This window comes from Bos mutus, chromosome 22 (genome assembly GCF_027580195.1).
Source record: "Bos mutus isolate GX-2022 chromosome 22, NWIPB_WYAK_1.1, whole genome shotgun sequence".
NCBI lineage: Eukaryota > Metazoa > Chordata > Mammalia > Artiodactyla > Bovidae > Bos > Bos mutus.
In genome coordinates this window covers 7,208,647-7,352,825 of record NC_091638.1, presented here as the reverse complement: position 1 = coordinate 7,352,825, position 144,179 = coordinate 7,208,647, and the positions used below count along the sequence as shown (strand labels likewise).

Here is a 144,179-nt window from a genome sequence, read left to right as displayed (position 1 = left end):
AGGTTTTAGTTCTGACATTCTCTGGATCTTACCAGAAGATGTCACAAACCAGTAGGCTTTTGGATCAAGTTTGCACACATGTGGGGAATGGCTCATATACCACAGCAGTCCTCTGACAGATTGATTGTGAGAAGCCTGCCAATTTCAGAAATGAAAGAATGTGTCTCCGAATCAGTGCAGTAGTGAATTGTCCCCAGAAGCGCTCACCAAACTCTTCCCTTAATTCTCCTTGGTCAGGTCGGTTGCCTGCCCACCACTGGATCAATTACTGGACAAAGAGAGTCCAATGCGTGCCTTGGGTTCATTGCGATGCATCCACAGGACACTGATGTGGGGGATCAATAAAACCGGGGTTTTATTAAGTAGGAGGAGGAGGGAATGCCTGCTGACAGGACTGGCTCATCCCGTTAGCAGATTTGTCTCTTATGGACAAGACTCTTAAGTCATTTCCAATTTTCATTTTATTGGGAAAACCCGATTGAACCTTTTGGCTAACCCAAAAGGTGCAACCAAAAAAGTACAAACATAGCCACAGAGCCCACCCTTGCCGGTGTGCACGGTTATGAGACTTTCTCTAGGCTGCACACTGTAAGATGGGATTTTGCTGAAAATGTAACAAATTCTGTGTGTTCACCCCCAGCTTCATCTCATCATGGACTTGTTTTGTCTACTCTTTTCCTCTTCTGATGTTTTGCTGCTGGAATGTTTTAAAGCAAGACCCAGACATCATACCCATTCACTTCTAAACACTTCAGTATGCAACCTCGAAAGGAATATCCAAATACTTTCTTGCCTAACCACAATGCCATTATCCCATCTAACAAAATTTCAAATAATGCCTTAATATTCAATTACCAAGCTGTACTCAAATTTCCTCTATTGTATAAAAATGCTCTTTATATAATTTCTGTTTAAAATCAGGATCAAACAAGATCCCTTTTATTTGGTTATGTCTCTTGTGTTTCTTATAAGTCTTTTAAGTCTTACGTTTCTCTTAATCTAGAGCAGTTTCCTCCCCTTTTATTTTTTCTTTCATTGACTGGTTGATGAAATTAAAGTCCAATATAAGATCCTTCCTTTGAGATCTGGTGTATTGCTTCCTTTATGCTCAGTATTTCCTGTGCCCTAGAGGTCAGTTTTGTAATTTTGTAATTTTTATTTATTTAGTTTTGGCTGTGCTGGGCCTTCATTGCTGCTCAGGCTTCTCTCTGGTTGTGGCGAGTGGGGGCTACTCTCTAATTGTGGTGTGCAGGCTTCTCACTGGGGCTTTCCAGGTGCTGCTAATGGTAGCAAGCCCACCTGCCAATGCAGGAGATGTAAAAGGCGCTGTTTCAGTCCTTGGGTCCAGAAGATCCCCTGGAGGAGGGCATGGCAACCCTCTCCAGTATTCTTGCCCAGAGAATCCCGTGGACAGAGGAGCCTGGTGGACTACCGTCCAAGGGGTCACAAAGAGTCGTACACGACTGATGTGACATTGCAGTGGCTTCTCTTGTGGACTGTGGGCTCTAGGGCACTTGGGGTTCAGTAGTTGTGGCTCCTGAGCTCTGTAGCACAGGCTCAATGGTGGTGCATGGGCTTAGTTGCTCCGGGGCATGTGGGATCTTCCCAGTTCAAGGACTGGTCCTGTGTCACCTGCCCTGGCAGGTGGATTCTTTACCACTGAGCCATCTTCCCTGGTAGCTGGCCCGAGATCAGTTTTAAAGGCTTGATTATATTATGGTTCAATTTTTTTTTTCCCTTGAGAATCCTTACTGGGTGGTGCTGTGCACTTTCTGCATCACTGTCTGGAGGTATATGATATTTGCTATCTCATTTAAAAGAATTGTATTTACTTTGGGCTGCTCTGGGTCTGCGTTGCTGCATGTGGGCTTTCTACAGTTGCAGTGTCTGGGGGCTTCTCCCTAGTTGCGGTGCACAGGCTTCTTACTGTGGTGGCTTTTCTTGTGGAGCATGGCCCTAGGGCGTGGGCTCAGCAGTTGTGGTGCCTGGGCTTAGTTACCCCACAGTATGTGGAATCATCTTGGAACAGGGATCCAATCCATGTCCCCTGCCTTGGCAGGTGGATTCTTAACTGCTACCACCAGGGAAGTCTCTCATTTTTTTTTAATGTGTATTTTAGTTTAGTTTAGTTTAGTTTAGTCTAGCTTTTGGCCATACTGTGTGGCATGTGGGATCTTAGTTCCCTGACTAGGGATCGAACCTGCATCCTCTGCATTGGAAGTGCAGAGTCTTAATCACCGGGTAAGCAGTGAAGTCCTGCTATCCCATTTGTGTGTGTGTATGTGTGTGTCTGTGTGAGAGACGTTGACATTGACCCTACCCAGTGTGGTAGAATCTGACTGATCCTACCCAGTCTGTGGTGACCTAGAGGGTGGGAGGGGGAGAGGGAGGCTCAAGAGAGAGGGGGTATATGTATAATTATGGCTGATTTGTGTTGTACAGCAGAGACCAACACAACATTGTAAAGCAATTTTTGTCCAATTAAAAAATAAATTTTAAAAAATTAAAAAAAAAAAAGAACTGATCCTAGGGAGTTCCTTGGCAGTCCAGCCATTAGGACTCCAAGCTTACTGTCAAGGGCCTGGGTTTGATTCCAGGTCAGGGAAATAAGATCTTACAAGCCTTGCAGCATGGCCAAAAAAATTAAGAAAAAGATTGTTCCTTGGGTTTGTATAGTGCCTGTCTGATCTTTATACATTTCCTGTCAGCCTTTTCCCTAATGATTTCAGAAGCGCTAGTGACCGCTGTGTTAATCAGTTATTTCGCTAATAGTTGAAACAATTTTCAAATTTTGACACTCCTGCATCTCTTAACTAGAATCCATAGATTTCACACGCTAGGATCTCCCTCGCCTTTCCCTGGTTCTAGCCCTGGCTAGAATTCTTCCTCACTGACAACCTTTCCCTTGTCCACAGAGATATTCGGTTACACTGAAATTCAGTGTATATCAGAAAGGCAGGAGGAATACTTAGTTCTTTCCCTATAATTATCAATTTTCCAAGGAGTCACTTGATGTCCTGACAATCTCTATGGCTATTTCTTTTCTAAAAAATTATTCAGAATTCATTTTTTATGTGTTCAGTATGTTTTAATCAACTGCATGCCTTCATATGCCTGAAATAAAAATTATTCCACGTGTGCCCGTGGGAGCACATAGCCCTAATGATTGTCCATTATTATACTTCTACGGTGGCTCAATGGTAAAGAACCTGCTTGCCAATGCAGGAGACGCTAATTCAGTCCCTGGGTTGGGAAGATCCCCTGGAAGAGGAAATGGCAACCCACTCCAGTATTCTTGCCTGGAGAATCCTATGGACAGAGGAGCCTGGAGGGCTATGGTCCATAGGGTCAAAAAGAGTCAGACACGACTTAGGAACTAAGCACGCACTGGTATGAAGCAGAAGTGTTAAGCAGAACTGTGTTCTTAATCCCCAGTTTGGCTGTTGTCATTGTGTATGTGTTTTATTTATTTATTTTTTTTGTGTGTATGTGTTTTAAATACACCTTTATGTTCATCAGTTTCTTTGCTTATCTTTGCTTCTTTTTTTTAAAGTAGCTATACTGATATATAATTTATGTACCATACAACTCATCTATTTATTTATTTTATTATTTTTTTAAATATTTATTTTTATTTATCTGACTGCATTGGGTCTTAGTTATAGCATGCAGGATGTTCGATCTTCATTGCAGCCCATGGGATCTTTATCTGAGGCATGTGAACCCTTAGCTAGGGCATGTAGGATCTAGTTCCCTGACCAGGAATGGAACCCAAGCCCCCTCCATTGGGAGCACGGAGTCTTAGCCACTGGACCACCAGGGAAGTCCCACAATTCATCTATTTAAAGTGCACGGTTTGGTGATTTTTAATATATTCACAAAGTTGTGCGATCACCCCTGCAGTCTAATTCCAGAACATTTTCATCATATTCAATAGAAGCCCTGTGGCCTTTACTAGTCATTCTCAGTTCCTCCCAACCCACGTTACCATGATTCTAGAACAAGAAGCCACCCTCAGAGAAGGTAGGCCTCGCCTCACTTGCACTGCCTCATTCCCCAGTCCTCTCTTTTTACCCTTTTCCAACCACTTACCCCTGGTAATCAGTTTCTTAAGTTCCTGAGAATCATACATTCCCCCACCTTTAAAAATATGTAAAACGTGAACATGTCTGAAGTAGAGACTCAGCCACTTACTCCAAATGCGTTCATCTTCCAAAGTCATACAGTCAGGGGAGGGTGGGATGGATGAACTGGGAGGTTGGGATTGACATATACACACTGCTGTGTATAAAATAGATAGCTAATAAGGACCTACTGTATAGCACAGGGAACTCTATTCAGTACTCTGTAATGACCTATATGGGAAAAGACTCTAGAAAAGTGTGGGTATGTGTGTAACTGATTTGCTTTGCTGTACAGTAGAAACTAACACACCATTATAAATCAACTATACTCCAGTAAAAAAGAAAACATTGACTATAACAAAAAAACCCAAAGTCATACAGTATGTAATTTTCACTTGTCAAACACTCCCTTCTCCCACTTTTCCCGGGCAGCCAGGTATAACCACATAACTACTGCTTTAAAAGGTTGTTGCATGTCTTTTTCTCTTTTCTCCCAATTCTCCATCCCACTGTCTGGATTGTAAATGTGATGGCTGGAGCTCTAACAGCTATCTTAGACCCTGAAGCCAAGGTCTTTGGGATACAGGAGTGTAAAGCTTAAAGAACCTGCATTCCTAATGTTATCTTAGACACTCCACACCAGTTCCAGACTGTATTTGTGTGTGTGTCGCATGCAAGATTTATTCATTGTCAATTTGGATGTTCTATCACATAATGCTGAAACATAATGCTGAATCACATAATGCCAATCCTAACTGCTTCAGTTTCTAAATGAAACTAAGGAATAAATCTGATTTGATTTTTGCTTGTGTCATCTAAATTTACTATTTCATTATGTACAGTCCTACATAAATCCTGTAATAACATGGAACGAAAACTGTACGTTTGTGTTAGAAGTGTTGGTGTTGTGATATCATCAGGGCTAATAGGTTGGTGTTCTTGTAATAATATTTTGTAACAAATGAGGAGCAGGAGGAGCGGAAAAATACTGTTCTAAGAGTGCTTCTTTGGGGGTGTGACCTAGTCCAGGAGTCAGGAGACTCAGAGAAAGCCTGAAGAAGCTAGATCTGAAAGGTGGAAATGAACAAGGACAGGGAAGAGCAGGTGCCAAGGCTGGTGGTGGGAGGGATCCTACTGAGTGTGAGAGATGGACATAGACTCCTTGGCTTGAGCAGAGAGAATGAGGGGCAGGGAGGAGTCAGACAGGCCGTATGAAGAGTTCTGTTTCCTGTCCCGCAGGGATCACCGTCCTTTATCCCCTGATGTTCAGTGTTTGGGCTTCCTGGGTGGCGCTAGTGCAGGAGACATAAGAGACGTGGGTTTGATTCCCGGTTTGGGAAGATCCTCTGGAGGAGGGCATGGCAACTCATCCCAGTATTCTTGCCTGGAGAATTCCATGGACAGAGGAGCCTGGTGGGTTGCAAAGAGTCGAACATGACTGAAGCAACTTAGCACACATGCTCGTCTAGTGTTTTAAAAACTGTTCTTTCTCATGTATTTTTGTCCTTTTGTTGTTTTCTTTACCTTTTCCTCAACAGTTACTTAGTATTCCATGGTGTAAGTGTGTCCTGATTTATCTAGTTAATGCTTCACAATGATCGTTGAGATATTTTCTGATTTTCTGGTATTTCACCCAGTCTCACAACTAACATCTTTACACGTGAACCTTGTCTTCCATTGCACAGTAGCTGTGCAGACACAATTTGTCAATAGAAGGGGCCGATGGAAGAAAAGCCAAATGCGGATACTCTTTAGGTAAATTAAACAAGACTTCTCTCTCATGGTCATTTTTCTTTCCAGAACTGCTGTCTGTCACTCCAGTCAACCTCCTTCAGGAATGCCCAGTTTATTAGGTAGGTCAGTACCTGTAAATCCCTGTTATGAATTGTTTCATATTCTTTGTGTTTAGGACTGCTCGGCCATTGCCAATTAAGAGGTAACATTAAGCAACTGTTTTATTTTGTAATTGATTAATTTAAAATATTTATTTCTTTGGCTGCACCTGGTCCTAGCTGTGGCACTGGGGATATTCAATCTTTCTTGCATCGTGTGAGATCTTTAGCTGTGACATGAAGACTCTTCGTTCCAGTGTGTGGGATCTAGTTCCTTGACCAGGGATCGAACCTGGGCCCCCTGCACTGGGAGCTAGGAGTCCTAGCCACCGCACTACCAAGGAAGTCTGTAAACAACTGTTTTAAATGTCCCTGGACCTTCTGTGATGGGGAGGAGGCTGTGATGGGGAGGAGGCTGTGGACAGCCTCATTTCCTCCCTGGGGTTTGCTGGCTGCACTGATGAATGTTAGTAATTGGTGCCAAGGGAAGGAAAGCCAAGCCCAGTCATCCACTGGGTAAACCCAACGTGTTTTATCTACCTGGGGGATTCAGAAGGAACTGAGCAGTCAGAAAACCAGTTGATCAGCGGCATTCTGTGCGATGAAGAGAAGTGCAAGCTTCAGACCCTAAATAATCTCACCGTAGATGTGTGCACTGGAGGTGGAGTGAGGAGCAGATGGGAACGTCTGGGTATCCAGGGTCACATTCAGCCTCCGGGAAGTCAGCGGGCCCTCCTGGGCCTAGACCTCTGTGTGTGTGTATCAGCCTGGGACGTGCTAGGCCAGGTGACTCTCACCAACACAGCAGCTAAATCCTATGGGGTTTCACTGTGGGGCACCCTCCGCGTGACTGGTCATCACCCTGCCGAACCTCAGTAAACACAGCCTTGTCCGTGACATCCCTGAACTCAGAGCTGTGGATGCAGGACAAGGCTCAGTGCCTCGTAGTCTCGGGGATCATTCACCAGATCCTTAGACCTGATCAGTGGCCTGGGCGCAGGCCTTCCGGTTTCACCGTCCATTCTTGAGGAACCTATGCCCGTGTCTATGCAGCCTATGCAGCCACTGCTGCACCCATTCCAAGACCTTATCACACTAAACCTCAGAACTGGCCTTGAACCTGGTCCCCAACTCTCCATACACCTCCCACATCTGTGGCTCTCATTACAGATGTATTGGACGGAGTGAGTTTAGACCTTTGGGACAGGTGTGTATACCTACATCCCGGGCTTCCGAGGTGGTGCTAGTGGTAAAGAACCCGCCTGCCAGTGCAGGAGACGTAAAGGACGTGGGTTCAGTCCCTGGGCAGGAAGATCCCTTGGAGGAGGGCATGGCAACCTCTTCCAGTATTCTTGCCTGGAGAATCCCGTGGGCAGAGGAATCTGGCAGGCTACAGTCCATAGGGTTGCAAAGGGTTGGACGTGACTAAAGCAACTTCGCTTGCCTCTTCAGTTCAGTTCAGTCGCTCAGTCGTGTCCGGCTCTTTTCGAGCCCATGAATCGCAGCACGCCAGGCCTCCCTGTCCATCACCAACTCCTGGAGTTCACTCAGACTCACGTCCATCGAGTCAGTGATGCCATCCAGCCATCTCATCCTCTGTCATCCCCTTCTCCTTCTGCCCCCAGTCCCTCCCAGCATCAGAGTCTTTCCCAATGAGTCAACTCTTCGCATCAGGAGGCCAAGGTGTTTCAGCTTCAGCACCAATCCTTCCAAAGAACACCCAGGACTGATCTCCTTCAGAATGGATTGGTTGGATCTCCTGGCAGTCCAAGGGACTCTCAAGAGTCTTCTCCAACACCACAGTTCAAAAGCATCAATTCTTCGGCTCTCAGCTTTCTTCACAGTACAACTCTCACATCCATACATGACCACTGGAAAAACCATGGCCTTGACTAGTCGGATCTTTGTTGGCAAACTAATGTCTCTGCTTTTGAATATGCTATCTAAGTTGGTCATAACTTTCCTTCCAAGGAGTAAGCGTCTTTTAATTTCATGGCTGCAATCACCATCTGCAGTGATTTTGGAGCCCCCCAAAATAAAGTCTGACACTGTTTCTACTGTTTCCCCATCTATTTCCCATGAAGTGATGGGACCGGATGCCATGATCTTCGTTTTCTGAATGTTGAGCTTTAAGCCAACTTTTTCACTCTCCACTTTCACTTTCATCAAGAGGCTTTTGAGTTCCTCTTCACTTTCTGCCATAACGGTGGTGTCATCTGCATATCTGAGGTTATTGATATTTCTCTGGGCAATCTTGATTCCAGCTTGCTGCTGCTACTAAGTCACTTCAGTTGTGTCTGACTCTGCGCGACCCCATAGATGGCAGCCCACCAGGCTCCCCCGTCCCAGGGATTCTCCAGGCAAGAACACTGGAGTGGGTTGCCATTTCCTTCTCCAGTGTATGAAAGTGAAAAGTGAAAGTGAAGTTGCTCAGTCGTGTCCGACTCTTAGCGACCCCATGGACTGCAGCCCACCAGGCTCCTCCATCCATGGGATTCTCCAGGCAAGAGAACTGGAGTGGGGTGCCATTGCCTTCTCTGTGATTCCAGCTTAGCTAACTTGGAAACATAAATTTACTGCTGACCACTAGGTGGCACCCCAGCACAAGTTATACTGTTGTATGTTTAGATTCAGCATTTTAAGACCAGTTGCTTTGAGGATGTGTGATCTGACCAAGATAATACCTCCCTTTGGAGTGTCAGGTTTAAACGTTGTGGGTCCAGTTCCAATGTGAATTTCAAGAGTTTGGCTGAATGATAGACACAAGTAACTGTAGTGAGTCTGGCTGTGACCTGTCACTCTGGTCTTTGAGTCTGTATTTGTTGAAAGAATTAGCCACTGTCTTTCTGTAGAAATGTCTCTTCTGTGACTTGTTTCTCTCTGAATCTCCAGAGACACTGGTGCATGCCAACTTCATGTCTCTCCCTCCTGTCTCTCCTCCTCTATCCAGATGGTTTGGTCTCAGAGCTTTGCCAACCTGGAGTATGCCTTCTACCTCTACCTTTTCGTTTATCAATAAAACAGGGGGAAGAACAATAGGACCATGAGTCCTTTTGCTTGGGCGGTACAGTAAGTCCCCTACATATGAATGGATTCCATTCGAAGAAAGCATTCATAAGTCCAACAAAGATAACCTAGGTACCCAGCTAACACAGCTGACTATACAGTACTATACTTGTAATAGGTTTACAATACTTTTCACACAAAAATACATAAAAGAAACAGACACACAAAAAATAAAACATTTTTAACCTTATAGTACAATATCTTGAAAAGTACAGTAAGACACTGTAATACCTGGCATACAGGGGCTGGCATCAAGTGAGCAGGCAAGAAGAGTTACTGCCTGGGGGAGGGAGAGGAGGTGGGAGATGGTAGGGCTGAAGGATCATCAGGCTGCAGTTTCACTCATGCCTGATGTTACTGGCAGGGGTTCTGGTTCCTTGCTGAAACCAGATGCAAGTTTGCATCTTTGAAAGTTTGCAGCTTGAAGGTTCCTTCCTAGGGACTTAGTGTACAAGGAGGCCAAGACAGTGCTGTTGCTATAGTAAGTCAGGCACATGCAGGTAAATCAAGGTATTTTCTCCTGCTGGGTAACTTTGATTGTTCTGGCTCTTGGCTACTATTTAATTCCTGTGGTGACTGTAGCAGTGGAACTTCATTCAGTTGCAGCAAATGCTGGAAAATCAGACCCAGCTCTCTCTGTAGCTTGTCCTGTGCACTTGCAAACAGACAAGACTTGCTTTATTTCATGTCCCTACCATTAGGAAATGTTTTTTTAATTGAAGTATAGTTGGTTTACAATGATTTCCCTAGTGGCTCAGAAGGTAAGGAGTCTGCCTGCAATGTGGGAGACCCAGGTTTGATCCCTGGGTTGGGAAGATCCCCTGGAGAGGGAAAGGGTAACCCACTCCAGTATTCTTGCCTGGAAAATCCCGTGGACGAAGGAGCCTGACAGGCCCCAGTCCATGGGGTCACAAAGAGTTGGACACAACTGAGGGGCTTCACTGATTCACAATACTATATTAGTTTCAGGTGTTGACAACATAGTGATCTAAAATTTTAATAGATTATACTCCATTGAAAGTTACTATAAACGAATTGGCTATGTTCCCTGTGGTATACAGTATATTCTCGTGGCTTATTTATTTTATCCATCTTAGCTTGTATCTCTTAATCTCCAGCCCCTATCTCGCCTCTCTCCCCTCCCCACTGGTAGCCACCAGTTTGTTCTCCATATCTGTGAGTCTGTTTCTGTTTTGTTATATTCATTAGTTTGTTTATTTTTTAGATTCCATACATAAGTGATAACATACAGTATATGTCTTTGTCTGACTTATTTCACTTAGAATAATGCACTCTGGATCCATTCATATTGTTGCAGATGACAGAATTTCATTCTTCTTTATGGCTGGGTCATATTCTATTGTATATATATAATATATACATAATGTGCATATATAATTTATATTATAATATAATGTTTAATTAATTGTATTTAATATATAATTTTATAAATGTAATTTATATTATATATCATGTATATTATATATATACACCAAATCATCTTTATCCATTACATTTTGTCATGAACACTTAGCTTGCTTTCATATCTTGGCTGTAATGTTGCTATGAACATTGGGGTGCATATGTCTTTTCGAATTAGTGTTTTCACTTTTTTCGGATATACACCCAGGAGTGCAATTTTGCTGGATCATAATGGTGGTTCTATTGTTAGCTTTTTGAGGAACTTCCATGCTATTTTCCACAGTGGGTGCACCAATTTGCATTGCCACCAACAGCGTACAAGAATTTCAGCTCTTCACATCCTCGCCAACTTGTGTTATTTATGGTCTTTTTGATGATAGCCATTCTGACAGGTGTGAGGTGCTATCTCACTGTGCTTTCGATTTGCATTTCATGTCCCTACCATTCTTGATTCAAAGCATTTTCAGCGTCCAGTGTGTGTCAAGGCTCTGTTTGTACTGGACACTGGACACCCTGAAGGACTTTGTCCCCAGAAGGATATTATAGAAGGCAGAGGGTTTTAAAGCAGGGAAAAGAGAGGGGAAGATTGACAGGTTAGTTTCAGTGAGACAGCAGTCAGGCTAACCACTGTGAGCGTTCCCTGCTGGTTTGTTTCTGTTTATTTTGAGAGAAAATAAAAAGTGAGAAACCAGCAAGGTGTGGAAAGATACTGAGGGCTGACCCATTTCTGGTTTGTAGGATTAAAAACAATGTTTGTTTCCTGATCATAAAACTCAGGTTTATCTTCAGATAGTAATTCATATCCACAATACAGAAATGACATAAGCCTTTGGCTTTACCCAGAGGTTAGCAATGAAAAGGACGGCGGCTGAGCTTAGCTATGTGAAGTCACCAGGTGAACTGGACTGTCACCCTGACCCAGGGTAAGAAGGAAGCTGGGTAATTGATGATATTAGGAAATGAAAAGGAACAGGTCAATGGGAGGGGTCAGAGTTCATGCAGAAATAAAGGAACCCAGTCAGTGACTGAAGGAGGCGATGAGAAGGTCAAAAGCACAGTCCCAACCAGTCCCATGGTTGCCCTTGTTTGTGGCAAATATAACAACTGCTGTTTTCATCTAGGCCTCCATTTCTTTTTCTTAAAAAATTTTTTTATTGAGACATAGTTGTTTTTGATTTAATTTAATAAAAAAGATCATTGACTGTGCCTTGAGACTTGTGGGGTTTTAGTTCCTTGGCCAGGATTGAACCTCGGGCCACAGCAGTGAAGGTGTGGAATCCTAACCACTAGCCTGCCAGGGAGTTCCCCCAGGCATCGTTGATGTACAGTATTAAATAAGTTAAATAAGCAGGGTGACAATATACAGCCTTGACGAACTCCCTTTCCTATTGGAACCAGTCTGTTGTTCCATGTCCAGTTCTAACTGTTGCTTCCTGACCTGCATACAAATTTCTCTTCTAACTGTTGCTTCCTGACCTGCATACAAATTTCTCAAGAGGCATATCAGGTGGTCTGGTATTCCCATCTCTTTCAGAATTTTCCACAGTTTATTGTGATCCACACAGTCAAAGGCTTTGGCATAGTCAATAAAGCAGAAATAGATGCTTTTCTGGAATGCTCTTCCTTTTTCAATGATCCAGCGGATGTTGGCAACTTGATCTCTGGTTCCTCTGCCTTTTCTAAAACCAGCTTGAACATCAGGAAGTTCACGGTTCACGTATTGCTGAAGCCTGGCTTGGAGAATTTTGAGCATTACTTTACTAGCGTGTGAGATGAGTGCAACTGTGCGGTAGTTTGAGCATTCCTAGGCATTGCCTTTCTTTGGGATTGGAATGAAAAGTGACCTTTTCCAGTCCTGTGGCCACTGCTGAGTTTTCCAAATTTGCTGGCATATTGAGTGCAGCACTTTCACAGCATCATCTTTCAGGATTTGGAATAGCTCAACTGAAATTCCATCACCTCCACTAGCTTTGTTCATAGTGATGCTTTCTAAGGCCCACTTGACTTCGTATTCCAGGATATCTGGCTCTAGGTGAGTGATCACACCATCGTGATTATCTGGGTCATGAAGATCTTTTTTGTACAGTTCTTCTGTGTATTCTTGCCAGCTCTTCTTAATATCTTCTGCTTCTGTTAGGTCCATACCATTTCTGTCCTTTATCGAGCCCATCTTTGCATGAAATGTTCCTTTGGTATCTCTTTTCTTAAAGAGATCCCTAGTCTTTCCCATTCTGTTGTCTTCCTCTATTTCTTTGCATTGATCACTGAAGAAGGCTTTCTTATCTCTTCTTGTTATTCTTTGGAACTCTGCATTCAGATGTTTATATCTTTCCTTTTCTCCTTTGCTTTTCACTTCTCTTCTTTTCACAGCTATTTGTAAGGCCTCCCCAGACAGCCATTTTGCTTTTTTGCATTTCTTTTCCATGGGAATGGTCTTGATCCCTGTCTCCTGTACAATGTCATTAACCTCATTCCATAGTTCATCAGGCACTCTATCAGATCTAGGCCCTTAAATCTATTTCTCACTTCCACTGTATAACCATAAGGGATTTGATTTAGGTCATACCTGAATGGTCTAGTGGTTTTCCCTACTTTCTTCAATTTAAGTCTGAATTTGGCAATAAGGAGTTCATGGTCTGAGCCACAGTCAGCTCCTGGTCTTGTTTTTGCTGACTGTATAGAGCTTCTCCATCTTTGGCTGCAAAGAATATAATCAGTCTGATTTTGGTGTTGACCATCTGATGATGTCCATGTATAGAGTCTTCTCTTGTGTTGTTGAAAGAGGATGTTTGTTATGACCAGTGCATTTTCTTGGCAAAACTCTATTAGTCTTTGCTCTGCTTCATTCCGTATTCCAAGGCCAAATTTGCCTGTTATTCCAGGTGTTTGTTGACTTCCTACTTTTGCATTCCAGTCCCCCATAATGAAAAGGACATCTTTTTTGGGTGTTAGTTCTAAAAGGTCTTGTAGGTCTTCATAGAACCGTTCAACTTCAGCTTCTTCAGCGTTACCTGTTGGGGCATAGACTTGGATTACTGTGGTATTGAATGGTTTGCCCTGGAAACGAACAGAGATCATTCTGTCGTTTTTGAGATTGCATCCAAGTACTGCATTTTGGACTCTTTTGTTGACCATGATGGCCACTCCATTTCTTCTGAGGGATTCTTGCCTGCAGTAGTAGATATAATGGTCATCTGAGTTAAATTCACCCATTCCAGTCCATTTCAGTTCGCTGATTCCTAGAATGTCGACATTCACTCTTGCCATCTCTTGTTTGACCACTTCCAATTTGCCTTGATTCATGGACCTGACATTCCAGGTTCCTATGCAATATTGCTCTTTACAGCATCAGACCTTGCTTCTATCTGGACTGGAAGAAACACAAGCTGGAATCAAGATTGCCAGGAGAAATATCAATAACCTCAGATATGCATATGACACCACCCTTATGGCAGAAAGTGAAGAGGAACTCAAAAGCCTCTTGATGAAAGTGAAAGTGGAGAGTGAAAAAGTTGGCTTAAAGCTCAACATTCAGAAAACGAAGATCATGGCATCTGGTCCCATCACTTCATGGGAAATAGATGGGGAAACAGTGGAAACAGTGTCAGACTTTATTTTGGGGGGCTCCAAAATCACTACAGATGGTGACTGCAGCCATGAAATTAAAAGACACTTACTCCTTGGAAGGAAAGTTATGACCAACCTAGATAGCATATTCAAAAGCAGAGACATTATTTTGCCAACAAAGGTCCATTTAGTCAAGGCTATGGTTTTTCCTGTGGTCATGTATGGATGTGAGAGTTGGACTGTGAAGAAGGCTGAGTGCTGAAGAATTGATGCTTTTGAACTGTGGTGTTGGAGAAGACCCTTGAGAGTCCCTTGGACTGCAAGGAGATCCAGCCAGTCCAATCTGAAGGAGATCAGCCCTGGGATTTCTTTGGAAGGAATGATGCTAAAGCTGAAACTCCAGTACTTTGGCCATCTCATGCGAAGAGTTGACTCATTGGGAAAGACTCTGATGCTGGGAGGGATTGGGGGCAAGAGGAGAAGGGGACGACAGAGGATGAGATGGCTGGATGGCATCACTGACTCGATGGACATGAGTCTCGGTGAACTCTGGGAGTTGGTGATAAACAGGGAGGCCTGGCGTGCTGCGATTCCTGGGGTCACAAAGAGTCAGACATGACTGAGCGACTGATCTGATCTGATCTGATTAAATAAGTTTCAGGTGTGCAACATAGCGATTCCCAATTTTTAAAGGTTATGCTCCGTTTATAGTTATTATAAAAATACTGGTTATATTCTTGTGCCATACAATAAATTGTTGAAGCTTTATTTATTTTATACATAGTAGTTTCTACCTCTTAATCACCTCTCTGTATCTTATCCCACCCCCTTCCCTCTACTCATTGGTAACCAGTGGTTTTTTCTCTCTCTTTTTTGTATTTGGCTACACCAAATCTTTGTTGCAGCATGTGGAATCTACTTCCCTGACCAGGGATCGAACCCAGGCCCCCTGCGTTGGGACTGTGGCGTCTTACCACTGGACCACCAGGAAAGTCCCCATTCATCATTTTCTGAATCTTCTAAGGTTTAAAATGACTTGTTTCTACTCAGACGAGAGGCTGTTTAAATATATTGTTTTATCCTAAATTAATACTAATCCCTCTATAAAAAGGTTTTGTTTTGTTTTGTTTTTTAAAACGCCTGATACTCTGAATATATATCTCCTGATCACAAGAAAGGCATCCAAGCAGAGAAAAAGTTTGACACAAAGAATTAAAAAACAGCAGGGTGCTTTCCTTTTCCTGGTCTGTTTTGTTTTCAAATGCAAGCTCTGTGTCTAGACATGGAAACAAATAGAATTGTTCAGTGTAATTATGTCTATTGTTTAGGGGGCTGAATCAGGCTGGTGGGGGAGGATTGACTAATGAAGAGGTTAATGCTAGTTTTTCCTCCCCACTCAGCACAGACTGGAACAAGTGCAACTTTGGAAATGGAAAATAATGCTTTTGGTGTCTCAGTAAGCCCATCATTTGATTTCCTTTTATGGTAGTCCTGGCGATGGTGGGTTCAGATATTGGAAAGCCAGTAGCTTCAGAGACATTCATGGCCATGTATATACATATATTCTTTTCCATGTGGTTTATCCCAGGACATGAATAGAGTTCCCTGTGCTATCCAGTAGGACCTTGTTGTTTATCCATCCTGTATATAACTGTTTGCATCTGCCAACCCCAAACTCTCAATCCATTCTTCCCCACCCGCTCGCCCTTGGCAACCGTAAGTCTGTTCTCTATGTCTGTGGGTCTGTTTTTGTTTCATAGATAGTTTCATTTGTGCCATGTTTTAGATTCCACATGCAAGTGATATCATATGGCATTTGTCTTTATCTGACTTCACTTAGTGTGATCGTCTTTAGTTGCATCCATGTCGCTGCAAATGGCATCGTTTCATTCTTTTTTACGGCCGAGTAGTATTCCCTTGTATGTGTGTACCACATCTTCTTTATCCATTCATCTGTTGATGACATTTAGGTTGCTTCCATCTCTTGACTGTTGTGAACAGTGTTGCTATGAACATAGGGTTGTGTGTATCTTTTCAGATGATAGTTTTGTCTGGATATATGCCCAGGAGTGGGACTGCTGGATCATATGGTAATTCTAGCGTTCTGAGGCCCCTCCATACTCTGTTCTGTAGTAGCTGCACCAACTTACATTCCCATCAACAGTGTAGGTGGGCTCCCTTTTTCCCACATTCTCTCTAGCATTTATTATTTGTAGACTTTTTAACGATGGCCATTCTGACTGATGTGAGAATTTTAGTTTTGATTTGCATGTCTCTAATAATTAGTGATGTGGATTGTCTTTTCATGTGCCTGTTGACTATCTGTATGTTTTCTTTTGAGAAATTTTTAAGTCTTCTGCCCGTGTATTTGATTGGGTTGTGTTTTTTTGCTGTTAAGTTGTGTGAGCTGTTTGTATATTTTGGGTATTCAGCCCTTGTTGGTTGCATCATTTGCAGATATTTTCTCCCACTCTGTAGGCTTTCTTTTCATTTTTTTAGTAGTTTCTTTTCCTGTGCAAAAGCATATACGTTTGATTAGGTCCCATTTATTTATTTTTGCTTTTATTTCTATTGCCTTGGGAGACTCACCCAAGAAAACATTGGAATGATTTATGTCAGGGAATGCTTTGAGTTTCATTATGTCATTCTTTGTTTCATCAGTTTCCCCATTTTTAAAAAAGGAATACTATTAAGAATAGTGTTTATTACATGTTGTCCTGGGGGGAATTTGAAAAAGGCAACAGATTCTGGCTTTGTTAAATCCTCAGGAGCTGGCTGCACACTAGTTTTCCCTCTCATCCAAGGAGGCTGGCTCGACTGAACTGCATGTTTGCGAAACATGGAAGTAGATTAGTACCAGAGATAGCTGGTGTTGGCAGATATAGAATAGATCTGGCTTAATCTGGACCAAGAAGCAGAAATCCCAAGTGGTCTTGATACAATGGCCAGTATTTTTTTTTTTATAGCCCTTACCTGGTGCCAGGAACTGTTTAAATACTTACAGCACCAGCAACTCATGACTCTTCACCAAAAAACCTATGATGTAGGTTGTGTTTTGATCTTTGTCTTAGAGACTCGATGTCTCAGGCACAGAGAGGTCACAGCTAGTGAAGGGTGGAGCTGATTCAAACTCAGACAAGTTCATGCTTTTCATTTATACATCCAGAAACACAAGGAAGGTAGAGCCAATGTCACTAAAGAGCAGGATCATCATAGCCCAGGCCCTTGCTCCAGGGGCCTAAGCATTCTAGGAATTCAATTACCACCTAGGAATTCAATTGGAAGCTTGTCCAAGAGGGAGCCTCTGTGGTGCAGATATTATATATCATTCCCATGTGTGGGTTCTCCATGCAGGGGGATAGAGCTCCTTGGTCCATTTTTTTTTTTTTTTTAAATAAAATAAAAGGTTTAGGGAATTCACTGGCGATCCAGTGGTTAGGACTCACGCTTTCATGGGCAGGGACCCAGGTTCAGTCCCTGGTTGGGGAACTAATATCCTACAAGCCATGTTATACAAACACAAATATAAATAAGTAAGTAAGAGTTTTAAAAATCCATAGCTCCGAGTTCATATTCAGAGGTGGAAACAAGGGGACCTCAGTTTACTCAGTCTGGGAACCGCAGATGGTGGCTGCCCGCTCCTGCTGTCCTGGTTTCCCCCTTTGCACCCTCTTTCCAGCAGTCACCACAGCAAGGGTAACCTGATAGCACTTCTCCTGCCCTGTGGGTCTCTCTCGCTTTCTGCCCTGGGTCAGCTGGGTGGGCCTCTGCTGTGTGTGTGTTCTAGTATATTTATTTATTTGGCTGTGCTGGGTCTTGGTTGTAGCACCTAGGATCTTTGATCTTTGTTGCAGCAGGCAGGATCCTTAGTTGTGGCTGTAGGATCTTTAGTCACGGCATGAAGGATCTAGTTTCCTGACCACGGCTTGAACCTGGGCCCCTGCATTGGGAGCACGGAGTCTTAGCCAGTGGACCACCAGGGAAGTCCTTGACTGTGTTTTGTGTTTTCACTCCCACAAGCTTGAATGTCCAGCTACCCGTGAGCACAAACTCGACTGTGATAAATACTCTCATCCTGGTTTCCATCTGGGCCAGGATGAAAATTCCTTTGGGATATAACTGGGGATATATGCTGTAGCCCAGGGTGTGTGTATGGCTTCTCTGGTGACTCAGATGGTAAAGAATCTGCCTGAAATGCAGGGGACCTGGGTTCCATCCCTGGGTCAGGAAGATCCCCTGGAGGAGGAAATGGCAACCCACTCCAGTATTCTTGCCTGGAGAATCCCACGGATAAAGCAGCCTGGTGGGTTATAGTCCACAGGGTCACAAAGAGTTGGACACGACTAAGTGACTAACACTTTCACTTTCAAGGTGTGTATATTCTTATGTCACTAAAAAGTGCCTGACTCTTCTCCAGAACATCTGTACCCCTCCTGCCAGCAGGGCCTGCAGGACCCTGTGCCCCCAGTCCCAGCCAACATGTGGCATTACCCATCTTTCTAATTTTTGCCAGTCTAAAAAAATGTAAAGTGAATTCTCAGTGCTGTTTCCCATTTCTCTAGTTCCTAGTGAGCTTTATTATCCAGCACAGGCTTGTTAGCCTTTTTGCTTTGTCTCCTATACATTGCTCATTTTCCTGCGGGATTCCATGTCTTCTTCTTGTTGATTTACAGGAGTCTCTTGCACATCCCAGATATTATTCACCCATCGGTTTAGACATTACAGTTGTCTTCTATTCTTGTTATTTGTCTGTTAGCTTTTTCTGTGGTCTTCTTTGTTGAACATAAGTAGATCATCAGTTTTATCAGTTTTTTCCTATGGCGTGTGCTTTTGAGTTTCATTGAAGTCCTTCTTAAGATAGTCTCTCACATTTTCTCATTTTAAATATTTATGTTTATCTTCACATGTAGGTCTTTAGTCTGTCGGAGTTCATCTTTGTATGTGGTGTTAGGTAAGGATCTAGTTTTTTTTTTTTTCCAAAACATAAGCCTTTTTATCCCCAGGACCTTTCGCTAAATAGCCACTGTTTCCCCATTGCTTTGTGGAGCTGGAAAGTACCGTGTTTGTCCTGTGTCTTCTTGAGATTAGACAAACCAGAAGAAGGCAGAACTGCGTGGGGGAGCAGGGAGAGATGCCGTTGTTTGAGCTCCAGATATTTCCATAGCCAGAAATCCTCCTACCCCCGCCATGCCTTGTTTTTGCTTTAGGTTTTGTCATCTGCAGCTGAAGTGACTATTGGAAAGGTAATCTAGCTTCTGTCTAGAAGCACACACCCTCTTGACTAAGGCTGCTTGCTTTCTAATCCCAGCTCCACCAGTAAGTGGGGGTGTGATTTCATGTAACTTACACAATCTCTCTAGGCTTCACTGTCTCCACTGGAAAATCAGGGTAGTAGTAGTACTTAATTCATAGGATTATGGGGAGGATTAAATAAAATACTTTAAAACAGAACAGCGCCTGGAATGTGGTAAGTAAATGTTCTTCACTTGCGTAATCCTCTGTTCCCCAAGAAGTGTAAGTCGTGTACCATCTTGATCTATCTGATTATATTCTAATTATACCTGAGAGCCCATTTAAGAAGTCATATAGAAAAATTAATTTTGAGGGCATACAAATAAATTATCTTCTAACCAATGTTTTAAAAGGTTTTTCAGGACTTCCCTGGTGGTCCTGTGGTTAAGGCTCTGTGCTTTCACTGCAGGGGGAGTGGGTTTGATCCCTGGTCAGGGAACTAGGATCCTGCATGCCATGCTGTGTAGCCAAAAAAAAAAAAGTCCTTTTCGCGGGAACTGTGACGGTCACCATCACTAGATGGCGCCCAAGTGGACTGAGCATGAAACAAGGAGCCTTAAAGAGCTTCTGACTCAAGAGTCAGCTCACCACATGCCAGATGGAGTCATAGGTGAGCTTGATTTGGCCTGCAAGGAATTGCCAAAATGTTTTAAAATATATTTGCTAATATTAAAAAATCAGGAGATTTCATATAAAAACCTGATCTCCAGTCTCTGGAGAAATCGGAAAAGCTGGCCCCTTGGGGCCTGCAGTGGTACCTCCCTGAGGCTGGGCAGGCTCCTGGGTCCAGCACAGCCCCATTGGTTCCTGTCATTTGTCCCTCCTTGGCTTCTCTAAGTATATAACTTCCTAATTCCTAGTTAGACCAGCCCTTCCCTTTGCAGGTTGGAGGCTGAGGTCCTAACAGAGAGGTGAAGGGCTGGAACTGGAATCAGAGCAGAACTCTTTTCTTTTTTTTTTCCTTCTTTTACTTTTTTCTTTCTGGCTGCACCACGTGACTTGTGGGATCTTAGTTCCGCAAGCAGGGATTGAACCCTGGGCCCCCTGCAGTGGAAGCACAGAGTCTTAACCACTGGACCACCAGGGAGGTTCTCTCATGTTGATTCTTTGACACTTGGTTGTTTTCACGGACTGACTGAAGCTAAAAAGTGGGGAAGACATAGTGAAGAACTGAAGTTGGGGAATTCGGGGGTACCAGTTGATGAAAAAGTGGAGGTCAGTAGGATTCTTTTTCCTTTTTGTGTGGAAAATAACTTCATTGGTTTGGGGGGAAGTAATATACTCAGATATGCAGATGACACCACCCTTATGGCAGAAGTGAAGAAGAACTAAAGAGCCTCTTGATGAAAGTGAAAGAGGAGAGTGAAAAAGTTGGCTTAAAGCTCAACATTCAGAAAACGAAGATCATGGCATCCGGTCCCATCACTTCATGGCAAATAGATGGGGAAACAGTGGAAACAGTGAGAGACTTTATTTTTCTGGGCTCCAAGATTGCTGCAGATGGTGATTGCAGCCATGGAATTAAAAGACTCCTTGGAAGGAAAGTTATGACCAGCCTAGACAGCATATTAAAAAGCAGAGACATTACTTTGCCAACAAAGGTTCGTCTAGTCAAGGCTATGGTTTTTCCAGTGGTCATGTATGGATGTGAGAGTTGGACTGTGAAGAAGGCTGAGTGCCAAAGAATTGATGCTTTTGAACTGTGGTGTTGGAGAAGACTCTTGAGAGTCCCTTGGACTGCAAGGAGATCAACCAGTCCATCCTGAAGGAGATCAGTCCTGGGTGTTTATTGGAAAGACTGATGTTGAAGCTGAAACTCCAATATTTTGGCCACCTAATGAGAAGAGCTCAGTCATTTGAAAAGACCGTGATGCTGGGAAAGATTGAGGACAGGAGGAGAAGGGGACGACAGAGGATGAGATGGCTGGATGGCATCACCAACTCGATGGACGTGAGTTTGAGTGAACTCCAGGAGTTGGTGATGGACAGGGAGGCCTGGCGTGCTGCGGTTCATGGGGTCGCAAAGAGTCAGACACAACTGAGCGCCTGAATTGAACTGAACTGAATATACATTCAATGCAAAAGATTCAAACAGTACAGAAAGATATAAAGAAGAAGGTCAGGATTCTTTCAGATTCCACTTTCTATTTGTAACTCTCATTCATTTTGGTGTCTGTGCTTCCAGCCCTTCTCTGTGTATTTTAGATACACTTAATATAGACATTGCCTGGGCCAGGGAATATCTGGGAGTGTCGAACCTTACAGTTTCCACATCATCTTCATCAGCTTCCCTCTAACTAATTCTTTCATATCTTTCACTGGGAGTTTTTTTCAATTATATTAAAGTAGTATAAAAATGTAAGGTCAAAACTTTTTGCTCAGCCTAACTCTTCCATGATAAGCCATAGTGAGGATGGGGAGGGAAGAAAGAGTCATGAACAAAATTACTATGTACCACCGGGACCAACTGGATGGGAGGTAACTGAAATTGAGACTGAGCCCCATTGTCAATAAGCCTTAGAAGTGCAGTTTGAACCCACGCCGCTTGAGAACCTCCAGGGCTTCATCTAGTGTGTCCCTTAATCAAAGACCTCTTGTCCTCAAAGATTCTTTTTTTCTTTTTGTAATTAATTAGTTTCTGGTTGCACTGAGTCTTTGTTGCTGCGTGTGGGCCTTCTCTAGTTACGCGAGTCAGGGCCACTCTAGTGGTGCACGCTTCTCATTGCCGTGGCTTCCCTGATTGCTGGGCTCCGGGGCGTGCGGGCTTAAGTTGTGGTGCATGCCTTAGTTGCCCTGGGTGTGTGGGATCTTCCTGGACCAGGCATCAAACTGGCAGGTAAATCCTAATGCACTGTACCACCAGGGAAGCCCCTCAAAGATTCTTAATGAAGGCTCCTTTCTGATCATGCTCACTCTGCCTTTATATTTTTATGCTTTATGCTTTTGCATGGTATATGCCTTTTATGTTATTTAAAGTTATGAAGACCTCACACGGGTCTTTAAAAGAAGGGAAAGGTTAAACTGTCCTCTCAGTGTTTGAGTCTTGAAATAACTATTTTTTTCCTTTCCTTTCCCTGCCAAAGTTATACCAATCAACAAAAATAAATTTCCCTGTGAATAAGTGCAAGGAGTATTGTTGCCAGGCAACAAATAAGAGAGCATTATTTTTATGCTTTTGGGAAGGTGTAGCATCTTGCTCCACTGTTTCCATGGAGAATCCCAATTGTCATGCTTAATCAAATGCTGGAGAATTGAAATTTATGCAAAGAGACTAGCTTACTAAGTCTTCCTTTGCTAAGGGACAACAAGGAGAAATATTTCAAGGAAACCTCTTTCTTCAAATCAGGCATTATCTCTTGGTATCACTTGACTCAAGTTAACACACTTCATTTGTGTCAATTGCTTTTCTAAAGCTATTGGAATAATATTTCATTAAAGTCACAAATTGCACATATGCTATTTCTGGTATAAATCACCATAGATGTTTAGAGCACATATGAATGGCATCAGAATACTTTAAGGAAATATATAAAGAATGGTTGTTAAGAAAGTTGTCTCTTTTGTTAGCATGGTAATGTGTCAGTTTCTAAAGTTCTCCCCATAAATTAATAAGAGAAAATACCCAACACAATTCAGAAAAAGTAAAGGAAATGGAAAGGAGGGTGGAGTTCAGAGAATAGTCCACCAGATATTAAAACATATAGGATAAGAAAGAGAGGTATGGTTCTGGTGAGAGGATGCTGCTGCTGCTGCTAAGTCGCTTCAGTCGTGTCTGACTCTGTGCGACCCCGTAGACAGCAGCCCACCAGGCTCCCCTATCCCTGGGATTTTCCAGGCAAGAACATTGGAGTGTGTTGTCACTTCCTTCTCCAGGTGAGAGGATAGATAGTTAAAAAGAACAGAATAGATAGATATGATAAAGAAGACATAAAAAATAGTTGGGTAAAAGAAAATGTACAAATGACCGATAAGCACATGGAAAGATAGTTAACATTATTGGCCATCAAGAAAATAAAAACCACGATGAGATACCACTTTGCATCCATTAGCAGGTCTATAATAATAAAAGTAATAATAAATGTCAGCTAGGATGTGGAGAAATAACACTGTGGGAATGTAAAATGGTGTACCGTCTTTAGAAAACAGTCTGGCAGTTCTTCAGAAGGTTAAATATAGAGTTAGCATTTGACCTAGCAATTCCTTTCCTGGGTATATACTCAAAAAAACCTGAAACACATGTCCACACAAAACTTATACACAAATGTTCACAGCACACCAAAAAATGGAAACAACCTACATATCTTATCAACTGATGAATGGATAAATGAAATGTGGTGTATCTTTACAATGGAATATTATTTGGCTATAAAAGGAATAAAGTTTTGAGGACATCCTGTGGTCCAGTGGCTAAGACTCTGTGCTCCCAATGCAGGGGGCCTAGGCTCCATCCCTGGTCAGGAGCTAGATCCCACATGCCACAACTAAGATCCGTGCAGTCAAAATGAACAATAATAAATAAAATAATTATTCTTAAAAGGAGTGAGATATTTATACAAGCTACAATATGGATGACCCTTGAAAACATTATGCTAAGTGAAATAAGTCAGTTATCTAAAAACCCAACATATTCTTTATTATGAAATAATAATGAAATATCCAGAATAGTCAAGTCTATAGAGATAGTTAGTGGTTGCCTAGGGCGGCAGGGGTTGGGGAAGATGAGGGTGACTGCTAAAGTATACACAGTTTCTTTTTGGGGTGATGAAAATATTCTAAAATTGTGATAATAGTTGTACAACTCTGTGAATATACTAAAACTATTGAATTGTACACTTTAAGTGGGTAGGTTTTATGGTAGGTGAATTACATCTCAGTAAAAGCTCTTACAAAATAATGGCTGAGGAGGGCAAGGATATTGCTTTGGAAGATGGCATAATAACTTGAGAAGAAAATTTATTTAGACCTTTAATCAATATTAAACTTCAAAAAAATCATTTTAAAATAAGCCAGAGTTAAATATAAAAGCTGAAAACAGAAGGGTAGAAGAGGAAAACTGGATATCCACCTGCAGAAGAATGAAGTTTGATCCTTTTCTTATACCACATGCAAAAATTAACTCAAAATGGATCAATGACCTAAATGTAAGAGCTAAAACTGCAAGACTCATAGAAGAAAGCATAGTGGAAAGACTATATAACAGCGGATTTGGTAATGATTTCTTGGTTATGACACCAAAAGAAAAAAGTAGATAAATTGTACTTTATAAAAAATCAAAACTTTCATGTATTAAAGGACAATTGTCAACAGAGTGAAAAGGCAAGTCACGGAATGGGAAAAATATTTGCACATTATATCTGATAAGAGATTAATATCCAGAATATAGAAAGAGTGTCTGCAACTCAGCAACATAGAAACAACCTGATTAAAAAGGGAGCAGTCCTCCAATTAAAAATATAATTTTAATATATTATAATAAAAAACAAAAAAAGAAAAAAATATAATTTCAAAAATTGGTAAAGAAGGATATTTCTCTTTGTTATCTGACCCAAGATACCTCACCACATCATCAAGAATAAAGCTTCACTTTATATTGGCATTAAAAAAAAAAAAAAAAAGTGGGCAAAGAGGACTTCCCTGGTGGTCCAGTGGTTAAGAATCTGCCCTGCAGTGCAGGGGACGTGAGTTCAATCCCTGCTTGGGAAACTGGGATCCCACAGGCCTCGAAGCAGCTAAGCCCCGGAGCTGCAACTACTGAGCTCAAGCACCACATCCAGAGAGTTGCAAAAAAGGATCTGGCATGACACAGCTAAGAGTCAACGCAGCCCAATAAATGGATAAAAATTTTTTAAGTGGGTAAAGAGGTCAAATCGGAGAAGGCGATGGCACCCCACTCCAGTACTCTTGCCTGGAAAATCCCATGGATGGAGGAGCCTGGTAGGCTGCAGTCCATGGGGTCGTGAAGAGTCGAACACGACTGAGCGACTTCCCTTTCACTTTTCACTTCCATGCATTGGACAAGGAAATGGCAACCCACTCCTGTGTTCTTGCCTGGAGAATCCCAGGGACGGGGGAGCCTGGTGGGCTGCTGTCTATGGGGTCGCACAGAGTCGGACACAACCGCAGAGACTTAGCAGCAGCAGCAGTCAAATAGACATTTCTCTAAAGAGAGTACACAAATGGCCGATAAGCACAAGAAAAGATGCTCAATATCACTTACCAGTGGGGAAATAAATGCAAATTGAAACAATGACATACCACTTTATGCACCTTGGAATGACTAGTATTTTTTTAAAAAAGGCAAACTGAAAATAGCAAGTGTTGGTGAGGATATGAAGAAATTGGAACCCTTGTGCATTGCTGGTGGGAATGTAAAATGTTACAGCTGCTGTGTAAAACAGTAGGTGGTTCCTCAAACAGGTAATCGTAAAAAAAAAAGATAAAAAAATAAGCTAATCACAGACCATATGATCAATTTCTATGGCATATAGCCCAAATAATTGAAAACTGGGATTTGAACAAGTATTTGTATACCCAAGTTCATAACAGCATTATTCATAATAGCCAAAAGGTGGAACCAGTCCAATGTCCATCAACAGATACATGGATAAACGAAATGTAGTATGTACTTACCACAGCTGCTGCTGCACAACGTCACTTCAGTCGTGTCCCACTCTGAGCGACTTAACACGGAATACATAAGAACTTCAGTCCCAAGATTGCTTCACTTGTTGTGGTGGGGGGAGGCAAGGCTGAATTAGAGCTAGTACTGGGGATACAATGTGAGGGAGATAGGGGTAGATGGAGACTGGGGAAAGACAGTCTAGAAAAGTAAGTAGCATCGACACGCATCCAAGCAGTCTCAACCACCCTCACCTCCTCCACCGCCTCATTTTTAGAGGGTAGATCTACCCGTGTAGATCTAGGGATTCTAATGTTATTTCAGTGTTCTTAAGAATCTTTACCAGAGTGTTTTTTCCTGTCTTCTCTGACTACTGCATAATTACAACCAGGTAAGCCAGTTCTCCACCCAGTTAGGGAGGAGGCAGATTAGAGTCATCTTGGAAAAGAAACAAGCATATAATTTAAGCTAGATGACAGCCATACTTACCTCTGGGCAAAATGCAAGAGAATATGGTTTAGATGAGATTAGAAAAAAGATCAGAATAAACACTTAGTTCATCTCTTACAAGAATTTTTGAGTCTATCTCTGAAGCTTTCTACCTGATCAGCTACCTGGTCAGCTATATATGTACACATTAAGACAACAAAATCATGTTAAAAGTTCAAAATCACCCCCTCTTGTCCTTCAGTTCTGTTCTTTGGGAGCAATTGCATTTAATACTTAATTTGTTTATTCTTTTATTGGTTGTATATTTCTAAATACTTATATTAATATTTTATTTATTGAATTTTGACATAATTGATGGCTTTCTGAATCAGTCAGTTTCAAGTCAGAGAAATAAAATCCTCATCATACTATTTAGTAGAAAGTGTAATAAATGGGTTAGAACAGTAGTTCTCAACTGAGAGGATTTTGCTCTTCAGGAACATCTGACAACGTTCTGACAATATTTGGAGATCTTCCCCCACCCCCCAAAACTGGGTGAAGACTACTGGTATATCGTGTGTGTGTGTGTGTGTGTGTGCATGCATGCATGCATATACATACATACATATATATGTGTGTGTGTGAAAGTGTTAGTTGTTCAATTGTGTCAGACTCTGTGACTCTATGGACAGTAGCCTGCTAGGCTCTTCTGTCCATGGGATTCTCCAGGCAAGAAGACCAAAATAGGTAACCATTCCCTTCTCTAGGGGATCTTCCCGATTCAGGGATAGAGCCTGGGTCTCCCACAATGCAGGCAGATTTTTTACCATCTGAGCCACCAGGAAAGCCCATATATATGTACATGAATGGCCAAATATGTGTGTGTATATATATATTTTACATATATATGTATTTGTATGTATGTATAATAAGGCTGAGAGCCAAAGAATTGATACTTTCCAACTGTGGTGCTGAGAAGACTCTTGAGAGTCCCTTGGACAGCAGGGAGATAAAACCAGTCAACCCTAAAAGAAATCAACCCTGAATATTCACTGGGAGGACAGATGCTGAAGCTGGAGCTCCAATATTTTGACCCCACCCGAAGAGCCAATTCATTGGAAAACGCCCTGATGCTCAGCCTAACTCTTCCATGATAAGCCACAGTGAGGATGGGGAGGGAAGAAAGAGTCATGAACAAAATTACTATGCCACCACCGGGACCAACTGGATGGGAGGTAACTGAAGTTGAGACTGAGCCCCATTGTCAATAAGCCTTAGAAGTGCATTTTGAACCCACGTGCTTGAGAACCTCCAGGGCTTCATCTAGTGTGTCCCTTAATCAAAGACCTCTTGTCTCAAAGATTTTTTTTTCTTTTGTAATTAATTAGTTTCTGGTTGCACTGAGTCTTTGTTGCTGCGTGTGGGCCTTCTCTAGTTACGCCGAGTCAGGGCCACTCTAGTGGTGCACGCTTCTCATTGCCGTGGCTTTCCTGATTGCTGGGCTCGGGCGCGTGGGCTTAAGTTGTGGTGCATGCCTTAGTTGCCCTGGGTGTGTGGGATCTTCCTGGACCAGGCATCAAACTGGCAGGTAAATCCTAATGCACTGTACCACCAGGAAGCCCCTCAAAGATTCTTAATGAAGGCTCCTTTCTGATCATGCTCACTCTGCCTTTATATTTTTATGCTTTATGCTTTTGCATGGTATATGCCTTTTATGTTATTTAAAGTTATGAAGACCTCACACGGGTCTTTAAAAGAAGGGAAAGGTTAAACTGTCCTCTCAGTGTTTGAGTCTTGAAATAACTATTTTTTTCCTTTCTTTCCCTGCCAAAGTTATACCAATCAACAAAAATAAATTTCCCTGTGAATAAGTGCAAGGAGTATTGTTGCCAGGCAACAAATAAGAGAGCATTATTTTTATGCTTTTGGGAAGGTGTAGCATCTTGCTCCACTGTTTCCATGGAGAATCCCAATTGTCATGCTTAATCAAATGCTGAGAATTGAAATTTATGCAAAGAGACTAGCTTACTAAGTCTTCCTTTGCTAAGGGACAACAGGAGAAATATTTCAAGGAAACCTCTTTCTTCAAATCAGGCATTATCTCTTGGTATCACTTGACTCAAGTTAACACACTTCATTTGTGTCAATTGCTTTTCTAAAGCTATTGGAATAATATTTCATTAAAGTCACAAATTGCACATATGCTATTTCTGGTATAAATCACCATAGATGTTTAGAGCACATATGAATGGCATCAGAATACTTTAAGGAAATATATAAAGAATGGTTGTTAAGAAAGTTGTCTCTTTTGTTAGCATGGTAATGTGTCAGTTTCTAAAGTTCTCCCATAAATTAATAAGAGAAAATACCCAACACAATTCAGAAAAAGTAAAGGAAATGGAAGGAGGGTGGAGTTCAGAGAATAGTCCACCAGATATTAAAACATATAGGATAAGAAAGAGAGGTATGGTTCTGGTGAGAGGATGCTGCTGCTGCTGCTAAGTCGCTTCAGTCGTGTCTGACTCTGTGCGACCCGTGAGACAGCAGCCCACCAGGCTCCCTATCCCTGGGATTTTCAGGCAAGAACATTGGAGTGTGTTGTCACTTCCTTCTCCAGGTGAGAGGATAGATAGTTAAAAAGAACAGAATAGATAGATATGATAAAGAAGACATAAAAAATAGTTGGGTAAAAGAAAATGTACAAATGACCGATAAGCACATGGAAAGATAGTTAACATTATTGGCCATCAAGAAAATAAAAACCACGATGAGATACCACTTTGCATCCATTAGCAGGTCTATAATAATAAAAGTAATAATAAATGTCAGCTAGGATGTGGAGAAATAACACTGTGGGAATGTAAAATGGTGTACCGTCTTTAGAAAACAGTCTGGCAGTTCTTCAGAAGGTTAAATATAGAGTTAGCATTTGACCTAGCAATTCCTTTCCTGGGTATATACTCAAAAAAACCTGAAACACATGTCCACACAAAACTTATACACAAATGTTCACAGCACACCAAAAAATGGAAACAACCTACATATCTTATCAACTGATGAATGGATAAATGAAATGTGGTGTATCTTTACAATGGAATATTATTTGGCTATAAAAAGGAATAAAGTTTTGAGGGACATCCCTGTGGTCCAGTGGCTAAGACTCTGTGCTCCCAATGCAGGGGGCCTAGGCTCCATCCCTGGTCAGGGAGCTAGATCCCACATGCCACAACTAAGATCCGGTGCAGTCAAAAATGAACAATAATAAATAAAATAATTATTCTTAAAAAGGAGTGAGATATTTATACAAGCTACAATATGGATGACCCTTGAAAACATTATGCTAAGTGAAATAAGTCAGTTATCTAAAAACCCAACATATTCTTTATTATGAAATAATAATGAAATATCCAGAATAGTCAAGTCTATAGAGATAGTTAGTGGTTGCCTAGGACGGCAGGGGTTGGGGGAAGATGAGGGTGACTGCTAAAGTATACACAGTTTCTTTTTGGGGTGATGAAAATATTCTAAAATTGTGATAATAGTTGTACAACTCTGTGAATATACTAAAAACTATTGAATTGTACACTTTAAGTGGGTAGGTTTTATGGTAGGTGAATTACATCTCAGTAAAACTCTTACAAAATAATGGCTGAGGAGGGCAAGGATATTGCTTTGGAAGATGGCATAATAACTTGAGAAGAAAATTTATTTAGACCTTTAATCAATATTAAACTTCAAAAAATCATTTTAAAATAAGCCAGAGTTAAATATAAAAAGCTGAAACAGAAGGGTAGAAGAGGAAAACTGGATATCCACCTGCAGAAGAATGAAGTTTGATCCTTTTCTTATACCACATGCAAAAATTAACTCAAAATGGATCAATGACCTAAATGTAAGAGCTAAAACTGCAAGACTCATAGAAGAAAGCATAGTGGAAAGACTATATAACAGCGGATTTGGTAATGATTTCTTGGTTATGACACCAAAAGAAAAAAGTAGATAAATTGTACTTTATATAAAAATCAAAACTTTCATGTATTAAAGGACAATTGTCAACAGAGTGAAAAGGCAAGTCACGGAATGGGAAAAATATTTGCACATTATATCTGATAAGAGATTAATATCCAGAATATAGAAAGAGTGTCTGCAACTCAGCAACATAGAAACAACCTGATTAAAAGGGAGCAGTCCTCCAATTAAAAATATAATTTTAATATATTATAATAAAAAAACAAAAAAAAAAAAAAATATAATTTCAAAAATTGGTAAAGAAGGATATTTCTCTTTGTTATCTGACCCAAGATACCTGACCACATCATCAAGAATAAAGCTTCACTTTATATTGGCATTAAAAAAAAAAAAAAAAAAAAGTGGGCAAAGAGGACTTCCCTGGTGGTCCAGTGGTTAAGAATCTGCCCTGCAGTGCAGGGGACGTGAGTTCAATCCCTGCTTGGGAAACTGGGATCCCACAGGCCTCGAAGCAGCTAAGCCCCGGAGCTGCAACTACTGAGCCCAAGCACCACATCCAGAGAGTTGCAAAAAAGGATCTGGCATGACACAGCTAAGAGTCAACGCAGCCCAATAAATGGATAAAAATTTTTTAAGTGGGTAAAGAGGTCAAATCGGAGAAGGCGATGGCACCCCACTCCAGTACTCTTGCCTGGAAAATCCCATGGACGGAGGAGCCTGGTAGGCTGCAGTCCATGGGGTCCTGAAGAGTCGAACACGACTGAGCGACTTCCCTTTCACTTTTCACTTCCATGCATTGGACAAGGAAATGGCAACCCACTCCTGTGTTCTTGCCTGGAGAATCCCAGGGACGGGGGAGCCTGGTGGGCTGCTGTCTATGGGGTCGCACAGAGTCGGACACAACCGGAGAGACTTAGCAGCAGCAGCAGTCAAATAGACATTTCTCTAAAGAGAGTACACAAATGGCCGATAAGCACAAGAAAAGATGCTCAATATCACTTACCAGTGGGGAAATAAATGCAAATTGAAACAATGACATACCACTTTATGCACCTTGGAATGACTAGTATTTTTTTAAAAAAGGCAAACTGAAAATAGCAAGTGTTGGTGAGGATATGAAGAAATTGGAACCCTTGTGCATTGCTGGTGGGAATGTAAAATGTTACAGCTGCTGTGTAAAACAGTAGGTGGTTCCTCAAACAGGTAATCGTAAAAAAAAAAGATAAAAAAATAAGCTAATCACAGACCATATGATCAATTTCTATGGCATATAGCCCAAATAATTGAAAACTGGGATTTGAACAAGTATTTGTATACCCAAGTTCATAACAGCATTATTCATAATAGCCAAAAGGTGGAACCAGTCCAATGTCCATCAACAGATACATGGATAAACGAAATGTAGTATGTACTTACCACAGCTGCTGCTGCTGCTGCGTCACTTCAGTCGTGTCCCACTCTGAGCGACTTAACACGGAATACATAAGGACTTCAGTCCCAAGATTGCTTCACTTGTTGTGGTGGGGGGAGGCAAGGCTGAATTAGAGCTAGTACTGGGGATACAATGTGAGGGAGATAGGGGTAGATGGAGACTGGGGAAAGACAGTCTAGAAAAGTAAGTAGCATCGACACGCATCCAAGCAGTCTCAACCACCCTCACCTCCTCCACCGCCTCATTTTTAGAGGGTAGATCTACCCGTGTAGATCTAGGGATTCTAATGTTATTTCAGTGTTCTTAAGAATCTTTACCAGAGTGTTTTTTCCTGTCTTCTCTGACTACTGCATAATTACAACCAGGTAAGCCAGTTCTCCACCCAGTTAGGGAGGAGGCAGATTAGAGTCATCTTGGAAAAGAAACAAGCATATAATTTAAGCTAGATGACAGCCATACTTACCTCTGGGCAAAATGCAAGAGAATATGGTTTAGATGAGATTAGAAAAAAGATCAGAATAAACACTTCTTTCATCTCTTACAAGAATTTTTGAGTCTATCTCTGAAGCTTTCTACCTGATCAGCTACCTGGTCAGCTATATATGTACACATTAAGACAACAAAATCATGTTAAAAAGTTAAAAATCACCCCCCCTCTTGTCCTTCAGTTCTGTTCTTTGGGAGCAATTGCATTTAATACTTAATTTGTTTATTCTTTTATTGGTTGTATATTTCTAAATACTTATATTAATATTTTATTTATTGAATTTTGACATAATTGATGGCTTTCTGAATCAGTCAGTTTCAAGTCAGAGAAATAAAATCCTCATCATACTATTTAGTAGAGAAAGTGTAATAAATGGGTTAGAACAGTAGTTCTCAACTGAGAGGATTTTGCTCTTCAGGGAACATCTGACAACGTTCTGACAATATTTGGAGATCTTCCCCCACCCCCCAAAACTGGGTGAAGACTACTGGTATCGTGTGTGTGTGTGTGTGTGTGTGCATGCATGCATGCATATACATACATACATATATATGTGTGTGTGTGAAAGTGTTAGTTGTTCAATTGTGTCAGACTCTGTGACTCTATGGACAGTAGCCTGCTAGGCTCTTCTGTCCATGGGATTCTCCAGGCAAGAAGACCAAAATAGGTAACCATTCCCTTCTCTAGGGGATCTTCCCGATTCAGGGATAGAGCCTGGGTCTCCCACAATGCAGGCAGATTTTTTACCATCTGAGCCACCAGGAAAGCCCATATATATGTACATGAATGGCCAAATATGTGTGTGTATATATATATTTTACATATATATGTATTTGTATGTATGTATAATAAGGCTGAGAGCCAAAGAATTGATACTTTCCAACTGTGGTGCTGGAGAAGACTCTTGAGAGTCCCTTGGACAGCAGGGAAATAAAACCAGTCAACCCTAAAAGAAATCAACCCTGAATATTCACTGGGAGGACAGATGCTGAAGCTGGAGCTCCAATATTTTGACCACCCGATGCGAAGAGCCAATTCATTGGAAAACACCCTGATGCTGAGAAAGACTGAAGGTAGGAGGAGAAGGGGGCGACAGAGGAGATGGTTGGATGGCATCGGGAGAGAGTGAAGGACAGGGAATCCTGGCATGCTGCCATTCACGGGGTCACAAAGAGTCAGACACAACTATGTGACTGAACAGCAAATATATATGATATATAACCTATAAAGTATATATTATGTGATATATAATACAAGGTATATATTACATATTAATATATATAATAGAGAGGGAAAGAGAAAGAGGTGTCTCCAAGATTTCTTTAACAAATTATTTATTTTGGCTGAGCTGAGTCTTTGTTGCTTTGCGTGGCCTTTCTCTAGTTGTGGCGAGTGGGGGCTTCTCTTGGTTGTGGTGCGTGGGCTTCTCACTGCGGCGGTGTCTCTTGTTGCAGAGCACAGGCTGTAGGTGCGCGGGCTTCAGTAGTCGTGGCACCTGGGCTCAGTAGCTGCAGCCTGTGGGCTCTGGAGCACTGGCTCAGCACTTGCGGTGCACGGGCCTAGTTTCTCCACGCCCTGTAGGATCCTCCCAGACCAGGGATTGAACTCGTGTCCCCTGCATTGGCAGATGGATTCTGTTCTTCCAGGGACAGATTTTATTTACATTTATATTTAGGTCACTGAGAATGCAGAAATGTTTTCTCATTAATGTTGTTAATCATAATGAGAAATGTTGTTTATTTGTATTATAAATGTTAATCATGGTTATGTTTCTTTTCTTGTACAGTTTTGTTTTTCTTGTAATTAACAATAGTGTGTTTTTTTGTTTGCTTAGTTTTCTATGCATATATCATTAATCATTGTCAAATTCTCTGTTAGGTCTGTAAGACTTCTTTTATATATTTTTTCTGATGCATTTCTTCAGTGCATTAGAAAGTCAGTTTCTTTTTTTTCTTTTTTCCAGTAATCTTGTTCCTTTAACTCTCCTTTAGTGTTAGATCTTTGACTATATCCAAAGCTTCATTACCTTTTTTTTTTTTAATGATTTATTTTTCTGAAGGAGCCTTTATTTTTCTGTTATTAGCCTCTAGAACTAAAGAGGTGATGAAACACTTAACACTTTGCCTCCTCCAGTAAAACCTAAATAGGGTTATTGGATGGATCAGCAGGAGAAGAGTTAGAAGTGATTTTCTGAAAAAACTATCCCAGGCCAAAAACATTTTTGAAACTTGAAAAACCAAAAGAAAGTTAAGTATTCTTATAGATGAGTCGGGAGACCAAGATGAGGTTAAAGTGGCAATTAATGGCCTAAGAGGATAAGATGAAAAGGTACTCAATTTGAAGACAGACATTTTATTTCGCTTAATATTGTTCTATGTTTTTCCACCTTGTTTTATCTCATAATAACTACTAGTTATATTGACAAAGAGTTATGTTTTTATAGGAAAGTGAGGCTTGAGGTACATTTCTGTTTCGTTCCAATAATTCATGTACTGGATCTTGTAGCTAGCTGCACCATTTACCTGGTGAAGACTGATACTTTTTTGTTTTACTGGAGGATAATTGATTTACAGTGTTTGTTTACAATGGGTTAGTTTCAAGTATAGAGCAAAGTGATTCAGTTATACATTTGCATATGTTCATTCTTTTTCAGGTTCTTTTCCATGTAGGTTATCACTGAATGTTGTGTAAAGTTCACTGTGCTGTATTAGTTGGTCCTTGTTGATTCTCGGGGAGAAGGCAATGGCACCCCACTCCAGTACTTTTGCCTGGAAAATCCCATGGACGGAGGAGCCTGGTAGGCTGCAGTCCATGGGGTCGCAAAGAGTCGGACATGACTGAGCGACTTCCCTTTCACTTTTCACTTTCATGCATTGGAGAAGGAAATGGCAACCCACTCCAGTGTTCTTGCCTGGAGAATCCCAGGGACGGGGGAGCCTAGTGGGCTGCCGTCTATGGGGTCGCACAGAGTCGGACACGACTGAAGCGACTTAGCAGTAGCAGCAGCAGTGTTTATATGTTAATCGCAAACTCCTCATTTATCATCCCCTCCACACACATTTCCCCTTTGGTAACAGTAAGCTTGTTTTTGAAATCTGTGCATTTGTTTCTGTTTAGTAAATAAGTTCATTTATATCATTTAAAAAATCAGATTCCATATATGAGTGATATCATATGACATTTGTCCTCCTCTGTCTGGCTTCTTAGTGTGATCACCTCTAGGTCCGTCTGTGTTGCTGCAAATAGCGTCGTTTTGTTCTTTTTATGGCTGAGTAACATTTCATGGTACATATGTCCCACATCTTTCTTATGCACTCATCTGTCAGCGGATGTTAGGTTGCTTCCACGTCTTGGCTATCATAAACAGTGCTGCAGTGAAAGTTGGGGTGCATGCATCTTTTTGAATTATGGTTTTCTCCGGATATATCCCCAGGAGATATGATAACTCTATTTTTCGTTTTTTAGGGACCCTCCACACTCTCCTTCATAGTGCCTGTTACCAATGTACATTCTCACCATTAGTGCAGGAGGGTTCCCTTTTCTCCAAACCCCCTCTGGCATATTGTTTAAAATAATTATCTATTTATTTAATTGATTTTTGGCTGTGCTGGGTCTTTGTTGCTGTGAGGGCTTTTCTCCAGTTGTGGAGATCGGATAGAGAGGTGGTTACTCTTTGTTGTATTGAGAGGGCTTCCCGTTGGGGTGGCTTCTCTTATTGCTAAGCACAGGCTCTAGGGCAAGAGGGCTTCAGTAGTTGCAGCATCTGGGCTCAATAGTTGCAGTGTCCAGGCTCTCGAGCATGGACGGCAGTATGTGTGGTGCACGGGCCCCGAGGCTCTGCAGCATGTGGGAGCCTCCTGTACCGGGGATCGAACCTGTGTCTCCTGCGTTGGCCCGTGGACTCTTCAGCACTGAGCTGTCAGGGAAGCCCTCCCGTGTTTATTGTTTGTAGATTTTTTTGGATGATGGCCATTCTGAGTAGTTTTCATTTCCTTTTCCCTGATAATTAGCAACGTTGAGCATCTTTTCATGTGCTTTTTGGCCATCTGTATGTCTTCTTTGGAGAAATGTCTATTTAGATCTTCTGCCTATTTTTTGATTGGATTGTCATTATCTTGTTCCCGTAAAGAAAATTTTACCTCCTCTGACTCTGCTGGTGTCTTTCTGTTAATTACATTATTATCCCCACTGAGACAGTCCCACAGTCCCTTTCATCTGGATAAATGGCAGCCCCAGGATTCTTGCACCAGGTCTACAGATGGGAAGCCCTGGGTGTAGTGAATCAAACCCAACTACCTTGCCTTTATTTCTATGGTTGTTAGTAGACACTTGTGTCCTTTGGTGTGTTAGCATCCCTTTGCCCAGCTACTCCCAGTGATGCTGCTAATGGCTCAAGCTGATACCCTTCTCGGGAGAATTATCCTTGGCCAGGGGTATCCACCTTATTGGGAAATGCCTGGGCAATGCTATTAATAATTCGCCTCAGGGCATCGTGCAGCCAGTGACTGACTGAGATGAGGATAAAAAAACTGAGCCCCCTTGCCTCAAAGGGCCCAACTCTGTGGCGTCATCTGCATTCCAGACTGTGGTCAGGCTGAAATTAGACCTCATCTGAAACTTCATCTTTGTTTAGCCTCTTTTGCTGCTCTATCCTGCTTCTCTTACTTTCTTACGAGTTTCTCCTGAAAGCACAGCTTCAGGATGTCTCTTGAAGAATAAGAGTATAAGAATCCCTGCCTCCGTTTCTGCTTCTGGGAACAAAACTCAGACAATGATAAATGTTTTCTTTGGCTTCTTAGCATTCATTCTCCTTTCTAAATAGCACCAGAGTTTCTTTTTGGGAAATGACCTTCCCATCACCCTATTGTGGCCAGTCTTTTTTTTTAACTTAAAAAAAATTTTGTTTATGTGGCTGCACCAGATCTTAGTTGTAGCAGGTGGGATCTTTCTTGGGGTATGTGAACTCCTGGTTGTGGCATGTGGGATCTAGCTCCCTGACCGAGGATTGAACCTGGACCCCCTGGAGCTTGGAGCCTTAGCCACTGGACCACCAGGGAAGCCCCTGGGGACCATCTGTATGTGATTAAATCTATATGCCCTTACCTCATGGAAGCTGAAGGGGTTTGCAGAAGGTCCTCCTAGTAGAGATTCTTCCTCTCCTTGGTTTGGGACAGCAAGCTTGGTCTTTTGATCTAAACTCTGCCAATGTGACATTCTCTCCAGGGATTATGAATGTTGAGTGAGCACTACCATGATATGTGAAGTTCACTGTTCTCATCATGGGGTTCTGCTTGCCTTTTTCTCCTTCTCAACCTTTCTGTGGTTCTTGCCTCTCAACTTCTAGCACCTTGGTTCCTACCTACTCCCAAGTTATTTGGTTGGGCTTTTGTGAGTTATTCCAATCCTTCCAGGAGTTTCCCTTTTGCGTAGGATCTCTCACTCAGGTTATCTTGCTTATAAGCAAAAGGATCATTAGGGATGCAGATACCTTACTCTTTATCTCACTGAAGAGAGGAAAAAGATTTGGGACTACATCATTAATTCAGAAGAGGGGAGATGTAGGGCTTCTGAGTTTGGTGAATAAGAGCTTACCCAGACAGCTCTTCTTGCTCCAACAAAGAGGTAGGAGTTTGCAAAGCATCTCTCAACCGGCTGAATGATACTTTGGTCTTAGGTGAGATTCTGAATTAATACCTTCTGTTAGAAAGCTGATGTCTGGCTTTTAGCCTCAAAACATACATCTCTGTCTGAAACCTCTCAATTGGCATTTTTCTCCTTCTTACGTGTTAATGCATTTTTCTTTTTTCTTTTCTTACATGTTCATGTACCAGTCCTGAAAATAGAGTGATTCAACTGCGTAAAGATAGCTGTACTTCTTAAAAATACCTTCTGGAGGAAAAAAAGACTTTCTTATGAGTGAAATTTTTCCTCCAAAATTGTTCAGTCTGGGGGTTGTAGGGAGGGAAATGAGCTCAACAGAAAAACCAAAATAGATACACAAGATTCCAGAGGAATCTAAAGACAATCCTTTGTTCTGAGTTGCCAGGCAACTGTTTCTCCAAGGATGCTGTCACTTTGGTTTTATAGAATAATCAGGTGCCTGAATTTCTGCCTCAAGAAATTTTGGGATAATAATGAGTTCATTTTTTATGATTTAAAAAAGTATAAGATAGAAGACTCTCTCCTGCTTGCACACCTATTTCACTCCTTTTTCTTTCAGTTTCTTTGTTGCGTGTCTTCAAAGCAAATAGGTTTTCATCTATTTGGGGTTTTAAAATTTATTGAAATATAGTTGATTGACAATGTTGTGTTAATTTCTGCTGCATAGTAAATTGACTCAGTTATACATATATATATATATTCTGTTTCATGTTCATTTCCCTGAACCGTGATGGTTTATCATGAAATAGTGGATATAGTTCTCTGTGTTACACAGTAGGACCTTGTTGGTTATCCATTCTGAATATAATAGTTTGCATCTGCTAATCAGTTTGGAATGTTTTTGTTGGGTGCTGCTGAGAGTGGAGATGGATGGAAGACCACTCAAGATGTTGATTTTTGCTGCTTCAGATTCTCATCTTATGGCTATTAAGACATTTTATCCACAAAGAACAAAAGAAAACAATACACATAAACATTGCCTAAAACAATAGACCTGGGTAACAGCATTATGCTTAGAAACTAGGTCACGGCACATAGGTAAACAAACTGGTATTGGATAAAGAGCCAGACAGAGAAAGAAGCCTATAGATGAATCTTTTCATCAATATTTGGGGAAAAAAATCTTGGCAGAAACACAGTTGTTTGTTCAGGTACCTGTATATAAAATCTCAGAAGAGAGTTTTTGAAAAAAAATCACACGGCTAACTTTATAGAGAACCAAGTGTGTGTGGCCAGGCATGGAAAAGATGTAGCCCTTAGGCTGCAGGAGGGTTCCAGGCCACATGTCAGGAACCTCAGCAGAGCCCACACTCGAGAAGCTGGTAGTCAGCAAGTTCTGCTGCATGCAAGGAGTGACGTCTTGACCATCTCCTCCAGGTATTACTCGCTCCCAATTCCAAACTCTAGGAGAGGGCACCCCCCAGCTCAGAGGTTCAAGCCCTCGGTCTGGGTTGGAGCTGATCAGCAAGGACCTTACTTTTACGATGCTGCCACAACTTTCCACTAAGACCCAGATGTGGGGGCAGCAAATAGGAAAGTGAGGTTAGAGTCTAGAAGCCGAGGAAAAAAGCCAAGTATCCACTGCATATATTATTTATCTTTGAATCTCAAAATCTAGGCATAGTCTAGAGACAGTGAAGACATTTCTTAATGTTATTAGGGGAGAAATTATTTACGAAAGATTGGGGGTAAAATCATCTACTTCAACTGTTTATTTATTTTTCTTTTTTTGGCCGACCACGTGACCTGCAAGATCCTAGTTCCCCAACTGGGGTTCAAACTCATGTCATCAGCAGTGAAAGTGAAAAGTTCCAACCACTGGACTGCCAGGGAGTTCCCCCTTTTTATTTATTTATTATTATTATTAAAAAAAAATGTATTTGGCTGCACCGGTCTTAGCTGTGCACACGGGATCTTCAATCTTTGCTGCAGCCTGTGGGATCTAGTTCCCTAACCAGGCACTGAACCTGGGTCCCCTGCATTGAGAGGGCAGCGTCTTAGCCACTGGACCACCAGAGAAGTTGAAATACTTTGGAACCACTTAGTTGGCAACCTGCCTGGATCCCACTGGTGCAGATGACGTCAGGGCTCCATCCTGCACCGGACTCTCTAGGTGGTTTCACTTCCAGCACCTGTAGCTGCTCAGTCACAGGCACAGAGAGTCAGACATGCTGGGGAGGAGAGCCCTGTCTGCTGTGACTGTGAAACAGTGACGGTGAGGTGCTGAGATATCAGAGGCCGGCTCCCTTGCCTCTGCGGGGGAGAATTATGCAGTGTGGCTTACACCTCAGAGCTCCTTCTGGGATCAGGGTAAAGCTACCCTCTCAAGCTTTCCCTGAGGGCATCTGTGATGGTTAATTTTAAGGGTCAACTTGACGGAGATACGAGGGGCCCAGATATTTGTTGTTGTTCGTTCAGTCACTCAGTCATGTCTGACTCTTTGCAACCCCATGGACTGCAACACACCAAGCTTCCCTATTTTTACCATCTCCTGGAGCTTGCTCAAACTCATGTCCATTGAGTTGGTGATGCCATCCAATCATCTTGTCGTCTGTCATCCCCTTCTGCCTTCAATCTTTCCCAGCATCAAGGTCTTTTCTAATGAGTCGGCTCTTCGCATCAGGTGGCCAAAGTACGGGAGCTTCAGCTTCACCATCAATTCTTCCAGTGAATATTCAGGACTGATTTCCTTTAGGCTTGACTGGTTGGATCTCCTTGCAGTCCAAGGGACTCTCAAGAGTCTTCTCCAACACCACAACTCAAAAGCATCAATTCTTTGATGCTCAGCTTTCTTTATGGTCCAACTCACGTATATTTGATTGAACATCATTCTGGGTGTGTCTGTGAGGATATATCCAGGTGAGATTAGGATTTGAATAGGTAGGCAGAGCAAAGCCGATGGCCTTCCCCAGTGTGGGTGGGCCTCATTCAGTCTGTTGAGGAACTGAGTAGAACAGAGGAAGGCAGACAAAGAGACAGGAAGGGAAAGTTCCATTTCTGTTGGATTGCTCCATCTGGGCCATCAGTCTTCTCCTGTCCAAGAACTGGGCCTTATGCCTTGTTTCCAGATGTTTGGACTTCGACTAGAACTTAGCCACCCATTCCCCTGGTTCTCAAGTACTCTAATTGAAACTGGCTTTTCTGGATCTCCAGCTTGCAGGCAGCAGATGGTGGGAATTTCAGTTTTCATTATCACGAAAGCGTGATTTGGGGGCTTCCCTGTTGGTCCAGTGGTTGGGAATCTGCCGTGCATTGCAAGGGACACTGGTTCAGCCTCTGTTTTGGCAAGATCCCCTATGCTGCAGAGCAACTAAGCCCTTGTGCCAAAACCACTGGCCTCTAGACCCTGTGAGCTGCAATTGCTGAGCCCACATGCTTAGAGCCCATGTTCTGCAACAAGAGAAGTCACTGCAGCGAGAAGCCCGTGAACTGCAGCTAGAGGGTAGTCCCTGCTCGCCTCAACTAGAGAAAAGCCCAAGCAAAGCAACAAAGAGTCAACACAGCCAAAAATAAAAATAAATAAATAAAGTTTTAAGAAAAGAAGAAAGCATGATTTGTTCCTTCCTTGATACTCCAGAGCCCTGACATATACCAAACTCTGCAGATGCTCAAGTCCAGTAGTCAGCCTGAGGTTCCACATCTATGGATTCACCCAACCCCTGATTATGTGATGTGTTGGTGTTTAGTGGCAAGGTCGTGTCTGACTCTTTTTCAACCCATGGACTGTAGCCTGCCAGGCTCCTTGGTCCATGGAATTTTCCAAGCAAGAATACTGGAGTGGGTTGCCACGCTCTTCTCCAGAGAATCTTCCTGGATAAGGGATCAAATGCCCATCTCCTGAACCACTGACTTCCAGGGAGGTCCTTATCCACTTTGTTAATGGCCTTCCCCGGGATCATATTTCTAATAAATCAGTTCAGTTCAGTTCAGTTGCTCAGTCGTGTCCTACTCTTTGCAACCTCACGGACTATAGCACGCCAGGCCTTGCTGTCCATCACCAACTCCCACAGTTTACTCAAACTCACGTCTATTGAGTCGGTGATGCCATCCAACCACCTCATCCTCTGTTGTCCCCTTCTCCACCCGCCTTCAATCTTTCCCAGAGTCAGGGTCTTTTCCAATGAGTTGGCTCTTTGCATCAGGTGGCCAAAGTATTGGAGCTTCAGCATCAGTCCTTCCATTGAATATTCAGGACTGATTTCCTGGACTGGTTTGATCTCCTTGCAGTCCAAGGTACTCTCAAGAGTCTTCTCCAATATCACAGTTTCAAAGGTGCTCAGCCTTCTTTATGGTCCAACTCTCACATCCATACATGACTACTGGAAAAATCATAGCTTTGACTATACAGACCTTTGTCAGCAAAGTGATATCTCTGCTTTTTAATATGTTGTCTAGGTTTGTCATAGCTTTTCTCCCAAGGATCAAGCATCTTTTAATTTCATGGCTACAGTCACCATCTGCAGTGATTTTGGAGCCCAAGAAAATAAAGTCTCTCACTGTTTCCATTGTTTCCTCATCTGTTTGTCATGAAGTGATGGGACTGGATGCCATGTTCTTAGTTTCTTGAATGTTGTGTTTTAAGCCAACTTGTTCACTCTCCTCTTTCACTTTCATCAAGAGGTTCTTTAGTTCTTCTTTGCTTTCTGCCATAAGGGAGGTGTCATCTGCATATCAGTTGTTAAATATTTTGAATATAACCCTGAACCTATTTAAATATTAGGGCTACAAAATATAGAAGCTAAATAGAGTGTCTGCTCTATTCACAAACCTTTCAGTTTCTGGGAAGACTCAAGTGTGGTGGGGCAGGTTCAAACCACATGAACCCGCCATTCTGGCCATGGTTGATTGGAGCAGGGATAGACACTTCACCCAACCTGAGCCAATCAGTTTCTCTGTTCAGAAACTTGAAGTGAAAGACAGAGTGGTTGGCACTTGTTGGGGCTGAGTCACCATAATGACATCATTGCCCAAAGGGGAAGGCCCATGATTTCCTGCTTCTGCCCCCTATCCAGGGCTTGGATGGGCAGGTCTTCCAGTAGTCGCTTTCCAATAAATCCCCAGTTTTGCTTACATTTGCTGCTGCTGCTGCTGCTAAGTCGCTTCAGTCGTGTCCGACTCTGTGCAACCCCATAGACGGCAGCCCACCAGGCTCCCCCGTCCCTGGGATTCTCCAGGCAAGAACACTGGAGTGGGTTGCCATTTCTTTCTCCATTTCATGAAAGTGAAAAGTGAAAGTGAAGTCACTCAGTCATGTCCGACTCTTAGTAACCCCATGGACTGCAGCCTACCAGGGTCCTCCATCCATGGGATTTTCCAGGCAAAAGTACTGGAGTGGGGTGCCATTGCCTTCTCCGTTACATTTGCTAGAGTCGCTATTTCTTGTAACCAGAAGAGTCTTAACAATATCCTATGTCAACACGTGGAATGAATGACTGCTACTTGTTTGTCTTGTTCACAGCCTCCAGCACCTTTAGAGCCCAGCATGGGTTAGACACTCAAGAAATGTTTGCTGCCTTGACAAACAGGTCTCTGCAGGAAGGAGAAGAGCACCTTGAATCTATCTGTCTATCCATCCATCCATCTATCCATCCAACAGTCTGTCTGTCTACCTCTCTGTATGATTTGGGTAAATATATGGGCTTCCCTGGTGGCTCAGATGGTAAAGAATCTGCCTGCAATGCAGGATACCTGGGTTCGATCCCTGGGATGGGTAGATCCCCTGGAGGAGGGTGTGGCAACCCACTCCAGTATTCTTGCCTGGAGAATCCCATGGACAAGAGGATCCTTGCACGTACAGTTCATGGTGTTGAAAAGAGTCGGACACAACTGAGAAACTAAGCATAGCACAGCATAGGCTTGAAAATGGGGATTTTATCAACTTTCTTGAGTATGTATGGTCTCTGGAGGAAAAATGAATTTACATGCCTCTTGCTTCTGCTCATATTTTTTTCTTCATCAGAGTGTCCTCCCAACTAATTAGTCTATCTCATGGACTATTTTTATTTATTAAACATTTAATATACTGATTAGTATCAAATAGCTTTAAGGTAAAAAATCTTAACTCGACTTGAACTTAGGAGGTTTCTGAAATACATATTGTGCTGGTGAATACATATTCCCAGCTAATGAAGTGAACTGTTTGGGCATCATCTTTACTTTTTTATTTTTTGGCTGCACTGTTTAGCATGTGGGATCTTAGTTCCGTGACCAGGGGTGGAACCTGCATCCCCTGTATCGGAAGGATGGAGTCTTAACCACTGGACGACGGGGGAAGTCCTGGTATCTTTGATGTCCCCAAGTCACTATGCAGCCTTACTCCATTTTCTTTCTTTTTAAACAACTCTACATCTCCCACCATCTAGTTTTGATCTAAGTTAGAAAGTGTAGCAATTGCAATTTAGGAATTTTGCTTAAATGAGGAGAAAATGTGCTCATGATATAGTTTTTTGTTTTTTGTTTTTTAACGTGGGTGAAACAAATTAGCTCTTTAAGTAGGAGAAATAAACTTGGGATATAAAGTAATGAATGAAGCATACAGCTGTATGCTCTTCCCAGGCCCATGGAGAGAGAAAGCATGAAATTTCACTTCCAGAAATCAAGTTGTCGCCGTCATCATAGAAAGTCAGCTCAGCTGAAGGCTGTTCTCTGGCATGAAACAACCGGTTTTGCTTTTAGTGGCTCCCGTTGAATCATCAGTATACATTAGACAACATGTGGGTGTCGACTGCAGCCGTCAAAACAGGCAGAAACCTCGAGAGAGAAGTCTGGTAGTTCTCTCTCCTGTGTGTCGGCAGAGCAGTCTCTGGTTATCACAAAGCAATTTGAAGTTTCGAGCAAACAGAATAAGTCCTTTGACGGATTTGCGGGTCTTGCTGCTTACTGAGGACATCTAGGAATGCCAGAAGCTTGGGAATAGAGTGCATATTCTCCCCAAAAAATGCTTTTGTGGGTGCAGGAGAAGAAAATGGATGTGCACCCATAAGAACGGTGGAATATTTTCATTTCCTGTCACTGAAGAAGGATCTATGGCAAAGGTGTCATGGGAATGCTTTAATGGAAAACAATCTTATGACAGACAGCTTCCCATTGGAGGGTGTGACAGCTCATGAGAAAGAGGCTTTCAATTCGTGACTCCAGAGCATTGCCTCATTTTGCCCGAAGGAGGCTCAAGGGTACCCATCAAAGCAGAGCAGCCGGTGGAGCACTGGGAGCACGCCCACAAACGCTGCTGCTTACTAACGCAGGACGTGTGAAAACAAAGCCACGTCCTCACTAAGGACAGGGAGAAACCAAAGACGTCAGGCTCTTGCTTAGGTCTCTTGATTCTGCCTTTACAGTCGTGAGGCTCAGCCCCATTCACCGAGGACCTAGCTGTGCCAGACACTGCTGGGCCATCCTACACGCTGTGTCTCAAATCCCCCAGACAGTTCAGTGGGGCTGGTATGAACCCCACCCACTTCTTCATTTTATTTATTTTTATTGATGTGTAGGGCTCAGTGGTAAAGAATCTGCCTACCAATGAAGGAGACACATGAGATTCAAGTCCAATCCCTGGGTAGGGAAGGAGGAAGGAATGGTTACTCACTCCAGTATTCTTGCCTGGAAGAGCTCATGGAAAGAGGAGCCTGGTGGGCTACAGTCCAAGGGGTCGCTGAGAGTCAGACACAACTTAGCGACTGAGCGCAACACAGTTGATTTACAGTGTCGTGCTGATCACTGCTGTGCAGCAAAGTGACGTGTACGTCTCTGGACACATGTTGTGCAGTTGCTCAGTCCTGACCAGACTTCACCCTCATGGACTGCAGCACGCCAGGCTTCCCTGTCCTTCACTATTTCCTGGAGTTTGCTTAAACTCAAGTCCATTGAGCTGGTGATGCCATCCAACCATCTTATCCTCTGTTGTCCCCTTCTCCTCCTACCTTCAGTCTTTCCCAGCATCAGGGGCTTTTCCAGTGAATTGGGTCTTCGTATCAGATGGCCAAAGTATTGGAGCGTCAGTCTCAACATCAGTCCTTACAATGAATATTCAGGATTGATTTCCTTTAGGATTGACTGGTTTGATCTCCTTGCAGTCCAAGGGACTCTCAAGAGTCTTCTCTAACACCACAGTTCAAAAAGCATCAATTCTTTGGTGCTCAGCCTTCTTTTTTTTTTTTTTTTTATTTATTTCAAAAATTTTATTTAAAAAAAAATCACATGCTCCCCATCCTGAACCCTCCTCCCTCCCAACCTCCCCATACCATCCCCCTGGGCCTTCCCAGCGCACCAGCCCCAAGCATCCAGCATCGTGCACTGAACCTGGACTGGCATCTCGTTTCATACATGACATTTCACATGTTTCAATGACATTCTCCCAAATCTTCCCACCCTCTCCCACAGAGTCCATAAGACTGTTCTATACATCAGTGTCTCTTTTGCTGTCTCGTACACAGGGTTATCGTTACCATCTTTCTAAATTCCATATACATGCGTTAGTATACTGTATTTATGTTTTTCCTTCTGGCTTACTTCACTCTGTATAATAGTCTCCAGTTTCATCCACCTCATTAGAACTGATTCAAATATATTCTTTTTAATGGCTGAGTAATACTCCATTGTGTATATGTACCACAGCTTTCTTATCCATTCATCTGCTGATGGACATCTAGGTTGTTTCCATGTCCTGGCTATTATAAACAGTGCTCACGATGAACATTGGGGTACACGTGTCTCTTTCCCTTCTGGTTTCCTCAGTGTGTATGCCCAGCAGTGGGATTGCTGGATCATAAGGCAGTTCTATTTCCAGTTTTTAAAGGAATCTCCACACTGTTCTCCATAGTGGCTGTACTAATTTGCATTCCCACCAACAGTGTAAGAGGGTTCCCTTTTCCACACCCTCTCCAGCATTTATTATTTGTAGACTTTTGGATCGCAGCCATTCTGACTGGTGTCAAATGGTACCTCATAGTGGTTTTGATTTGCATTTCTCTGATAAAGAGTGATGTTGAACATCTTTTCAAGTGTTTGTTAGCCATCTGTATGTCTTCTTTGGAGAAATGTCTATTTAGATCTTTGGCCCATTTTTTGATTGGGTCATTTATTTTTTCTGGAGTTGAGCTGTAGGAGTTGCTTGTATATTTTTGAGATTAGTTGTTTGTCGGTTGCTTCATTTGCTATTATTTTCTCCCATTCTGAAGGCTGTCTTTTCACCTTGCTAATAGTTTCCTTTGATGTGCAGAAGCTTTTAAGTTTAATTAGGTCCCATTTGTTTATTTTTGCTTTTATTTCCAATATTCTGGGAGGTGGGTCATAGAGGATCCTGCTGTGATGTATGTCAGAGAGTGTTTTGCCTATGTTCTCCTCTAGGAGTTTTATAGTTTCTGGTCTTATGTTGAGATCTTTAATCCATTTTGAGTTTATTTTTGTATATGGTGTTAGAAAGTGTTCTAGTTTCATTCTTTTACAAGTGGTTGACCAGATTTCCCAGCACCACTTGTTAAAGAGATTGTCTTTAATCCACTGTATATTCTTGCCTCCTTTGTCAAAGATAACGTGTCCATATGTGCGTGGATTTATCTCTGGGCTTTCTATTTTGTTCCATTGATCTATATTTCTGTCTTTGTGCCAGTACCATACTGTCTTGATAACTGTGGCTTTGTAGTAGAGCCTGAAGTCAGGTAGGTTGATTCCTCCAGTTCCATTTTTCTTTCTCAAGATCGCTTTGGCTATTCGAGGTTTTTTGTATTTCCATACAAATTGTGAAATTATTTGTTCTAGCTCTGTGAAGAATACTGTTGGTAGCTTGATAGGGATTGCATTGAATCTATAAATTGCTTTGGGTAGTATACTCATTTTCACTATATTGATTCTTCCAATCCATGAGCATGGTATATTTCTCCATCTATTAGTGTCCTCTTTGATTTCTTTCACCAGTGTTTTATAGTTTTCTATATATAGGTCTTTAGTTTCTTTAGGTAGATATATTCCTAAGTATTTTATTCTCTTCGTTGCAATGGTGAATGGAATTGTTTCTTAATTTCTCTTTCTGTTTTCTCATTATTAGTGTATAGGAATGCAAGGGATTTCTGTGTGTTGATTTTATATCCTGCAACTTTACTATAATCATTGATTAGTTCTAGTAATTTTCTGGTGGAGTCTTTAGGGTTTTCTATGTAGAGGATCATGTCATCTGCAAATAGTGAAGAGTTTTACTTCTTCTTTTCCAATTTGGATTCCTTTTATTTCTTTTTCTGCTCTGATTGCTGTAGCCAAAACTTCCAAAACTATGTTGAATAGTAATGGTGAAAGTGGGCACCCTTGTTTTGTTCCTGACTTTAGAGGAAATGCTTTCAATTTTTCACCATTGAGGATAATGTTTGCTGTGGGTTTGTCATATATAGCTTTTATTATGTTGAGGTATGTTCCTTCTATTCCTGCTTTCTGGAGAGTTTTATCATAAATGGGTGTTGAATTTTGTCAAAGGCTTTCTCTGCATCTATTGAGATAATCATATGGTTTTTGTTTTTCAATTTGTTAATGTGGTGTATTACATTGATTGATTTGCGGATATTGAAGAATCCTTGCATCCCTGGGATAAAGCCCACTTGGTCATGGTGTATGATCTTTTTAATGTGTTGTTGGATTCTGATTGCTAGAATTTTGTTTAGGATTTTTGCATCTATGTTCATCAGTGATATTGGCCTATAGTTTTTTTTTTGTGGCATCTTTGTCAGGTTTTGGTATTAGGGTGATGGTGGCCTCATAGAATGAGTTTGGAAGTTTACCTTCCTCTGCAATTTTCTGGAAGAGTTTGAGCAGGATAGGTGTTAGCTCTTCTCTAAATTTTTGGTAGAATTCAGCTGTGAAGCCGTCTGGACCTGGGCTTTTGTTTGCTGGAAGATTTTTGATTACAGTTTCAATTTCCATGCTTGTGATGGGTCTGTTAAGGTTTTCTATTTCTTCCTGGTCGAGTTTTGGAAAGTTGTACTTTTCTAAGAATTTGTCCATTTCTTCCTCATTGTCCATTTTATTGGCATATAATTGTTGATAATAGTCTCTTATGATCCTTTGTATTTCTATATCGTCTGTTATGATCTCTCCACTGTCATTTCTAATTTTATTGATTTGATTTTTCTCCCTTTGTTTCTTGATGAGTCTGGCTAATGGTTTGTCAATTTTATTTATCCTTTCAAAGAACCAGCTTTTGGCTTTGTTGATTTTTGCTATGGTCTCTTTTGTTTCTTTTGCATTTATTTCTGCTCTAATTTTTAAGATTTCTTTCCTTCTACTAACCCTGGGGTTCTTCATTTCTTCCTTTTCTAGTTGTTTGAGGTGTAGAGTTAGGTTATTTATTTGACTTTTTTCTTGTTTCTTGAGGTGTGCCTGTATTGCTATGAACTTTCCCCTTAGGACTGCTTTTACTGTGTCCCACAGGTTTTGGGTTGTTGTGTTTTCATTTTCATTCGTTTCTATGCAAATTTTGATTTCTTTTTGATTTCTTGCTCAGCCTTCTTTATGGTCCAACTCTCACATCCATCCATGACTACTGGAAAAACCATAGCTTTGACTAGATGGACCTTTGTTGGCAAAGTAATGTCTCTACTTTTTAATATGCTGTCTAGGTTGGTCATAGCTTTTCTTCCAAGGAGTAAGTGTCTTTGAATTTCATGGCTGCAGTCACCATCTGCAGTGATTTTGGAGCCCAAGAAAATAAAGTCTCTCACTGTTTCTACTGTTTCCCCATCTATATGCCATGAAGTGATGGGACTGTATGCCATAATCTTAGTTTTCTGGATGTTGAATTTTAAGCCAGCCTTTTCACTCTCCTCTTTCACTTTCATCAAAAGGCTCTTTAGTCCTTCTTCACTTTCTGCCATAAGGGTGGTGTCATCTGCATATTTAAGGTTATTGATAATTCTCCCAGCAATCTTGATTCCAGCTTGTGTTTCATCCAGCCCTACATTTCACATGATATACTCTGCATATAAGTTAAATAAGCAAGGTAACAACATAAACAGCCTTGTCATACTCCTTTCCCAGTTTAAAACCAGTCTGTTGCTCCATGTTCGGTTGTATCTGTTGCTTCTTGACTTGCATACAGGTTTCACAAGAACCAGGTAAGGTGGTCTGGTATTCCCGTATCTTTAAGAATTTTCCACAGTTTGTTATGATCCACACAGTTAAAGGTTTTAGCCTATTCACGTATAAACATTCTTTTTAAAAAATTGTTTTTAATTTTAGCTGCCCTGGGTCTTCATTAGGGTGTGGGGGTGGGGGCCTCTCTAGTTGCCCTGCATGGGTTTAGTTGTCCTTGCACCATGAGGGATCTTAGTTCCTTGACCAGGGATCAAACCTACGTATCCTGCTTTGCAAGGTGGATTCTTAACCACTGGACCACCAGGGAAGTCCCATAGACTTTCTTTTTTTTAATCTATTTTTTCCATTATGGTTTACCACAGGATTTTGAATAGAGTTCCCTGTGCTAAACAGTAGGACTTATTGTTTATCCAACCCCACCTCATTCTTTACAAATGAGGAACTGAGTCTCAGAAAGGTTAAGTGATGCTGAAGACTACCCAATGGGTAGAGAGCTCTATCTGTCCTCAAAGCCCGGAATTTTTGTTGCAAGGAAATGCCTGGAAATAAAAGGAGGGTGGCTTACTTCCTCTCAGGAAGATTTCTGTAGCTTGTCCCTCCTAACTGTCTACTTAGTAGCATTTCCTGGTTAAGTGTGGTCCCCAGATCAGCAGGATCACCATCTTCTGGAAGCATCTTAGACAAGCAGGAACTAAGGCTCCTCTCCAGACCTGCCCTCTAAAGTTGGGGGAGAACTGATCACCTTTCTCACTGTACATTGATCACATGCCTTTGATAAAGTACTAATTATCCTGTGACTTATCTTAGGGCACCTTTGAGAAACAGTTTCTGTCCCCGTTATCAAATCTTTGACTTTCAAAGCGTGTTCTTTCTTTCCTTGGCAGTCCAGTGGTTAAGACTTGCACTTCCACTGCAGAGGGCGGGCGGGTTCTATCCCTGGTTGGGGAACTAAGATCCTACATGCCAAGTGGTGCAGCCAAAAAAAGAAAAAAAAAAAAAAACAACGAAAAAACAAAGTGTATTCTTTCTACTGAAAAAGCTGTCATTTCTACTGACCTCTTGTCAGAACAGAAATCTCCCATCAAATGAGCAGAGGCGAGAAGCAAGGGAAATATTTCAAAAGGTTCTGCTGATGAGGCTGTGGGCACCTGGGTATTACCAGGTAAGGCTAAATATTAACACCTAAGAAGATTAGTGGAGATTGCAGGAGAGGGACTCTCATTGGGTTAAAGGTCATTTGCTCTGAAATCTCTCCTTAGGGAGGAGCCTCACAGTGGAAGTGATAAGGCGGGAAGCCAGGAGAAAGGACATAGTTATAGGGACGAGGCTTAAAGAGATTTATCTTCTAGAAGGGAAGGCGGATGACCATGGGAAGGGCTTCGTGAGGCTTCAGGTTTTTGGATGGAACAAGGGGTTACTAGGCAGAGGAAATTAGTCAACAAGAGAGCTAAGAAGAGAAAAGCTAAATTTAAAATACATCCAAGAGGTTGGCAAAGAGAAGAAAGTAATTCAGGACAAAAGAGAGAGAAGAAATTCTTCACCAGTGGAACCATACTGGAATCACTGTATTTTTTAATTTTTTGAGATTCTAACTTCTGGCTGCTTGGAAGTCTAACGTCCTCCCAAAGATTTCTTTAGCTCACCAAGAGCTTATGTTCTCACAGTTCTGTCAAGTTTATGGTTTGTACATCTTTCTTTCTTGTTTTTTTTTCACCTCGCCACGTGGCATGCAGGATCTTAGTTCCCCGACCAGGGATCGAACCTGTGCCTCCTGCATTGGGAACACAGAGTCTTAACCACTGGGCCACCAGGAAAGTCCCCTACACATCTTTCTAATGCTTCACTTCTTCCTATGAAACCCCATGCAGTGATTATGTCCAGCATAATGCATGTTTTTCTCATTCATGACTAGAGTAATTCTGCCCAGAAGGAATTGTATCCTGGTTATTTTATAGATAAGGAAGGTAATGGTGGTTAAGAGAAGCGTAGAAATTAGGCCAAGGATATAGAGCTAGCAAGCCGAGGAGCCAGGATTTGCTTGTATATCCAGCTGCCTCATTGGTGGCCACCAATAACCCATGCCTACTGGTGTTTGTGCCTGGTGTGTCCCCCTCCACTCGCATCTGGGCTGGGCCCTGATTGCTGTAGCCAATAGGGCACAGTCAGGGTTCCAGGCAGAAGTTCCTGGGAGCCGTGCAGCCACACAAGTTGAGTGACCATCCTGCTGGAGAGACCACGTGAGGGAAAAACCTCTGAGACTACATGGAAGAAAAGCCAGTCACTCATCGGCCATAGTAAGCTAAAGCCCCAGACACGCCATCCCAGCGTAACCATTCCTGTTTGCCCCTCAGCCTCGTGAGCAATCTGAGCTGAGACATTGGACGTGGTGGACATTATGTCCCTACAGATGTCACGTGGAGCAGAGGTGATGGGCTTGAGTCTGCTCAAATCCCTGACCCCCAGAACTCTTGAAAAATGATAAAAGTGACTGTTTTAAGTCAGTGAATTTTAAGTCAGATAGTTTGTTGTGTAACAGTAAATGACCAAGACACACTCTGCTTTTCTGTGGCCGAGACATGAGCAAGTGTTTGCAGCAAACTCCTTGCGAGGATTTATTGCAGACATTAATCCAGCAGGATGGGCAGCTCATGCTCAAGAGACCCCAAATTCCCCAGAGGTTTCCAGGCAAGGTTTTGGTTATTGTTTTCTCTGTTTTTTGATAATTGTATTTATTTAGTTATTTATTTTTTGGCTGTGCTGTGTCTTCGGACCTTGTTTCTGCCTAGTTTCGGACTGGGGACCTTTTACGTGTGAGGTGAACGTGATAACCACTACACTACGGAATCTCCACGTCTTCACTGCTGCATGTGGGCCTTGTCTAGTCGTGGTGACTGGGGGCTACTCTTCATCGTGGAGCACCGGCTCTGGAGCACGTGGCCTCAGTACTTACAGCACACGGACTTAGTTGCTCTGCAGTATGTGGAATTTTCCTGGACCAGTGATTGAACCCGTGTCTCCTGCATCACGAGGCAGACCCCTAACCACTGAACCACCAGGGAAGACCCCAGGCAAGGGTTTTTTAAGACAGTGTTAAGGGTGGGAGGATGTGTGAGCAACTCATGGACCTTCTTCCGATTGGTTGGTGGTGAGGTAACAGGGTGATGTTTCAGGAATCTCAGTCTTCTGCTTCCAACTACTCTGGGGTCTGTGTGCTTGTGGTCAGCATGCAGTCACCATCCTCCACCTCTGTGGGAGTCTTAGCTTTTGCAGAAGAACTGTGAGATATGCACCAGATTGCTGTGTCTATCCCTTCTGGAGGAACTACGAGCCCTGTGACTCTTGTTGTAGTCATTGACTGCCTGAGCATGCTCTTTGGAACTCAGGGAAGGCCCAGGAGACTAAAGTCTTTTTTTTTTTTTTTCCCCAAACAAGAAGTGGGGGCCATAGAGGGACATTTTTGCATGGGAAGGCCCTACAGGATCCTGCCTGGTTTCAGTCCTCCCCTTTGTTTGCTACTCTTTAATCCTGAGGGGAACAGGGACAGGACAAGAAAGGGAATGAAGTTTTAGATGGATTAATTATAAACTCAGCAGGGGAATTTGATGTTAGGAGGATTCAGTTTTACAGGCAGCATTCAGGGACTGATGAGAGGATAGAGAATAATGAAGAGAGGGTTCCTGACCTTTTAGAGCATATATTTTGGTAAAGGGAGATGGTTGATCACAAGCAAAGACAGAAATACAATAATATCTGAAAATAATAAGTTCTATGAAAAAACCACATAGAGTATGGATAGTATGGCTGAGTGCATTTTCCAAAAATTGGCTGTAATAATACGTCCCATTCCAGGGAACCTCCCTGGTGGTCCAGTGGCTCCATTGAACCAGGAGGAGCAGGTTCAATCCCTGGTCCGGGCACTAAGATCCCACATGCTGCAAGACCAAAAACAAAACAAAACTCCCATTCCACGTGCTCATCTATCAAGACCTAGAGTCTTATCACTCATCTGTCAAGACATAGAATGTATTTTCCTTACCCGTACATTGAGTGGGTGGGTGATTTGCTTGTAACCAGAACACAGCAGAAACAATGCTGTATGATTCCAAGGCCAGATCATAAAAGGTGATAAAGCTGCCATGGAAAAGCAGTCCAATTGCCCTGAGGCTGCCATGCTGGAAAGAAGCTCAAATAGTTGCAGGAAGGGGGACCCTTTCCAGGGCCCAAGAGTGGGCCCTTGTCAAACACTTAGAAATGAGCTGTCCAAGGAGACGTAGGTGCTAACCAAGCAAGAGACTTTATTGGGAAGCGGTGCCCCAGGCAGGGAGCAGCAGGGTAAGGGATCCCAGGAGAGCGGCTCTGCCATGTGGCTCACAATCTCAGGTTTTATGGTGATGGAATTAGTTTCCAGGTTGTCTCTGGCCAATCACTCTGACTCAGGGGCCTTCCTGGTGTCACATACTGAGCCAAGATAGATTCCAGACAGAAGGATTCTGGGAGATTGGTAGGACATGTGGACTGGAGTCTCCCCTCTCCTTTTGACCCTTCTTCAATTCTTCCAGTTGGTGGTAGCTTGTTAGTTCCACATTCCTTACCAGGACCTCCTGTTTAAGATAACTCATGCGAGTGGTTACTATGGTGCCTGGCCAGGGCTGGCGGTTTCAGTCAGTGGCTCCCCTAACAAAACCAGCACACAAAGAGAAACCTCACTCACAGAAAGACCCTGAAACTATAAGAGAAAGAAGTGCTCAGCCAGCCCCCAAGTGTTCCGGCCACTAGCCTGTCCCCTCCTGCCACCATCTGACAGCTAACTGTGGCAAAGAGCCACTCTTGTAAACATATAAAAGTAAATGGTCCAGACAGAGAAAACAGCAAGTGAAAAAGACCCGAGTTAAGAATGAGACTCACACACACACAGAGAAGTGAGGTTCACACCATGGACAAAGACAAGAATTTTCACAGCAACTTTATTCACAATAGCCCCAAACTGGAAACAGACCAAAAGTCCATCAACAGAAAAATGCATAGACATATAATCCTACAGTGGAATAACATCAATGGAATGTCTACTACACTTATGTTCCCAGTTCTGCAGAATCACGCTGTGATTTTTCGTTGCTTCACACATCTTATACATTTATTTTCTAGTGTTTCTAATTGGTTCTCTTTTGCCATTGACAGATCAAACATTTGCTTTCTCTACTACATGACATATCATTTAGCTTCTTCTTCCTTTTCCTGTTGTTTGAAATGTATTCCACTTTTCTTAAAAATATTCTTGTGAGAGCTCACTGAGTCTTTGATCTGAGGTGAACTCGTTGCGTTCAGGCTGCTTAAACAGCTGATAAGCTGGAGTTTCTTTTCATAGCAATCCTTGGCGAGTTCCGTTGTGTCCTATATACCACATCTTCCTTTGGCAGAAAGGATACTTGAGAGAGAAAATTTCTAAACCTTTCATATTTGGTAATAAGTTGGATGCTTCAACTATTCCTTTATTGGTGACCTGTTGTTTCTTACCCTCCCAGGAGGATTTAGAGTCTTCTCTTACTCCATGATTCTCTAAAGTTTCCCTTTGGTATCTAGACTTCTTTTTTTTTTTTCAACTTACTATGTCAGGAACTCAGAAGGCTTTTTCAAAGTAGGGGCATTTATCTTTGCAGGAAATTTTATTCCATAGTTCTTTAATAAATTCCTTCCTTTGGTTTCCACCTTCTCTCTTTACTGACTTCTTACTGTTTAGATGTTGAACTTCCTGGTTTTCTATCTTCATTATATCTTCTATTTTTTCATTTCTTTGATTTGTTTCTTCCATTTCCTGGGATGTTTCCTTTTCTTTCAGACTCTCTGTTGAATTTTTTATATCTCCCATTATACTTCCAAAGATTTTTCTTGTGCTGTTGACTGTTATTTTCCCCACGGTACTGTGTTCTTGTTTTATAAATATAATAGCTTCTTAAATCTCTTTGAAGTCACTAAAGTTTTTTGTTTTTTACATTTTTTTCAATTTGTTTTTAATTGAAAGATTATTGCTTTGCAATATTGTGCTGGTTTCTGCCATACATCAGCATGAAGCAGCCATAGGTGTACATGCGTCCCTCTCTCTTGAACCTCCCTCCCAACTCCTACCCCACCCACCCCTCTAGGTTATTACCGAGCACTGATTTGAGCTCCTGTGTTTGTTTTTTAGATTACACTCTCTTGTATTTTCTGATTTATCTCCATTTCCTCTGGGATTAATTCTTCCTTTGACTTGGTCGTTTTATTTTTCATTTGTTAACTGTACATACCCAAGAGCCTGGATAGCTTTTTCAAGGTAGTGGGTCCTGGTTCCCTCTGCTGATGTAAATGTCATGCTCTTCCTTTTGGTCTCGTCCTCAGCTGGGAAGGAGGTGGGAAGGGCTTGTTTATTGATAGATTTTGCTCTAGAGTGAGCAAGAAGGGAGTAGGCCTTGAAATGATAAGATCTCAAGATTCCGGAATGGGGATGGCTCCACTCTGAGAGTGCTTCAGGCAGTTTATTCGGTTTCTTTAGAGTCTACAGTAGCTTGTTAACAGGCTGGTTCTCAATGAATCAAATCTCCCGGTGTCTATGCCGCTTTAACATTGGCTTTGCAGCTCCTCCATCTAAAGATGAAGTCTGTTTTCTGCCTGTTAGACCTGGTTTGGCCTCGTGAGTTGCTTTGGCTAATTGATGCCATGGAAGTGATATTTTGCACATTCTGGGACCTTCATCTCAAGAAGCCTTGCAGCTTTCACCTTCCCTTTCTTGGAAGCATGGGCTGGACTATTGAGTGATGACAGACCATATGGAGAGGGGTCACAGTGACAGCCAATCCAAGGCCACAGGCCATCTTGGACCTCCTCAGACCCAGGGAGTTGCCAACTGACTGCAGCCAATCCATAAAACTGTGAGAAATAAGAAATGATTGTTATTTTATGCCACTCGTGACATTGTACAGGAGACAGGGATCAAGACCATCCCCATGGAAAAGAAATGCAGAAAAGCAAAATGGCTGTCTGGGGAGGCCTTACAAATAGCTGTGAAAAGAAGAGAAGCGAAAAGAAAAGGAGAAAAGGAAAGATATAAGCATCTGAATGCAGAGTTCCAAAGAATAGCAAGAAGAGATAAGAAAGCCTTCCTCAGCGATCAATGCAAAGAAACAGAGGAAAACAACAGAATGGGAAAGACTAGAGATCTCTTCAAGAAAATTAGAGATACCACGGGAACATTTCATGCAAACATGGGCTCGATAAAGGACAGAAATGGTATGGACCTAACAGAAGCAGAAGATATTAAGAAGAGGTGGCAGGAATACACAGAAGAACTGTACAAAAAAGGTCTTCACGACCCAGATAATCACGATGGTGTGATCACTCACCTAGAGCCAGACATCCTGGAATGGGAAGTCAAGTGGGCCTTAGAAAGCATCACTATGAACAAAGCTAGTGGAGGTGATGGAATTCCAGTTGAGCTATTTCAAATCCTGAAAGATGATACTGTGAAAGTGCTGCACTCAATATGCCAGCAAATTTGGAAAACTCAGCAGTGGCCACAGGACTGGAAAAGGTCAGTTTTCATTCCAATCCCAAAGAAAGGCCATGCCAAAGAATGCGCAAACTACCGCACAATTGCACTCATCTCACATGCTAGTAAAGTAATGCTCAAAATTCTCCAAGTCAGGCTTCAGCAATACATGAACCGTGAACTTCCTGATGTTCAAGCTGGTTTTAGAAAAGGCAGAGGAACCAGAGATCAAATAGCCAACATCCGCTGGATCATGGAAAAAGCAAGAGAGTTCCAGAAAAACATCTATTTCTGCTTTATTGACTATGCCAAAGCCTTTGACTGTGTGGATCACAAGAAACTGTGGAAAATTCTGAAAGAGATGGGAATACCAGACCACCTGATCTGCCTCTTGAGAAATCTGTATGTAGGTCAGGAAGCAACAGTTAGAACTGGACATGGAACAACAGACTGGTTCCAAATAGGAAAAGGAGTACGTCAAGGTTGTATATTGTCACCCTGTTTATTTAACTTATATGCAGAGTACATCATGAGAAACGCTGGACTGGAAGAAACACAAGTTGGAATCAAGATTGCTGGGAGAAATATCAATAACCTCAGATATGCAGATGACACCACCCTTATGGCAGAAAGTGAAGAGGAACTGAAAAAAAAGCCTCTTGATGAAAGTGAAAGTGGAGAGTGAAAAAGTTGGCTTAAACCTCAACATTCAGAAAACGAAGATCATGGCATCTGGTCCCTACACTTCATGGGAAAAAGATGGAGAAACAGTGGAAACAGTGTCAGACTTTATTTTTTTGGGCTCCAAAATCAATGCAGATGGTGATTGCAGCCATGAAATTAAAAGATGCTTACTCCTTGGAAGGAAAGTTATGACCAACCTAGATAGCATATTCAAAAGCAGAGACCTTACTTTGCCAACAAAGGTCCCTCTAGTCAAGGCTATGGTTTTTCCAGTGGTCATGTATGGATGTGAGAGTTGGACTGTGAGGAAGGCTGAGCGCCGAAGAATTGATGCTTTTGAACTGTGGTGTTGGAAAAGACTCTTGAGAGTCCCTTGGACTGCAAGAAGATCCAACCAGTCCATTCTGAAGGAGATTAGCCCTGGGATTTCTTTGGAGGGAATGATGCTAAAGCTGAAACTCCAGTACTTTGGCCACCTGATGTGAAGAGTTGACTCATTGGAAAAGACTCTGATGCTGGGAGGGATTGGGGGCAGGAGGAGAAGGGGATGACAGAGGATGAGATGGCTGGATGGCATCACTGACTCGATGGACTTGAGTCTGAGTGAACTCTGGGAGTTGGTGATGGTCAGGGAGGCCTGGCGTGCTGCGATTCATGGGGTTGCAAAGAGTTGGACACAACTGAGCGACTGAATTGACTGGTTTGTTGTACAGCCATGATAGCTAATGGAGGGCTTTAAACCATTTTTGGTCTGGATTGCCTAGGTTCCCCATGTATGAGGCAGATGCAAAGTGGAGATCTAACTGGTTTGGTGATTCTAAAACATTCATCAAACCTCTGATTTCTGTCCTTCCCATTGCAGCCCTCTACATCAAACATCTCTAAGTCTTGGATTTTTGGAGGTTTTTCATTGGCCACACTATACAGCATGTGGGATCTTAGATCCCTGAACAGGGATGGAACCTGCGGTCCCTGTGTTAAGAAGCACAGTCTTAACCACCACTAGACCACCAGGGAAGTCCAGATCTTTCTTGGTAAGTCAGAGAATACTGGTTATCTGATGCAACAGCTGTTCTTTCCTCTCCACTTAGTAACACAACTTTGATTTTAGCAGCTAAGATTTATAATTGTAAGGTTCCCTTGCAGCTCCAGGCTGCCACATGAAGAAGTTCTAGACAATGAGATCTAAATGGAAGAGTCCTGTGTCATTTCCAGACACACTGCTTAAAGGGAATTGACCTACTAGGAAAGGTTCCTGTCTGCTCGCCTGCTCTTCCTTCTTTCTGCTGCCTAGATGGATGTAGTGGCTGGAGCTCCGGTTGCCACCTTGGGCCGTGAGAGGATGGAAACTATGTACACAGGAGAGTAGGGTGGAAAGATCAGGCTGATGGGGACTTCCCTGCCAGTCCAGTGGTTAAGACTTCATGTTCCCAGTGCAGGGAGCACGGGTCTAGTCAGGGAACTAAGTTCCTGCATGTTGCACGGCACAGCCAAAAGAAAGAAAAGGAAGGAAGGAAGACAGACCAGATTGAATCTGACGGCATAGTGGAACTCCCCTTTCAGCTATGCAGTGGCTACGTCCAGATTTCTCTTAGTTGAGAGAGGAATAAGCTTCTCTCTTGTTTAAGGTGCTACTAATTACCACTCTCCACCTGTTTTATGTATCTGAACCAAATCCTACTATTATAATTTGATGAGGACCCTGGGTTCCTCGTCCATTACCTATATTTATCTTGGGTTGCCTTCCTCTCTCTAATTCATATCTAGAAGTTCCATTGGGCTTTAAAACATCTCCCATGTCTTATCTTATTATGTTCCATCTTTCCTCTAGCTTCTTGAAAATGTAGAGGACAGTTATAATCCTGATCTTAATGTCCCTGTCTGCCAGTTTTAACATCTGTATCAGTTTGTGTCTACTCCACTGATTGAAGTTTCTCATATCAGGGTTTCCTACAGTTTATTCTCTAAGGGCTACATTGTCTTAGATTGGATTCCCCTAGCAGGAGATTCAGACTCAAGGGTTTGAGTTGGAGGTAATGACAGGAGATCTGGTAGGGGATTAGGAAAGTAAGCGAGAAGGAAAGCAAACCCATGGAGGATGTGTTAACGAGCAGGTTACTGCTGTGGGTGTCTGGGACCCACTCCCACTGGGACCTGTGTGAGATGGTACAGAACAAAGATATCCTACCTGCAAGGCAACAGAGATTAAAAAAAAAATTTTTTTAGGATTTTGTCTCTTCAATTTTTTTTAAGCAGGAATCATGTTTATTTAGGTTCCACTTTTCTTACTAAATTTACAACATAATAATAAGAATTGATATTACTTGGGATTTTAGGAAAAAAATATGTTTGCACACTGTTGGTGAAATGTTTTTATTAGTTGTCTATTGCTGTGTAGAAAATTTCTTCAAAATTTGGCAGCTTAAAACAACATGCATTTATTATCTTGATTTTTGTTGGTTAGAGATTCAAGAGTGGTTCAGATGGGTAGTTATGGCTTGAAGTTTCTCATGAGGTGGCAGTGAAGACATTGTGTAGGGCTCCTGGTGGATTCACTTCCAAGAGGGGTAGCTCACATGGCTGTTTAGCAGAAGGTTCTTAGTTCCTTGCTGGCTGTTGACAGGAAACCTCATTTTCACAAAACAAAGACCTCTCCATTGATTTCCTTCAGCATCCTTATAACATGGCAGCTGACTTCCCCCAGAAAGTGTGATATTAGAGAAGGAGAAAACCCTAGTGCCTTTTATTGTATACATCCAGAAATCAAACATCATCACTTTCTTCATTCAGTTTTATTAAAAGTATTTATTTGGTTGCACCGGATCTTAGTTGCAGCATGTGGGATCTTTAATTGTATTATGTAGCATCTAGTTCCCTGGCCAGGGATTGAACTTGGACCTCCTGCATTAGGAACACAAGGTCTTAGCCACTGGACCACCAGGGAAGTCCTGGAAACAGGGATTTTTAAGCACCAACTCCCACTGGTCATTGGTTGAGGGTTGCTCTGGGAGACGGCTTCTTGCGCTTGTATCCTGCCTGTCAGGTGGGTCTGAGTCAGACTCCTGTAGCTAAAGTCCTCTGGGTACACTTCTCAGGTGCTTGTAGTAGGAAGTGGTTAATATACTTAGGGACTGTGTGTGTGGAGGGAATATGAGCAGGACTCTGACAGTGTCTGCCGTACACACCAGACCTGGAGTTCAAGTCTTCATTCAGCAAACAAGGAAAGAATGAGCTGCGGTCATGAAGGCACTTGCCTTTCCCAGCGTGGTTTCACTGACTCAGTCTGACCCAATGCCTAGTGTTCCTTCTGATTTATTCTGGCTCCTAGGCACTCCACCAAACCTTGTGGTTCTTCCAAATGAAGGCAGAGATATTTTATCCTATTATGTGTCGTCAGCTGATGGGGAAGGAGGTACCCTTTCAGGCTCTTGAACAACAGAAGAACATAGCCTTCCTTCTAGCTGGGCAGTCAGCCACCTGGCCATTCCATCTTCCGTGTCATGATGTAATTTAATTTCTATAAACAACCCAAGTCCGGAGCCTGATGGCCTGGCCAAGTCTGGTCCATCTGGGCTGTTCTCAGAGAGGCTTGTTGAGGGCTTAAACATATGCCAGAAGTGGCCAAAGTGCCAGAAGTGGTTAAGTCACTTGCAATTCTTGGCTATTATCAAGTGGTCAAGAATTGCAAGTGCCTTAACCCCTTGGGGACTCAGTTTCCGATCTGAAAAATAAGAAATAGGGTGTGGGAGGGGGCCATCTCTAGGGTACCTGCAAGCTCGAGGACCCTGCCTGGCTTGCAACTCCATGGCCAGGGGGGTTGTCTCTGTATGTCACAGATCCTCTCCAGGGACGGCTGTGTGGAGGCTGCTCCTTCGCTCAGTCCCCAGACTTTTGGCCTCATTCCCTTTGACTCTGTAGTCACACACCTGAGAGGACATCCTGACAATATATGATTATATTATAAAATATCTGATTTTCTTTGTATGTTGATAAATTTATCTATTTTGTTTATATATTTGTACAGGGTCAGAACATGAATTACAGTTGATTTTTTCCCCTTCTTTACCTTATTCTGCATTTCCTTTTTTAATATTTATGTATTTGGCTGAACTGGGTCTTAGTTGCAGCATGTGGGATCTAGTTCCCATACTTGGGTCAAACCAAAGCCCTCTGCATTGGGCATTTGGCGTCTAAGCCGCTGAACCACCAGGGAAGTCCCTATCTCGTATTTTCTAAGTTTTTTCCAATTACCAGAAGTGTGTGTTATTTTTATGAACAGGAGAAAACAGACGGATTTCAAACAGTGCCTCGGTGGGCCTTCTGATTTGTCTGTGAGAGCTCTGGTGTAGGCATAGACATCCGCAGGACCTCTTTGATGCACTGGGCTTCATTGTCATGGCCATCTCAGGTACTGAGCATCGTTCCCTGAATTGTCTAGATAGCGATGATGGAGTCCAAGCCCCCGTTCCTTCCTGTCTCTTGCAAATGCTGCTGTCTGGGTTTTCAGCTGAGTGTCGACCAGCCGTCGCCTTCTGCCCGGACTTGTGCTGACTCCACAGGGAGAGGGTGACCTCATTTACTTTGGGTGGAGCTGGAGAAGAGGGCTGGGAACTGTATGTGGTGAAGGCTTCAGTTCCAATGTGCTTTTGCTGCATAGCCAATACCTACAGCAGGATTCTCTGCTTCTTTACTCAAAAGCAAATAGGCCTTGCAAGGCAAAAATGGTCATTCAGAAGTTCAAACTGTGTTTTTGTTGTTGTTGTTGTTTTTTAATTTGGCCAAGAGGTTTGCAGGGTCTTAGTGCCCCAACCAGGGATTAAACCCAGGCCCTCAGCAGTGAAATCGCCAAGTCCCAAACACTGGACCGCCAGGGACATCCCCATACTGTGTGTGTGTATATATACATATATATATGTATGTATATATACCAATTATTTATTTATTGGGCTGTGCCAGGTCTTGGTTGCTGCACATGAGATCTAGTTGTGGTATGCAAACCTTTAGTTATGGCGTGTGAACTCTTAGTAGTTCGTGGGATCTAGTTCCCTGGGCGAGGATGGAACTGGGGTCCCTGCATTGGGAATGTGGAACCTTAGCCACTGGACCACCGAGAAGTACCCCCGTACTGTATGTTTTAAATGTGGGTCACGTGGTTCATTTACGACTCAGACTCTGACCCTTGTCGTAGGGGCTGTCAGGGTCCCATCCACACATCCTTTGCCGCCTTAGAGGGCTTCCTCATCTCTCTGGCTGAGATGGTCTCTGGTCCTGGGAAGTGGGGCTCTTAGTCCACCCTAGGGCAGGCCAGGGGCATCAGATGGTTAATGCCCCAGGCTAAGCCCTAAGTCCCTGAGGGATGGGAGTGAGTGTCTACACAGCCCACGTCTCTGCCCTCAGTGGGATGTCTTTGAGACATGTTCCAGCAGACCTTCAGAGTCCTCGGAGGATGAAGCCCCAGGAGCCGCAATAGAGACTTGCTGATGAGCATCTGCTCCACTGTCTCCTCATCTTCTCTTTTCCACTCTCGCCTTCTGGTCCTCAATAAAACTCATGCACCAAAACCCTTGCCTCGCTATGACAACCTCACTCCATGCATACCTGACAACGCTCTGAGTCATTTGGAACAAAATAATCACCTTTACCCTCCCACACCAAGGTGGAATTGGGGATATCAAGTTCATTTACTGCATAGGCCATAAAGCAGGAAAGTACCCTAAGTTCCAGTGATTTGAAACTCTCTCAGCTGGATGTGAACAATGAATTGTTTCCTGTTGCTACAAAGAAAGAACCCATTTTGGATACCAGCTGAAAGAGAAAAAGAGAACCGACTTCATTTCCCTAAAGCATTGGAGACATTTCCTTGAGGCCAGCAAGAGCTCTGAAGATGACTGTGCCCTAAAAATAGCATTCTCAGTCCTGAATGGGTTATAAAAACTGAAAGGGCGGGGGGGTATTTTCATCTACTTCTAGAGCAACTGCTCAAAATGTCAGAGGGGATTATGCAATGACTTGGTGCAGTCTTTCGCCTGGCAAAGCAAATCACAGCTCAATGATGGCTTTCATGGTGATGCAAGAGGACACATGGGGAGCCATGCAAGGAGGGAGAGAAAGGGGTGAAGAGTGGGGAAAATGAAGAGAGGATTGGAAAGGGGATCACACGGAGGGCCTGCTGGCCTTCCCGCTTACCTTGGAGAGCACTCCACACTCACTCTCTGCACCATGCCCAGGAAAGCCCTGATCCTCTCTGCCTTGTCTACCCTGGCTGTGACCTTCCCCACACCAGCCCTGGACTTGACCACTGCTGTAGGGTTCACTACTGATTTAAACTCTGCCCCTGACTGGTCCTTGGAGAAGACACAGGCTTTCCAGTGGCATCAAACACTCCCAGCTTCCTGGGAGAAGTCACTGAGGCCACACACGATTACAGCTCAATTTTACACGGAGAGCTGCTTCAGTGAGGATTATACCGACGTCACTGCTGATTATCATGACTGGAGCACCAGCCCAACCCAACACCTCCATGGAAAGCGACTGTAAGTCCCAAATAAAGACCTATTTTTCTCATATATCGAGAAGTTCAGAGGTAGGTCATTCAAGCCTATCACAGTGCCCTAGGAACCCAGATCTAAAGGGGATTTCAGTCTGTCTGCTGACAGGGCAGAGACTATGGGAAAAGTTGCCATAGTAAGTTCAGTTGAAGCAAACTGTGAATTCTGCTTTAGCCAGTTTCTACTCACTCCAAATCCAGGCACCAAAACACCCCTAGCCCTTGGGTCCCCATGTAATACTCCGACTGAGTCAGCTGTTTTCCTCCAGTTGTTGGAGAAAGTGCCAATAATGTTAGGAACAATGTGTTAGGCCCTTCCCTGGTGGCTCAGACAGTAAAGACTCCGCCTGCAATGTGGGAGGCCTGGGTTCAGTCACTGGGTTGGGAAGATCCCCTGGAGAAGGAAACAGCTACCCACACCAGTATTCTTGCCTGGAGAATTCCATGGACAGAGGAGCCTGGCAGGCTACAGTCCATGGGGTCGCAAAGAGTTGGACATGATTGAGTAACTTTCACTTTCACTCAAAGTGTGGTCCACAGACCATCATCTGGGAGCTTGTTGGAAATATAAAATTTTCATCCTGACCTCTGAGATTCTGAATGAGAATCTGCATGTTCACACAATCCCTGGTGATTCAATACACATTGAAGTTTGGAAGCTCAGCCTTAACTATTATCTTAAATCATGAATCATAAGTCTTGCTCTCTTTGTTCATTCATCCAGCTGCCTAATGATAATAATTTGGCTGCTGCAGCAGAAATGCCTGCCCCAACATCCTTTTCCTTGCCTTCCTTGTTTGTTATTTATTTATTTGGCTGTGTTGGGTCTTAGTTGTGGCATGTGAACTGTTAGTTGCAACATGTATGTTCTAGTTCCCTGACCAGGGATTGAACCTGGGCCCCTGCATTGGGAGCACAGAGTCTTATCCACTGGAGCATCTTGGAAGTGCCTTCCTTGCCTTCCTGATAACAGACTGTAATTTTGTTTGGGGAAACAATACACCTGCCTGAAAGACCACATTTTCCAAGTATCCTTGTAGCTAGGTGAGGCTGTGAGATTCTCATCAATGACATGTAGGAGGAAATGTCTATGGGACTAAAGGGAGGGCTCTGAAAACCAGGCGGTATATCCTTCTTTCCTCTTTCCTCCTAACTGGTGCCTGTGACATGGACGTCATGATTGGCCTTTGGAAGTCATCTCATTGGGACATGAGGTGACCTTGAGAATGGAGGTCATAGGCTGAGAACGGTAGAAGAGAAAGATGAAAGCTTATGTCCTAGGGTTGATGTGCTCAGTCATGTCTGACTCTTTGCAACTCTCTGGAGTGTAACCCGCCAGGCTTCTCTGTCCATGGAATTCTCCGGGTCAGAATACTGGAGTCAGATGCCATTTCCTACTCCAGGGGATCTTCCCAACCCAGGGGTCAAACCTGAGTCCTTGTGTCTGCTGCATTTGCAGGTGGATTCTTTACTACGAGTGTGTCCTAGAAGATATAGTATGATTACTGTATCAGCTTGGATATACTGATAAAGTATCATATACTTTACCATATATTGTGTATGTCCAGACTTCTTTTATGAAAAACTTCTGTCTTATTTCTTTACTTATTTTTAATATTTTTATTTATTTGGCTGCTCTGGGTCTTAGCTCTGGCACGCAGGCCCTTCCATCTTCCTTGCAGCATGGGAAATCTTTAGTTGAGGCATGCAGGATCTAGTTCCTTGCCCAGGAATTGAACTCAGGCCCCCTTGCATTGGAACCGCAGTCGTAGCCACTGGACCACCAGGGAAGTCCCTCTTAAAAGTATTTTCCAGATTACGCTGATGAATGATAATAGTTATTTGTTTTATGCTTTCTAGATAAGGAATCCCCTATACATACTTGGTTTTATTTAATCCTCAATAGCCCTATGAGCCCCATTCAACTCATTCATTATAGAGGAGAGAACTAAGATTCAGAGGGGTTAAGCAATGTGCCCAATGTCACACAGCCAGGAAGTAGTATTTATTTATTTATTGGCTGTGCTTTGCAGCTTTCGGGATCTTAGTTCCCTGACCAGGGATTGACCCCATGCCTTCTGCAGTGAAAGCATGGAGTCTAACCACTGAACTGCCAGGGAAGTCTCTGGCAGCAACTTTAATATCCCCTACATGCACAAACCTGTGGATGTTGAAACTTTATTTTCCATCACTTTTGTTATTTTGGTGGGTATTTTTTATGCAAGGTAATAAAAAAAATTATGGTAGTTGTGTCCCACTAAAAATAAAAATTAGAATTACTGTAAAACCATTAAAAATTTTTTTTGGCAAGAAGTATGTTGTAGAACTTTTTACCGAGGCCAGTATACATATATTAAAGTGTATAATGTGGGGCTTCCCTGGTAGTCCAGTGGTGAAGAATCCACCTGCCATTGCAGGGGACACGGGCTCGGCCCGTGCTCCACAACTCCTGAGCCCATGCTCCACAAGCACAGAGGCCATCGCAATGAGAAGCCCACAGACCACAATTAGAGAGTAGTCCCCATTCACCGCAACTAGAGAAAGCCCACACAGCAAAGAAGACCTGCACAGCCAAAAATACGTAAGTACATAAGTTGTCAAACAATTTTTTTTAAGGTATATAATGTACACCTCCTGGATCAGAAACTCTGGGGTCAGGCTCAGCACTCTGTGTCTGAACAGGCTTTCCAGCCTGTTCCTCTGCTCACTCAAGGTTGGAAACCACTGGACTATGCAAAGCCTACAAATCACATCTTAGAGTCAATAAGGTTCTTGTTAATTGTGAAATTCTATTTAGGGCCAGAGAGAGAAGAGTTTTAAGGGTTATTTAGGAAGCCTGGATATCCATCTATACTATTCGATCAATAATAGTAGCATGGTGTGGAAAAAGAATATGGACTTAGTTCAGCCATTTATTAACTATGTAGCTTGGGCAAGACACAATCTCTTTGCATTCTAGTTAGTTTTTTTTTTTAATGTTTATTCATTTATTCGACTGCTTTGGGTCTTAGTTGGAACATGTAGGATCTTTAGCTGTGGCATGTGGGATCTAGTTCCCCGATCAGGGATTGAATCCAGGCCCCCTGTGCTGGGAACATGGAGTCTTAGCCACTGGATCACCAGGGAAGTCCCAAGCCCTAGTTGTTTACAACTGCAAAATAATTCTTAGTCCCTGGATTGGATCCTAGACTGCATTTGTATTTTGTTTGATATGCCCAGGGATTTTTCTTGTTTGTTCATTTGTTTTGAATTACTTGCTATGATAGGGGCAATGAGTGGTCATCAAATATCCAACTGCTCTCCTTAATTTCCCTGTCTTCTTTGGACTCAAGCAACTCCATGGGATCAATGGACTGTGAACTGAAATGATGTGTGTCATCGCCTGACCACAGCACTTGGGAGCTGGTGTGCACTTTGCATCTCTTTCTTCCTGGCAGTGGCAGTCTTGGAAACCATCTATGGAGGTGGCAGGATCACAAATAAAGGGATCCTGGCTCCCTGAGTCACCAGATAAGAGAATCCTCTTGACCTGCATCTGAGTTTGTGCTAAGCCAATGACATTTGAGGGTTTGTTTGTTACTACAACATAACTTAATCTATCCTGACTAATATGGTTAGTGACACTTAAAAATTGGGAATTTTTATATGAAAAATCTGGATTTGAGGGGGGTCTTGAATTCCTAAATGGCAGTAATTGTTCAGAGCTGAGGGATGGTGCGTGGGAGGGCACGCACTCTCTGTTTCACCTCAGTCCTCACCATTTCCTGAAGGAAACCCTGATGACACGGCTGAATGTCAGCTGCCACTTGACATCACTCTTGTGTAGTCATCGTCTTATACCTAAGAGGGAAGTGAACTATCTCTGAGTGTATATCCCTAACAGAAACGGGAAAATTAAATATATGAGAGCTGTATATTTAAGGAAAATTATAAAAGAGCTGTTCTCTTTGTGGGAGTGAAGTGAAGGGAAGTGAAGTTGCTCAGTGGTGTCCGACTCTTTGTGACCCCAGGGACTGTAGCCTACCAGGCTCCTCCCTCCATGGGATTCTCCAGGCAAGAATACTGGAGTGGGTTGCCATTTCCTTCCCCAGATTTGTGGAAGGGAAGTCTAAATGTTGAATTGTAAACTATGTACATAGTCAGGGTTCCCAAGGTGACGTTAGTGGTAAAGAACCCGCCTGCCAATGCAGGAGACATAAGAGGGATTTGATCCCTGGGTGGATAAGATCCCCTGGAGGAGGAAATGGCAGCCCACTCCAGTATTCTTGCCTAGAGAATCCAGAGAAGCCTGGTGGGCCACAGTCCATAGGGTCGCAAAGAGTTGGACATGACTGAAGCAACTGAGCACACGTGTATAGTCAGGAAATCCCTGGAGGTCCAGTGTTTAGGATGGCACTTCTCTGCTAGGGCCGCTGGTTTGATCCCTGGTAGGGGAACTAAGATCCTGCAAGCTAGGTAGCATGGCCAAAAAAGAGGGAAAGTTAAAAAGAGAATAAAGTGTGTCTGTGTCGAAAGAAGACAATGTAACATGTTACTCCAAAGTGACCCATAGGAAGAGTTATGATGGGTGTAGAGCAAGCTGCCTGCTGCAGAAGTTATTAAGTAAAGAATGGTGCTTACATTTCAACAGGAGTTCCTTTCGATTGTGAATAAAGTAAATGATACTGCCATGCAAGGCAGTTAATCTGATGTGAGCAAACTACAGTATCCCACTCACTTCACCTGGGTGCCTGCCTCATCCCTAGAGGTGCTTGATCTGTGAGGATTGAGAGAAACAGTGTATGAGTGTCGCTAACATGGAATGAAGAGTGTCTAGCTTGGTACCTGGCATGTAATTGAGTCTAAAAATGTTAGTTTTGTTTATTTATCCTGATCCCAGAAAAGAACACTGGCATTTATTGGGTTGGCCAAAAAGTTCTTTTGGGTTTTTCTGTAAGACAGTATGGAAAAACCTGAATGAACTTTTTGGCCAACCCAATATTTCCAGCTTTACTCAAAAGCCCAACAGTTCAATGTGGACATATAATGAAGAAGACCAACAAAATGGGTCGTGTCTAACAAGATGAGGAGACCAAGGGTGAAAGGAAAGCCAGAAGGGAGTGATGTCTTTAACAGGAGAGAAGAAGAAGATTTAAATTCTTCAGTCTGAGAAAAGGCTGGGACTTGCCCAGTGGTTAAGACTCCACACTTCCATTGCAAGGGGCATAGGTTTGACCCCTAGTTGGGAAACTAAGACCCTGCACGCTGCAGAAAGAAACCAAAGGCTGAGCGGAGACACAACTGAAACCATAAGATCTTAGACAGAAGGTGTGAAAAGTGAGAATTTGTTCAGGATATATTTCTACTGCCTCTGACCTACCTCCACGGATGGGAAAACAGAACCTCCCCATCCCATGGATGCTGGGCTTGGCCATGTGGTTTGTTTTGGTCAATGGAGTGGGGGCAGAGCTATATACCATCAACTGCGTGTGTGTGTGTGTGTGTGTGTGTGTGTGTGTGAGTTCTGCTCCGAGGCCTCTGGAAGCTTCTGACCTCCACCAGGAGAAGAACAGGAACCTCAGCCTGTACCACAGAATGAGCCCTGTGGAGCAGACCCACAGTCTGGAACCAATTCCAGCTGACCTGCAGACCCATAAATGCATACTTGGTGTCGTTTGCGCTGAGTTACAGGCTGCCTTTTCATGCAGCATTATCGCAACAAAAGCTGATCACTCTGGAGGGTACAGATGGTGAAAAACATTTATAATTCCCCCAATGCCAGGACCAGGCATCTAGACATTGTTCTATGGGAAACTTCAAAGGAGAAACCATTTCTACCTGGTCCCACATCTTTTTTTTTATTTTGGCCACACTGTGTGGCATGCAGAATCATATTCCCCAACCCGCAGTGTGCCCTCCCACCCCCCCCGCCTTGGGAGCCTGGAATCTTAACCATTGGACCACCAGGGAAGTCCTGAGTTCTCTTCTTTAAAGCCTCCTTTCACTCTCAATGTCCCTGCTCTCCGTTGCTCCCGATTCTTTGTTTTCAATCATACTTAGCTCAGTTCAGTTGCTCAATCATGTCTGACTCTTTGCAACCCCATGAATCCCAGCATGCCAGGCCTCCGTGTCCATCACCAACTCCTGGAGTTCACCCAGACTCATGTCCATCGAGTAGTGTTGCCATCCAGCCATCTCATCCTCTGTCGTCTCCTTTTCCTCCTGCCCCCAATCCCTCCAACCATCAGAGTCTTTTCCAATGAGTCAACTCTTCACATGAGGTGGCCAAAGTATTGGAGTTTCAGCTTTAGCATCAGTCCTTCCAATGAACACCCAGGAATGATCTCCTTCAGAATGGACTGGTTGGATCTCCTTGCAGTCCAAGGGACTCTCAAGAGTCTTCTCCAACACCACAGTTCAAAAGCATCCATTCTTCGGCGCTCAGCTTTCTTCACAGTCCAACTCTCACATCCATACATGACCACTGGAAAAACCATAGCCTTGACTAAATGGACCTTTGTTGGCAAAGTAATGTCTCTGCTTTTGAATATGCTATCTAGGTTGATCATAACTTTCCTTCCAAGGAGTAAGCGTCTTTTAATTTCATGGCTGCAGTCACCATCTGTAGTGATTTTGGAGCCCAAAAAATAAAGTCTGACACTGTTTCCACTGTTTCCCCATCTATTTCCCATGAAGTGTAGGGACCAGATGCCATGATCTTAGTTTTCTGAATGTTGAGCTTTAAGCCAACTTTTTCACTCTCCTCTTTCACTTTCATTAAAGGCTTTTTAGTTCCTCTTCACTTTCTGCCATAAGGGTGGTGTCATCTGCATATCTGAGGTTATTGATATTTCTCCCGGCAATCTTGATTCCAGCTTGTGCTTTATCCAGCCCAGCGTATGTCATGATGTACTCTTCATAGAAGTTAAATAAGCAGGGTGACAATATACAGCCTTGACGTACTCCTTTTCCTATCTGCAACCAGTCTGTTGTTCCATGTCCAGTTCTAACTGTTGCTTCCTGACCTGCATTTAGGTTTCTCAAGAGGCAGGTCAGGTGGTCTGGTATTCCCATCTCTTTCAGAATTTTCCACAGTTTATTGTGATCCACACAGTCAAAGGCTTTGGCATAGTCAATAAAGCAGAAATAGATGTTTTTCTGGAACTCTCTTGCTTTCTCCATGATCCAGCAGATGTTGGCAATGATCTCTGGTTCCTCTGCCTTTTCTAAAACCAGCTTGAACATCTGGAAGTTCACAGTTCACATACTGCTGAAGCCTGACTTGGAGAATTTTGAGCATTACTTTACTAGTGTGTGAGATGAGTGCAATTGTGCGGTAGTTTGAGCATTCTTTAGCATTGCCTTTCTTTGGGATTGGAATGAAAAGTGACCTTTTCCAGTCCTGTGGCCACTGCTGAGTTTTCCAAATTTGCTGGCATATTGAGTGCAGCACTTTCACAACATCATCTTTTAGGATTTGAAATAGCTCAACTGGAATTCCATCACCTCCACTAGCTTTGTTTGTAGTGATGCTTTCTAAGGCCCACTTGACTTCCCATTCCAGGATGTCTGGCTCTAGGTGAGTGATCACACCATCGTGATTATCTGAGTCATGAAGATCTTTTTGTACAGTTCTGTGTATTCCTGCCACCTCTTCTTAATATCTTCTGCTTCTGTTAGGTCCATACCATTTCTGTCCTTTATCGAGCCCATCTTTGCATGAAATGTTCCCTTGGTATCTCTAATTTTCTTGAAGAGATCTCTAGTCTTTCCCATTCTGTTGTTTTCCTCTATTTCTTTGCATTGATTGCTGAAGAAGGCTTTCTTATCTCTCCTTGCTATTCTTTGGAATTCTGCATTCAGATGCTTATATCTTTCCTTTTCTCCTTTGCTTTTTGCTTCTCTTCCTTTCACAGCTATTTTAAGGTCTCCCCAGACAGCCATTTTGCTTTTTTACATTTCTTTTCCATGGGGATGGTCTTTATCCCTGTCTTCTGTACAATGTCATGAACCTCCGTCCATAGTTCATCAGGTACTCTATCAGATCTAGTCCCTTAAATCTATTTCTCACTTCCACTGTATAACCATAAGGGATTTGATTTAGGTCATACCTGAATGGTCTAGTGGTTTTCCCTACTTTCTTCAATTTAAGTCTGAATTTGTGGAGTTCACGATCTGAGCCACAGGTAGCTTCTGGTCTTGTTTTTGCTGACTGTATAGAGCTTCTCCATCTTTGGCTGCAAAGAATACAATCAATCTGATTTCGGTGTTGACCATCTGGTGATGTCCTTGTGTTGTCTTCTCTTGTGTTGTCGGAAGATCATACTATGTCAATCATAGTATGTGGGTAGATTTTCCCAACTTTTTATTTCCTCAAAATGAGCTGCTCTTTGGGCCATTCCTCAAAAAAGCAGAGTTTTGCTTCCTCTCTAATGGTGCTAGTAATCAAAGCTAATAATAATAGTGCTTTCTCTTTTGGATAATTTTTATTTATTTACTTTTATTTTTTGGCTGTTCTGCGGCTTCATTGCTGTGCGTGGGCTTTCTCCATTTGCAGTGAGCAAAGGCTACTCTCTCATTTCAGTGCGTGGGGTTTTCATAGCAGTGACTTCTCTTGTGGAGCACAGGCTTTAGGCTCATGGGCTTCAGTAGTTGTGGCCAGCGGGCTTAGTTGGTCTGCAGCATGTCGGATCTTCCTGGATCAGGGATAGAACCTATGTCCCCTGCATTGCCAGGCGGATTCCTATCTGCTGTACCACCAGGAAAGTCCTAAATAGTGCTTTCTATGAGGTAGACAATGTTCTAAGTGCTTGATTAAGTTGAACTCACTTAATTTTCACAGCCATCCTATGTGGTAGGCACTATTTATTCATTTCCATTTTATAGATGAAGAAACTGAGGCAACAGAATCTAAGTGATGGCCCCAAACAGCACAGGATTAATCATAAAACAGTGAGGATTTAAGCCTGGTAGTTTGACCCAACATTCCAAGATTTTCCTATTGTCTTTTTCCTTTTCATTGGTGGATTAAATGAATCAACAAATCTACATTAACATTAGTCATGCAGAATTGGTTTATTGCCTCCTCATATACCAGAAGGCCATAACCCATTATGTGTGTAGATAGCCTTGAAGAAATGAAGCTAAGGATGGAATTTTGCCCTGTGACAAGTCATTAGGGAGATAATGTAAACGTGATAACTTTTTCTCATGCCCCATAGATCACACTTTAATTTTAAGGAGCCAAAGAATTAGCAAACTCAGACTTTAAAAGAAGAAATTTTGGCAAAAAAGGTAAGTGAATCCTATTTTTGGACCGTGTGCCCCCCCCCCATTACTGCACACCCGAGTGGTGGAGTGGGGGCCCTCCTGCCACTGCCTCCCTGGGACCGTGGCTCCACCTCCTCCTGCTCGTTTGGATACTGGCAGCTTCGGTTCCAGTGACCCTCCATCATGTCCAGATACAAAATTCCACCTTCTCGGTGGTTCCTGCAAAAATATCAGTGAGATGAAGGATGTGATTGTTTTCTTTTTTTTACTGAAGACGTGTTAAGACACAGAGGAGGGGATCACATCACTAAGAATGCAACCCCCACTATCTCATGAGGTCCCCAAGCGGTGCCACAGGTCACCCCCCTTTTCAAACCCATGACACCCTCTGTACATGAAGCCTTGGATGGGCAGTCCCCAGCTCTGGCTGCTTCTTGCAAGAGGAACAGGCCCACCAAGCCATCTGTTTCTCTAGTTTTCAGTCACCCTCTCCCCTAAAATTCTGATAAATCCAATTTCTCTATCTTATTACAGTTGTTGGTTAGTTGCTCAGTCGTGTCCGACTCTGTGACTTCATGAACTCTAGTCCCTCAGGCTCCTCCGTCCATGGAATTCTCCAGGCAAGAATACTGGAGTGGGTTGCCATTTTTTTCTCTAGGTGATCTTCCCGACCCAGGGATTGAACTTGAGTCTCCTGCATTGGCAGGCGGATTCTTTACCACGGAGCCACCAGGGAAGCCCATCCTGTTACAGTAAGAAGTATTGAGGAAAGCGGTGGGCTACGATATCATCCTCCCACAAGAAAATCTCAAAATGAATAAAATAGTCAGAAAAATTGGTGGATATGGGATTAATATACTAACAGCAATAGCATGCTGATTTATCTGCAACCAACAAGGACATAACCTTTATTATTATTCCATTAATAAATAATAAATAATAACAAACGAATCAATGCCATCGAGCATATTGAGCTGCTTCAGTCATGTCTACCTCTTTGCGACCCTGTGGACTGTAGCCCGCCAGGCTCCTCTGTCCATGGGATACTCCGGGCAAGAATACTGGAGTGGGTTGCCACGTCCTCCTCCAAGGGATAGGGTACCTCGTGATAAATCTAGTAAAAGATACCTAGCAGATCAATTTACGTCTTCTTTTGAGGGAGAATGGATTAAATAAACTGGATTATTCATACAGTAGAATTCTATAGTATAGCAGTTAAAATGAATGATTAAAGACCCTCCTATATATCTATATGACTCAATCTTGAAAGAATAATGTTGAGTGAAAAAAGCAATTTGTAAAATGTACACATAGTATATAGCCTTCATGTAAAAATTTAAAACATACAGTTGAATATATAAATATGTATCTGCATGAGAATGAAATTCACCTGTTTTTAAGATGAGACTACCTCTAAAGAAAGAATTTGAAAAGGATGAGAGTAGAGTGGACTTTCTTTAAAAAATTCTAAGGTTATATACCTTAAATTTATAGTCTTGTATGTTAAATATATTCAATAAAAAATTCTAAGCAGGAAGGATATCTATGGTGATATGTTACTTTTATATAATATGCATATTATTAATGCATATTACGGAGAAGGCAATGGCAGCCCACTCCAGTACTCCTGCCTGGAAAATCCCATGGATGGAGGAGCCTGGTAGGCTACAGTCCATGGGGTCGCTAACAGTCGGGCACGACTGAGTGACTTCACTTTCACTTTTCACTTTCATGCATTGGAGAAGGAAATGGCAACCCACTCCAGTGTTCTTGCCTGGAGAATCCCAGGGACGGGGGAGCCTGGTGGGCTGCCGTCTATGGGGTAACACAGAGTCAGACACGACTGAAGCGACTTAGCAGCAGCAGCAGCAGCAGCAATGCATATTAATATAACACATATATATATTGATTTTTATATTTATATGTTTTAAATATTTTATAATTATAAATTGAAATAGAAATTTTATATGGGTTCAAAAGGAACCCATGGGTTTTCAGACAATGATGAAAAACCTTTCATCTTCTTTAATGACATGTTTTTGCTCTAATCATATATATTTCTTAATCTCCAAGACAAAAAATATGTTATAAAATAAGAGATCAAACTCCCCAATTGAAATTTTATCATCATGGAAAGATCAGATCACATGTGCAATGATTTGCCCTTATTTTGAGAGCTTCTGAGAGAATCCTGAAACAGGGCAAGTCGACTTAACACTCCTGCACCTCAGTTTTCAGATCTAGTGGCTGAACTAGGATGTTAGACCTGGTTAGCCTTTCCAGGTCTAATATTTATGAGCTCCTAGAACCCTAAGCTCTTTGTGTGAGCTTAGAACTCAGATCAGCCTGCGCAGAGGGGCATGCTCCTGGCAAAGGTTAAAAGCAGTCTTTCTGTCAGATGGAGAGAATGAAGCAGGGACTGCTCAGAGTACAGAAGACAGTGTGCAGAGGAAATCCACACTTAGACTTGGCAGAGCGATTCAAACTGGCCGTGAGGAGAGGGACGCCGAGGATGTGAGTTCTGCAGGTAAGACGATGACTGCCTTGTCCTCTTTGACAAGCGCAGCATCTAGGGAACAGGCATATTCCCTTTGTTCTTAAGTGTGGGGCTGTTTTGAATTCTACTTTAACATGCATTCCAATCTCATTAACTATAGTAAAAATTGGATGGTGATTTAACATATGCTCTAAATTCAATGGGCTTTCCAGATGGCTCAGTGGTAAAGTATCTGCCTGCCAATGCAGGAGACACAGGTTTGATCCCTGGGTTGGGAAGAACCCCTGGAGAAGGAAATGGGTACCCACTTCAGTATGCTTGCCTGGAGAATCCCACGGACAGAAGAGCCTGGTGGGCTACAGTGCATGTGGTCACAGAGAGTCAGACATGATTGAGTGACTGAGCATGTGCACATGCATAAATTCAATAGTTGCAATTTTGTTAGAAATGATTCTTATAATGGTATCATGGTCATGTCTTTAAAGGAAAAAACCCTTAATTTTTAAAGATATGTATTGAAATATTTATGGGTGAAATAATATTATGTCTTGGATTTGATTTAACGTGGTTCAGAGATGGAAGAAGAGGGTGAGAGTCAAACTAAAATAAGACTGGCCATGTGTTGGTACTTAGTGAAGCTGACCACCACTTGCCTGGGGCATTTTCCTGATCTGTTACCACAACATCTGGTCTGAATTGATCTGCTTGCCATGCAATGACAACTTTTTAAATCAGCATTGAAGTTGATTTTATAATCATCAAATTCTAAGATGTTTTCAAAGAAGATTGGAATTTTCAGCCTTGCCAGGAAGGAAGGCTTATCATAGCCTTTCATATTGGATGAACCAGTAGAACATGTCTTATGGAAAAAAATGAACTCAGATTTGTTAAGTACCTATATGATGGCAGGTACTGCTTGAGTTTCACTATTTTTGAAACATGTTTATTTGCTTATTTGGCTGCAATGTGTCTTTGTTAAAGCACGCAGGATTTCCAGTCTTTGTTGCGGCATGCTGGATACATATATATTTTTTCAGTTGTAGCATGCAGGGTCTTTAGTTGTGGTACATGGGATCTTTTTTATTTTTTTATTTTAATTTTTTTACAGTCCAGGTCTTTATTTTTACACCCATCAGGCCATGAATTCATACGGAATGGGCTCCAACAGTTCGGGTTCCTTTCCATTGGTCCTCACAAAGTGTGCTTCTCTGGGTGGAGCAGGCTGGCGCTTCAGCTGAACCCAAGTCCCTTTCTCTTTGGCTTCCTTCTTTTTCTGATCATCTTCCTTCACACGTTTCAGGAAGCTATCTCGGTTCTTAGAGTGCTTAATATGCTCGATATGCACATTAATTCTCTTGGCAAGAATCTTGCCCTTAACTTGTTTGTTTACAACGATGCCAACAGCATGCTGGGTAACATTGTAGACTCTCCCAGTTTTGCCATGGTAACATTTGTGGGGCATTCCATTGTGAACAGTACCCATTCCCTTGATATCTACAATATCACCCTTCTTGTAGATTCGCATGTATGTGGCCAAAGGAACAACTCCATGTTTTCTGAAAGGCCTGGAGAACATGTAGCAGGTACCCCGCCTCTTTCCCTTGGTGTTGGTCATCTTGGCGAATCACTGGAAGATGGCGGTTCCGGCCGAAAAGAAAGCTGGGATCTTTTTTAGTTGCAGCACGCAAACTCTTAGTTGTGGCATACTAGCTCCCTGACCAGGGATCAGACCTGGGCCCCCTGCATTGGGAGTTCCGAGTCTTAGCCACTGGACCACCAGGGAAGTCCCTGAATTCACTGTTTTTTATTTTCAAAAAGTTGATTTAACTAGAAAGACATGTTATCATCTCCATGGTAGAAATGAGAAAGCTTGACCTTGCCCAGGTCATATTGCTGACATGTTTGGAGTCAGGATTCTAGTCTGCAGACGAATAAATCCAAAGTATGTGTTCTTCTTTGCCACATATCCTTGATGTGTGGTGGTAGAGATACCCATCTGGAAGCTTGTTAGGGATGTAGATGCTCAGACCCCATCCCAGTCCTACTAAATCAGAATCTGCTTTTTAACAAGGTTCCCAAGGAATTCATGTGCACATTTAAACCATTCCAACATTGAGAAACCCTGCTGTACAAAACACCTGATAAATTTATTTCAAATAATAGTAAATATTTCTGATGTTTATTGAATCCTCACTATATGTCAGATTCGTTTGTTTACCACTCATAACTCTATTAGAGGCTTTAGATTTGAAACAATTCCAAGGTTGCACAATTAGTAAGTGGTGGAGTCTAGATTTGAAGTGAAATTGGTCTGACTCTGGAGCCTGGACTGTAACCCATGACCCCACTGACGTCACTCTGAACACCTAATCCAAACACTTTATTTCATCTAAATGATGCAGATCTGCTATCTAGTTCATTCAATTTTTCATTAACATTGTTTAATCGAATACTTAGTTTGAATCATGTGGACAGTAATCTAAAATGTCAGATTCATTATAATATTGCTGCTATTTAAAGCAAAATTTTAAACCAGAGATCATATGATCAATGTACTTCTTAGACTAAAGCCAGTATATTAAAATATATATATGTGTATACCAGAGTAAAAATTCTAGTAGGTTATCTGGCTATTCCATTTACTAATGAACTGAAATATAAGATAAGTTTGATTCGTTGAAGCAATCCTGAGATTTACAGAGGAAGAATTGGATAGGACACTCTACTTCCTGATGTCACCTACTTAGGAACGCTAATTTTCTGTTTCCTTTATTTCTTTAGGTTGTGCAGCATGCAGGATCTTAGTTCCCTGATCATGGATCAGAGCCACACCCCCAGCAATAAAAGCGCTGAGTCCTAACCTCTGCACCTCCAGGGAAGTCCCTCTGTTTTCTAATAGTAAAAATTTGAAGATCATTAGAATCTCCTTACAGAGAAGGCAATGGCAGCCCACTCCAGTATTCTTGCCTGGCAAATCCCATGGACGGAGGAGCCTGGAGGGCTGCAGTCCATGGGGTCGCATAGAGTCGGACACGACTGAAGTGACTTAGCAGCAGCAGCAGCAGAATCTCCTTAAGGCTGTCCCAGGTGGTGCTAGTAGTAAAGAACCCGCCTGCCAATGCAGGAAATGTGAGTTTGATCCCTGAGTTGGGAAGATCCCCCAGAGGAGAGCGTGGCAACCCACTCCAGTATTCTTGCCTGGAGAATCCCATGGACAGAGGAGCCTGATGGGCTACAGTCGCAAAGAGTAGGACATGACTGAATCGATTTAGCATGCACTGAATCGATTAAGAATCTCAAAAACCTCCAAATAAACAACTCTTTAATTTTACATGGTGTAAAATAACTGATTCATTTTGCTTATTAGAAACTTCCCACTGGGCACCTCTTTCATCCTCTTTCCCATGTAGGGAAAAAAGAAATGAACATAATGTTTTTGTTGGTGCAGAAGACAATAGGTTATACTCCTAGGATTACTTTTAGTCAAAGCAATAAGAAACCATAATTAGCTCTAGACTAAACTAGACTAAATTGTTATGAATATGAAATCACCTGCAGCCCCAAAAGACAGCACATTTCTAAAAGCGCCATGGAATAAAAAAGGGGGGGAATGCCATGGAATTTCCTATTTTTTGCCTCAGGTAGAGCCCCCAGAGTAGAAAAATGTAAGGACCTTGATGATCTAATGTTGACAGATCTCAATCTATAAAGTCAGTTATTAAATATATCCTCCTTTAGGGAGTTAGGGTGGCAAGAGTGTAATTCTGGAAATCTAAGAAGTAAGCCGCAGTGAAATCACTATTCCTTTAAAAAGGTAATGGACTTGAACTTGAGAGCATCTGATTACAAGGAAATGAGATCCTCCAAAAACATATGTAATAAGTATCCAGCTAGCAGTACATTAATCAGTGGACCTCTCTTTTTCTTCTTTTTGGTGGTAAAGAACAGATTAAAATAACAGTGACAACTAAGCATTCTAAAAATCCCATTTATTGGGTATTTAAAACGTATAAGTAGATAATTAAAATGCTTAGATAAACATTCCTCTAGCCTGAAAGATAAGCCCCTTTGTCTTCCCTGTGTGTCACCGAGCATCTACTCCATGTGAATATGGATTGATTTACAGGTTTTTACCCTTTCATTCATCACCCATTTTCCCAGGAATGAACATGGGTATTGTTCTGAGGAGCTCAGCCTGAAATGAAAAGACAAGTCTAATAATTGCTTTATTCTGGAGTTTTAAAAAATATTCAGAGCATAGTATTTTTCAATGATATATTTCAAAGCAAATGAAGCGTTTTTTCTTTGTAAACTGTGATCCTCAGGTATGCTTATACACACACATGTGCATACACAAGCATATTTTTTTTGTTGTTAAAGAAAGAAGGGCATGGATTTCAATTTCGACCCAGAAATAGAAGAGATTATTTTTCAGGTGTTTTCCATGCAGGGGGAAAAACGCCTAAGAAAGTCTGTTCCTGTTTTCTCCTCTCAGGCTGTTTCCCCCTCTCTTTCTTTGTCTAAGACATGAAGTTCTTTCAGGGCTCACCTGTAAAAGTCCTAAGTGAGTGGTAGGAGAGAGGGTAGGTGTGTAATTTAGAGGGACTGGTGACTGAAATGTGAACTGAATACCCATCATTGCATTCATTCTATGGAGGTACTTAGAATGAGATAAACACAACTCAAAGGAAAGCAAAAAAAGCAAGATTAGGCATATTTTCCCTCTAATTGGGTCCCTGGATCTCCTGCTGGGAAAGTTTGTAAGCAGAGACTCTGCCAATTCTAGAATTACTGCTTTTTCTCAAACATCGGGGTGTTACAAAAAAACAAAAATCATATATTATGTAGGGGACTCTTGAACTTCTTTTATTGTTTGAATTGTTCATAGGGTCAGTCTCTAAGGGGTCACTCCTGGCCTTGCTCATTTCCTTTTTCTTTTGGCTTTTCAGCTGGCATTTGTGTCCACAGTGATTGCCAGCATTTGGCGCAGTGGGTGAAGCAAGTCTTATTTGAAAATCTGCCAGAGACAGCCGGTGGGAGCTGGTGCAAGAGGAAGCAGCCCGAGGGGTGGCTGCTTTGTTCCAGTTCTCAAACACAGAGGGAGCCACCCCTGGCAGAAAGAGGAAGTGGCCTGCACCAGCCCCACCCCCCACCATAGCCCGCCATCCCTCAGCCCTCCAGAAGGTTCTCCCCACTAACCAGTTTTCTGCAGAGCTCTTGTGCCTGCAAATGATCACTTTTCTTGAGAAAAAGAATCCCTAACTATATAGCCTTGCGGAGAACGCAATGGCACCCCCACTCCAGTACTCTTGCCTGGAAAATCCTATGGATGGAGGAGCCTGGTAGGCTGCAGTCCATGGGGTCTTGAAGAGTTGGACACGACTGAGCGACTTCACTTTCACTTTTCACTTTCATGCATCGGAGAAGGAAATGGCAACCCACTCCAGTGTTCTTGCCTGGAGAATCCCAGGGACAGGGGAGCCTGGTGGGCTGCCGTCTCTGGGGTTGCACAGAGTCGGACATGACTAAGGTGACTTAGCAGCAGCAGCAGCATATGGCCTTGAGGAAGCTGATGAGTAAGCAGGGGATGATGGTTGACAGAGAGGAGACATGGCTCCTCAGTGATGGAAAGTCCGAGAGAGGAGCTGTGTCCCCTCTAACTAGGGCTCCATTTCCCACTTCCTGGCTCCGCGGCTCAGCTGAATTAGAAGCCAAGCTAAAAAGGATATTTGGGTACACCCCGGGGTATCGCAGCAGGATCTAAGACTTCCTCATACAACAGCAGGATACTATTATTGAGAAACCTAGAGAGGTCCAGAGCCTCTTAAGAAAAGGTAAATCAGTATTCAGGCAGCATCTTAAAGTAGCAAGAGGAAGTGGAATACATTTTAGAAGGATTTTGGTTCAGTGGTAAAGAATCCACCTGCCAATGCAGAAGACTCAAGAGCTGCAGGTTCCATCCCTGGGTCAGGGAGATCCCCTGGTGTAGCAAGTGGAGACCCACTCCAGTATTCTGGCTTGGAAAATCCCAAGGACAGAGGAGCCTGGTGGGCTACAGTCCATGAGATCACAAAAAGTCAGACAACTGAACGCTCACGTGCACACACACACACATATCAAAAAGTGGCTATCATATTGTAAAAGAGAGCTCCTGCTTTCAAGTATTAAAGAATTTTTTTTTATTCCTTTTTCCTCTTGAAATGCACAAACACCATCATCGTGATCATTATCCATTATCCAGGCCATCATTATCCTGAAATTTTAGAAACCTGGTGACAAAGAGTAAATCTGTTCCTTTATTCATACCTTCAACAAATACTGTGCTGTGTTCTAGGCACAAAGTGCTACATTAGTGAAGCCCCCACAGAGATTAAGTTGTAATAAATAAGTAAATTCTATACAGTCCACCCTTTGTATCTGTGGGTTCCACATCCACAGATTGAACCAACCTCAGATTAAAAGTATTTGGAAAGGGAATTCCCGAGTGGTCCAGACGTTAGGACACCACACTTCTACTACAGGACTACCAAGGGCACGGTTCAGTTCATTGCTCAGTCCTGTCCAACTCTTTGCAACCCCAGGGACTGCAGCAGACCAGGCTTCCCTGTCTATCAAAACTCCCAGAGCTTGCTCAAACTTACGTCCATTGAGTCAGTGTTGCCATCCAACCATCTCCTCTGTTGTCTCCTTCTACTCCCGCCTTCAATCTTTCCCAGCATCAGAGTCTTTTCAAATGAATCAGCACTTTGCATCATCAAGTGGCCAAAGTACTGGAGATTCAGCTTCAACATCAGTCTTTCCAATGAACACTCAGGACTGATATCCTTTAGGATGGACTGGTTGGATATCCTTGCAGTCCAAGGGATTCTCAAGAGTCTTCTCCAACACCACAGTTCAATAACATCAATTCGTCAGCACTCAGCTTTCTTTATAGTCCAACTCGCACAGCCATACATCACTACTGGAAAAACCATAGCTTTGACTAGATGACCTTTGTTGGCAAAGTAATATCTCTGCTTTTTAATATGCTGTCTAGATTGGTCACAACTTTTCTTTCAAGGATCAAGCATCTTTCAATTTCATGGCTGCAGTCACCATCTGCAGTGATTCTGGAGCCCAAGAAAAATAGTCTCTCACTGTTTCCACTGTTTCCCCATCTATCTGTCATGAAGTGATGGGACTGGATGCCGTGATCTTAGTTTTTTTGAATGTTTAGTTTTAAACCAGCTTCTTCACTTTCCTCTTTCACTTTCATCAAGAGGCTCTTTAGTTCTTCTTCGCTTTCTGCCATAAGGGTGGTATCATCTGCATAACTGAGGTTATTGATAATTCTCCCAGCAATCTTGATTCCAGCTTGTGTTTCATCCAGCCCAGCATTTTGTATGATGTATTCTACATATAAGTAAAATAAGCAGGGTGACAATATACAGCCTTGGCGTACTCCTTTCCCAATTTGGAACCAATCTGTTGTTCCATGTCCTGTTCTAACTGTTGCTTCTTGAAAGCTGCATACAGCTTTCTCAGGAGGCAGGTAAGGTGGTCTGGTATTCCCATCTCTTTAAAAATTTTCCAGAGTTTGTTGTGATCCACACAGTCAAGGCTTTGCTGTAGTCAATAAAGCAGAAGTAGATTTATTTTCTGGAACTCTTTTTGCTTTTTCGATGATCCAGTAGATGTTGGCAATTTGATCTCTGGTTCCTTTGCGTTTTCTAAATCCAGCTTGAACATCTGGAAGTTCACGGTTCACGTACTGTTGAAGCCTGGCTTAGAGAATTTTGAGCATTACTTTGCTAGCGTGTGAGATGAATGCAATTGTGCAGCAGTTTGAGCATTCTTTGGCATTGCCTTTCTTTGGGATTGGAATGAAAACTGACCTTTTCCAGTCCTGTGGCCACTGCTGAGTTTTCCAAATTTGCTGGCATATTGAGTGCAGCACTTTCACAGCATCATTTTTCAGGATTTGAAATAGTTCAGCTGGAATTCCATCACCAATACTAGCTTTGTTTGTAGTGATGCTTCCTAAGACCCACTTGACTTCCCATTCCAGGATGTCTGGCTCTAGGTGAGTGATCACACCATTGTGGTTATCTGGGTCATTAAGATCTTTTTTGTATGGTTTTTCTGTGTATTCTTACCACCTCTTCTTAATATCTTCTGTTTCTGTTAGGTCCATACCATTTCTGTCCTTTATTGTGCCCATCTTTGTATGAAATGTTCCCTTGGTATCTCTAATTTTCTTGAAGAGATCTCTAGTCTTTCCCATTCTATTGTTTCTCCCTATTTCTTTGCATTGGTCACTGAGGAAGGCTTTCTTCTCTCCCCTTGCTATTCTTTGGAATTCTGCATTCAGATGGGTATATCTTTCCTTTTCTTCTTTGCCTGTTCGATGCCTAGTCTGGGAACTAGGATCCCATATGCCAATTGGTATGGCCAAGAAAAAAATATTTGGGAAAAAAGCTCCAGAAAGTTCCAGAAAGGAAAACCTGAATTTGCCTTGTTCAGGCAACTATTTAAATAGCATTTACAACTATTTATATAACAGTTACATTGTATTTACAACTATTTACATAGTGAAAGTGAAAGTGAAGTCGCTCAGTTGTGTCCGACTCTTTGCGACCCCATGGACTGTAGCCTATCAGGCTCCTCCGTCTATGGGATTTTCCAGGTACGAGTGCTGGAGTGGATTGCCATTTCCTTCTCCAGGGGATCTTCCCGACCCAGGAATCAAACCCAGGTCTCCCGCATTGCAGGCAGATGCTTTTACCATCTGAGCCACCAGGGAAGCTATTTACATAGTATTTACATTATATTAAGGGCTTCCCTGGTGGCTCAGTTGTAAAGTGTCTGCCTACAATGCGGGAGACCTGAGTTAGATCCCTGGGTCAGGAAGATCCTCTGGAGAAGGAAGTGGCGACTCACTCCAGTACGCTTACCTGGAAAATCCTGTGGACTGAGGAGCCTGGTAGGCTACAGTCCATGGGTCGCAAAGAGTTGGACACGACTAAGTGACTCACACTTACTTATGAGGTATTATAAGAAATTGAGAGATGATTAAGGGCTTCCTTGGTGGCTCAGCTAGATGTTCAAGTTGGTTTTAGAAAAGGCAAAGAAACCAGAGATCAAATTGCCAACATCCGCTGGATCTTCAAAAAAGCAAAAGGGTCCCAGAAAAACATCTATTTCTGCTTTATATAAAGGCCATGCCAAAGCCTTTGACTGTGTGGATCGCAATAAACTGTGGAAAATTCTGAAAGAGATGGGAATACCAGACCACTTCACCTGCCTCTTGAGAAACCTGTATGCAGGTCAGGAAGCCACAGTTAGAACTGGACATGGAACAACAGACTGGTTCCAAATAGGAAAAGGAGTATGTCAAGGCTGTATATTGTCACCGTGCTTATTTAACTTCTATGCAGAGTACATCATGAGAAACGCTGGGCTGGAGGAAGCACAAACTGGAATTAAGATTGCCAGGAGAAATATCAATAACCTCAGATATGCAGATGACACCACCCTTACGGCAGAAAGTGAAGAAGAATTAAAGAGCCTCTTGAGGAAAGTGAAAGAGGAGAGTGAAAAAGTTGGCTTAAAACTCAACATTCAGAAAACTAAGATCATGGCATCCAGTCCCATCACTTCATAGCAAATAGATGGGGCAACAGTGGAAACAGTGGCTGACTATTTTTTGGGGCTTCAAAATCACTGCAGATGGTGACTGTAGCTATGAAATTAAAAGACGCTTACTCCTTGGAAGGAAAGTTATGACCAACCTAGACAGCATATTAAAAAGTAGAGACATTACTTTGCCAATAAAGGTCTGTCTAGTCAAGGCTATGATTTTTCCAGTAGTCATGTATGGATGTGAGAGTTGGACTATAAAGAAAGCTGAGCACCGAAGAATTGATGCTTTTGAACTGTGTGTGGTGTTGGAGAAGACTCTTGAGAGTCCCTTGGATTGCAAGGAGATCCAACCAGTCCATCCTAAAGGATATCAGTCCTGAGTGTTCATTGGAAGAACTGATGTTGAAACTGAAACTCCAATACTTTGGCCACCTGATGCGAAGTGCTGATTCATTTGAAAAGACTCTGATGCTGGGGAAAACTGAAGGCGGGAGGAGAAGGGGACGACAGAGGATGAGATGGCTGGATGGCATCACCAACTCAGTGGAGATGAGTTTGAGTAAACTCCAGGAGTTGGTGATGGACAGGGAGGCCTGGCGTGCTGCAGTCCATGGGGTCACGAAGAGTTGGACACGACTGAGTAACTGAGCTGAACTGGTGGCTCAGCAATAAAGAATCTGTCTGCCAATGCAGGAGACACAAATTTGATCCCTGAGTCAGGAAGATCTCCTGGATAATAAAATGTCAACCCATTCCAGGATTCTTGCCTAGGGAATCTCATGGACAGAGGAGTCTGGTGGGTTACAGTCCATGGGGTTGCAAAAGGGTCAGACACAACTTAGTCATTAAACAACAAAGAGATGATTAAAGTATATGGAAGGTGTGCGAAGGTGTAATGCAAAACTACCCCATTTCATATACTTGAGCATCCATCGATTTTGGTATCTGTTTGGGGGTCCTAGAACCAATCCCCTGCAGATATAGAGGATGATGGTAGTAGGTTACGAAGTAATAATCTGTACATCTTATATTATATCAGAAGGTAGTGTTATGGAAAACAAAAAGACAGGTAAGATAAGAAGAACCTGGAATTGCAGAGGTGAAGATTTAAATTTCAGCGTTGAATAGGGTAGTCAGGGTAGACTTCATCTAGAAGCTGAGAACTGAACGAAGACATTGAAGGTGGAGAGGAAAGTAGCCAGGTGGCTATTTGGGGGAAGATATTGTTTTGGCAGCTCCTTATCTCCTTCATGGGCTTCCCTGGTGGTTCAGATGGTAAAGACTCTGCCTGCAGTGTGGGAGACCAGAGTTTGAGCCCTGGGTTGGGAAAGATATCATGGATGAGGAAATGGCAACCCTTTTCAGTATTGTTGCCTGGAAAATCCCATGGACAGAGGAGCCTTGTGGGCTACAGTCTCATGGGATCACAAAGAGTTGGGAATGACTGAGTGACTGACATTTTCACTTTCAATACCTCCTTCCTGGCAGAGGAAACAGCTAAATCAAAGGGATACACAATATGTTTAAAGAACAGCAGTGGGACCAGTATGACTGAGCAGGGAAACTGAGGGACCAATTAGAGCAGAAAAGTCCAGAGAGGCAATGGGGGCCAGCTTCTGTAGACTTTGTGGGTCATTGAAGGAGTTTGGAGTTTACTGATTGAAATGAGAAACCACTATAGGATTTTGAGTAAAAGAGTAAAATTTTATATGTATATATATATATATATATTTAAAGCCAGCTTGTGAGGTCTTAGTTCCCTGACCAGGGATTGAACCCAGGCCACAGCAGTGAAAGCCCTGAGTCCTAACCACTGGACCACCAGGGTACTCCTGGCTCATATTTCTAAAAGATCCCTCCAGCTGCTGTATTGAAGAGCCTTTTATAGCAATTCAGGCAAGAGAAGATAGCTCACAGTAGCATCAGAGGATGAGTGTTAAGAAGTTGGATTGTGGGTATATTTTGAAGGTAAAGACTTTTGGATTCCTGATGTATTCAATTGTGCTATGTGAAGGGAAAGGAGGAGTCAAGAATAACTTAGGCAATAAGGAACTGCTACCTAGTGGGTTAGGTCAAGGGTCCCCAACTCCCAGTACTTGTCTGTAGCCTGTTAGGAACTAGGCCACACAGCAGGAGGTGAGTGGCAGGCAAGCAAGTGAAGCTTTATCTGTATATACAACTGCTCCCCATCACTCAAATCCCCCTCCTTATCCATGGAAAAATTGTCTTCTATGAAACTGGTCCCTGGTGCCAAAAAGGTTGGGGATCACTAGGGTAGGTGATGGGTGAAACAGAATTTGGGGGGAGAGGTCAGATACTCAGTTTAAAGCATGCTGAGTTTGAGACTGCTGTTCAATATCCAAGTGAAGATGTGGAAGAAACAGTTGGCATGTATTAATCTGGAGTTCTAGATGGAGCTCTAGGCTGGAGAGAAAAATCTGGGAGATTTATCATACAGATGGAATTTATTGAGACTATATGAGATCACCAAAGGATTGGGTATAGATAGAGAAGAGGAACAAATACTGAGCCCTGAGCCATTAAGTGGTCAAGAAAATGAGGAAATGCTGGAGGAGACTGAGGAGCAGCAGCTAGTGACACAGGAAAAAAACTGCAAGAGAACATGGTGACCAGGAAGCCATGTAAAGAAGAATATCAAGCAAGGATGATCAGCTATAGAATATGTTGCTGAAAGGCTAAAAAGACAAGGAAGTAGAATTCACCATTGGATTTAGTAATAAGGAGATCACTGACTACAAGGATAAGAGCAGTTTCTGTGGAGTCATGGGGTAAAAATCTGACTGAAGTGAGTTCTAAGACCAAAGGGGAAGAGGAATTGAAGATAGCATGTAAAGACAACTATTTTAAAGAGTTTTGCTGTAAAAGGGAGGCAAGAAATGTAGCAGTAGCTGGTGAAAGAGTAGGGAGGGCCAAGAGAAAATGATCCAGTTGAAATCAATAAATGATTATCTAGAGAAAGGTGGGGAGAATTGTTGGAGCAATGCCCTGGAGTGGTGGAGAGGAGATGGAATCTAGTGCAGAAGTGGCTGTTGGTTTAGAGTAAGAGTATGAATTATTTGTCTATGGTACTTGGCAGGATAATTAGTATGACAGTGCAGAAACTGGAAGTGGTATGTGTGTTAGTGGAAATCTGTGCAAGTTCTAAAGGCCTCCAAGTAGTAAAAAAAAAAAAAAAGACTACATAACAAAGGAGTAGGAATCAAAATGGCTTTGGATTTCTCAATGACAGCACTAAAATCTAGCAGACAAGGGGTAAAGGCCTTAAAAAAACATAAGGGAAGATAATTTGCATCCTAAGAATTCTATACCCAGCCAAACTATCAATGAGTATAGACTGCATTTTCAAACAGACAAAGTGAGCTGGGTCTCTTCTGTTTGCTCTTCCCGATCCCTTTTTGTGCTCAGATAGGTAAACCTGCATGGATTCCTTTGCTCGAGTTCTCTTGCGTTTTGGCTTCTGATGGCTTTGGCGAATGTGACACAGGTGGGATACCTCAGGGCAGAATGAGAGAGGTCAGTGCTGTGTTCATTTACTCAAAGCCACAGATCTTGCTCATCAACACTTTTCTTATAGCTACAGCTCTCTGGATTCTAGTGAACATTCCTTTCTTTTTCCCTTCAGCCCTAAATCTTCCTGCTCTTGCTAACCCCTTAGCAAGATCTCTTAAGATCATTAACACCTTTATCAATTATTCCTTCATTAAGCTTTCACCTGGACCTTGATTGAATACAGGTCTCCCAAAACGTAGCCATACCCTACTTTTTTTCTCTCATAAAACCAACGGAGGAAGTTCTCCACTAAAATAACGAAAGAAGACACAGGAATGAGGCAAACAGAACCCGCACAACAATGGCGAAAGAAGATTGCAGGATGACAGCTGTGTCTCAGGTAACCAGAAAAACCAATTCTAATTGCAGCAGCCGGGATAGCAGTGACAGTGCAGGACTTTCACACCCGCTACGAGGTTTGTGGACCCGAAGGGGAAATGGGGGGGAAGAGAGAGAGCGAGCATTGTTCCCCTGACACACCCCAAGGCGCCCGGCTGCAGCCCAGGACTGCAGGAGGGGTGGGGGTGGCGGCAATCAACCCGCAGAGCTTAGGACTGGCGCTGCGGCAGGGCGGCCGGCCGGGCAATCTGCGCACGCGCACCCCCGCCGCGCCGGCCAGCCTGCAGCGCACGCGCAGTTCGCCCTCTCTTACTCCGTCAGTCCCTGCAGAGCTTGGGTCCCACCCCCGCATGCCCCGCCTCGCTCCCGTGAGCCGAACGCTCCATATCCGGGTTCCCGCCGCCGCCGCTGCGCTCATTCAGCTTTGCCGGGAGCGGTGTGATTCCCTACCAAGATGGCGGCTGTGGGGCGAGTCGGCTCCTTCGGTTCCTGTCCGCCAGGATTAACCGCGACTTACACAGGCGGCCCCTTGGCCAACGAGCTAGCGTCGGGCAACGGCGGCGCCGCGGCAGGCGACGACGAGGACGGACAGAACCTTTGGTAAGGATCGCAGCCCTCCCTGGTCCCCGCCGGCAACGCCGGCCCGGGGATGGTCCAGGGTCGCGTGCCCGCCGGGGCTCGGCGCCCGGCCCAGGCCGCCGCGTTCTCGGCCGCCCCCGTCCGGGCGTGGAGGCCGGGGCAGCCCCTCCGGCGCGGGGCCCCGGCCTGAGCGTGCGCCTTGTTCCCGCCAGGTCCTGCATCCTCAGTGAGGTCTCCACCCGCTCGCGCTCCAAACTCCCCGCGGGGAAGAACGTGCTGCTGCTGGGTAAGTGCCCCAACCTGCTCCGCCCTGCGCGGCGTCCTCCCGGGCCTGGGTCCGGGTCCGCCCGCCGCGCTCTGGCTGGCTTTGTGCGGACAGCCTGGCCGGGCCCCGCCCCGCCTTCCGACCTGTCGCTGACAGCTGGGGAGAAGAGAGACTGGGACCCCTGCCCCGGGACCTTCAGGGACCCGCCCTCCCCAGAACCTGTCTCCACCCCTGGGTGTGTGTGGGGGTGGCCCTGACACCCTCCTCTGGGAAGGACAATGCGATAACCCATTGGACAGAGCTCGTGGCTTGGGCTTTACGTCGAAAATAAGGACGGTTTTTCTTTCATAACAAAAATTGGTAGCAGGAGGCTCTTCGCCAGAGTTCTGTTGCATATAGCATGCCATCAATATTTAATAGCAAGCTCTTTGTGTAATTGACAGAAGCTAGAAAGGAGAGCTGGTAGTTGTGATAAATGTTCTTATTTGAGTCAGCTTTTATAGGTACAATGGGCTCGTGTTGCAGCTGCCTATTTCACTGACACCTATAGGGCAGTAAACAGCTTTCTCGTTCAGCCCCTTTGGCCAGATGGGTGTAATAAGGAGAAATGGTCTAATGTGTCGAGTGTCCTGATTGTTCTATATCCCCTCTGCTCTCCGGGAGTTAGGTATTTGTTTCTTGACTGAGTCTGCGGGTGGACGTGGAGAACAATTCACAGGTTCACATTTTTGCAGGCTTAGCTCCAAAGTCATTTAGAGGAGAGATTTCTTTCATACTCTTGCGATGTGAAAATTTTAAGTTTGGCTCATAAGATGACGGTTAAATTTTAAAACTTTGGTATTGATGCCTCAAGACTTTTTATGTGCATTTAAAAACAGGAAAGGAAACAAAATTCAAATCTCTTTGTCAGGGTCTGCTTTTAGTGGGAATGTTTAAATAAAAACAAATCATTTTTCATGAACTGCTGCCAGTCTGCAGTGTGATTCTTGACGTTAATTGAAGTTAATGAAGCTATTTGAAAAATTAGTGTTACTTTTGTTTTTAATGTGATTGAAAGTATCTACTGCGGATTCACCTGGGTTCCCTCATGACCCTATCACATACTAGTCCTATGATCTGAAGCAGGTTCTTTGATTTCTATGACCCTTAGTTTCTTCTTTCTTAAAATTGACATTATAGAAATAATACCTACTTATTATTATGGGGACAACTGAGTGAGGTAATGTTTGTGAACTGAAAACAGCACAGTGACTGTTTGTGAATCTCTTTTAAGTGGATTAGAAAATATTTTTATTTTAAAAATTGAGTTAGTATCTACATAAATGGTAATATAGGCCAGAGACAGAATCCAAAAGCAAAAAAAAAAAAAAAAAATCCAGAAAATGTTTTCGATCTACTAGCTTAAACAAATTTCTATTAAGTGCTTAAACTAAAATGTACCTCACACAGCTTGACCTCATTAAGGTGGGTTGTATTTTTATTTTTTTTGGTTTTATTTTTAAATACTCTCAAGACTTCTTTTCAGATGCTGCCGCTGTTAAGATAAGATCCTGATTTTTGTTTTTATTTTAGAAGTTCTTCTCAGCTAATCCTTAGTGCATTAGATGTTACTTACATGGTTCTGTTTCTAGTGAAACAAAAGTGACAGCTTTGTTCATTTCTTCATGTGTCTAATTTGCACTGAGGTTGCACCATGCTTTTTAAACCCTTTTTTAAACTTGTCTTTGGGTCAAAGACTGAATATACTTAGAGGCCCTAGACTTCCATCCCTCCAAACTTAGAATAGATTGTTCTATATCTTCTCTGCTGTAAAATAGATTCCTTTTATATGATCTTTTCCAGCTCCACCTGATACCAAGTTATACAAGTTTATAATTAAAAAAAATTTTTTGGGGGGGTACTATTTCTACTGGGATTTCATCAAAGTCCTTTTCAGCTTTGGGAAAAAGCTGACAACAGATTTTTATACTGATTACATAACCAGGTTTAATTTTCTGGAATACCTCTTAAAGATTTCGTAAGCACATTTCACCGTCGTGTATTATGACTGCCTTCAGTTTATGCTGGTGGAAGAGAAGAATGTATAAAGGGGGATTGTGGTTTTCTTTGTTATGAGTTTGGAGGTGCTAGGCAAAGGATGCTTGGCTCTAGTGTGTCTTTCATAATATGAATCATGGTGATCTCTGGAGTCCCATATTTAAAAAAACCAAATCTGAGACTAAAAAGATGTTACATTTCCAACTACTATGTAAAACGGAACAGTGATCAAACATTATATATCCCGAACACAAATGGCTGTTTAGCTTTACCTTGCTCTGCAGCCTCCCCTTCCCACTGCCTGGGGTGGAAGGACTCAAAACTGGCAGTATTTGCCTGTGTGTGAGCCATCCTCAACACCTTTCCTTTTCTTTCTTATTTTAAAACTTTTTATTGGAGTATAGTTGCTTTACATTGTTGTTAGTTTCTGTTGTACAGCAAAGTGAACCAGCTGTACATATACCCCTCTGTCTTTTAGATTTCCTTCCCATTTAGGTCACCGCAGACCATTGAGTAGAGTTCCCTGGGCTATACAGTAGGTTCCCATTAGTTATATAATTTGTATATATGTGTATGTACAAATGTATGTATGTATGTGTAATTTGTAGTATGTGTATGTCAGTCCCAATCTCCCAGCTCATTGCAGCCTCCCCTCCCCACTTTGGTATCCATTGGTTTGTTCTCTACATCTGTGTCGATTTCTGCTTTGCAGATAAATTCATCTGTATCATTTCTAGATTCCACATATAAGCAGTATTACATGTTTTTTCTCTTTCTGACTTCACTTTGTATGAGTCCCTAGGCTTATCCATGTCTCTGCAGATGACGCTATTTCACTCCTTTTAATGGCTGAGTAGTAGTTCATCAGGGGCTTCCCCGATGGCTCAGATGGTAAAGAGCCTGCCTGCAGTGTGGGAGACGTGGGTTCAATCCCTGGGTTGGGAAGATCTCCTAGAGAAGGAAATGGCAGCCGATTCCAGTATTCTTGCTTGGAAAATCCCATGGACGGAGGAGCTGGGCAGGCTATAGTCCAATTCAGTTGCTCAGTAGTGTCCGACTCTTTGCGACCCCATGAACCGTAGCACGCCAGGCCTCCCTGTCCATAACCAACTCCCGGAGTTCACCCAAACCCATGTTCATCAAGTGGATGATGCCATCCAACCATCTCATCCTCTGTCGTCCCCTTCTCCTCCCACATTCAATCTTTCCCAGCATCAGGGTCTTTTCCAGTGAGTCAGCTCTTTGCATCAGGTGGCCAAAGTACTGGAGTTTCAGCCTCAACATCAGTCCTTCCAATGAACACCCAGGACTGATCTCCTTTAGGAAGGACTGGTTGGATCTCCTTGCGGTCCAAGGGACTCTCAAGAGTCTTCTCCAACACCACAGTTCAAAAGCATCAATTCTTCGGCGCTCAGCTTTCTTTATAGTCCAACTCTCACAACTATAGATGACCACTGGAAAAACCATAGCCTTGACTAGACAGACCTTTGTTGGCAAAGTAATGTCTCTGCTTTTGAACATGCTATCTAGGTTGGTCATTCCTTTCCTTCCAAGGAGTAAGTGTCTTTTAATTTCATGGCTGCAATCACCGTCTGCAGTGATTTTGGAGCCCAGAAAAATAAAGTCAGCCACTGTTTCCACTGTTGCCCCATCTATTTCCCATGAAGAGATGGGACCGGATGCCATGATCTTAGTTTTCTGAATATTGAGCTTAAAGCCAACTTTTTCACTCTCCTCTTTCACTTTCATCAAGAGGCTCTTTAGTTCTTCTTCACTTTCTGCCATAAGGGTGGTGTAGTTCTTCTTCATTTTCTGCCATAAGGGTGGTGTCATCTGCATATCTGAGGTTATTGATATTTCTCCTGGTAATCTTGATTCCAGCTTGTGCTTCCTCCAGCCCAGCGTTTCTCATGATGTACTCTGCATATAAGTTAAATAAGGAGGGTGACAGTATACAGCCTTGGCATACTCCTTTTCCTGTTTGGAACCAGTCTGTTGTTCCATGTCCATTTCTAACTGTTGTTTCCTGACCTGCATACTGGTTTCTCAAGAGGCAGGTCAGGTGGTCTGGTATTCCCATCTCTTTCAGAATTTTCCACAGTTTATTGTGATCCACACAGTCAAAGGCTTTGGCATAGTCAGTAAAGCAGAAATAGATGTTTTTCTGGAACTTTCTTGCTTTTTCCATGATCCAGCGGATGTTGGCAATTTGATCTCTGGTTCCTCTGCCTTTTCTAAAACCAGCTTGAACATCTGGAATTTTATGGTTCACGTATTGCTAAAGCCTGGCTTGGAGAATTTTGAGCATTACTTTCCTAGTGTGTGAGATGAGTGCAATTGTGCAGTAGTTTGAGCATTCTTTGGTGTTGCTTTTCTTTGAGATGGGAATGAAAACTGACCTTTTCGAGTCCTGTGGCCACTGCTGAGTTTTCCATATTTGCTGACATATTGAGTGCAGCACTTTCACAGCGTCATCTTTCAGGATTTGAAATAGCTCATCTGGAATTCTATCACCTCCACTAGCTTTGTTTGTAGTGATGCTTTCTAAGGCCCACTTGACTTCCCATTCCAGGATGTCTGGCTCTAGGTGAGTGATCACACCATCGTGATTATCTGGGTCATGAAGATCTTTTTTGTACAGTTCTTCTGTGTATTCTTGCCACCTTTTCTTAATATCTTCTGCTTCTGTTAGGTCCATACCATTTCTGTCCTTTATCGAGCCCATCTTTGCATGAAATGTTCCCTTGGTATCTTAAAATTTCTTGAAGAGATCTCTAGTCTTTTCCATTCTGTTGTTTTCCTCTATTTCTTTGCATTGATCACTGAGGAAGGCTTTCTTATCTCTCCTTGGTATTCTTTGGAACTCTGCATTCAAATGGGTGTATCTTTCCTTTTCTCCTTTGGTTTTTGCTTCCTGTCTTTTCACAGCTATTTGTATAGTCCACGGGGTCACAAAGAGTCGGACACGACTGAGTGACTTCACTTGACTGGTATTTCGCTGTATACGTGTACCGCATCTTCTTTAACCGTTGCTCTGTTGATAGACATTTAGGTTGCTTCCGTGTCCTGGCTGTTGTAAATAGTGCTGCAGTGAACACTGGAATGCATGTATCATTTTGAATTATGTTTTTTCTGATACAGGCCCAGGAGTCTGTTGGGATTCTGGGTCATATCTCAGAGCATTTACATACAAATCTTAGTTTGCCTCCTCTGCCCCTGTTCCTCCCGACTTCCCCAAATTTGGGATGTAGATGTTAATGCTGATTTGTAGATAAGATGCTGAATTTTAGAGAGCTGTTCAGTGAGTTTTCCAAGGCCACACAGGTGTAAAGACCCTGCCCTCTAATGTTTGTGAGGATTTTGGACTTTTGATAGAAATTCCTTCAAGGGAGAAAGTGCCACCTACTCTTCCTACCACATAACTTTTTAAAAAGGCTATCTTTAAGTGAAAATACTAATAATTATTTTAAAGTAAAATCAAAATATTTGTTGGATTCTGGGCTGTAGCGTCTGTTGTCATGGTGTTTGTGCTGAAGAAGTCATTTTCTTGTGTCTGAGCCCTGGTGAAACCTGGAAACACTCTGGCGTTAGCATTCAGTCATTCTTGCTTGAAGGATTTTGAGAGTGAACTTGTTTGTTCTTGATATTAAAAGGCAGAACTTCTTGTGCGTGTGTTTTTAGTGGGATTTAGCTTACAAACGGTCCTTTTAAGAACTTTTTTCCTCTTTACCCTTACTATTTAATCAAACTTTACTACAGTGATTGTAGTTATATGAATTTTAATAGCCGCTGTTGAGGGCACTTTCTCCATACCTTGGGTTACTTAACCATGTTTTGATAAGACTACCTAAGGAAAATAACAACAGCAACAAATTTATAGGCAGTTACATGTACCAGGCACATTAGGATTGTTGACATACCGAGATTATCCCCGTAAAGATCAGGAAAGAAAGAGCTGTTAGGTAAATTGCCCTGAGGTTACATAGCCAGAAAGGGGCAATGTCAGGATTCTGAATTGTGCAGCCTGGCTCCAGAGCCAGTATTCTTAATCTATACCGGGCAGTCTCTCTCTAAGAAAAGAGAGCTTTCTTTGTAGGAAAAGTAAAAGATGTTGAGCAGTTATTAAGGACTTTTCTTTGGTTCTCCTGATGTAATCTGCCTCATTTGCAAAACATCTCATTGATAAAGATTAATTGAATTAATTGTCTGAAGATACATACGTAGCCTTGGACGCTAGCACGGTTCCTGGCTGATAGATGAGACATTAGTATCACTTCCTGTTCTGAGGCCATTGTGAATTAATGAAAGCTGGTTGGCTGGCCCATGTAAGCCTCACCTTTCTCATCTGTAAATTAAGAGACTTGGACTTAGTGATCTCTGAAGTACCTCCTCTGACATTCTATAATTATTTCTGATTGTAAAGCTTGTGAGTTGTATATTTTTGAAGAAATATTTTGAAAACATGCTGTAACTGGGTTTAAACTAATAAAGTATTTCTCTGTATATGTGGACGGTTTGATTCCGCTCAGGGAAGAAATCTGGAGTCTGCATTTTTTACCCCTGAAGACGTTACTAGTTCAGGATAGTGTGCAGCAAAAAAAAGTCTCACGAAATACTGAGCATCATCGGGAATAAAATTCATTTCTTTTATGTTTGAATTATTGCAAGTAGGAGACCTCAAGATACACATTGGACTAGAGATCTTTTCAGGGAAGTAATTTGTCAAAGAAGTGAGTGGTTTTCTGTATAAGGACTGACTCTGAAAAGAATGAAATTGTTCAGTTAGAAACTGAGAGAAACTGAGATTAAAGATCCCCAAAGTTGTATGAGTTGTGAGAAACAGATGTTTACCAGGTGGCGCTGTTTTCAGGATGATTCTTACAGGAGTGTGATGGAAGGAATAGCGCTGTCACAGCTGTGCTGCTGGACTGGTAATTTTCAAAGGATTAACAAACTATTGCCTACTATTTGTTACTGTTGCTGTAAAATATACCAAATATAAGGTGTTTTGAGAGTCCAGTGGCATATTGGTATTTTACGATGGTCAGCAAGCTATCAAGGCCACATAGTAAATAGTTTAGGCTCTGTGAGCCATATGGTCTCCATTGTAACTATTCAGCTCTGCCCTTGTAGCCCCCAGACAGCCATAGAGAATACATTCGTGGATGGGGGTGGCAGTATTTAGTAAAATTTGATTTACAGAAAGAGGCAGCAGACCAGATGTGGCCTTTGGGCAGAAGTTTGTAGCCCCCTCTTTTTAGAATGTTGCTGCTGCTGCTGTGTCGCTTCAGTCGTGTCCGACTCTGTGCGACCCCATAGATGGCAGCCCACCAGGCTCCTCCGTCCCTGGGATTCTCCAGGCAAGAACACTGGAGTGGGTTGCCATTTCCTTCTCCAATGCATGAAAGTGAAAAGGGAAAGTGAAGTCGCGCAGTCGTGTCTGACTCTTCGTGACCCCATGGACTGCAGCCTACCAGGCTCCTCCATCCATGGGATTAGAATGTTAGGGGCGTCAGTTTTATCAATAAATGCCAGGTGCCAGTAAATAGAGCTTTCTAGTTACCAAATAATGTTTGGCCCCTAATAGGTGCTCAGTAAATAACTGTTGGATGAATGTTGACCATCTTTTGCTTAAAGGTTCATTGTTATACCAGCTAAAGGTATAGTCTGAACACAGGTTTAAGAATTGTCAAGAGAAGCTCATCTATTTCCTTCTAGAGCTACTGTCAAAAACAGAAAACAGAGCTGGGTGAAGTACACATGTCAGGCGATAAGACATGAAGGAAGATCAACAAAAACCCTTTGAAAATGCAGAACAGAAGCTTTGAGTTAGGAAAAAGGAAAGACCCAAGTTGAGCATGGGACTGTGGTAGTACTGAGTGAGTGACCAAGGAACTTCCTGGTGGTCCAGAGGTTAAGACTGTGCTCCAGTGCAGGGGGCATGGGTTCAGTCCCTAGTTGGGGAACTATATCCAACATGCTTTGTGGGGAGGCCAAAAAGAAAAAAAAAGTGACCATGGGCTAACCTTTTGGGGTCCTTATTTTGTTTGTAAAGTAAGGGCAGTGGCTGTTAGAAAAACCTCACAGGTACCCTCTTTATTCATTAGTTCATCAAGCATTTATTAGAGTGTGCTGTGCACAAAATGCTCTGCTGGGTCGTCTGGAGAAAACAAGGCTCGCTAGGACTTGGTCCCTGCCCTCCAGGAGCTTATAACTCCAGTGGGGAAAGACTCACAGCGTATAGTAAAAAGTCATATGTGTCAGTCTGAAGTAATTGCTAAACAGATTACGTAAGCTTTTTATGGAAAAGGTGGTATCTGTGTAAACTTCTGCGAGTCGGGTGGGGAGGGGAGCGCTGCAGGACGGAGGGGACGTGTGGCTGTAGCTGAAGGCCTGGTGAGAGGGTCCCGAGCTGCTCAGGTGTGGGGCCCTCACCCAGAGGCCCCGGTGTCGGAGTCAGCCCTCCCGCCGTCTGTGGGCTTGTGGGCGCAGTGTGCAGCCTCCTGGCCTTTCAGGGAAGAGTCTTTCGTATTTCCTGGGATTCAGAGAACCAAAATAATGTGTAGCACACCTTCTGCTTATTTTAGATGATAGAAGTGATACATGTTTCTTGCCAGAGAGAAAAAATACTTATGAGTTAGAAAAATGACCATAACAAGTGATCTCACCACCTGGAGGTAATCAGTCTTCATTTTCTCTATGTATATGTTTGTTTTTTTAACAAAATAGGCTCATACCTTGTATTTTGAAATCAGATTATTTTTATCTTTATGTATCAGAAGGTTTTTTTTTTGGTATGGTAATGGATATGGATTTCCCTTTTAGTGACTGAATAATACATATGGTTCTCTCATAAAATTATACTTGATGGGTAAACAGATTATTCTTGTTACACCCCATTTTCCACTTACCAGGTATTATCTTTGGGATAAATTCCCACAGGTTGAGTTGCTAGGTCTAAAGAATATATCTTCAAACTCTTCTTAAATATTATTAAACAGTAGTCTCAGAAAGTTGTCCTGCTCTACATGTCCCACCATGAGTGTGAAAGTACTTGTTTGTCTAACACCATTGGTGACGCGAGGGACTGTTCATGTCAATCTTTGCCTGTCTGGTAGGGAGGTTAAAAACTGGCATATTAATTTAAAGGCAGTTTAATTGTAGAATATATACTATGCTTGTTCATTAGGAACTGTTGCATTAGGGTGACCTTGACCCTCTGGAGCCTAGGAACTGTTAATAACCATTGGGATCGGTATTTATTGGCCTTGGTGAATGTTTATTGAATTACACTCAGTGTTGTTCAGTTCAGGCCTAGTGAGAGAAATGATAAAGGGTAGGTTTTGCTTTTACTGTCCCGTAGATGGCTGAATGACATTCAGAGGTAGGGCTAGGACCCACTGACGGGTGTGTGTTGTGCCTGTTACTCGAGTCTTCTGCTGGGTGCTTTACTCTGTAGCATGTTCCCTGTCTTGTAGAAGAGGGCTTTGAACCCCAGGGTGCACAGCTGAGCTGGGATTCAGGGTTGGCTTTCCACCACACGCACTCCTTGACACACTGGAGGGAGGTAGTCTTGAAGCAGTGGCCGCAGATCCTGTGGCTGGTTAGTAGCTTCTTCCTGCCTTTGCCGGCTGAGGCAAGGGAGAGAGATGCTCTTTGTGGTACAAAGAGCAGACCAACCCCCAACCCTGCTTGGGTCATCCAGATAACTTACGGAAAGCCATGCGAAACGTCCAAGCCCAGTAGTTCTGGTGGTGACTGCGCATGGCTCTTGTCACCAGAGCTTTCAGATGAAATAGGATGCTTTACTTTTCATTTGTTTTTAATAAGAATGTATTTTTGGCTGTGCTGAGTCTCTGTTGCTGCACATGGGCTTCTCGTCGAGGCGTCTTCTCTTGTGGACCCCAGCTCTAGGCTTAGTAGCTGTGGTGGTGGGCTTAGTTGCTCCGCAGCGTGTGGAGTCTTCCCGGACCAGGGGTTGAACCCATGCTCCTTGCATTGGCAGACGGATTTTTAACCACTGGACCACCGGGAAAGCCCAGTAATTCACTTTACATCACGCAAAGCCAAATCAGAGGTGTTCATTTTACAATGTTGGTATCTTACTCGGATACAGAAGGAATATGGCAGGCTAGAATTCTGTTATGGTTAGTGTCATGATGCGGTGGACCGTAAAGTTTCCAACAGACGTGTGTGGCAGTGTGAACCAAAGCTCTGTGCAGAAAGCAGGTGCCAGAGACACACACCTCTGCCCAGCAGGGAGTGTGCTGTGCTTCAGCCTTCCGCGGCAGCAGGAGAGGAAGCTGGGAGGAGAGGGAGGCAGAGCACCGCTTACGTTTCCCTTGTCATCCCTGTCTGTCTTGAGCTGAGGGGAGAATGCTAGAATCTGCTCCCTAACAGTGACAGAGATAATAGCGTGGAGGAGCATTGCTGGATTTTAAATCCTGACCCTTCCTCAGCAAGTTGCTTAATCTTTCAGATTATACTGTTCACCTTTGAGGATTATTGTAAGGATTATATGATATTGTTTGTAAAACGCTTCAAACATTGGCATACATGGAAAGTGTTCAAGGTGTGACTAACCTAGTACAGTGTGTACTTAGTGTTTCAACCGCTCAGTTTCACAATTCATGCTTTTGTTTTCTTTTTAAAACACCAATGTCTAGGAAAAACCCCAGTGCATCATATCACTGATCAAGAAGGTATGGATTGTAATAGTCCTAGAACTTTAAATCTGTCACTTTAAAGATTGAGATTGTCTGGTTTTATACCCCACCCTACCTCCATTTAGGGGCTTCCCTGGTGGGTCAGACGGTAAAGCGTCTGCCCACAATGCGGACAACCTGGGTTCGATCCCTGGGGTGGGAAGATCCCCTGGAGAAGGAAATGGCAACCCACTCCAGTACTCTTGCCTGGAAAATCCCGTGGACAGAGGAGCCTAGAAGGCTACAGTCCATGGGGTTGCCAAAGAGTCGGACATGACTGAGCGACTTCACTTTCGCTTTTCACTTTCATGCATTGGAGAAGGAAATGGCAACCCACTCCAGTGTCCTTGCCTGGAGAATCCCAGGGACGGGGAGCCTGGTGGGCTGCTGTCTATGGGGTCAGTCAGTCAGACACGACTGAAGCGACTTGGCAGCAGCAGCTGGTAGCTCAGACGGTAAAGCGTCTGCCCACAATGCGGAAGATCTGGGTTCGATCCCTGGGTTGGGAAGATCCCCTGGAGAAGGAAATGGCAACCCACTCCAGTACTCTTGCCTGGAAAATTCTGTGGATGGAGGAGCCTGATAGGCTACAGTCCATGGGATTGCAAAGAGTCAGATACGACTGAACAACTTCACTTCACTACCTCCATTTAGAAGACAAGGGAGCAAATGGAAGTTATCTGACCTGTCCTGGTTCATACAACTAATGGTGACAAGGTTATAGTTAACTAGAAGTCCCATCTTCTAGATCTTTATGTTTTTAATTCATTCATCAAAATATTATAAAGTTGATGGGCATTACATCCTGGTGTTAAACTAGAGATCTGTTGAGATAAAACAACATCATAAGCACATGTTTATGTTGATGCTGTTTTGGTTACCTTATGTGGAGTTGTTTTTCCTAATTTGGTGTTCAGATTTGAGCTTCGAAGTGAGAACTGATGACTGTTGGTGGTTTATGGTAAAACTGAAGTTCTTTTAAGTGCTTGGATCCTGTACTTGGCTCACAGAGAGTGATTTACTTGAATAGGTTCAGATGAATAATTTGAAATACAGGCTTATTTGCTGTGGAGAATTTCACTGTAATTGGATTAACAAATTCCTCCTTTTGGTCCATCCGCCAGGACAGGATTTGGCCTATAGACTCTTGTTCTGTGGCTAGCAAGCTAAGAATGGGTTTGTTTTTTATGTTTTTGAAGAGTTGGGGAGGCAGAACCCAAAGATAAATATGTGACAGAGACCTTATGTGACCTGCAAAAGCTGAAGTATTGCTGTCTAGTCCCTTCCAGAAAAAGTTGCCCAGTGCCTGGATGAGGACATGAAAATAACTTCATTATGATATAGTTTGATCTAAAGAAATGTTCAGTTCAGTTGCTCAGTTGTGTCGGACTCTGTGACCCCATGGACTGCAGCATGCCAGGCCTCCTGTCCATCACCAACTCCCAGAGTGCACTCAAACTCACGTCCATTGAGTCGGTGATGCCATCCAGCCATCTCATCCTCTGTCGTCCCCTTCTCTTCCTGCCTTCAGTTTGGCCCAGCGTCAGGGTTTTTTCCCGGGAGTCCGTTCTTCGCATCAGGTGGCCCAAGTATGTTAGGGGTTTTAAATTTTTATTTTATATTTGGGGTGTAGTTGATTGACAGGGTTGTGTTAGTTTCAGGTGTGCAGCAGAGTGAGTCGGCTATACACGTACATGTGTGTGTTGTTTTTCAAATTCTTTTACCATTTAGGTTATTACAGAATATTGAACAGAGGTCCCTGTGCTATACACTAGGTCCCTGTTGGTTATCTATTTACTTGTTTCTATTTTAAAAATTTTATTTGGGTATAATTGATTTATAATGTGTTAATTTTTCAGTTTCAGTTCAGTCGTTCAGTCATGTCCAACTCTTTGCAACCCCGTGGACTGCAGCATGCCAGGCTTCTCTCTCCATCACCAACTCCTGGAGCTTACTCAAACTCATGTCCATCGGGTTGGTGATGCCATCCAACCATCTGATCCTCTGTCGTCCCCTTCTCCCACCTTCAATCTTTCCCAGCATCAGGGTCTTTTTCAATGAGTCAGTTCTTTACATCAGGTGGCCAAAGTATTGGAGGTTCAGTTTCAGCGTTAGTCCTTCCAATAAATACCCAGGACTGCTCTCCTTCAGGATGGACTGGCTGGATCTCCTTGCAGTCCAAGGGACTCTCAAGAGTCTTCTCCAACAACACAGTTCAAAAGCTTCAATTCTTTAGCACTCAGCTTTCTTTATAGTCCAACTCTCACATCCATCCATGACCACTGGAAAAACCATAGCCTTGACTAGACGGACCTTTGTTAGCAAAGTAATGTCTCTGCTTTTTAATATGCTCTGTAGGTAGGTCATAGCTTTTCTCCCAAGGAGCAAACGCTTTTAATTTCACGGTTACAGTCACCATCTGCAGTGATTCTGGAGCTCAAGAAAATAAAGTCTGTCACTGTTTCCACTGTTTCCCTGTCTATTTGCCATGAAGTGATGGGACTGGATGCCATGATCTTAGTTTTCTGAATGTTGAGCTTTAAGCCAACTTCTTCACTCTCCACTTTCACTTTCATCAAAAGGCTCTTTAGTTCTTCGCTTTCTGCCATAAGGGTGGGTCATCTGCATATCTGAGGTTACTGATATTTCTCCCAGCAATCTTGATTCTAGCTTGTGCTTCATCCAGCCCAGCGTTTCTCATTGTATGCTCTGCATATAAGTTAAATCAGCGGGGTGACAGTATACAGCCTTGGTGTACTCCTTTCCTGATTTGGAGCCAGTCTGTTGTTCCATGTCCACTTCTAACTGGTGCCTCTTGACCTGCACGCAGGAGGCAGGTCAGGTGTTAATCTCTGCTGTACAGCAAAGTGAACCAGCTATACATGCACAGCTGTCCGTATATGCTGTTGGCTTTCCTTTTCCTTTAGTCGCCACGTAGCACTGAGTAGAGTCCCCTGGGCTGCACGGTGGGTTTCTCATTAGCTCCCTGTTCAGTACACAGCAGTGTACATGTGTCCATCCCTGTTTCCCATTCACCCCACCCTTGCTTCCCCCTCGGTGTCCCTGTGTTTGTTCTCTATGTCTGTCTCTATTTCTGTTTTGCAAATAGGTTCATCTGTACCATTTTTCTGGATTCCACATATATGTTAATGTGATATTTATTTTTCTGACTTCACTCTGTATGAGCGTCTCTAGGTCCATCCATGTCTCTGCAAATGGCACAATTTCATTTCTTTCTGTAGCTGAGTAATATTCCATTGTATGTATGTACCACATCTTCTTTACCCATTTCTCTGTTGATGAATATTTAGGTTGCTTCCATATCCTGGCTATTGTAAAGTGAGCTGTAGTGAGCATTGGAGAGCATGTTTCTTTTTGAGTTATGGTTTTCTCCAGGTATATGCTCAGGAATGAGATGATTGGATCATGGAGTAGTTAACGTTTTTAGTGTTTTAAGAAATGTCACTGTTCTTCCTACGGGCTGTATCAGTATGCATTCCTGCCAGCAGTGTAAGAGAGTTCCTTTACTCCACACTCTCTCTAGCATTTATTTAGTTTTTAATTTTTAAAAGTAGTAATGTATTTATTTTGACTCTTCTGGGTCTTCATTGCTGTACACTGGCTTTCTCTAGTCGTGGCGAGCGGGGAGCTCCTCTGTAGCTGCCTTGTACCGGCTCCGCATCGTGGTGGCGCCTCTTGTTGCGGAGCGTGGGCTTTATGGCGTGTGGGCTTCAGCAGTCGTGGCACGCGGGTTCCGGGGCGTGGGCTCAGTGGTGGTGGTGCACAGGCTCAGTTGCCCTGTAGCACGTGGGATCTTAGTTCCCTGACCACGAATCAGATCTGTCCCCTGCATTGGCGGGCAGCTTCCTAACCACTGGATCTCCAGGGAAGTCCCTCCATCATTTACTTTTTTAGATTGTTTTGATGATGGCCATTTTGACTGGTATGAGGTGTTACCTCATTGTAGTTTTGAATTTCTCTAATAATTAGTGATGTTGAGCATCTTTTCATGTGTTTGGCCATCTGTATGTCTTTTTTGGAGAAATTTCTGTTAGGTATTCTGCCCATTTTTTCGTTGACTTTGTTTTTTGGTCTGGATTAGCTGTTTGTGTCTTGTGTGTGTGTATACACACGTATACGTATGTATATAAATATGTATATATATTAACATGTATTTGTTTATTTGGCTGCACTGGATCTTAATGGCATCTTTGATCTTCACTGGGGATTTGGGATCTTTAGTTATGACACGTGGAGTCTAGTTCCCTGACCAGGAATCGAACCCGGGTCCCCTGCATTGGTGATGTGGAGTCTTAGTCACTGGGCCACCAGGGAAGTTCTGAGCTGTTTGTATATTTGGAGATTAATCTTTTGCCAGTTGATTGGTTTGTAAATATTTTCTGCCATTCTGAGAGTTGTCTTTTCATCTTGTTTATGGTTTCCTTTGCTGTGCAAACACTTTTAAGTTTAATTTGGTCCCACTTGTTTATCTTTGTTTTTATTTTCATTACTCTAGGAGGTGGGTTGAAAAAGATCTTGTTGGAGTTTGTTCTGCCCATATTTTCTTTTTAGAGTTTTATAGTGTCTGACCTTATATTTAGGTCTTTATCCATTTTGGGTTTATTTCTGTGTATGGTGTTAGGGAGTGTTCTGATTCCAGTCTTTTACATGTAGCTGTCCAGTGGTCCCAGCACCACTTACTGAAGAGACTGTCTTTTCTCCATTGTGTATTCTTGCCTCCTCTGTCATAGATGAGATGACTATAGGTGCATGGGTTCATTTCTGGATTCATCGATCTGTATTTCTGGTTTTGTGTCAGACCATTCTGTTTTGATTACTGAAGCTTTGTAGTTTAGTCTGAAGTCAGGGAGCCTGATTCCTCCAGCTTTGTTTTTCTTTCTCAGGATTGCTTTGGCTATTTGAGGTCTTTTGTATTTTTATACAAATTTAAAATATTTTTGTTCTAATTCTGTGAAAAATACCATTGGTAATAGGGATTGCATTGAGTTTGAAGGTTGCTTTGGGCTTTCCTGCTGGCTCAGTGGTAAAGAATTTGCCTGCAGTGTGGGAGACCTGAGTTTGATCCCCAGGTTGGGAAGATCCCCTGGAGAAGGGGATGGCTACTCAGTTCAGTATTCTTGCCTGAAGAATTCCATGCACAGAGGAGCCTGGTGGGCTATAGTACATGGGGTTGCAAAGAGTCAGACACGACTGAGCGACTAACACTTTCACTTTTTGGGTAGTACAGACATATTCACCATGTTGATTGTTTCAATCCAAGAACATTGATACATCTCTCCATCCGTTTGTGTTGTCTTTGATTTCTTTCATCACTACCTTGCGGTTTTCTGAGTACAGCTCTTCTGCCTCCCTAGGTAGGTTTATTCCTAGTTATTTTGTTCTTTTTGTTGCAGTGGTAAATGGGATAGTTTCCTTAATTTCTCTTTCTGATCTTTCATTGTTAGTGTATAGGAATGCAAGAGATTTCTGTGCATTAATTTTGTATCCTGCAGCTTTGCTAAATTCCTTGACTAGCACCAGTAGTTCTCTGGCAGTATCTTGAGGATTTTCTGTGTGTAGTCTAATCTGCGAACAGTGACAGTTTTACCACTACTTTCCCAATTTGCATTGCTTTCATTTGTTTGACTGCCGTGGCTGAGACTTCCAAAACTATGTTGAATAGAATTGGAGAGAGTGGACATCGTTGTCTTATTCCTGATCTTAAAGGAAGTGCTTTCAGCTTTTCACCATTGAGTATCATGTTAGCTATAGGTTTGTCAGTCAGATCAGTTCAGTCGCTCAGTCGTGTCTGACTCTTTGCGACCCCATGAATCGCAGCACGCCAGGCCTCCCTGTCCATCACCAACTCCCGGAGTTCACTCAGACTCACGTCCATCGAGTCAGCGATGCCATCCAGCCATCTCATCCTCTGTCGTCCCCTTCTCCTCCTGCCCCCAATCCCTCCCAGCATCAGAGTCTTTTCCAATGAGTCAACTCTTCGCATGAGGTGGCCAAAGTACTGGAGTTTCAGCTTTAGCATCATTCCTTCCAAAGAAATCCCAGGGCTGATCTTCAGAATGGACTGGTTGAATCTCCTTGCAGTCCAAGGGACTCTCAACAGTCTTCTCCAACACCACAGTTCAAAAGCATCAATTCTTCGGTGCTCAGCCTTCTTCACAGTCCAACTCTCACATCCATACATGACCACTGGGAAAACCATAGCCTTGACTAGACGGACCTTTGTTGGCAAAGTAATGTCTTTGCTTTTGAATATGCTATCTAGGTTGGTCATAACTTTTCTTCCAAGGAGTAAGCATCTTTTAATTTCATGGCTGCAGTCACCATCTGCAGTGATTTTGGAGCCCAAAAAAATAAAGTCTGACACTGTTTCCACTGGTTCCCCATCTATTTGCCATGAAGTGATGGGACCAGATGCCATGATCTTCGTTTTCTGAATGTTGAGCTTTAAGCCAACTTTTTCACTCTCCTCTTTCACTTTCATCAAGAGGCTTTTGAGTTCCTCTTCACTTTCTGCTGTAAGGGTGGTGTCATCAGCATATCTGAGGTTATTGATATTTCTCCTGGCAATCTTGATTCCAGCTTGTGTTTCTTCCAGTCCAGCGTTTCTCATGATGTACTCTGCATATAAGTTAAATAAGCAGGGTGACAATATACAGCCTTGTTTGTTGTAGATGGCTTTTATTATGCTGAGGTATATTCCCTCTATGCCTACTTTCTGGAGGTTTTTTTTTTTTTTTAAATCATGAGTGAGTGCTGAATTTTGTCAGAAGCTTTTTTGCATCTATTGAGGTGATCATATGGTTTTTATTCAGTTTAATGATGTGGTATGGTGTATCACACTGATTTGTAGATATTGAAAGATCCTTGCATCTCTGGGTTATATCCCACTTGACTATGGTGTATGGTTTTATTTTTAATGCATTGTTTGATTTAGTTTGCTAGTATTTTGTTGAGGAATTTTGCGTCTGTGTTCATCAGTGATACTGGCCAGTAATTTTCTTTCCTTTGTGTTATCTTTGTTGGGTTTTGGTATCAGGGATGGTGGCCTCCTAGAATGAATTTGGGAGTGTTCCTTCCTTTGCAGTTTTTGAAAGAGTTTTAGGAGAGGTGTTCTCTATTCTTTAAATGCTTGATAGAATTATCCTGTGATAATTCTATCAAGCATTATCCTGTGATAATTCAGGATCAGATAACCATCTGATCCTGGACTTCGATTTGTTGGGCCTTTTTTAATCTCAAGTTTCACTTTTCAGTACTTGTGATTTGTTTGTTCATATTTTCAGTTTCTTCCTGGTTCAGTCTTGGGCAATTGTACCTTTGGAAGAATTTGTCCACTTCTTCTGGGTTGTCCATTTTAATGGCATGTGGTTGCTTGTACCTGTGGATTTTATGATCCTTTGTATTGTATGATGATCTCTTCTTTAAATATTTTACTCGCTCTGCGTCGGGCCTTGGCTGTGTCCCTTGAGGTCTCACTGCAGCACGTGAGCGCTCTAGCTGTGGCGCACAGGCGTGGGAGTTGTGACAGGCAGGCTTATTTTCCCTGTGGCGTGTGGGACCTCAGTTATCCAGCATGGATTGAACCCATGTGCCCTGCATTGCAAGGTAGATTCTTAGCTGCTGGACCACCAGGGAAGTCCCAAACCTTTGCACTTCTGTGGTGTCTGTTGTATCTTCTCCTTTGCGATTTTATTGATTTGGCCCTCTTCCTTTTTTTCTTGGTGAGTCTGGATAAAGTTTATCAATTGTGCTTGTCATTTCAGGGAACCAGCATTTAGTGTCGGTGGTCTCGATCTCTGTTTCATTTATTTCTACTCTGATCTTTATGATTTCCTTCTTTCCACTAAGTTTGGGTTTTGTTTGTTCTTCTTTCTCTGGTTGCTTTAGGTATAAGGGTTAGGTTGTTTGAGATTTTTATTATTTCTTAAAAAATTTTTTTAAATTTAATATGTGTATTTTATTACATAGAGTTGACTCACAGTGTTTCGGGTGCACAGCAGGTGACTCAGCGATACATATATGCGCATATTTTTTGAAATTGTTTTCCATTATAGGTTATTACAAGATACTGACTATAGTTCTCTGTGCTATACAGTAAACCTTTGTTGCTTGTTGCATATCTGTTTTTTTAATTAGAAATCTAGCATTCTGGTCATTCTAAGTCAAACGAGTGAAATCAAAATCTCAAATTTTTCAGTTAGACAAAAATTCATAAGTTTTGTCAAATGTATAGTACATATTACTTATATATATATATATATGTAAAAGCTTTTGAGATTTTTTTCTTATTTCTTGAGGTAAGACTGTATTGCTACAAACTTCCCTCTTAAAACTGGTTTTGCTACATCTCTTAGGTTTTTGGATATTCATGCTTTCATTTTAATTTTATTCTGGGTATTTTTTGATTTCCTTTTTGATTCCTTCAGTGATCCATTGGTTGTTTAGTAGCATATTATTTAGCCTCTCCATGTTTGTGTTTTGGTAGTCTTTTTGTCTTGCAGTTGATTTCCAATCTCATAGCATTATGACCAGAAAAGATGCTTGATGTGATTTCAGTTTTCTTAAATTCACTGAGGCTTGCTTTGTGGCTCAACATGTGATCATTTCTGGAGAATATTCGATGTGCACTTGGAAGAATGGGTATTCTGCTGGTTTTGGATGGAATGCTCTGTAAATATTAAGTCCATCTGATCTGGTATGTCATTTAAGGTCTGTGTTTCCTTATTGATTTTCTGTCTGGATGATCTGTCCATTGATGAAAGTGGGATGTTAAATCCCCTACTATTACTGTGTCACTGTCAATTTCTGCTTTAATGGCTGTTAGTATTTGCCTTATATTGATGTGATCCTATGTTGGATGCGTATATATTTACAATTGTTGTATCTTCTTCTTGGATTGATACCTTGATCGTTATGTAGTGTCCTTCTTTGTCTTCTGTAGCAGTCTTTATTTTAAAGCCTGTTTGTCTGATATGAGTATTGCTTCTCTGGTTTTCTGTTGATTTCTATTTGCATGGAGTACCTTTTCCATCTCCTCACTTTCAGTTTGTATGGTTCCCTAAATCTGAAGTGGGCCTCTTGTAGTGGCATATATACACGTCTTATTTGTTTTTGTGTTCATTTAGCCAGTCTGTCTTTTCATTGGTTTTAATCCATTTCCAGTTAAGGTAATTATTGATATGTCTGTTTCTATTACCATTTTCTTAGTTCTTTTGGATTTTTTGTAGGTGTTTTTTCTTTCCTTCCTCTTTTGTTCTCTTGTGATTTGATGACTAACTCTGGCATTGTTTGGATTTGTTTTTCTTTTGTGTGAGTGTATCTATTGCAGATTTTGGGTTTGTGGTTACCTTGAAGTTGCTTTTTAAAGTATATTTATTTATTTTTGGCTGTGCTGGGTCTTTGTTGCCGCACGGGCTTTTCTGTAGTAGCTGTGAGTGGGAGCTACTCTAGTTGAGGCATGCAGGCTCCTCATTACGGTGGGTCTCGTGTTGCAGAGCACAGGCTCTAGGGTGCACAGGCTTCAGTAGTTCAGGGCTGAGGGCGCAGTGGTTGGGCCACATGGGCTTAGTTGCTTCAGGGCACGTGGGATCTTTCCAGATCAGGGATCGAACCGTGTCTCGGGCATTGGCAGGCAGATTCTTTACCACTGAGCCACCAGCAAGGCCGTACCTTGAGGTTTTGATAGAGCAGTCTGTATATAAACAAGATTGTTTAAGGTTGCTGGTCTTTTAATTATAACTGCATTTCCATTATCCTGCGTGTGTACTCTCCTCTTGTCACAACTGCTAGTTTTATAAGTTTTAATTTTTTGACTGTGCCGTGCAGCATGTGGTATCTTAGGTCCCTGACCAGGGATGGATCCCGTGCCCCCTGCATTGGAAGTGCCGCGTCTTAACCACTGGACTCAGGGACGGCCCACGATTGCTAGTTTTGATATCATATTTGTATGCGGGTTATTTCCTACTTTTACTGTATGTTAGACTTTACCACTTGTTATTTTGCACTTGTAATTTTCTTGTTTCTAGTTGTGGCCTTTTCTTTTTTGCCTAGAGAAGTTCCTTTAGCATTTGTTGTAAAGCTGGTCTAGTGGTGCTGAATTCTCTTCGCTTTTGCTTATCTGTCAAGACTTTGATTTTTCCTTCAAATCTAAATGAGAACCTTGCTGGGTAGAGTATTCTTGGTTGTACATTGTTCCCTTTCATCGCATTAAATATAACTCACCACTCCCTGCTGGCCTGCAGAGTTTCTGCTGAGAAATCGGGTGATAACCTTATGGGAGTTTCCTTCTCTGTTAATTATTGCTTTTTTCTTCTTGCTTTTACTATTTCTTCTTTGTCTTTAATTTTTGTCAGTTGGATCACTGTGTGTCTCGCCATATTCCTCCTTGGGTTTATCCTGCCTGGGACTATCTGTGCTTCCTTAACTCAGGTGACGGTTTCCCTCCTCATGTTAGGAAAATTTTCAGTTATTGTCTCTTCAGATATTTCTCAGGTCCTTTCTCTCTCTCCTTCTCCTTCTGGGACCCTTAAAATGCGAATGTTGGTGCATCCAAAGTTGTCCCAGAGGTCTCTTGGACTCAGTTCTTTTTCTTTGTCTTCCCTCTGTTCTGAGGCAGTGTGTTCTGCCATTCTGCTGTCTTCTCCATTCTTGAGCCTCCCCTTATGCTGCACTTGGCTCCTTCTAGTGTATTTTCTATCTAGTTATTGTTTGTCTCTGTTTGTTCTTTAGTTTTTCTAGGTCTTTGTTAAATATTTCTTGTGTCTCGATCTGTGCCTTCATTCTCGTTTGAAAGAGAGTCAGTTTGTGTTTGGCTGTGCGGGTCTCCATTGCTCTGCAGGCGCGTTCTCTGCAGCGCGTGGGAGCCGCTCTTACTGCCGTGTGTGGGCCTCCCCTGCAGTGGCCTCTCTGCGGAGCGCAGGCTCCTGGTGCGCGGGCTTCAGTGGTTGCAGCGTGGGCTTGGTGGCTGCCGGGGAGCTCAGTAGCTCTGGCACACAGGCTTAGCTGCTCTGTGGCATATGGAGTCTTCCCAGACCAGGGATCGAACTTGTGTCCCGTGTATTGGCAGGTGGATTCCTCTCCACTGTGCCACCAGGGATGTCCTGTTTCCATTCTTTTTCTGAGACTTAGGATCATCTTTACTACCATTACTCTGAATTATTTCTCAGATTGCCTGTCTCTATTTCCCTTAGTTGTTCTTCTGGGATTTTATGTTGTTTCTTCATCTGGGAAATACTCTGCTCTCTCATTTTATCTGACTATCTCTGATTGCAGTTTCTGTCCTGCAGGCTGCAGAGTGGTAGTTCTTGCTTCTGCTGTCTGCCCCGTGGTGGATGAGACTAAGAGACTTATGCAGGTTTCCCGGTGGGAGGGACTTGTTCCTACCCACTGGTGGGTGGAGCTGGATCTTGTCCTTTGGTGGGCAGGGCTGTGTCAGGGGATATGTTTAGTGGGCAGCTTTCGAGAAGACTTTAAGTTGTGTTTTTGCTAATAGGTTGGACTATGTGCCCACGCTGTTGGTCTCCAGCATTGGAGCTTACAAGCTGTTGGGAGGGGCCAGGTCCTGGTGAAAAAATGGTGGCTTCTAGGACACGTCCTGCCACTAAGTACTCCCCAGAACTGCCTCCACCAGTGTCTGTCCCTGCCGTGAGCCGCGGCCGCCCCTTGCCTCTGCAGGACACCTTCCGATGCCAGCACGTGTGTCTGGCCCAGGCTTTTTGAGGCCAGTGCTTTTCGCCCTGTGTCCTGGTGTGCCTAGACTTTGCATGCGCCTGCTAACAGTAGAGTTTCTGTGTCCTTCAGCCCTGTGAAGTTGCAGCCGTCAGCGTCTGCTGGCCTTCAAAGCCAGATCCCCTGGGGGCTCCTCCTCCCATTTTCAGATCCCCAGGCTGGTGAGCCCGATGTGGGGCTCAGAACTTCCACTCCTGTGGGAGAACCTCAGGTTTTAATTGTTTTCTATTTTGTGGGTTGCCCACCTGCGGGTATATGATCTGATGTTATTATGATGGTATCCCTTCCTGCTGTGTCATTGTGGCTGCCGCTGTGTGTATGGATGCAGAATTATCTTTTTAGGTAGGTTCCAGGCTTTTTTTGTCAATGGTTTTTCAGCTGTTGTGATTTTGGTGTTCTCATAAGAAAAGATGAAAACTCATGTCCTTAATCTCTGCCATCTTTTCTCGGAAGTTCCAGTTATGTTTTGTTTTTTGGGTTTTTTTTTTTTTTTTGGCCATGCCCTGTGGCTTGTGGGATTTTATTTCTCTGACCAGGGATTGAGCCTGGCAGTGAAAGCGTGGAGTCCTAACCATTGGCCTACCAGGGAATTTCCTGGTTTGTTTTCAGAACTCTTTTAAAATATGACCCCTAAGAAAATCTAGTATGTAAATGCAAGTTTAGATAAACTAGAGAATAATTTTTACATCATCACTAAGGAGTGCTTTATAGAAGGACTTTCATCTTAATCTGTTTCAAGAGGAACTCTCTTGTACAAGCGTGTGTTTACAGATCATAACCTGTTTGGCTGGCACACTTAATGCTGGTGTGTCTGTTTCGCCGCCAGTTGAAGGCCAAGGAAGTGAAGACAAGGCTTTCTTGAAGTTCGTAGATGACAGGTGGGTGCGCTCTTTCAGCGTTGTTTGAAGCCACACAGGCCCCATTCTCCTACTTGCCACTTTAAAGATGCTAATTGTATAAAATGAAGTGTGTATGTAGTTTTTCGTTTATTTTACTCTTTTAGGCTCTGTGTTTTGTTTTCTAAAAATAACTTGGAGGTTAGTGACTTGTTTCTTGGATAGTTTGGCCATTAAAGATGATTTAAAATGTCTTATCAATTCTGATAGGCATCCTGAATTTTAACACTTTGATCCTTCTAATTGCATAATAAAGAGAGAAAGTTTTATGATGGACTTAGTATCTTCAAACTTATTTCAGCTTGGCTGTAGCCAGGCAGTTGAATACTGATGACTCTGTACAGTGACTGGAAAGTTTTCCTAAGTTTAGCGAAGGAGGTATTTTTTATGATCTGTTATTGATGAGAGTTTTATAGGTAATAGTAAATCATCGTAGTAGATTGTGGTAAAGGCTCAAGATAAGCGATGACAGATGAGGTATAGTTATGAAAATAGAGACTCCACGTGGTTGTAAGATAAGAACGTTGTTGCGAGCTCCGGAGCCTGCGGGCTGCCGTTACTGCAGCCCGTGCGCCTAGAGCAGTGCTCCTCAGCAGAAGCACCACCGCAGCGAGCAGCCCGTCTCCCGCCACTGGAGGGCAGCCGCTGCTCTGCACAGCTAGAGAGAGCCCGTGTGTAGCGGGGAGATGCAGCACAACCAAAAAAGGATGATGCTGGTAAAGGATCTTCTGTGACCAGGACTGATGCTGTGGAGTGAATGTGTCCCCCAAATTCTTGTTGAGATTCTAACCCCAGTGTGATGGCATTAGGAGATGGGGGTCTTTGGCAGATGATTAGCTTATGAAGGTGGAGCCCTCGTGAATGGGATTGGCATGCTTACGAAAGAAATGCTAGAGAGCTGTCTCACCCTTCCTGCCATGAGGGTACACAGCGAGAAGACTGTTCCTGACCCAGGAAGCCAGGCTTTCTAGACAGACATGCCAACATCGTGACCCTGGACTTCCCAGCCTCCAGAACTGTTGAAAAGAAACGTCTTTTGTTGAAAAGTCACCCAGCCTATGGTTTTTTTGTTAGAGCAGCCTGAAGAGACGGGGACACGGTTCCTGGTGTGTGTTACGTATTTATGTGTGGCGTGCCGGATCTTCGTTGCTCTGTGTAGGCTTTCTCTGGGTGCAGAGAGTGGGGTCCACTCTTGGTTGTGTGCAGGCTTCTCCTTGCAGTGGCTTCTCTGGTTGTGGAGTGCAGTCTCTGGGCACAGTGGATTCAGTAGTTGTGACACACAGGCTCAACAGCACCAACTTGCAGGATCTAGAGCATGGGCTCAGGGGTTGTGGAGCATGGACTTAGTTACTCTGCAGCACCTGGAGTCTTTCTGGACCAGGGATCAAACTTGTGTCACCTACAGTGGCAGGCGAATTTTTGTCTACTGTGCCACCAGGGAAGTCCTGGTTTCGATGAGCCAGCAAGGACAGTGCCTGGTAAGAATGGGATAATTTCTTTCCTGTAAGCATCTTAAACGTGAAGAGTTCATACCCTGCTGCTGTTAGAAGAACTTGCTCAGAGGATGTTGAAAGAAGGGGATAAATGTGACACACTGAAGGAAACAGATAAGCTGACGCATTGCAATGAAATGAGCAAGTGTTGTTGGAAGTACAAAGGAGGCTGCTTAAACCCGACTTCTGGAGGCGGGGCTCTAGAGGACACTGAGCTGAAACCAGACAGGTAAGGTAGGGCTCTCCAGGTGTGGTGAGGGGGAGTTCCAGAAAGAAGTGACAGCGCGTGTGGAGCTTTAGAGAGCGAGGCCTCTCTGCTGCCCTGGAAGAAGTTGTGAGTGGCTGGAGCCTCGTGTGCGCGTGGTAGGACATGATGAGAGAGAGGCGGGAAAGGGCAGGGGGCTTTGTAAGGGACAGTGACCTCTACTCTTGGCTCTGTACTGTGAGGATGGCAGGAGACCCTTAGGGTTTTCTTCTGACATCTTAACGAGAATTCCAAACTTAACAGAAAAGGTGAAGGAAGTTTACGGTTAGTGCTCATGTACCCAAACCAGAGTCTGCTATTAGTATTGAACTGTTTTGCCTTTTCATATAACCATGCAACCATGAAGAAAAAACTCACTTCAGAGTAAATTGCACGCATTAGCTTATTTCCCTCTGCTGCTGCTAAGTCACTTCAGTCGTGTCCGACCCTGTGCAACCCCATAGACGGCAGCCCACCAGGCTCCCCCGTCCCTGGGATTCTCCAGGCAAGAACACTGGAGTGGGTTGCCATTTCCTTCTGCAATGCATGAAAGTGAAAAGTGAAAGTGAAGTCAACTCAGTCGTGTCTGACTCTTAGTGACCCCATGGACTGCAGCCCACCAGGCTCCTCCGTCCATGGGCGTTTCCAGGCTACTCCACTCGAGTACTGGAGTGGGGTGCCATTGCCTTCTCCTTATTTCCCTCTAAATACTATTGACTAGAATCCCTTTCAGGGTCTTGAGAGAGTGAGTGGCAAGATTGTTCTGGGAAGATTACTCAGCTGTAGGATGTGGAATGGGTTAGAGTGTGGTATGACTTCGTGAATATTCACTTTTGAGTGGTAGGTTTATATAGTGAGAGAAGAGAGCTGGGAGGTGGCTGTGGGTTAAGACAGAGAAAAAGCAGTCTGGCATGGGATGTGATTGGAAAATGGGTATAAGCCTAGAACAAGACTGACTGTTTGCTAATGGCTCAGTTGAGCTTTCTGGAAATACTAGGGAACAAATGAGGTTTTGTTTACAATGTGCCTTTATTGCTCTTTTTAGGAAATCTGTTTTCAGTTGTCCACATTTGTCATCAAGACAGATCATATCAGAGTTCATTTAGGTGTTGTTTTTTTTAAACAAAAGGGACAGCAGCAGAAAATGATCATTATAATTGAGGCTTAAGATTTATTTTAAAATGTATAAAATATCAATATTTACTTATTCAGCCAACTGTTTAACTTCTAAATGTCATTAATGTTGATGAGGGAAGAAATTTTGTTCCTGAAAAGATTTTATTTCAGCAAGCAAAGTGCATCCTCAAACATCCTGAGAATCTTCTCTCTTAGATTTAGAGTATTCTTGTTTTTAAAGGTTCTTTTTGTTGTCCTGGGCCTTCGTAGCTGTGAGAGGGCTTTCTCCCGTGACGGCGGGCGGGGGCTGTTCTCTGGTGGAGGTGCTCGTCGTGGTGGTGGTTCTTGTAGAGCCTGGGCTCTGGGTGCTCGGGCTTTAGCATTTGTGGCACGCAGGCTCAGTTCTCGTGACCCCTGCATTGGCAGGTGGACTCCTAAGTACCATCCCGCCAGGGAAGTCCCAGGAGCGCACTTGTGAGAAGGTTGACTTGCCTTCTCTGGGGGGCTGGGACGGCTGTCACTCTGCCCCACAGTGTCTGTGGGTGTGCCCTGGCCTGTTCCCTCATGTAAGTAGAGAGGGTGTCATTGGAGTTCTTATAGCCTGTGTGTGTTTATTTAATGTTCCTTATTCTCATTGTGAACGTTTGTAATTTGTTACCAGAAATGAGAAATTTCAGAATCCAGGGTGGGGCCATGGGGGGGAAATCTCTACCATATTTATCATATTACATTTATTTGACAGTATACTCTTTTTCAAATTTAATGTTGTAAAATTTTTCATAAAATGGATCCCCAAGGTCTAAAATTCCAGGAGAGAAGAAATTACCAGTATAGTAAAACAAACGTCATTCGTGGTCCTTAGAGTAGAATCAGGAGAGTGGGAACAGAACCACCCATCACTCAAAGGCAGTTGAGAGAGAGGAATGCTTAAATTGCCTTTCTTCTGAAAGTAAATGGCCCCTGAAACAGGAATACTTTATTATTTTGTCATAAGACAGAAATAATAAGCAGTATGTTTGTTTTCTGAAGATTTAGTGTGTGTGTGTGTGTGTGTGTGTGTGTGTGTGTAGTATATTGGAAAGTGGACACTTAAAATATCTATTTGGCTGCACTGGGTCTTGGTTGTGATGCTTGGAATCTTTAGTTACGGCATGTGAGCTCTTGGTTGCAGTATGTGGGATCTGGTTCCCAGCCAAGGATGGAACGCAGGCCCCTGTATTGGGAGCGCAGAGTCGTAGCCGCTGGACCACCAGGGAAGTCCCAAGGAAAGAGGGTGTTTTGGAGTTCAAGTTTTTTTTATCACTTCAGATCCTGACCTTGTCATTTCCTAACTATTTGAGACTTTGGATAAGACATTTTAACAGTTCTGAACCCTAGTATCCTCAAACGGGAGGTAATCATCATGCTCCCAGAGATGTGGTTATATTGGAATTAGACTGTTGGTTAAATGCATATGATGGATGTGAGAGATGGACTATAATGTGAGTGGAGCGCTGAAGAATTGATGTTGTTGAACTGTGGTGCTGGAGAAGACTCTTGAGAGTCCCTTGGACTGCACGGAGATCAAACCAGTCAATCCTAAAGGAAATCAATACTGAATATTCATTGGAAGGACTGATGCTGAAGCTGAAACTCCAGTACTTTGGCCACCTGATGCGAAGAACTGACTCATTGGAAGAGACCCTGATGCTGGGAGGGATTGGGGGCAGGAGGAGAAGGGGACGACAGAGGATGAGATGGCTGGATGGCATCACCGCCGAGATGGACATGAGTCTGAGTGAACTCCGGGAGTGGGTGAAGGACAGGGAGGCCTGGCGTGCTGTGGTCCACGGGTTGCAGAGAGTCGGACACGACTGATGACTGGACTGACCGAGCGGCATGAGATCGGCCATCGGTGTTTGCTGCCACTGCTGCTTCCATAGAGATGGGAGCAGCAGTTACGGTGGTCCTGACTGCTCAGAGTGTGGGTGAACAAAGGTAGATGACAGTCTTAATTTTTCTTACATAGAAACATGGTGATGAACTTGAAATTTCATCCTTTTTCTATCCTAACTTCTGAGGCTTTTGCATTTCAAAGCCATTAATACACAATAAATAGTAATACATGGGCTTCCCTGGTAGCTCAGCTGGTAATGAATCTGCCTACAGCGTGGGAGACTGACGTTTGATCCCTGGGTTGGCAAGATCCCCTGAAGAAGGGGAGAGCTCTCCACTCCAATATTCTGGCCTGGAGAATTCCACGGGTTGTATAGGCCGTCGGGTCGCAAAAGAGTTAGACACGACTGAGGTACTTTCACTTTCAATACATAATAAAGTTTAAAAACCCTCCGTACCTGGTTAAGGGGACAAAATTTGTATCTTTCACTCAGGGGTTTGTGAAAGTTGTATTACTATTTTGCCACATTTTTTCTTGTTTGTGACAATTTATCAGTGGCTGCTTTGTAGGCGGCTTAGGAATATACCTTCCATTGTGAAGAGTTAGTAAGCACCGGGATGTAGCAGTCATCAGCACACAAAAATGCCTGGTCCTCCGGAGTTTTGGGTGATAGAGTGACTAAGCAAAAAAAACAGACAAACCTATGTTCTGTTAGTAAGTTCAGTGGAGAAAAATAAAACACACAGCCGGAGTGTTGGGAGGTTGTGACTTATTTTTTTCTCTAAGCTTGTGAGTTTAAATACAGTGGTTACGAACAATTTACCTGAGGACATGATATTTGAGGGAGGTTGGGAGGAAACTTAGGTAACAAACGTAACATAAATTTCTGAAGAGAGTATGTTCTAAATGGGAGGGAACAGTGGATCAAAGCCTTGAGGTTGGAATGTTACATGAATAATTAGGTGGCAAGATAACAGTACTGCTTTTATGCATATTGCCCCATGAGTTATTCATGGGACCTCTAAATGGGTTTGAACAATAAGTGGTTGAGCAGCTGAGACTGGAAGGAAATCTGAGAGTCACTAGATTATAGGTGGTACTGAAGTCTTGTGTGGAGATTCTCTTGGAATTGTGTGTAGAGTGAGGAGAGCAGGGGTCTGAGGAAGGAACCCTGGGGAACACAAACGTTGGGTGGTTTGGAAACCTTCCAGGAAGATGTAGGGCCAACCACTGAAGGCAGGTGGGAGCACAGCAGAGGGTGGGGCAAGGGACAGGCTTCTCTGCCTTCTGTGTCTCCTTTCCCTCTCTGCCAACTCCCAGCAGTGCAGCCTTTGAGTCCAGCTGCCACCCCCGCCCCCACCACCGACCGTCATACGCTAGTTCAGGCCTGCCTCTTGCTGCTGCTGCTGCTGCCGAGTCGCATCAGTCGTGACTCTGCCTCTCGCCAGCATTCCACTAATAGTCTAGTATGGTTAAATCCCCTACGTATGAACAAGTTCTGTTCTGAGAGCTCGTTTATAAGTTCAGTTTGTTCCTAAGTCCAACAGAGTTAGCCTAGGTACCCAACTAACAAAATTGTCTATAGAGTACTGCGCTATAACAGGTTTATAATACTTTTCACACAAACTATATGTATGGAAAAAATAAACACAAAAAATAAAACGTTTAATCTTATAGTACAGTACCTTGCCTGCAGTGCAGGAGACCCAGGTTCAATCCCTGGGTTGGGAAGATGCCCTGGAGAAGGAAATAGCACCCCACTCCAGTATTCTTGCCTGGAAAAATCCCATGGACAGAGGAGCCTGGCAGGCTACAGTCCATGGGGTCGAAGAGAGTCGGACACGACCGAGCGACTAATCCTTGCCACCTTGTACAGTAGTGCAGTGCAGCAGCTGGCACGCAGGGTCTGGCATTGAGTGAGGAGGCAATAAGAGTTACTGACTGGAGGAGGGAAAGGACGTGGGAGATGGTAGGTAGACCTGAAGGATGTTAGCGACGGGAGACAGAGCAAGCTGCAGTTTCACTCATGCCTGATGTTGATGGAAGGCACACTCACGTTTTTGAAAGTTTGCAACTTGCAGGTTTGTATGTAGGGGGCTTACTGTATCTAGTCTTCTTACTCTCAAACTTACCTTTTCAGTCACCCTGCCACACTTTTGCGATAGCAGTCTTTCTAAAATGCCTAAATACCACCAGGGACTCTTCAGGATAACGTCTATCTCAGACTGGTGTAGGATGCCCCTCATAATCTTGCATTCCCTCTTTGTGCTCACTTTCTGGCCCCTTTCTTCCTCACATCCTACATTTCTTGCATTCAAATTATCTGTCTTTTCTAGAAGGACACTTCTTTGCCTCCAGGTTCTAGATGTGTTTCCCTACTTCTTGGAGAGAGTAACTCAGTATGGTTCATGAACACTACAAGGTTTGACTGAAATATTACCTTCTCTTCAAAACCCTTTTTGACTTCCAGGCAAAACCAGAGTCTTCCTTTGGGCTGGCTTCCTGGTTGTTGCCCATCTCTGCTGTAGTCCTGATGACAGCATCTTGAACTCCTCTTCTGCTTGTTTTCCCCTCTCCAGTTTATGAGCTCGTAGGACAGCATCTTTGACCGTGGATCTCTGTATTCCTAGTGCTTGGCTTAGTGTAGTAAATGTCTATGCAGCGGTTCTCAAAGTGTGGTCCTTGGACCAGCAGCATCAGCAACACTGGGAGCTTGTTAGAAATGCAGATGTGTGGGCCCCACCCCAGGCTTACTGAACCAGGAAGCCAGGAGGCGAGGCCCAGCAGTGTGTTTTAACAGGCCCCCCAGGGGAGTCTGATGCATTTTTGAGAATCATTAATCCAGTGAAGTGAATGATGGTAAACAAACTCCGATCTCACAAAAGTGAGGGAGAGCCCTTCCACTTGTCTACAGACCTCAGAAAAAGGAAACAGCCACGCTATAGTGATGGCTGCAAGAACTTAGAATCGTAAGCCTATGTCCTTATGATTGACAGTATATATATGTGTGTGTGTGTGTGTTTAATTCATTTATTTGACTTCTCCGCACGGCATGTGGAATCTCAGTACCCTGACCAGGGATTGAACCTGTGCCCCCCTGTATCGGAAGTGCAGTCTTAACCACTAGTTGTTGCTGTTCGCTGGCTAAGTCGTGTCTGACTCTTTGCAACCCCATGAACTGCAGCATGCCAAGCTCCTCTGTCCTCCTCTGTCTCCCAGAGCTTGCTCAGACTCCTGTCTGTTGAGTCAGTGATGCCATCCAACCATCTCATCCTCTGTCGTCCCCTTCTCCTTTTGCCTTCAATCTTTCCCAGCATCAGGGTCTTTTCCACTGAGTCGATTCTTGGTATCTTCACTGTCCTCTTAACCACTAGACTGCTAGGGAAAGTCCCACAATTGATAATATTTGTTGATATGTCAGGGGAGTGTGTAATTTCCTTGGTTCTGTCTCACTGCACCAAAAATGTGAAATGGCTGACTGGTGTTACGGCTCGGTTACAGCTCAGTTTTATTTGGTAAGCAAAGGAACATACATCCTTGAGGTGTGAGGCGGGCCGACCCAAAAGAAGAGAGGGGCTCAGTTTGGCTCCTCTTTTTATATGTTCCTTCTTCTCACCCGAGCCTGCTGTGTGTAAAATGGGCTAGCCAGGAGGGCTGTTTGTTCCACCCGAGGTCTCACTCTGGTCCTCGGATTTTCTTTCGTTCATTTTCTTGGGCTTTTCCTTTCTTTGTCTTTTAGCCACCGCCATTTTGGAGTCCGTTTTCCTATTCTAACTACCTAACAGTGTCATGAATTTGGAGTTCTGACCTGATACTACTTACAAGCCTTTACAGTTAGATAAACTAAAAGGAGACAGAAACTTACAGCTTAAGGAAACACTCGTCATCTCACCGTAGATGACCAAATTATCAGTGATTGTTTCTAACTGATGTTGCTGTGGTTTTATTCTTTTTGTTTATGCTTAAGATCATCTACAAGTATATGTATTTTTTATTCAGAAATGTTTATATAGAAAATATATATTTGAAACGTTTAAAAAAAGTTGAAACTAACTCAAGTTTTTTGACTCTTCTAAACATACCCTTTCACTTTCTAACATCTAAAATGGAAATTAAAGAGATAAGCTAAATCCTGGGTCATATTAAGTGAAGTTTTACCTGACTACTTACTGCCTGTTTTTATGTACTTTGAAAATATAGTGCCTGATGACTTGTATCTACTATTATAGTGCCGCACAGAATAGTCTCACAGCCTTAAAAATCCTCTGATCTTGCCAAGGCCCTCTTTAAAAGCAAGTTTTCCTAGATCTCACTATGATTTAGACTGTTTTATGTCTGTTGCTCATGCCCACTTAGTTGACTAGATATAAATTCTTATGTTTTGTTTTATAGTTCTTGAACTACAGAAGCAAATTATATAGAGACTTCCCTGGCGGTCCAGTGGTTAAGACTACACTTTCAGTGCAGAGGGTGTGGGTTTGATCCCTGATGGGATAAAATCCCACGTGCTGCACAATGCAAACAAACAAAAAAAATTATAAAGTAAATGCCATAAGAACTGTAAAACTGATAACATTCAAATTAGTAATCAGTATAACAAATGATGTTTTGCTGAAATTAAATAAGTTTAATAGTAAACTGAAGTCTGTGTTTTCATTTTCACTGGTTGAATTTGTGATTTCTATTTTAAGTGTGATTATCACAGAATGCATGTCATTATCATAGTTATTACTGTTTTCAACCCAGTTTGTTATTTTGATGGACTCTTTATTTTGTTGTTTTGTCTGCACCACGTGGCTTGTGGGATCTTAGTTCCCTGACCAGGGATTGAATCCAGCTTCAGGAGGGGAAGCACTGAGTCCTAAACAGTGGACCACCAGCAAATTCCCTTGGTGGATCTTTAATAGTTTACTGCAAAAATAGTGCTGAAAAATAAGTACTCTTTTTAATGACAAGTTCTTTATTGCTTAGTTAAGGCTACACTTACTGGTCTCCTGAAAATAGTTTTCTTCCATGCATCTATTTAAATACAGGTTTTTTCCCCAAGCACCTGTTTAAATACTGGCTTCCCTGGTGGCTCAGCAGTAAAGAATCCACTTGAAATGCAGGAGACACAGGTTCGGTTCCTGCGTGGGGAAGATGCCCTAGAGTAGGAAATGGCAACTCACTCCAGTATTCTTGCCTGGAAAATCCTATGGACAGAGGAGCCTGGCGGGCTACAGTCCACGGGGTCCCAAAGAGTGGGACACGACTGAAGCAACTGAACAATAGCAAAGGCTGCACTTACTGCTGTGAAGTGTTGAGAAATGGTTTAAAACCAATAGGAGCAGTGCGATTGAGAACAGCATTGACTTCCCTGGGACACTTTGTTGTGAGTTTGGCTTGCCCCTGTGGCCACTCTCTGCTCTGTTCTGTCTGCGTCCCTTGGCCTTAGCTTGGCACCAGTAGAATGATAAACACCAGTGCACAGGTGGCTACTGCAGTTTCTTGACAGCTTTGACAGTTAAAGATAGCTAGAAAATCCAGGATATATATATATAGTTTCTTAAATGCTCAACATGAAAGTTAAAAATAATTTTGAAATTCTCAGAGAACTCATGAATCTGTAGAAATAAGTCCTTAGATCCAAGAAACTCACTTTTATTAAGTACTAATAACATGATATTGCCAATAACAAAAGAGGTCCATGAAATAGTAACATGTAGTATTTAAAGAAAGTGTAAGTAAAGTTGCTCAGTTGTGTCCAACCATGCAATTTTCCAGGCAAGTGTCCTGGAGTGGGTTGCCGTTTCTTTTCCAGGGGATCTTCCTGACCCAGGGATCAAACCTGGCTCTCCCACACTGCAGGCAGACACTTTACCATCTGAGCCACCAGGGAAGCCCCAATATTAAAAAAAAAGCTTTTTAAAAAAAACCTCCCACCAAACCATCAAATAGCTGGCCTAGTTTTAAGCTTCTGAAATTTGTGCCAGGTTTAAGTCACGTGATTTCTTGCTATTAATATTTTTTAAGCCTACAGTTTTTGTCTATTCTACATTCTCTCTACCCTTGTTCTTACTCAACTCACTACCCCTAAGTTACTCACCCCTCTCCTTTGCTACGTATTTCTTATGCCTTCCTTATTTGGGTGAGGTCAGTCACAGGTCCCTGCCCTGGTCAGTTTTTACCTATGACCCTTCCTTCATGAGTGGCCCTTGGGTGTGTGCACATGATGCCAGCTGGACCAACTAAAAGTCTTTACCTGAGAGTCTTCAGACTGGAAAATGACAGAGAGAGTCTTTTATTCCTTGTAGCTTGAATGAGGATGGTGTAAAAGTTGAGCTTCTTAAAAGATAGCCACAGAGGAGATCATTCGTAATAGAAGAAATAGAGGCTTAACAAGAGGAGTGGAGATAATGGAGAGAGAATCATGGAGGTGAAGTCTGCATCTTCTCCTGTACAGTTACCTACTCATCTGGCAAATTACCCTCTTGGTTGAAGCTAGTTCCAATTGGGTTTTTCACTCAGCACACTAGAAAGCATCCTTAAATAGTCCATATTATGATTTTAAAGATCTGTCCTTTTTACAGGTGAAGATGGGGCTGGAAAAACAAGCTTAATAAGAAAAATTCAGGGAATAGAGGAGTACAAGAAAGGAAGAGGATTGGAATATCTGTATTTAAATGTTCATGATGAAGACAGGGACGGTGAGTGTCGTTCACTTGTAATTAATTTTCCTGGTGTCTTTCTTCAAGTTGCGCTGCTGTCCATATGAATATTGGTCTTTGACTTTGCTTAGTGTCATTTATTTTACCAGGATTCGTACTATCTCATGCCAGTCAGTGAATAGTTTAGGGTTTGGGATTGGGATTCATATGGTGGTATTTTTAAACATCTTAAGGTATTGGTATGTGAACTTCAGCTTTCTCGCTGACCTTGAAGAATCTCAGTTTTTAAGTTCCATTTCTCTCCTGTTTAGTGAAATAAGAGTGTTTTGTGAATATTTTGCCCTCGTTTTTCTGTCTTCTCATTTTTTGACAAGAAAATGTCATATACTTCCCAGCTTTTTTCATCTGATCAGCCATTTTTGTCTTCTGTAGATCACTTGCTTTCTCATTTTTGTATATAATATCTTGAATATGCATGGCTCTATCTTCTGATGGTAAGAATAGAAACAAGTGATTCAGTCTGTGGTTTGGGATTGAGAAGTTCGAAGTAGAGGATGCTCATTTTCTGTGTTGGCAGTTAAATCATTTTCTTGAATATTCATTAGGAATATACTGAATTGGTAGACGTCACCTAAGTAGTTGAACCTTGCCAAAGGAAACCTCTCCTGTGGAGCTGCCCTAGAATACCAAGTAGTATTGTGAGTTGGATGATGAGATGACTTTATCTTGTTGCCGTGGTAACCTTCTTTGTCTTTTGCAGATCAAACAAGATGCAATGTATGGATCTTGGATGGAGACCCATATCACAAAGGCCTCCTTAAATTTTCACTGGATGCCATTTCTCTGAAGGACACTCTAGTTATGCTGGTTGTTGACATGTCAAAGCCTTGGACTGCTTTGGATTCTTTACAGAAATGGGCAAGTGTTGTTAGAGAACATATTGACAAATTGAAAATTCCTCCTGAAGAAATGAAAGAAATGGAACAAAAGTGTGAGTAGTCTAGACAATACAGATTTTGAAGACAAAATTTCCTAGTTGACTTTCATAATTGTTAGGAATTTTTGAGTTTGAAAAAGATTTGATGATGGAAACATAATGTGAGTACTGCCTTTGAAATTCAGTTTGGATGACGTGCTAAGTTTTAATATAGCTTTACACTGGAAGCATACGCATAATGGCAGACTCTTCTGAAGAGATGCCCTTTCTTGTTTGCCAAAAGGCCGTATGTGTTCATTTGGAGAGCGGTATTTCAGGATAAAAAATTCTGAATCTTTCTACAGCTGCTCATTTTCAGTAGTTTAGTTTCTTGATAAGTGGAGCAATCTTATTAAGCTTGTCAAAATGAAGTATGTCCATAAGGATGTTAACACTATAACATAAAGATGTGAAGCTGGTTTTATGGTTTATGAAGTACATAATGTATTTTGTATGTGCCCATGTAAGTTGGAAATTTTCATGGAAATTATGAAAATAATATGGGTTGTTTCTGACAAGTTGTAAGCCAGTTGTCACAATTCTTTATTTCACTGAGAGCTCTTCATATGTCGGTGTTGCACTTCGTTTAAGGAAATATACAGATGGCATGCTGCTGTTCTTTGCTGTCGTTAGCTGATAACTTTTAGGGGAAATTTGACAGCTTACTGAAATTGATGTGCATGGAAACAGTAGAAACGTAAGAGAATGTATGTCCTAAATCATTAAAAAAGATATCTAACTGCTTTTAATCTATAACTTTCTTTTCTTTTTGGCCATTGCCTATGGAGCTTTTTCCTGCCTCTCTAAGTTTCTGCCATAAGGTGGTTCTCAGTCTGTGGTCCCACGACCGGCAACAGTACAGCTGGGAGTTTGTTAGAAATACATATTCTCAGGCCCTGCCGTAGACTTCTGAGTGAGAAACTTCTGGTGCGTGCTCAAATTTGAGAACCACTGTGAGGTTTCAGCCTCCTATTTGAAGGGCAGTAGAGGTGTGCATGGGCTTCCCGGGTAGCTCAGCGGTAAAGAATTCACCTGTGATGCAGAAGATACCACGGATTTGATCCCTGGGTCGGGAGGATCCCCTGGGGGAGGGCATGGTAACCCACTCCAGTATTCTTGCCTGGGAGAATCCCGGTGGATGGAGGAGCCTGTCAGGCCGCAGTCCATGGGGTTGCACAGAGTCGGACCTGACTGAAGCGACTGAGCGCGCGTGCGCAAAGGTGTGCCCGTGCCCCTGTGTCCAGGGCACCCTCTTCCCGACCCCATGTCGATTAGGAGAGTTTTCCTCCTCCGTGATTCTGTATAATATTCCCTCATGCACTTATTATCCTGTGCTGTCGTTTTGCCTTTAAACATGAAAATCAGTCCTGTAGAAATCCCTGTGTGTATCTATCATTGGTTCCTTAAGAATTCTTTGACGAGGAATTACTAAATCAGAGTATACTTTGTTAAGGCCCTTGGTATACTCACAGTAGCTTTTTTTTAAGTGAAGGTTTTGATAGTTTTGCAGATGAGTTCTAAAAATTTATCAGTTTTGGTAATACCTCATTAGTTCTTATGGGAGTGATAGAATAAATACGGCTCAAGATTGGACCTAGATAAAAAGACCTGAATAAAACGTTTAGAGAGAAGTTACTATTAGAAAGTCATCTGGAACCGTCTTTTAAATTGTGGACCCCCCCAACACACATTTATCTTTTCCTTTATCTGTCAAGTGCCCTTTGTGAGTTAGAGAGGAAGAGGGACAAAGCTCGGTTGTGACTTGCCCATAGTAATTTGCCCAGATGAGCCAGGCCTGCATTGAACCCCGCTCTTTGGAACCACTCAGCGTTTGTTCTGCCTCCTGATAATTAATGTGGGTCTAGCATCCAGTGTTTATGTACTGTCTTTGAAGCAGATTTCTCAAACCCTTTTTGTTGCTTATAAGACCAAGTACGAACTCTAGTGAAAAAAAAAAATACATGTCTAGATTATGGCAGAAAAACTACCTAGTGAAATGAAAAGCTGTTTCTAAACTATGTATTAAATTACCTTCCTTTGATTTTCAGTGGTGAGAGATTTTCAAGAATATGTAGAACCAGGAGAAGATTTCCCAGCTTCCCCTCAGAGAAGAAGTACCGCGTCACAGGAAGACAGAGATGACAGCGTGCTCTTGCCTCTGGGTGCGGACACGCTTACACAGAACTTGGGCGTCCCAGTACTAGTGGTGTGCACAAAGGTCAGTCTGCTTCCTGTAGGTTCTGCTACTGATGTTGGCCCGGGATGAACAGCTGTTTATTTTCTAGGCTCCTTGTGGTGTTGACGCATTAGTTTTTCTAGGTAACTTCCAGACTAGAAATAATAGTTAAAAATATTGAATGCTGTTCACATGTTCACCTTGTGATCTAAATCGTAGTTTCCTTTGAAAGAAAGTGTTACTTCAGATGTTCTATTGTGATTGAATTTCATTTTCCTAATTCTGATTAGAGTTCAAATTGTCAGTTTAGTAGAAAGAATTACAGGTAAGATGATGATTATCAAGTTTGTAAAATATTTTCCTGCATTGAGTTATATATGCCGATATTTTGATATATTAGGAGATTTTGTATGTAGAATGGACTTGATTTTAAAGACTTTTATCAGTGCTTGTTATGTAAAGTTGATATGCATCTATCAAAAGCCTTTTATTAAAGAGATTCTGGTAGGGTTGCTATTATAAAAATTCTGTTAATTTCATTCTGTCACTGTATATATACACTTTATAATAAAATCAGATTTCCTTTAAAAAATAATTTATACTTCATCTTCTACCTATTTGGTCTTAAGTAGTGTGTTTTTACTTTAGTAAGCCACGAACTAGTTAAGAAAATGATAGAACATATAAACGCTTTTGCTATCTAAAATTATTATCAAAAAGTAATGTGAAATTTGTGCATATAATTGAAAGAGGGTATGGAATTCATCTTTCGGATAAAAATGATAAATTTTAAAATATTTAATTTTTGAAGAGTTTAAAGTAAAACTTATCAATAACAAAGGAATGGGGGTACGATTGAAAATAATTAAGTCAAAATTTGTTGCCTGCTTTTCAAATGGTAATTCTGGTGGAGTTGGAAGTGTTGCTTGTACCTTTTCTGTAAACCTGTGCCTAAGCTCTCCCAGTAGAGTCCTTTCGCGTATGGCTTGTTTTGATTTTGTTTGGCAAACAGCTGCTTATCGGCAGCTATTTTCCTGTTTTTACACTGCAGATTGCCTCATAAAAGATCTTATTTTCTAATGAAAAAAATGTTGAGTTTAAAAGGGACCTGAATCAGTATCAGATGAGTCATAGATTCATAAAATTTTCAAGCCAGAAGAGATCATTTATAGTATTTCATAGAATCTAAGGCACCATCAGTTCTACTTGAGTTTAAGAGGTTTTACAATATGTGGATGTGGGAGAATGTGTGTCTCAGATTAGATGGGTTACTCAGCTCATTTTACAGACCCTGGACATTGAGGTTCAGCCTGTTACTTGCCACATCCTCATAGTTCAGTTAAAAATATCTTTAGTAAACTGTCATGTTTTGCCAAGTGACATTATAGTAATTATATGTATCTTTAATAATTTGAAATGCTCTCAGTTCTATAGAATGGACAAATATGCCACATTTTATATGCTGTTTATAAAGGAAACCGTTCTATGATAAACATATGCATGACAAAAAATGACAGATTGGACCCTAAATTAATACTTGTTCATTTTTAGATTTCATAAGCTTCCAATTCAGAAGTTTTGGTGACGTTACTTGGATGTCATGTTTGGAACATGCTTTAATTTTTTTCCTAACATTTTTTTGTTGCAAGTAGAAATCAGATTTGTTTCTTTGATTGAACTGGTGACATTTCAGAAATACCCTGTAATTTCTCTTTTCTGTTGTTGGTAAAATTGAAGTGAGAGTGAATAAAAGCACCAGAAAAGTAATGAAGGTCAGTTTAGAGTTGTCAGATAATCAGAGCAACAAAGGGGAAATGGTGTGTGGTACAGACTCCCTGGAGATACGGAGTGTTTTAGAGAACTTGTTCTAGAATGTAAGTCATTGAGTTAACAAGTATAACCGCCGTTTATAAGCTTGTCCTGTTACTTTTCCTTTATGTACCAAAACTTTCTCTTTGGTGTTCTTATCACCAAAGAGATCAGTATATCATAGAAGTCAGTACTTCTTTAAGTAATGAAAGCATTCATTAGTCTCAAGACTCTGACTAAAAGTCTCTAGACAGATAGGAGTAATTGATACTCTAGGTCCATATCAGAGTTGTAGTTTTGTGATATTCTCCCACCCAAAATTGAATTTAAATCATTATATTATTATTTAAAGTTAATATTGTTCTTTTTAAAATTATTTTAACTCATTAGTGTGATGCCATTAGTGTGTTGGAGAAAGAACATGACTACAGAGATGAGCATTTTGATTTTATTCAGTCACATATCCGGAAGTTTTGTTTACAGTGTATCCTTTTAATACATTGGTTGGTGCAATATTTCTAAGCTGTTTGTTTATTTAAGTTGAGGAGTAAATTGATGAACTTAGAAATTCTATAAACTTTTATTTTCCTACCTCTGGTTAGAAATTTCATTTTAATTCCCAAGTGTCTTGGTATTTTGAGATACAAAAGCAAGTACTGAAATATGTAACTTTGATTTGATGTATTTAAAGTACTATGATTAAGAAAAATAATTCTCAGACTTATGCAGAAAATTCTAACAAGTTAGCATTGTAAATATTCTCATTTAAAACTGGTGTTCATTACTTGGGGGTGGGTGGTAGGGCAAGATCAGTGTTTGGGTTTGTGTGTTCTTATTTTTAATATGTTTGGTATGTTAATCATCTCCAGAGTATGCATTCATCTCCATTGCATAGTCTGATGCAATGGTTTTAAATGGTTTTTAAATCTGGCTCTGCCCATCTAAAAGTTAACTGAATTGGAACATTCAAAAGGAAGGCTGGAGAAATCTGTGCTAAATTCTGAAAAAGCTTTCTGGGTTAATTTTGATGATCACAAGGTTAGAAAATCAATCATAGGAATCTTGTGTAGTCTAGGTTGCAAGGATTAGATGAGCCAATGAATATACAGCTAAGCAAAGGATAAAATGAATCAGTGAGTGAATGCTTTTAGAATTTCCTGTTGAAAACTGCAGATGGCTTGAGAGCACTGAAGGAGAAGTGTGCTCAGCTCGCCCCTCCTGGATCAGATTTGGTGCAGTTGCATTCCCAAACCAAAGCTTGTGGGTCTGAAAAGTGACTAAATGATAGGTATTAGGACTAGATAGAAAGAGTAAGTGACAGACACGTGCTTAGAGTGTCCAAAGGTTTTCATCGTCATTAGTGCACGTTAACCACGTGGAGAAAGCCTGGCCGAATAGTGAATAAGATCGCTTGACCCTGGGAGCCTCCCTTTCCCCCTTTTCCTTCAGGACTTTGTCCTCTGCTGCCCTTTCTCTTCTCATGCCACATAACGGTTAGTTGGGTTGAATTAAAGGGCGTTCGTCTGCCAAAGAAAACAAAAAGTGGGAGTAATTGAAGTCAGGTGTTTATGGCCTTTTTAATTATCTTTGCAGATTAGAAAATTTGAGAACAAGCACTCTCTTTAAATGGTTATTTAAAACTACACTTGAAAATGTATATAGAGAGATGTAATCAGGAAGAAGAGTGTCCACTAAAATAATTACAGGCCTGTAGTAAAGCCGGCTGATTTTAAAAGAATACAAAACATATCACTTCAGGAGAGTGAGTTGTGTGTGCGTGTGTGTGTATGTGTGAGTGAGTGAACTGAAGTGAAAAGTGAAGTCGCTTAGTCATGTCTGACTCTTTGCGACCCCAAGGACTGTGAGCTGCCAGCCTCCTCCGTCCATGGGATTTTCCAGGCAATAATACTGGAGAGGGTTGCCATTTGCTTCTCCAGGGGATCTTCCCGACCCAGGGATTGAACCCCGGTCTCCTGCATTGCAGGCAGACGCTTTACTGTCCAAGCCACCAGGGAGTGAGGGCAACAATTCAAAATCATGTTTCCTTTAAAATTAAAAGATGTTTCATTATAATGCAAATTTTCCAGCTGTATAAATCTTCCAAATTATCATAAATTGGTTCTCATTGTGAGAAAGATGGTTGCTAAGTTCACACAGTTAAGCTTTTACTTAAGATTGTGAAGTTTGTTTCTACCAAATTAAGTATTATGACAAGTTAAGTATATTTAGCAAAACTACTTTAAGGTTCTCAAGCTTTGGTTCGTGTCCTAGAAAATACAAATATCCCGGTTCAGAGGTTACACCAGTCTCATCACTTCCTCCTGGCCTGAGTCACCATTTCTCTTGGGACCCAGCATCAAGTACTAGCAGATCCCCCTGAGCAGTGGTCAGATTTCTGTTAGCCACTCCCACCACATCATCTACCGGTAGTCACATGGCCCCTTTTTCTACAGGTGTCTCTTGATCTTTTGGTCCACCAGGTCATGTGGATAAAGGTCACAGTTACAATCTGTGTTCGTTACTGCGTGTTCATCACACGTTCAACACACGTTACTGCTTGTGTTATATCACATTTTGGTCACAGTTGCTGTGGATTGTTCCTGAAAGCTCCTTGATGTTTCTTGATGGTTCATCTTCTCTGTTCAGTGGCTTTCCTGAGCTTTCTCCCCAAAGTCCTGATTCCTGAGACTAGTAAAAACTATAAGACATGCTAGTGCCGACTACCTTTGTTGAAAAGGCAAGACAGTTTTGATAAATAATATCCCTCCTTCATGAAGTTTAAGAAGGTAAAAAGCAAAAACAAATCTTGTCTTCATGTGTTGTAAATACAGAGGTAGTGGACCCAGTTAATTACCTTTACTTTCTTGGCTAACGAGATTTTTGCCCTCCTGAGTTAAATCAATTATGTAGAGATTGTTTCATTTGAATTTAACGTGTGTGAAATACTTTATGATTTTGAAATTCTTGATTACCATGTAATTATATCCATGGAAATTATTTTTGAAACTAATATGCTGTAAATGTTAAGCGGAGAACACAGACTTTTACAGTACCTCTTCATGGAGTTTGTCCAAAAATTTCTTTAACGGTATAATTCAGATGGTGCAGCACTTATATACGCTTCAGTAAAAGAAAATAAAAATATAGATTTAGTATATAAGTACATCGTCCAGAAACTCTATGGATTTCCTTATAAGATTCCTGCTGTTGTTGTGGAAAAAGATGCAGTATTTATGTAAGTATGCTTTTTTAAATTTTTTTGGCTGTGCCATGCAGCACATGGGATCTTAGTTCCCCAACCAAGGGTCGAACCCTTGCCCCCTGCATTGGAAGTGCTCAGTCTTAACCACTGGACCACCAGGAAGGTCCTACTGTACTCCTAAGTATATTGTTCTGTCATATACTGTTGCTGCAGTTTGATGCTGTATCATTTTTGGTTTTGAAGTGAGACTAGTAAACTTTTCCATGATGAGTTGGTGAGAATCTGTTCCTAGATTATTTTATTTATAACATGCTTTGATCTATTATTGTTGCCTTTTAGATTTACTACTGGCCTGAGCCTTTTTGAAAGGCTGCTGTTATAGCTAACCTATGTATTGGGTACATGTATCAGTCAGTGTATCTGTTCTTTAATTGATTAACAGTACGTAAAGGACCCAATGTATAATAACCTAGATATGGTTTGAAAAGTTACCTGAATAAATTGGGAGGTAACACTAATGATTAGTTCCTCTCAAAAAACCTGTAATGTCAGTTCTAGAATCAAGAAAGTTAATAAATTTAAGTAGAAATTAGTAAACTTTAACTTGAGTATTGTAATAGATGAATTTTCTATAATTGGTCAAATTTAACTTCATAAAAACTGTTCTCCTTAATCTGATCATGGATGGAATGAAAGAATGACTGTATAAATGGTTGAGAATTTATCATCTGTGTTTCTTTCTAGTCCAGCAGGGTGGGATAATGATAAGAAAATAGGAATATTACATGAAAACTTTCAAACGTTAAAAGCAGAAGATAATTTTGAAGACATCATAACTAAACCACCTGTCCGAAAGGTAAATTTTAGTGTATAGTCTTAATAGTCTTTTAAACTGAGGGGGAAGCCCATAATTTTAAGATTGTAGGTAGAAAGGTAAGGGGTTTCATTTCTATGAAGTTGTGAACTTTACAACCTGGGGCTCAATCAAAGCCAAGAACACCTTGGTGGAAAAATTGTATTCGCTTTTGGCTCTTGAGACAGATCTCGCATCTTCTTCATGGTCATGAGTTGTTCACACGAGCCCAGCAGGTCCAGGGGCTGCCAGGCTCCATTTTATTCTGTATTGTTGCATGTCATTCTTAAGATTTTTAAATCTGATTCTGGATGATACTCTGCTTCCATATGTCTTGATTTCGCTAAGGATGGTGTTTTATGGTTAGATAGTATAGACACTTCTGAAAAGCTGTATAAAGTTGAGTGTTCGCATTTAGTAAGTTCTCACTGACTTTTAATTTGAACATGCTTCAGGAAAAAGTAATGTTGATTCAGCATATAATAAGGTTCTTAATTAAAAGTCCAAACATTTACAGAGCAGTTAGAAATAAGAAACAGCATCAAATGAAAACTCAGTTGGTGTGTTATTCAGTTTGAATGTCTATTAAAAGAAATGCACACTTTAAAAACAATTTTTTCCCATTCTCTATTTTACCAGCAAAATTGTGCTTCAAATTGTTTTTTATTCATTCCACAAATATTTATTGAGCTGTCGTTTAGGCATTAGGTGCTAAACAGGACCATGAGGTAGTGAATCTGTAGATGCCATCACTCAGGTGGTGATCTGTGCTCTGGAAAGGAAGCCCAGTCAGGGAGGGAGAGTGGGTGGGTGGGAGGTTACAGTCGGGAATGGGGAGGGCAGGTCTGATGAGAGGGGAGGATATGGAGGCACGGGAAGAGAACGTGCACGCGCCCTGAGGCAGGAGTGTGTAAGGCGGCTGGAGGGGCTGGGAAAGAGCCCCCGGGAGGGCCAGAGCAGAGGGAAGAAAGGCAGAGTGAGGGTCTTGCAGAGCCTCAGCATTAGGCTGCAGGCAGGACTCTGGATTTCATGCTCAGTGGGGTGGAAAGTGACGGGCAGGCAAGCTGCAGTGGAGCTGGGATCCCGCCTGCCTTAACCTTTCCAAAGGATCGCCCTGGCTGCTGGTTGACAAACAATACACGGCCTGCCTTGCACAGAAACAAGAGGAGCAGGAGGCATTGGCAGCACCCCCGCCCCCCCCGCCTTTATTTTCTAATTATTCAGCAGATGGAAGAGATATTATATTTTTATTTCAGGAAACGAGGAGCAAGTTGCTCTTCTCTCAACTGGGATATTATTGGCCCTTTTAAAACACCTAACTGTTTTTGTTGTTGTTGTTTAGTCGCCAAGTTTTGTCTGACTCTTTTGCAACCCCATGGGCTGCTCACCAGACTCCCCTGTCCGTGGGACTCTCCAGGCAAGCATACTGAAGTGGGTTGCCATTCCGTTATCCAGGGGGTCTTCCTGACCCAGGGATTGAACCTGTGTCTCCTGCATTATATTCTTTACCACTGAGTTGCGCAGATTTTATAAGCATGTATAAATCTTATAAGAGTCTGTATGCGTGTGACTCTTGGATTGTGCTGTCCAGTGCAGTAGGAACTAATTACATATGGCTCTTAAGTGTAAATTAAGTACAACTAAATGAGAAATTCACTTCCTCAGTCATGCTAGCCGTTATTGCAGCTCCTCAGTAGCCACTGGCTGGCAGGTTGGACAGCACAGATACGGACATTTATATTAGTGCAGATCAGCATTGGACGGCTCTGCTGAAGGGCCCTGGGGAGGGCAGTCCACCCATGTATATGTGATACAGGTAATATTCATATTCTTAGTGTTTTTAAAAAATTGTGCTAATCTAGACAGTGAGTTATGACTGACTTTAGCATAATGACCTGTTCATTTATGCATTGCTCATTTCAGTTTGTGCATGAGAAAGAAATTATGGCGGAAGATGACCAAGTGTTTCTTATGAAGCTACAGGTATGAAATTACATCAGAAGCAGACTTAGTATGGTTAATGGTTAAACAGTTCTTGTACACATTTTCTTTAAAAACAGCAATACATGACTGAATGTCTAACCTAGACTTTTTGTGTGTTTTCCAGTCCCTTTTAGCAAAGCAACCACCAACTGCAGCTGGAAGGCCTGTGGTCAGTATTACAGATCCTGACTAAATGATTAAAATGCAGTGCATATTGTTTTAGTTCTTAGTTTCTTTAATTGTATATCTGTCTCTTATGGGTGTACTTGGATATAAAGTTGAATTAAGAATTCCCCTGGAATTTGTGAGATTTTAAAAGATAAACTTTGATTCCCTTTTAGAATATTGAAATCATAGAGATCTATTTTGTACCGTTTGCCCTGTATCCGTTACTAGGCTGAACCATTTTTGTACGTTGTTTTATAAATGCTCACAACAGCCGGATGAGGCAAGTCCTATCCTTATCCCCATTTTGCAGGTGGCGAAATGGAGGCTTTCTAGGACATCATGGCTTGTCTGAGATTAAGTTGGTGGGATAGGATGCAAGTCCAGATTGGAGTCTGGATCTGACTCCCACGCTTCTTTTCATAACCATGCTTCATTATTCTGTGTGTTTCCCTTTTTCCATTGAAGGGAAAATTAATATGCTAAAATGTGAGGGGTCCCTGGTATTCTAAGAATGAGGACACGGTTGCTAAACACTTTTGTCCAGGGCTTGCAGCATAAAGGGACAGTAGAAGAGATGGGGAGCAGTTGTAGAGGACTTGTTTATGTGATAATTTTTGTGAAGTTGAGTTTTCAGGGTTTTATACATGTGGCTTTCACCTTTTTACTTAGGACGCCTCACCAAGAGTCCCAGGAGGCTCCCCTCGAACACCAAACAGATCTGTGTCATCCAACGTTGCTAGCGTATCACCCATCCCTGCTGGGTCAAAAAAGATCGATCCAAACATGAAAGGTACATTTCTCTCTTTTTAAGAGTAAACAACACAATGTATTTCACAATAGAAATCTACCCAGTGTCATCCCACCTCTTGCCTTAGCTGTTTTCTTTTTTGTGCGGTAGTGTCTTGTCTTTGTGTATCTATAGAGATAGAAACTCAGAGTGAAGCAGACTGTGAAACATCTTACAGTGTAGTTTTAACATACACTCTATGGTGTGCACTTTATAAAAGCTTTGTGTTACATTTACTCACGCTGGATCATCGAAAAAGCAAGAGAGTTCCAGAAAAATACCTATTTCTGCTTTATTGACTATGCCAAAGCCTTTGACTGTGTGGATCACAATAAACTGTGGAAAATTCTGAAAGAGATGGGAATACCAGACCACCTGACCTGCCTCTTGAGAAACCTGTATGCAGGTCAGGAAGCAACAGTCAGAACTGGACATGGAACAACAGACTGGTTCCAAATAGGAAAAGGAGTACATCAAGGCTGTATATTGTCACCCTGCTTATTTAACTTATATGCAGAGTACATCATGAGAAACGCTGGGCTGGAGGAAGCACAAGCTGGAATCAAGATTACCAGGAGAAATATCAATAACCTCAGATATGCAGATGATACCACCCTTATGGCAGAAAGTGAAGAAGAACTAAAGAGCCTCTTGATGAAAGTGCATGAGGAGAGTGAAAAAGTTGGCTTAAAGCTCAACATTCAGAAAACGAAGATCATGGCATCTGGTCCCATCATTTCATGGCAAAAGATGGGGAGAGTGGCTGACTTTATTTTTTTGGGCTCCAAAATCACTGCAGGTGGTGATTGCAGCCATGAAATTAAAAGATACTTACTCCTTGAAAAGAAAGCTATGACCAACTTAGCATATTTAAAAAGCAGAGACATTACTTTGTCCACAAAGGTCCGTCTAGACAAGGCTATGGTTTTTCCAGTGGTCATGTATGGATGTGAGAGTTGGATTATAAAGAAAGCTGAGTGCCGAAGAATTGTTGCTTTTGAACTGTGGTGCTGGAGAAGACTCTTGAGAGTCCCCTGGATTGCAAGGAGATCTAACCAGTCAATCCTAAAGGAGATACGTCCTGGGTGTTAATTGGTAGGACTGATTTTGAAGCTGCAACTCTAATACTTTGGCCACCTGATGCGAAGAGCTGACTTGTTTGAAAAGACCCTGATGCTGGGAAAGATCGAAGGCAGGAGGAGAAGGGGACGACAGAGGATGAGATGGTTGGATGGCATCACCGACTTAATGGACGTGGGTTTGGGTGGACTCCAGGAGTTGGTGACGGACAGGGAGGCCTGGCATGCTGTGGTTCATGAGGTCGCAAAGAGTCGGACACGACTGAGCGACTGAACTATACCTATAGGTCATTGGAAAAATTCATGTTTTACTTGAAATGGATTATTTGCAGTTAACAAGCAGAACAAAACTGTATGCATTATAGTTATTTCTATAGGAATGATTGCCCTATGTGGGTGGGTGAGACTTCCTGTCTTTTTATGCCCTTTCCTGATGTTTCTCAGTTGTTCAGGTTACCTGTCATCAACATGGAGCCTTGCAGTTTGCCTAAACCTAATCAGCATTCTGTAAATATTAACTAATAAGAGCTCCCACCGCCCCTAGTATTTCCTTCCTGTTTGTATTTTTCTTCTGTGAATTGTTTATTTTTCTTCTGTGAATTGCTTATTTGTCCATTAATCTCTTAGAGCTTCTACTGATTTTCATATCAAATTGGACAGCTTTGTGTAATACTTGAAGCAACTATTTTTATTTTTGAAGAACCCCTTTCAAAGGGGATATATATTCACGAGTAGCATCTGTTTTAAATGCTTTTGGCTTTTAAAAAATAACACTCTACCCTGTTTCAGCAATGAACCCAGCACAGCAAAAAAGAAATAAAATGTAAAGAAAAAAATAACACTCTAAGTTTTTAATAATTATCTTGCATTCTTAACACTTACTCATATTTTGTTTTATATATGATTGATTAGAGAAGTTACCCAGCCTCAAAAGATTAAAGTTGGCCTGGATGTGGAACATCTGTGTGTGATTCATTTTCTGTGTATCATTACTATAATAATTTACAGAAAAGTTGAATGCTTTGAGTACGTTTTTTATCCTTTTTTTTTTTAATAGCTGGAGCTACAAGTGAAGGTGTCCTGGCAAATTTCTTTAACAGTTTGCTGAGTAAAAAGACTGGCTCCCCAGGAGGCCCTGGTGTTGGTGGTGGTAGCCCTGGAGGTGGCCCTGCTGGAAGGATGGATGGGGGGAGAGGAGGTAAGGGAGGGAGGGATGGATGTTTACCACCGAAACCTGCCAAAAATCAGGTACTTACTGGACCTTTCCTTTCTTAACAGCTGTATTGCACATTTAAAGTGTGCATTTCAGTGTTTTAATGTATTTACAGACTTACACAAACCATTTTGTTTTTGTTATTTAGTTGCTCAGTCACGCCTGATTCTTAGATACCCATGGACTGTAGCCCACCAGGCTCCTCTGTCCATGGGCTTCTCTGGGCAAGAATATTGGAGTGGGTTGCCATTCCCTTTTCCAGGGGATCTTCCCAACCCAGGGATCGAACCCATTTCTCCTGCACTGGCAGGTGGATTCTTCTACACTGCTGAGCCACCAGGGAATCCACGCACAACATTACCATAATCTAATTTTAGAACAGTTTCATCTCCTTAAAAACGTGCGCATCAAAAAGAAGGAATTTGAGACAGTTCTAGTGAGAGGGTTAAACCTAGAGCCTAATAATAGAGTGCAGAAAGTCAGAAAAAACCAATACACTATTAGCGCATATATATGGAATCTAGAATAAAGTGACACTGAGGAACGTACTTGCAGAGAAGGAAAAGAGATGCAGAGCATGGACCTGTGTACACAGTGGGGGAGGGAGGGAGTAGGACAAATGGAGGAAACAGACCCTGCAGTTTAACATGAGGGACTGTAAAGATACACTGTCCTGTTTATAATGAAAATGTATAGTTTGATCCTGGTCAGGGAAAATGTGACCCCCAAAAAAAAAAAAATGAAAGGGAATTTATGTTTCAATTAGGACGTTTATGTATACATATATGTGCTTTAGATAAAGTTTTAGATACATATGTGCTTAGATATATATGTGTAAAGTTTTAGATACATATATGTGTTTTAGAAAAATACATGTTTACATATATGTTTGTTATACGTGTGTTAAGTGAAACCATTGGCAGTTGTTAAATGAAGATGCACTGGTGTCAGAGATCCCTTGCCTTATGTCTAAATCGTAGCCTCTTTCCTTCACTGTAGGCCAGAAGCCTGTCCTGTCAGACGTTCATGCGGAGCTGGACAGAATCGCACGGAAACCAGTGACGGTCTCCACTACCACACCTACATCTCCTGCAGAAGGAGAAGCTTCTTGAAGATACCAAATAAAGCCATTTATTCATTTTCTGGGATAATGTAAACTTGCCTCTGCCTTCTCCTTCAGAAGTGGAATTAGGGAGCTGGAGTGCTTTTTCAGATGGACTAAATTTATGTCCTCCTTTTGTGTGTGTGGTTGCCCATTTTTTAATAAAAGGGAACTATACAGAAAAAATTATTCTACACTATGTAGGATTGCTATTTGCATCGCCACTTTGCGTAAGAAAGTAATTTTGGATTTTGAAAAGCTCAAATTTATAGATCTGAAATACAGCCATGGGATCATATTCTGAAGGCTACTTAAAACATCTAGGAGGGTTTGGGAAGGGCAGAAAAATAATGCTTTGGGCATTTGACTGACTTGGAAGTCCAAGCTTATTTTAGTTAAGACTGTTAAGAAATCTTTTAAAGAATTATGTATTAGTTTTGCTGGAAAAGAGGAGATGATCAGTTGTCAGATTTTCCACCCCACTGTAACTATACCACCACACATGGAATGTGCTGAGAAGCCTGTCAGGTAGCGTTGGATACACTAGTCACTGTCTTAATCCATGGTCCTATACGTTATCAAAATGTGATTTAGAAACATTGGTCAAGATTTGTTTCTTTAACTGAGAAGAAAAAGAAAGCACACTGCCTGAATGGGTAAAAGAAAAATGCAGAGGTTAAAATGTAAAGAGGTATAACAGTCTGGATTTGTCTCTATCTATATATATATATATATATTCACCCATATATATATATATATATGACTCTGCCTTAATATACCCCTTTTTTGTTTGTGACTTTCAACTGTAATCAGTTAATAAAGTATTTATTCTCTGCATTCAGGTTCAGATAACTTGTTGCATTCTCTTATATGTAAATCTATATTTATCATACAATGAATAAGATCTGTCAGTATTTTATTTAACTTCATAGGATTATTAAGCTTTCTACTCTTCTAAGAGACAAGTAAGTACCTGAGATTACTACCCTGTAAGTCTCCTTAAATTAGGAATTTACCTTGATCAGTACATCTTCCCTATCAGCATGTCTTGAACTATCAAATCTAATGTCAGCATTCCTCACAGAAAAAAATAAAGCCTTTTTTTAGTCATTATTTAATGGGCAGAAACTGTTTTAAAAGTTTGGCACATTCACACGGCTGCTCTTACCGGTCCTTCCAGGTCAGATCACCTGGTGGTGGTTTCACCTTTTGATACTCAGCTTTGGAACATTTGTAACAACAGTTAGATTTTCATACTGATGTTAACTAAAGAACATACGTACATTTGACCTATTGCTTAATTTCAGATAATTGAGGGAAAACGGTTACTACTATTTACATTGGTCTTTGTTATAACTTTATAATATATATTCCTAAGATTTTTTTTTCCACAAAATATTTGAGGACAGTTCTACTTTCAAACGTAATTCTTTCATTATAACTTTAAAATCTGTTTAGTTTAGTTTTATAGTAGTGTTTGGCTCCTAATGGTTGAATGTAAATACTAAAATATATGAGAGGGTTATAATTTGTTTCAGTGTGGGAAAAACTTAGGGTGTTTGTGGGCATGGAAAAATTAGTTTGCAAAAGCATTTTGTTTGATAAAATGAGGGGGCAAATGCCGTTGATAAAATCTTAACGATTCTGCAGTTCTGGTGTTGTGAAGGCCGGTTTGCCTAAACTAGTTGTACTTGAAGTAAGTGAAGCCGCTGAAGAGAATTGCAGACTGTGCTTCGTGGTATACTGTGGCATGTCTGCTGTGTTGCATGTCTAGACCAACTCATGGTTTTTTTTTTTTTTTCCTGTGTACATTGGAGATATACTAGAAAACCCTCAGAATTGCTTTGTTACCTGAATTAATGATAACTGTTCACTTTATATGAGGTTCAGTTTTAACTAATTGAAGATCTTTTGTTTACTGTGGTTGGACTTTAAACCTTTTTTGGTCCCAATTTTAGCAAGGAAATTTGTTTTTAAACTACTTAAATTTTTTTGTTTTTTAGCTCTTTTTAATTGAAGTACACAGTACAGAAAAGTAGACAACTTACAGGTGTATGGTTTGAAATACCACAAAGTGACCACATATAACCAGCACCAGCATCAAGAAAGACAACGTTACTGGTATTTCCTGCGTGACCCCCCGCCCCCGTCCTCCCGCCCACCAAGTAACTCCTGCCCTTTCCTCTAAAGCCATAGATCAGTCTTACTTGTATTTAAGCTGTGTATAAATGGGCTCTTAACATCTCTGTTTCTTTGCATCAGGCTTCTTTCAGTTTTCTGGGGAGCCTGCATTTCGTTGCCTGTAGTGATAGTTACTAATTCTCATTGCATCACAGTATTTCTTGTGCAGAAACACTGATGTCTCTAGTGTGCTGTTGACGGGGATGTCAGTTTCCTCTTGCTGCTGTAGCACACTGACAGAATTCAGTGGTTTAATACAGATGTGTTACCATGCTGTTCTGGCGGGCAGAAGCCCAGAATCAGCTGTGCTAGGTTAACGTGGCAGCAGGTCTGGTTTCTTTTGGAGGCTCCAGGGAGCGTCTGTTTCCTTCCTTTCCAGCTTCTAGAGGCTGCCTGACTTCCTTGGTTCCTGGCCCCCTGTCCATCTTCAAAGGCAACAGCGTTGCATCTTCTAGTCTCTGCTCCCAGCACACCGCTTCACCCTGACCCTGCTGCTTCTGCATATCAGGATCCATGGGATTAAATCTGGCCCACGTGAGTAATCCACTGTAGCGCCCCAGCGCTTCACTCTCCTTGCGTGCATGGTTTCTGAAGAGCAACTGAATGTTGTTTTATTGCCTTGGGTCCTCCGTAGGCGGTGTTTTCCCTTTGACTTCTTTTGAGATTTTAAAAATCTTTGATTTTATGCAGCTTGAATATAATATGCCTAGGTGCCTAGGGGTGGGGGTGGAGGAGTGGTTATCTTTAGTATTCTCTGAACTTCCTGGGTCTGTGGTTTAGTATCTGACATTAATTGGGGGGAAATTCTCAATAATATTAACTTGGGGGAAATTCTTAGTCACTATTGCTTCAGATATTTTTTCCGTCCTTTTCTCTCTTACGTTCTCATGTATGTGTTACATCTCTTGTAGTTGTCCCGTAGTTTTGGGGTATTCTGTTTCCTCTTTTTTTCCCAACCCTCCCCCACCCCCAGTCTTTTTTTACCTTTGCTTTTTAGTTTTCGAAGTTTCTGTTACCGTATCATCCAGCTCAGAGATTCT

General features: G+C 42.3%; 2 protein-coding genes across 2 annotated transcripts; one reads left to right on the top strand and one right to left on the bottom strand.

The window, feature by feature from the left end:
- Nucleotides 1-77,579: 77,579 nt before the first annotated feature.
- LOC102284051 (large ribosomal subunit protein eL21-like) lies at nucleotides 77,580-78,112 on the bottom strand. Its single transcript, XM_070359287.1, has one exon. It carries the CDS (start codon nucleotides 78,087-78,089, stop codon nucleotides 77,607-77,609), a length of 483 nt encoding a protein of 160 aa, XP_070215388.1. The 5' UTR covers nucleotides 78,090-78,112; the 3' UTR covers nucleotides 77,580-77,606.
- A 12,226-nt stretch (nucleotides 78,113-90,338) lies between these two features.
- Nucleotides 90,339-141,795, top strand: DYNC1LI1 (dynein cytoplasmic 1 light intermediate chain 1). The gene is made up of 13 exons (XM_070359087.1): nucleotides 90,339-90,604; nucleotides 90,796-90,869; nucleotides 125,533-125,649; nucleotides 126,371-126,601; nucleotides 128,635-128,804; nucleotides 130,962-131,055; nucleotides 133,671-133,806; nucleotides 134,518-134,629; nucleotides 136,550-136,609; nucleotides 136,734-136,778; nucleotides 137,447-137,567; nucleotides 139,701-139,841; nucleotides 140,856-141,795. The coding sequence occupies exons 1-13, from the start codon at nucleotides 90,459-90,461 to the stop codon at nucleotides 140,966-140,968; spliced, it is 1,560 nt and encodes a 519-aa protein (XP_070215188.1). The 5' UTR covers nucleotides 90,339-90,458; the 3' UTR covers nucleotides 140,969-141,795.
- Nucleotides 141,796-144,179: the final 2,384 nt, after the last annotated feature.

What these genes read in the sequence shown, in the direction of transcription:
- LOC102284051 (XM_070359287.1), bottom strand. Translation starts at nt 78,089, where the DNA reads ATGACCAACACCAAGGGAAAGAGGCGGGGTACCTGCTACATGTTCTCC.
- DYNC1LI1 (XM_070359087.1), top strand. Translation starts at nt 90,459, where the DNA reads ATGGCGGCTGTGGGGCGAGTCGGCTCCTTCGGTTCCTGTCCGCCAGGA. An exon ending in GAGGACGGACAGAACCTTTG is followed by an intron (nt 90,605 to 90,795) that starts GTAAGGATCGCA and finishes TGTTCCCGCCAG; the next exon opens with GTCCTGCATCCTCAGTGAGG. An exon ending in GAAGAACGTGCTGCTGCTGG is followed by an intron (nt 90,870 to 125,532) that starts GTAAGTGCCCCA and finishes TCCTTTTTACAG; the next exon opens with GTGAAGATGGGGCTGGAAAA.